Raw genomic sequence first — 144,179 nt, 5'->3', positions numbered from 1 at the left:
AGGTGTTCTAATTTTTTGCTTCAACTATGTCAGATGTCACTTGCGGACGTGACTTTTGTAATCCATCCATCAGCCTGTGTGCGTCCCCTGCTGGGCATACGCCTTCCCAAGACGGTCCTCCGCCTCCCTCGTCCAGCGGGCAGGAGGTCGCCCCACACTGCGCTTACCGGTACGCGGTCTCCACTCCAGAACACGTCTGCCCCATCGGCCGTCGGTTCTACGACAGACATGACCTGCCCATTGCCACTTCAGCTTGCTAATCCTTTGAGCTATGTCGGTCGCTTTTGTTCTTCTACGAATTTCCTCGTAACACTTCCAAAATTTTTTTCCGTGCCTCAAAAGGAAAAACGGAACTCTTATAGGATCACTTTGTTGTCTGTCTGTCTGTCCGTCCGTCCGTCCGTCGTGTCTGCCAAGAAAACCTATAGGGTACTTCCCGTTGACCTAGAATCATGAAACTTGGCAGGCATTCAAAGTAAGATAACTATACCAAGTGGGGTATCATGTAAAAGGACTGTACCTGTATATTCTAAAACAGATTTTTATTTATTTGTATGCACAATAGTTATTGATTTATCGTGCAAGATGTAGAAAAAAGTACCCGAGTACACAACCCTCGGTGCGCGATTGTGACTCGCACTTGGCTGGTTTTAGAGTTCCCGAGAAAAAAAGGATTCCTAATAGGATTCATAATCACTTTATTGTCTGTCTTTTGCCACTTCATAATCACTTTGTTGTTTGCCAACTGCAATGTAACTCAAATAGTCAATTAGTATGATTAGTATGTGTATGTTTTAGTGCATAAGCGAAACCGCATCAGTGGCACGTCTTGAGTCTCGTGACATTTGGGAGATTAAAGAGGCTGGGAGTTGGGCGGCGGCCCCAAGGGACTAATCACGAAAGTGCATAGTACCACATAGTACCGCGTAAGCGAGTCCTTACAACAAACTTATCACTTTAACTGGCGAGTTTGTGGCAATAATTGATAAATTACTTTATTTTATTTCACCTAGGTATTTATAATTAAATCATCAACGTCATCCTTCTGGTGAGAGGCTTCGGTCGAGACTAGTTACCTACCGACAAACCCGTGCCACCAAACGATTTAGCGATTTTCGCCGATCAGATACGATGCCGTGTTGAAACGAAAGGGGTACCTATGGGTTTAATGAAAACTTCCATACCCCTTCCAGGTTAGCCCGCTTCCATCTTAGACTGCATCATCACTTACCACAGGTGAGATCTCAGTCAAGGACTAGCTGGCCATGGAGAGTTAGTGCTAAAAAAATTACGAGACATTTCGCCGCGATTAATACCTCATCCAGTGATAGAATGGCTGGCTCATTTCTTGCTCAGCGGATCAGCCTGGCTGTCCAGTGCAGCCAGTATTGTTGACTCCATTCCACGCGGACATGATTTAATAAGGCTAGCTTTAGGTTTTATTTATAGTTTGGCGTGGTTTGGCCGCACACTGGTAAGGATCACCTGTGAGCTACGCCTAATATGAGCCATCGATTTCTCTCTAGAACTCAGTCTAGACGCCGGGCAGACAAGTTTAGCAAGTTACGCTCCGCGCAAGGAAAGTACTCTAATAATGTTGTTAATTACCTTCTGCCATTTTAAGAGGTTTTAAGTGAAGGGTGAAGTTTATTTTGTCGGGACGAGACACTAAAGTTATAAACGCTCTGAGTTTATATTTGCAAGAGTGATTCAACCCTCACCGGCCAACTACTGAGTCGGGTCGCCTCTCAGAATGAAGAGGGCTTAGGTCACAGTCCGCCACGCTGGCCCAGTGTGGATTGGCAGATTTCACAATATACCGTTATTACGTTCCGATATGATGCCGTGTAGAAACCAAAGGGGTATGGGTTTAAAAAAAACTGCCGTACACCTTCCAGGTTAGCCCGCTTCCATCGTAGACTGCATCATCACTTACCACAAGGTGAAAGTTCAGTCAAGGGCTACCTTGTAACTGAATTTAAAAAACAACCTTTGAGAATATTAAGGAGAGCTCTCAGGCACGCAAGTTTCTTCACGATATTTTTCTTCACCATTAGAGCAAATTAATCATATTCAATTTCTTAAAATGGACATAACTCCGAAAAGTTTTTAGAGGTGCTTACCCTCTTAGAGGGATTGAAGCTCCGCCCTCCCAAATAGGAGGCCGATGACTTAACTACTAGGCACACACATTACTTTCTAGAATATGTCTGCCAAATTTCATGGACTTTAATTGCTTAATATTCAAATGAAATTGGAACTACGATTGTATGGAGTAAGTGACGGAGAGAGCCCTGTTATGTGCGTAAGTCCGACTCGCCTTTGTTCGGTTTTTAAGATTGCCTCCAAACCCAATAAACTCGGAATGAAAAAAACTATTTTACTGTTATATGTTATATGGTAGTCACAAAGAGTTATAAATTCATTTCTAAATGTATCTCTTTTAACATACCGGAAATGCATTTTCATTAAGCGTTCTGAGAAAAGCCATTCACTCTGGAAACAGCCATTTAAAATTGTCATCCGCCGGAATTCCCCTTTTGCCGTTTGAGTTTTATATCAAAAAACAATTTTGTACACTTGCTGTTCTCAGGTAAAAATTAAAAGGGGCAATGTTGCTTGTTACGTTTTATCTGCAAAATTACTTTTACGTATATTTTTAACTAGCTGATGCCCGCAGCTTCGCCCGCGTGGATTGGTCAGATCCCCTGCAGCATCAGGATTGAGGAGTTGGACTCCAAATTTTTATGAAACAATGTCGCAAAGTTTCTCTATCGATTAAAAAAGAAATGACGCAAATCGGTTTAGAAATCTCGGAGATTTCGGTGTAGGTACATAGGTAGAAAACACAACTCCCTTTTTGAAAGTCGGATAAAAAAGTAGCCTATGTTACTCCCTGGTCAATTTCCTACTTGTTTGTGGAAATCCCGTCAAAATCGGTTCAGCCGTTCCCAAGATTAGCCTTTTCAAACAGACAGACAGACAGACAAAAATTTTAAAAACGTGTGATTCAGTTATAGTATCGCTCAAATAACCATATGACCTTAATATGCGGTAGTTATTTCGAAATTACAGACAGACACTCCAATTTTATTTATTAGTGTAGATTGATTTTTGGGATTACCTCAAAAGGAAAAACGGAACCCTTACAGGATCACTTTATTGTCAGTCTTTTTGTCTGTCTGTCTGTCGTCTGTCAAGAAACCCTATAGGGTACTTCCCGTTGACCTAAAACCATGAAATTTGCTCTTATAGCCCAAGTCACCAACAAGTTAAAGAAAAAAATCCGAAAACCTTGAATTTGTGGTTACATAACAAAAAAAATTAAAATGTGTTCATGAACAAATCAATAGTATTTTCAATTTTTCAAAATAAAATAACTATACCAATTGGGGTATCATATGAAAGGACTTTACATGTACATTCTAAAACAGATTCTCATTTATTTATGCATAACGGTTTTTGATACTGAAAAACAACGTACATTGTAAAAAATATTTAGTAAGCCGTGACCAAAACAAACGAACATTTTTTTGGGTTTTTTTTTCACGCTTTATTGGGATGTATGTACTAGCTCGGAAAATAAATATTTCATACATCCAAAATAATCGTACAGGTAAATTATTTTTCTATAAAATTCATAAACTGCCTATCTAACCTCTTTAGATAATTTCTCTTTTCGTTGGTGGACATTGAATGAAAATCCGAACAGTAGTTTCTGAGATTGGCCCGAACAAACACAAACTCAGCGCGGCGAGGGACTTTGCATGATTTGCATTGCTTGGCATACTTTGAGTTGTGTAGTCTCCGTAGAGAATTGGCTGCCGTGAATCATGACAATATGATATGTTGTGTATGTCTGTCTCACTTCGACAGTGACATTTGGGTATGAAAATAATGACGCCTTCTCACACAGCATGCCGGACTTGATTATGATAAGGGGGATGTAGTCTCTATTGAGAATAATTGTCTGCCGTGATTCACAACTAACTAACATTTTTGAACTATTTTTTACCTACACGGAACAGCCTGTATAATGACTAATGAGTTATAATGAGTCCGAATAAGTATGCTAGTATCGTCTATAATATTACGCAATATACAGGGTGTTTGGTAATTAGATAATGACGACACGTACCCATGCTACTTTGATCTGATAAATACAATGCTGAAGAATAATGACAAAATAAAATTATAAAAATTTCCATACAAAATTTAATTTTTTTTTATGTCAAAGTTTTCATGACCCTAACGTGCCCTAACTCATCTTTAAATAGGCGGAGCCAACAACCTAAGTGGGTTAAGGCACATGAGGGTCATGAAAACTTGGACATAATTTTTTTTAAATATCGTATGGAAATTTTTACAATTTTATTTCGTCATTATACTTCAGCATTGTATTTATCAGATCAAAGTAGCATAGGTACGTGTCGTCATTATATACTAATTACCAAACACCCTGTATTTTTTCTTTATAATGTTAGTATAGACAAAAACTAATTAAACATAATACATACTAATTAATAATAAAAACTAATAAAACTAATTAACAAATAAATACATTTTCTTTCTTTCTTTCTTTCTTTCTAACATAATGGAACATGACCAGTATTATTAAATGGGACTAGTCCGAAGATATGCACTTATTTTCTTACACTATTGAACTTATTTTAATATAATTTATTAAATATAACTAACTAACGGCCAATATTAATGCTCAATCTATCTAAGTTACTTAGCAACGCCATTATTTGTCAAAAATACTTTTGACGAATATAAACATTGCTAAGTAACTTATCGACAGATTACAGATAGATTGATTTTAATTTTGGCCGTTAATAGACTAGGCAACACGATTCTCTAGGTGATTCTGTTGTCAACCCATTATAGACATCGCTCAGAAACTTGTACAATAATAATAATTAATTAGTACATAATTAATGGATGATAGCCTAGAATCTAGATCATGTGGCCTATTGGTAAACACTTCAGCCTCCTGTTTGAAGGTACGGTTTAAAGTTTACTCTCAAAAAAAAAAAAAAACTGTTTCAGTACTCACACAGACGCATGTATTTTCAATTTTAATTTTACGTTTGACTTATAGGTATTATTTAAACTAATTTATAATTTTGTCTAAATTATTGTTTATATTAGACTGTACCAGAGATGTCAGTCAAGAGCCAACTTGTATCTTGTTGAAGCGCCTACAGCTTTTTCTCGGCAAATGCACTTCGTTGCGTAATAGTTTCATCGTTTACGAAAGACCATAAATAATTATTGTTTGTCATAATAGTATTTTGTAGTATTTTGTATTGTATATATCTTAATTATAAATTAATTAACTACATAATGTATTAAATTCTAATGTTAGTTATCTAAAATCATACATTTATTATCTGTTTGAAATGTTAGTTCATGCAACATATTATTTTCTATAACGATTGAATAAAAATAAAAAGTAGCAGTGACAATGAAAGAATCTATGGCACTATTTGGAACGGGGTACATTTCCATTTGTCATATTATTATGAATGATTTAGCAAACTCGCTGTATATAGTTACGTATCATGAATTAGATATTAGGTATATTGATTTGGCTGTGTAGATGTAAAAGGAAATTAGCAATGTCGGGTCGGTAGAATTGAATGTCAGCGTACTTGATATCTTGATAATGTGATTCCATTCACTCGGCAGAGCTCTGAAATCAATTGAGGATGGAAATTGCATGACAGGACGTCACATAGACTGCGCGCGTATGCTTGTTCGATACTGTAATACAAGGCAATGTATGAAGCTATCAAGATTATGAGAGAAACATAGCTTGTACGAATATTATAACGCTTGTAATAATATGCATACAAGCTATGTTTCTGTCATAGTCTGTCAAAATAAGTAGTCTATGTGTTAATCCAAGCTATAATCTATCTCCATTCCAAATTTCAATCTTTTTCAGTAGTTTTTGCGTGAAAGAGTAAAACACACACACACCATATACACGAACACGCAAATTTTCGCCATTAGAATATTGTGTGATACTTTTTATTAAGTATTTTTAACCGACTTCCAAATAGGAGTTTTCAACTAACAGTTTTAAAAAAACTTAGTTTTTTATGGTAACTTATCACTTATCAGTAATCATCAGCACTACCACCTGTCTTCGTTTTTGCTAGCGTTCTGGTTACACTCTGTATAAATCTTATATAAATATTATATCGTTTAAAAATATGATAGGTACCCTCGATCATTATGAGCCACTTGCTTGTGCACCTACTTAATGCAATGTCCATTGAAAACATTCTAATATAATTGGAAATATGTTCATTATTCTATTCTCCAACATTTATTCTAAAACAGTTACTTAGCAGGTGCCGATCCAGCTCTCAAAAAAGGTTGTGGTCACAGCCACCCGAAAATTGGCCAAGTGCGAATCGGATTATGTACTCGCTCATGATCTATAGCTAGTGCATTCATACAAAGAAGATGTTTACAAAATAGGTATAACGCTTTGACCAAGATTTTGTACAGTGTAAGTTCCACGTAGACAAAGCTGTGGCTGGGGCAAACGCCGAACACGATAGACCGTGTGTGTGTGACGTCACAAGCGTTGTGGGCAACTGGGCATGCCCATCGCGCCCACAACGGTGGATCCGCGCTCGTTACAAAGCTCAAATACTGTCGTTCTCTATACCTACCAATACATATGAAGATATGTGTAAATTTACTTTCCATTGTTTTACAAATATATACATATATTAAGAATTTGTACTTTAGGTTAGTGTTAGATTAGTTTTATTATAAAGTATACACCTGTAATTGACAACCATACTGAAGTTATTTTTGTAAATTTTTTGTCTTATTTGTATGGAAGTTGTTGGTGTAATAATAAAAAAAAAAAGATCGTCGGAAGCGCGTTGCGCTTGCAGCCTGCTGACGTCAACAGTTACATCTTTAGATGTAGGTAGGTAGGTACGCGTGCATGTTTGAAATAGTGAAATAGGTATGCTGAGATGAGAAGGGTCTAAGGACACACTGTATTTTTATCTCAGCAAAATCTTATCATAATATTGTGCATAATAGAAGAATTTCGATACAAAGACTGTTTGTTTTACATTAGATATACCTACCGACTATGTTTCAGTATAATAACGAATAAATTAATGGGGTTAAAGTCAATCAAATTTTAGATATTTTTATTTTATCAGTTTTTTTGCAGAAATCAAACCTACAACAAATAAATGATTGATTAGGTGGGCATCTAAAATGCAGTGCTCCACAATTTCTTAAGTACGTCAACAGATGTCGCTGCTTTAAAATATATGTCACGATATAGTTCCACAATCCCCACCCACATGTAACAGGGAACGAACGCGGTAGCTTCACAATTCGGCACAGACGAGTATTATGTAAATAGTGTAAATAAACATTGTAAATATGTAAATAAGACACGTAACCTCGGACACGACAACCACAGTAACGTACTTTTTTAAAAGTAGCAGATAGTTACTGTATTTTTGGAATGCCCTCTCAACAAGGGCTAATTATACCAATCGAGAACCGGCCGCGCGGCATCGCGAATTCAGCAGTTGCAATACGGGTGGATGAGGGAGGCGGAGGACCGTGCTTGGTGGCGCGCGCTCTTGGAAAGGCCTATGTCCAGCTGTGGACACATGCACTAATGATTTTAAGCTTATTTCGTGGTTTAGCGACATTTTATATTGAAGATAACTGGTACATACCACGTTAAAATTTAGTACTATAAGTAAATTTATCGTTATCTATTACCTACTTCTTTTTATAAATAAAGTTAAAGTGTCTGTCTGTAATTTCGAAATAATTACCTCATATTAAGCTCATATGGTTATTTAAACTGTACCATAACTGAATCACACGTTTTTACAATAATTGTCTGTCTATTTTTCACAGAAAAGTAGAGATAACATAGGCTACTTTTTTAACCGACTTTCAAAAAAGGAGTTGTGTTTTTCTACCTATGTACACCAAAATCTCCGAGATTTCTAAACCGATTTGCGTATATTTTTTTTAATTGGTAAAGGAACTTTGCGACATTGTCTCATAAAATATTTGGATTCCAATTCTGGCAGCTGGTTTAAGATATTCGGCATGGTCAAATTACGAAATTATAGTATAATATGCAGAATTAGGAGTTTCGGGATGGGGTGATTTTTCTTTGTATTTTTTTCGTACTATTTCGGATCTTTTGTTATAACAATTATGAATCTAATAATATTAAATCTCTTGATGTTGTTCACTTTTTATTTATTTAAACCTAAACATTTTTAAAATTTTTAATTGATTAATTATTATTTAATATTGACATACAATCATAAACTACAAGCTTATTTTTTTATAATCCGCCAAAACAGGTAAATAGGTATGGTTTGCACCATAAAGATTTACCTGTACCTGGGTAGCATAATGTACCGCTCGCCCTCCCACTACTAAACAAGCAAGGAAAACAAGCAATACACACCACCAACACACGACACCACACTAATATTCCAAAACACAATGCACTTTTCACTCACACGAATATTATATAGGTATTGTATAGGTCTCTGTATCATTGTCTAATATACATATTATTACTAATCCTAGAAGTTTTGGGCCGTGTGTCGTGGTGGTCTATCAAAAAGTGTACTGTTCGGAAGTTACCAACGTACTACCGAACGACGTTCGCTACTAACGTTACTAACGAAGTACGTAATTACCTACTTTCCTGAGCTTCTCGTCATGGACTAAATAAATTCCATGCTTCTTATATGCAATTTTTTTGTATTTTTATTATTTCAGTCCACTGTTCCACTTATTTGAACTGATAACCGACGGATCAGCGTTCATAAATTGCATTACATGTTACACAAATCTGGACGCGCCTTAGGCCCGTTTTTAATCGACTTCCAAAAAAGGAGGAGGTTCTCAATTCATAGGAATCTTTTTTTTTTCTTTTTTTATGTATGTTCCCCGATTACTCGAAGACCCCTGGACCGATTTGAATTTTTTTTGTTTTTTTTTGTTTGAAAGGGTATACTGTGCAGGTGGTCTCATATAAATTTAGTGAAGATCTGATGAATATAATCGGAGATGGAGAACAGAACTCCTCAATGGATAAGAGCAAATTGCTCGCGATCAGTGTAATAGCTTAGTAAACAGTAGGGTTTTAACTGGGCATAGCATATTATAGTAGGCACAGCGGGGCCACTAAAAATTGGGAAATAAAAAATTATCAAAAGAAAAATAAAACCTACATTTTGCTAAGCCGAATTTACATTATGCATTTAGTGGCACGACATTAGTTTCGTGACATTACTTTCATAACCACTTACACGTGTAAACATCATTACATCTAGAATCCATATCAAATACGCGATCATCGCAAGTTGTGTGTGTATTTGCTTTGAGAAATACTAGATGCAATTTACATAATACATAATATTATGTATGGACCCTTTAATTAAGATCAGATGTCAAAGGAAATTAACCGTGGCAAGGTCTGTATTGAATGTTAGTGTTGCACATATTATTCATTATTATCTTGGTTTATTGTGTATGATAGATACTCCAGGGTGCTTAATGCTTACTCAATATTGAATATGTAGACTGTATTGACGCCAAAGGAAATGGATATGTCAAGTTCAATATCAGTCTTGTCAGTTGTGCAAACATCTGTTGGATGCGGTTCCTTTGAAACCTCAATATACCGTCTTTGCATCGATGCACCTTTAAAAAATCTTTTGGCAGGCTGGATGTATCGGTCAGGTCTTGAAATTTATTGTGATAGATGGTCAAAATAATTAGGTATCTATTTCAATCGGCGATTGACTGTCGAGAGTTGATTGAACTTTGTCGTTCAAGGTCGTTCCTTAATTTTTGGACCCAATTTATCCGCAGCATTTTCCCACATTTCGAAGGTCTCTAGTTTTTACCCGACTACGAAAGGAAGGATTATGATTTTAGCAGTCTATGTATGTTTGTATGTATGAATGTCTGTATGTATGTCTGTATGTATGTGTGCATGTGTGTATGTTTGTATCTAGATTCTGTGTGTTTCACCTTAGCGCCTAAACTACTGGGCCAATTTTGATGAATGTGGTGTCAATTAAAAATGTTAGTTTTCAGAATATTGATTTTCTACATATCCATTTACATGTACACTAATATTATAAGAGGTAAAGTTTGTTTTTAGTAATCTCTGGTATACTGAACCAATTTTGAAAATTCTTTCATCAGTAGAAAGCTTTATCAAAAGAAAAATAAAAACACATTAAAAAAAAAAAAAAAAGGAGTGACGCGACGGCCATTACCGCGTAAACAAAACAAAAAGTTTGCTCCGTCGAAAATAATTATGTTTTAATGTTTTATGTGTTCAAATCAGTGCGGACTCGAAATAACTATGAACTACAATACTGGATAAAAGTGGGTGATACAGTGAAGGTACAGTTTTTATTAGATTTACTACTAAATTCAACAAAAATGTGTTTATAACGAACTTATTATTATTACCTACTAGTTACTGCATTCCTGACAAATCCAAATCCGTGGCAGGGCTCTCTACGCACACATAGACTGTTCCCCGTGAAGTTCGCAACCGCGTCGAGGTCATTCACCTTTTGCCTTTGCCTATTATTTTTACTGGTGATTTTATTTTATTTTTTTACGTAAATATTTTGTATAAAGAAGTTCATGATGTCTCAAAATTATGAAACATCTGAGGAGGAGGAATTTATGAATGTGACTGTCCGTCCTTCAAGTAAAAAGGTGCATAAATCCTTCGAAGATGCAGACGATGACAGCTCGCCTAAATCTCTCGCACGTCAAGTCAAATTACTGGGAGAGCTCGTTACACGCGAAATGAGCTCAATGCGCCAAGAGCTCTCGCGGCTGAATTTGACCATCTCCGGTTTTGATAAGAGAGTGTCTAGTATTGAGGAGAGGCTGGACATTTTAGAGCAGAAGATTCTACCAGACAATAGAATGGAATTACAGGAAAGACTGGAAAAATTAGAAAAGAGATCCCCTGCGGAGGATAACAGTGTAGCTGAATCGGTAATTATCTCGCAACTGCGACTAGAGCTTAACGAACGTGAACAAGACAACATGTTAAACGATGTTGAAATCGCAGGGTTGGACGAGAAAAACGGAGAGAGTACCATTAACATTACCCTACTAGTTGCAAAAAAAATAGGGCTGAGTTTGGAGGAGCGTGATATCGTTAGTGCAGAGCGTTTGGGTCCTCGCCGAATCATCGCTGACGACGCGGCGGGGCAGCGGCGGCCGCCGCGCGCTATCGTCGTGCGCCTGGCGCGGCGCTCGGTGCGCGACGACCTGCTCCGCGCCGCGCGGGTGCGCCGTGGCGCTGACACTTCAGGGATTATCGAGGCAGTGCAATCTAAGCGTTTTTATGTAAATGAACGTCTTACAGCAGCCAACAAACACCTATTCTATAAGACGCGCGAACTGGGCCGTCGTGATGGTTGGCGATATGTCTGGACGAAGGATGGTCGCATTTACGCACGACGCAAAGATGGAAGTGAAGTGTGCCGTATACGCACTCCAAATGACATTACCAAGTTTTTTGGAAACGGAACAGTTTAATGTGTTTACTTTTAATTTCGTTATGTTTTATCATAGGACTTCTGAGAAACGACTGGTTTTTTGTAAGAAGCAATGATTTTTATGTTATTTATATCTTTTTAGTTTTGTTACAATTTAAAAAAGCCGATAGTAGATTAAGTTATATAGATATGATAGATATATTGTGTAGCTATAATTTTCTTATTGTTTTACGAGTATACTTTATATATATACGCATCTATACACATAAGCATAAATCAGTAATATATTATCTTACAAAACATAAAGCGACTACGTATTGCCTACATTATACATATTATAATATACTACTCTTTAATATATTATTATATATATACTATATTATTATAATAATGTTTCACGATTTTAATTTGAAAACTTTTACATGGATAAACCGATTTATTATGATTAGAATTAAAGTTTTGATATTTTGTATTTTTTTAATTTTTGACTTAAAATATATAAATAGAATTCGCAGTGCATAAATTATTAAAAGTTGGTTTCCTTAATGCTGGTTCCTTAGGAACTCGGCATGAGGAATTTGTAGTGGCTATGGATCGGTTTAACGTAGATATAATGGCGATTAATGAGACATGGCTGCGGGCGGACGAGGATGGGCGCGCGCCTTCTGTACCAGGATATCGTCTGCAACACGTACCACGTCCGGACACGGTGCGCGGGGGCCGCGGGGGAGGGGTCGGGTTCTACATTAAGCGAGGTTTAAATGTACGCACTTGTAAGGTGCCACGACATGACTCTGTTGAGCAAATGTGGATTAGTATAAAAATCAATGCATTTAGAATAGCAATTGGCACGGCGTACAGACCGCCATGGTTCGACACAGACGTCTTTCTTGATGTAATGGCCGAGAGTATTCAGTCTTTGTCGAGTTATGATAAAATTTGTGTCTTGGGGGATTTTAACATAAATTTCATAAGGAAAGGCGATGCTAAGACTAAAAAACTTATCTCATTTTTGGATACAGTTCAATTAACGCAAGTAGTTAACACTTCAACCCATTTTACAGAAAATAGTGAAACATTAATTGACATTATTTGTACCGATATTCCTGTAGTTAATGTTAGCGTTTGGCCTATACCCACATTAAGCAGTCATGCTTTTCTTGAGTGTACACTAAATCTCAAGAAAAAGAAAATTCCACCGAAGTTAGTAACTCACAGGTCACTACAGAATATACTTCCCGAGGCATTTAAAACGAATCTAGGTATGATCCCTTGGGCGTTACTAACATCTATGGATGACGTCAATTTAATGGTATCGTCTCTTAATAGTTCTCTTAAAGTTCTTTTCGACGTTCATGCTCCCAAGCGAACTAGATTGGCAAAGGATCGCAATGAGCCATGGATCACGTATACTGTAAAGCATATGATGAAACTGAGGGATGAAGCGCATCTGAAGTGGCGTGCCATGAAAACGGTCGGGAATAAAGAGAATTATTTACAGTATAAAAAATTAGTTGTTGAGGCATTAGATAGTGAAAAGAGCGCATACTTTACATATGACATAAATAATAAAATTAAATATCCTAAGGTCTTATGGAGTAATCTTAAAAGCTCTGTACTCCCTAAAAAAGGTAGAAATCTGCCTGCTCACCTTTGTCATCCTAATGAGATTAATAAACACTTCTTAGATATACCAGGCAGAAATGAAATGACTATATCTCAGCTTACTCTATACGAATTTGACAGGCTAACACCTACTACATTCACACTTTGCGCATCTAGTCAAGCGGAGATTTTTGAAATTATTAAGAATCTGCATTCTAATGCCGAGGGGACTGATGAGATAACACTTGACATGTTGTTAATGACCCTTCCACAAAGTCTTGGTGTCATCACCTCTATCGTCAATACATCAATAGAAACGTCGACTTTTCCTGATGCATGGAAAATAGCAGTTATTCGTCCTATCCCTAAAGTGGAAAGTCCAGTTAGTCTAAAAGACCTACGCCCAATCAGTATATTGCCTTGTGCATCGAAAATACTAGAAAAGGTGGTTTACTTACAGGTTTCTAAATATCTTGAGCGCAATAATTTATTACCAAAAATGCAATCAGGATTTAGGGCTGGAAGGGGAACGGTTACCGCGCTTTTGGATGTAACAGACAATATACTGACGGCTCTAGATAGAAAAATGTGTACCATATTAGTTTTATTAGATTTCTCGCGTGCGTTTGATACTATTAACACAACACTGCTATTATCCAAGTTATCGTTTTATGGCTTCGACATTAACACAGTTAAATGGTTCAATAGTTATTTGAGCAATAGAACGCAATATGTAGAAGTTACACAGGGTGATGGGAAGAAACAGAGTTCCTCTGTTGCAAATGTAAACAGAGGTGTCCCTCAAGGATCGATCTTAAGCCCACTTTTATTTATTCTGTATAGTGCCGATATTGTTAAAAATATAAAGAATTGTAAGTTTCATACATATGCGGATGATCTGCAGGTGTATATCTCGTTCGAACCGAGTGAGTACCAAATGGCAGTTCAGAGGGTCAATGAAGACCTTCAACGAATAGCAGATTGGTCAGATAAAAACTCACTGGTTCTTAATCCTAGCAAATCGAAACTTTTATTTTTTGGATCTAGGGCGCAATTAAATAAGATTAAATTTGAATCAGCTAGCGTATGTTTGAAGGGTAATAGTTTAGAACGTGTATTTGAAGCCCGAAACCTGGGTTTAACTATGGACTCAGATTTAAGGTTTGAGAAACACGTAGCTATGGTGGTACGCAACTGTTTTTATCGGTTAAAAGTTCTATATAAGATTCGTAAGTACATCAGTCAAGAGGTTCGTACTCGCCTAGTTGAAAGTCTAGTTCTATCGAAACTGAACTATGCTGATGCAGTCTACGGGCCTCGACTATTAGCCAGGACAAGCAAACTCATCCAAAGGGTCCAGAATGCGTGTGCCCGTTTTTGTTTTAGTATCCCCCCTAGAACTCATGTGACACCATTTTTGAATAAGCACGGATTACTAAAGATGAAATCGAGGAGGAAGGTGCATCTCGCAACCTTACTCTTTGATGTATTCAAAAATGGTAAGCCACTATACATTTTTGAGAAATTAGTAAGAGCACATGAAGATAGGGATAATTTTAGAAGCACACGCGAAATCCTCAGTGTCCCCCGCCATTGCACTGCTGCTTTTAGGGGTAGCTTCAAGTACGCCGCAACCCGTTGCTGGAATAATATTCCTCCACCAATCCGGAATTCTCGTAGCAAAGCTAATTTTGTGTACAAATTGAAAAAGTTTATATTATTCAAGCAAATTGAGTTCGAAAATATTGCGGCTGAAACATCCATTATCTAGATTACTATTTTCTGCATACTTATTTATTCATGTATATTACATATATTATATTTCTATTATATAATATATAAGATTATAACTGTTTATTTATATATATGTATATATATACTTATATTATTAATTATTATTATTTATATATATATTATATATATATATATATATATATTTATGTGTATACACGTATACTACACATATTGTGGTTAAAGTTATTTTAAATTAAATTATTTTTTAATTTACTCACTGTTGTGACTGTGGCGTCACCCGGGTCACAGCTGAAAATCAGCGTCCTGCATATAATGCAGGACATAATGCTGAGCTGTACACCCATTTGGGGTGGTGTCACAGATGAAAATGTATATTTGTATACTTTGTTTTTATCTGTGACACCAACAACAAATAAATACATTTTCTTTCTTTCTTTTTCATTATTCCTGAGTAACATAGGCTATATTTTATTTTCAAACAAGATAAAGTTGAAAACTTAAACCCGACTGCGATCATCTTAACAAACGCTGAAATATTATAGTAAAATTGTTTTTCTGCCGCTTGGTATATTTTAATGTTGTAGTATACATTTATATTAATATGAACTCAAAATTTTCTCCTGTTTCATTTGACACCCCACTCGATACAATAACAAAAAAAAAATTTGGAGACCCCACTTTTTTTCATGTAGCATGCGTTAGGTCAATTTTTTTCGTATAAAATGTAGACTATGTCACCCGGACATTTACGACGAATCGATTGACACCACATTCATCAAAATCGGCCCAGTAGTTTAGGCGCTAAGGCGGAACACACAGAATCTGGATACAAACATACACACACTCACACATATATACACACATTCATACATACATAGACTGCTAACTGCGATTTTGAAAAAAATTGTTACAAAGGTCACTCGCATCCCGGGGAAGGCGATAGCTACTTTTTATGCCGGAAAATCACTGAGTTCCCACGGGATTTTAAGAAACCTAAACCCACGCGCATGAAGTCACGGGTATCATCTTATATATTAATGACTAGCTGATGCCCGCAGCTTCGCCCGCGTGGATGGGTCAGATCCCCTGCAGCATCAGGATTGGGGAGTTGGACTCCAAATTTTTTATGAAACAATGTCGCAAAGTTCCTCTATCGATTAAAAAAGAAACGACGCAAATCGGTTCAGAAATCTCGGAGATTTCAGTGTACATAGGTAGAAAAACACAACTCCCTTTTTGAAAGTCGGTTAAAAAAGTAGCCTATGTTACTCCCTGGTCAATTCTCTACTTGTCTGTGAAAATCCCGTCAAAATCGGTTCAGCCGTTCCCAAGATTAGCCTTTTCAAACAGACAGACAGACAGACAGACAGACAGACAAAAATTTTAAAAACGTGTGATTCAGTTATAGTATCGTTCAAATAACCATATGACCTTAATATGCGGTAGTTATTTCGAAATTACAGACAGACACTCCAATTTTATTTATTAAGTATAGATATAGATTGTATAGGTAATTGATGAACAGATGAAAAAGTCTCATTCATACAATATATGGGCCGTGAAAAGATGACAGAGACATAGATAAGAGATATGTATAGATTTGTAATATCCAGTATGGATTTGTGAAAAATTTATCTTCTGAAAACTAACTAGGACTTTTATTATAGTTTAAATTGAATATTAATATAGTTATTAGTATGCTTATGGATTACGCTGAATCACAGAATAGATAATAGTACCTACTGACTGTTGATTTGAGTACCCTGCATTCCTTTAGAAAGTTGACAACACTTTGTGTAAAACGTTCACTGGCTCTTAGACTATTACGGTATGACACCTGGCGCGAACTATTATATCATAACACAGTTCACAGAGAGAGAAATTTATATAGGCTTAAATAATGTTCTGTGAGGCCTATTTATAATATCGAATCAAATTCGAACGATAAATTAACTTGGCTGTTAGTTATTATACAATAATAATAGTATTTCATGGTTAAATATTATTAAAACCGTTTATTCACTTTGTAATTTGATAATTTAATAGGTAATTAAATGCAGTATCTGTCCCGTCTGCGTTGGGCGCAGTGGTTAGCATCTTCGACTGAGGATGATGATGTCCTGGGTTCGATTTCTGCGTCTAGGCATCGGCTTTTTCACCCGATTACGGTAAAGCCAAAAGGAAGGGCTATGATTTTAGCAGTTTATGTATGTATTTATAAGTATTTACCGTACCTCAAAGGAAAAACGGAACCCTTATAGAATCACTTTGTTATCTGTCTGTCTGTCCGTCCGTCTGTCCGTCCGTCCGTCCGTTCGTCCGTCTGTCGTGTCTGTCAAAAAACCTTATAGGGTACTTCCCGTTGACCTATAATCATGAAATTTGGCAGGTAGGTAGGTCTTATAACACAAGTAAAGGAATAAATTCGAAAACCGCGAATTTGTGGTAACATCATTAAAAAAAATCAATTTTCAAAGTAATACCAAGATACCAAGTGGGTTATCATATGATATGGATTTACCTGTATATTCTAAAACAGATTTTCATTTATTTCTATTCATAGTAGTTTTTGACTTATCATGCAAAATATCGAAAAAATTACCCGAGTAAGGAACCCTCGCGCGCGAGTCTGGCTCGCACTTGGCTGGTTTTCACACATTATACCTAGTTAGTACCTAATAATACTACTAACCTAGCTAGGTAAGTATTACCTAGTAGGTAATACTTACCTAGTTAGTTTCATAGCCTACCTAGCTTACCTAGGCAAGGTAGGCTATGAAACAAATTTGACGCCTGCCAATGTAGGGGAATTCTCGACGTTTTGTTACAAGTTGCATAACAGGTGTCGTGAACTGTGGCTGTGAAGAGATACGTCACAGTTTCCCTTTCGCGTGAAAACTAATATAAATGTCTTCCTGGATTTTGAAACTTTAATGAAACTGAAATTCCAAGATTGTTGAAACAAAACATTACGTTGAAAGCAGCAGGGCTCGCACGGCGCTGATTCACATTGCGACAATCACTATCGTTAGTAGCTTTACCATGGCTTTACCAGAGTGAACTAGAGTAAGGAAGCTCTTGGCTTGATCCTGAATCGACATCTGTCAAACATTAGGCTAGAGGTGACGTAAATCAGATACCTAGTTGTTTCGTAGCCTACCTAGCGTCAAATATAGGTAACATTTGACGCCTGGCAGTGTATAAAATCGTTTGCTAACTGTCGTGAACGGTGATTTTCCTCAAATTTACTTAGATTAACAACAAAATTGTGCGCTATTAGATATCACTTCCAGCAGTGGCGTGGCACTCATAGAGGCATAAAAGCGCTGCTTACCCAAGAAATAGTTCTCTAGTTGAAATAGCGCTTATTATCCTTTATGAGTTGCCAGTAAGTAGGTACTTACCTATGTACCTAACTACCGCTCACCCTGGCTTTAAACCCTGTGTACGCCACTGACTTCCAGTCGCTTTGCTGGTTAAAAATAGATTTTATTTTAATTGGGCTAATCGGATATTTTTAGGGTTTCGTACCTCAAAAGGAAAAACGGAACTCTTATAGGATTACTTCGATGTCTGTCTGTCCGTCCGTCCATCCGTCCGTCGTGTCTGTCAAAAAAACCTTTAGGGTACTTCCCGTTGACCTAGAATCATGAAATTTGGCTGTAGGTAGTTCTTATAGCACAAGTAAAGGAATAAATCTGAAAACCGTGAATTTGTGGTTACATCATTAAAAAATATTTAAATGTGTTTAAATCAAAGTAATTAGATAACTATACCAAGTGGGGTATCATATCAAAGCGCTTTACTTGTACATTCTAAAACAGATTTTTATTTATTTTTATGCATAACAGTTTTTGATTTATCGTGCAAAATGTCGATTAAATACCCGAGTACGGAACTCCGGTGCGCGAGTCTGACTCGCACTTGGCCGGTTTTTTGTAAATGAATGAATTGTAATATTAAAAAATTAATATATGAAGTTATTTTGCAAGCCACTCCATAGCAGATTGTATTTACTGTACCCATAAGGATAACATCTTTTGCACTCCTCGACCTATGTTAGGTATGTTAATAAATGAAATGAAATAAAAAACACATTGAAAATGTTGTCATCGGCAGTAGGTAAAGGAACCGTGGTCTAAAGAGACTAACGGCAATCCAAGGCCACGATAGCCAGAGGGATGCAGGATCAACTGCCGATTCACTTCCTGTCAGTTCCGCTATTTCACATAATAAGTAGTGTATAAAAAGAGGTTTGTATGGAACCTGGGATACCTATATTCCCGACAGGTCGAGATGGCAATTGTCGAGATATATTGACCCGTACAGCCCCCGAAGGATGTGCGGGGCGTCTTCCTGCCTCATACCATTTGCCATCTCGAAGTTGTACTATACAAGTCCGCCCATTTTGAAAAAAATATTCATCAGTGCCTTAAGTGCCTTAACGCATAGTATCTGGCCAGGCCTTTATAGTAGTTGAGAGTTTTGCAATGGAATCCCATAAACCCTGTATTATATTTGAGCCTTTGTCTACAATAACAATGGTAACAGTTTTATGCGTCGTATGATTCCACTGATATACGTAACCAAAGATATGCATACAGTTCGCATGAAATCATTATATTATATTATGTACATTTGATGGTAATTCAAGCTTAGAGAAGTTTTCCTAGTGTGCTCTCCAGCGTTTGCCATACAAATGTAATGCCAAACAACTAGCAGTAAATCAAAATTTCATTAAGGCTGAAACTTTAATAGATTTATGTTAGGTCTTGTGATCGAAAATAGACCTTGTAGTTTTATTATGCGCAAACGACATTCAACCTAAGAAGGGGCTGAAGCAATTTTGTGATCGAATAACAAACCTGTTACGGCTTTCCTCAAGCTTAGAACTCGCAAAAATCCTCAAACATTCATAATCATGTCTTCATTTTTAACCTGAAGCTCAATTAAGTACATATTAATTACATAGATGTAACTTGAAAAATGACGGACTTTCATACTAACTTTCATCCCTTATTTAACCCCCTAATGGTAGTTTCCAAAAATCCTTTCTTTGTAAGTGCCTTTATCATAAAAAGTACCCATTGAGTGTGAAGGGATATGAATTGATAGATCAGTCAGTAAACACAAATTAGAAAAAATCTTTTTATATTTACAGAAGATAATGAATACTAGCGAGTCATTGTTATTTGCTTCCATGCAACAATGTTCTATTTGTTTTGTATCAATGGTGATTTGTGGCAGCCCTGGTTTAAAAGCTCGCAGAGCGTTATTATGAGTTTCGAGGAGAGTTATCACGTCAGTAGTTGGCACCGATACCGTCCATTGTCCTTCTCTTTGGCTACCGCGCAGGCGTCGTGTGTTATCGTATCCGTTCGGACCGCGTCGGCCGTTTCCGGAAACTTTGGGCTACGGATATCGTCTAGGTATATCAAAGAGCTTTATTTTATAACTGTTATATTATAATCTATCTTTTTTTAGTTGTCTAACGCATAGAAAAACAAGACTCTAGTGCACGGAGTGCACGCTAACGCAACTGGCAGCTAAAGTCACGAGGTTTGACAGCTCTTAGAAATAAAACTGTCAAACTGTGTCTATCCTTTTCATTTTACATTAGTAAGAAGTGGATGCGAATACTCTAAAATTTAGTTGACATCAGAATCAGTACCATTGTATAATGTTTTTTGAATTCGCTAAATTAGCTTATTGACAGATTGCAGATAGATACATTACTGTAGCTGGTTCTTGTCGGGTAATACTAACTTTGACATGCGGTTGAAACTATTAAGTCACACCCACTGACTAATCATAATCATAGTGCGTCCTTTTCACTCCCATACAACTGTGCAAGAGAGAGCGTCCTTAGCTAGCTCGACTCAGTGAACAAAGTATTATAGTCGCGCGTCGACTCCACTCTCCATCACTCGGCGCGCACGGTCTGCACTGACCTTTATCCAACCCATAATATGATGATGGTTCAGAATCCACAATAGGTACCTACCTATTTATACACGTCACGCACACCCTTCTAGTTTAATAGACTATTGTATTCCCTTGAATAGAATAACTACAGCGCTATTAATTGCGTTCAGTATTCGTGTTGTGCTTAATCATGTAGAGCTCACTTGTACTATAATAACTATAGCTAGGTGTCGGCTTCGATTTAATTAACACCATGCACGGGCCCTGCAGTGCCGTGGTCATGTTCGGACCGCAAGTTTGTGGGGCTAAATACGGAAAAGCAGACAATGATAAATCATACTAATATTATGAGGGGGGGGGGGAGCAATGTATCTCTGTAGCAAACATAAAAATCGGTTAAGTTGACCTTTAAGAATCTCGCGGGAATTCTTTGATTTTCCGTTATGAAAATGTCGATTCCCGGGATATACACTATACCGACTAAATCGGTTAAAACGTGAAATGCTAACAGACAGATAAACAAACTTTAGCATTAAAATTTTATTAATGGATTGAAAACTCAACTCCATTCTACCATCTGTTTGCAGGGTCTTCTTCTTCTTCTTCTTCTCTCTGGGCTGGTTTCCGCACTTAAACGTTTCCGTGCAGGGTCTTATATCCTGCATGTAAGTGCCAGTAAGATTTAAGGCAAAAGCCTCCATTATAATTTTGCACATATTTTACTTGGAAACTTAATTTCGTCCTTTTAACGATGCAAATGTATCCACGTAAATGTTTCAACTCCTTTGTTATTTAGAATATCTAAAGTGTTGTTAGCGATTTACAAGTTCCCCCAAACAGAGTGATCAAGAGTGAGATCTCGGTTGAATCCTAAATAGACTTCTATCAAATATTAGGTACTTGATGATGCCCGCGACTTTGTCCGCGTTGTTTTTGAATCCAATGGGAACTCTTTAATTTCACAGAATAAAAATTTGCCCATCTCAATTTTCGGACGCAACCTATCTCTGTACCTTTGGTACCTTTGGGTCTTTGAGAATCCCGTGGGAACTCTTCGATTTTCCGGGATAAAAAGTAGCCTATGTCCATACCCGGGATGTGCAATAACTTGTACAACTTGTAAATAACAATGTACCAAATTTCAATAAAACTGTCGGCTGTGAAAAGCTACCAGCCAAACAGATAGACAGAAACTTTCGCATTTATAATATTAAAAGTATGGATTTAAACTCTTTGTCACGACGACCGATGCCTCATACCTAGTCGTTTCATCGCCTAGATGTTTTATAATATCTCGATGCGCCTGCCAGTGTAGGTGAAAGCTCGAAGTTTTGTTCCAAGTTTCATAAATTTTCTATCGTGTACTGTTCCTCTTTCCAGAACGTTCGTAACACGTGGAAAGTGTATTTTGTCGTCGTCTCAATCTGTCTGTTGGCGCCCACGGTTGAATATACACGTAGGCGTAAGATATCACCACAACACATGGCCTTGTAGCTGGTCTTATGGCCTTTTGTATTTAAAGACACCCTGAGACTCCTTTGATGGATTATTTCACAGGTATCACGTGAAAAGCTTATGCAATACTTGATACCCCACTTAAAGTAGCCTGTGAAAAAGTGGAGTCGTACAAAGTTGTCTTTAATGCCGCTTTATATTTATGGCTGCATTTCCACGCTGGACAACCAGGCTGATCCGTTGCGCAAAAAATGAGCCAGCCCTTCTGTCACCCGCTGAGGCTATTAAACGTGGTGAAATGTCTCCTAAATTTTTTTTTAGCACTAAGATACCATGGCCCTATGTGTGCCCTGTATGCGCACGCGTGGTTGTCGTCTTGAGCTAAGGCGCTAAAGAGTGTGCGAGCATGAACACTCACATTGCTGGGTATTAGAAAGCGAAAATCATCTATGTAAATTAATTTTTCACCTACAATAATTGCATTTGCATTGTATTTGGAAGTAGGAAAATTAAAATAAAATCACTTGCCATGAAAAATCATTTGTGAAATCACTGTGAAGTAATAAGTTCACCAAATGACAAGTGCAAATTAAAAATTTATAACACCCCCGACAGCTGAAGGTTACAGTAACTAGAAAAGAGCTGATAACTTTTAAACGGCTGAACCGATTTTCTTGGATTATAGCTAAAAATACTCCCGATCGAGCCATCTTTCAAACAAAAAAAACTAAATTAAAATCGGTTCATTAGTTTAGGGGCTACAATGCCACAGACAGATTCTGGGTCGGGGGTTAAAAATAACTTAAAAGTAGGCTACGTTTACCTAAGATAAGATAAGATAATTTATTTATTTGCGAGAAAGTTGGTACAATAAGATGGAAATTTATGATTAGAGTCCTTAACTTTCTACTAAATTATTAGTGTGCAAATATTTAAGATAACAAAATAAATTTAAATTAATGTCAAATAGAATTAGGAGTCAAGTGCATTATTACAAATTTCATTAATTATATATATATAGTCAAGTACATTATTTCAAATTTCATTAATTATAGATATTACAATAGAAAGAGACAAAACAAAGTGACAAAATATTAACTACTATACTACTAACTAGACTATGTTATTGATATCATCCTCAAAAAACTCATTTACCGAGTAATAGCACCTAATGGGAAATGTAAGAACACTGCGCATGCTGATGCAGGCTCTCTACTCCAGCACCTTGGTTACCGCATTGTCGCGTGTTGCCTCTCCACAATGAAAACGTTTTTAGTCATCAAGTGTAATAATCTTAGTGCTACGTAGACCTACGTAGCTACGTGACGTAGGGCTGCGTAGCTACGTGACGTAGACCTACGTAGCTACGTGACGTAGACCTACGTAGCTACGTGACGTTGGGCTACGTAGGTCGTAGTACAAGCTACAGTGCGATTATCGCTATCACGTGATACATATGTAATTGGAGCTGGGTGCTACGTAGGGTCAGGTTGCGTAGATACGTTTCGTAGATGGTACATTGTTACGTAGGTCGTCCTATAAAGTTGCATTGTGACAATCTCTATCACCTATAGTTGGTGCTGGGTGCTGAGGGCTACGTAGCTACATTACGTAGCTGATAATTGCTACGTAGCCGCAGTAGTATAATAGCCGCAGTGTACCTATCGTATTCACCAATAATAATAATAATTGGTGGTGGATGCTACGTAGGACTACGTAGCTACATCGCTTAGATGGTATATTGTTACACGTTGTACTATAATAGTTATAGTTTGACTGTCTTGATTACTTAATACTGTTATTGGTACTGAGGGCAACATAGGGTTATATAATACTTTTATTATCATAAAATCACAAATCCTTTATTTTGTCAGAAAATATGTAACAATGGGTGTAAACAATTTTAAAAGTAAGTATCAATGTAATCGGCCTTTCTGGCATGCAAAGTTGTCCTTATTATCACTTCAAGATACAAAATCCTAATTAATTATTATTATTATTATAATTCATTCAACATAAAAAACGATATTATTATTAAAATGTAGCGCCTTAACTCTGCATATTTCACCAGTGTATCGCCATTTTTTGTATTTATTGAATAAATATCTCTTTCTGTCCTACTATCATTTATTTATTTTATTATTATTTTTCACGTACTAAACTCGTAGGTACAAATTAATAATAAATTATGTTACATAGGAAACGCTTATCTCTAAACAGAGATTTGTTCTAGCTTCCCGTTCAAGGTTGTGAGTAAGGCGCATTAATACATGGAATAGGTGTTACGTATGAGAGCTTTTGTGCAAAGGGAGACGGGCGAGCGAGTCAGACTGCGTCGGGCCGTTTACGTAGCTGAGGTAATCCCTGAGGAGGGTTTTGGAGAGCTTTCTCGCATGCGCAGAAACCTCGTGACCTGGCCTGGGCCTGCCATGTGCCCACCGCGTGTACCTATTGCTAGCAGCAATTATGAGTTTCGCGAGTTCTTTTCACTATCAATGAACAATGAAACTCATTCCTCTTGTAGCTTTAACTTTAAGTTGGCATAAAGTTACCTCACTTATTAAACTCAATCTAAATATTTAGAAGAAAAAGATAATTAACTGACTGACGGATCTGTCAAAGCACAGCTTAAAACTTTTAAACGGATCGGGCTGAAATTTGGCGTTCGGATAACTATTATAACATAACATTCGCTAAGAAAGGGTTTTTTAAAATACAACCAGCAAGGGGGTAAAATATAAGTTTCAAATTTGTGTAGTCCACGTGATCGAAGTCGCGGGCATAAGCTAGTAAATAATAATAATTATTAAATAACTTAACAACTTAAAACTACAGCATAATTTTAAACTAAATTCCTTTTAATTAAAGAAAAAACCGGCCATGTGCGAGTCATACTCGCGCACTGAGGGTTCCGTACTCGAGTATTTTTCCAACATTTTGCACGATAAATCAAAAACTGTTATGTATAAAATAGGCCAGTCATTAAAGCCAAAACCCGAAAGTAATTAGTAACTCGATAAAAATTTAGGGGGTTTTTAAGGTAAAATAACTTACCGTGTGATTTTGCAGCGTTGTGGGGTGTACGGAAAGGGTTGAAAAGAGGTGAAAAGGGTTTTTTGTTAATAACATTGCCAAAAAAATTAGTAACACGCTGCAAATTTATAATAAGGTTGATCTTACTGTTTTGTAACGTTTCTTAAATTTACAGCGTTTTGCAACATACGGAACATTGTTTATTATTAAAAAACAATGAAATTTGTTATTAACAAGGGTAAAAACAAATAGTAACACGCTGCAGGAATTAGGTTGTTCTTTCCGTTTTGTAACGTGTATTAAATTTGCAGCGTTTTGCAACGTACGGAACATTGTTTATTATTTAAAAAAAATGAAATTTGTTAATAACAGGGGTAAAAAAAATACAGGGAAAGTTCTTTCATATGATACCCCACTTGGTATGTATTTCTACTTTTACTAACAGTGTTATTTATGTAGGTATTTTTTTCGTTATCCACATAGACAAGTTACTTTCATAATACATGGCATATAAAATTCGTGGTCGGTAGTGAGTTAGACAGTAATAGATATAAGACGCTTGAGAAAGAGAGACAGCGCTCTACAAATGTGACACAAGTGTTGCAGTTGTAAGTCTTCACTTTAGGTAGGCACTTTTGTGACGTAATATACCTACTTACGCCCTAGAACAAACCTATCTTCCAAAACTTTTGTTGATAGGTTATAGCGCAGATAATCGTGAGTGAGTGAGTGTTATTTCACTTTTATATGTATATTACTAGCTGATGCCCGCGACTTTTTCCGCGTGGATTTAGGTGAGATCCCGTGGGAACTCTTTGATTTTTCGGCATAAAAAGTAGTAGCCTATGTGCCAGGATATTATCAATCTCCATTCCAAACAGCCAAATCTGTCTAGTAGTTTTTGCATGAAGGAGTAACAAACATACACACATACACACAACTTTCACCTTTATAATATTAAATGTGATATAGATATTATTGTTTTGTTACAATGGAGCTGACCATGACATTCAAAAGCATAAACCTGTCTTCAATATAGTTAATACTATATAAAATACTCCAATAGGCAATATTGACTTTCAAAATGTGTGCATTGTTTACCATTGTTTACGAATTTTGAATAGCATGTTTTGACTTTGACTTTGAACGTGAAATATTTTATTGTAATGTTTGTAATGGAATCCTAAACGCCAAAAAGTTAAATTTAAACGCAGCGATGGTACATTGACTCGGCAGTGAATATAGTGTATAATATAATATATATATGCAAGACAAAATAGTCGCTTATATTAGCTGTTCCTATAGAAAAATAAATATATTTGAAGCTTCGATAGCTCAACGGTTGAGGAGCACTGTTGTCGTACCCGCTCCTGACGCAAGCTTTACGCTAATCGGAGGGGAAAGGGGGGTCTTAGTCATGATTAGCATGGCTAATATTCTTTAAAAAAAATAGCATGTAGTACGCGACACATCGAGATGTCAATCGGGGCATGGGGTATGGGACGCCCCGCACACCCGCATGTCACTCGCGCTGTTCTGCATCGGGTTAGCGCGGGGGCTGGGTGGGTGTGCGGGACGTCCTATCCCGATCGCCATCTCGATCTGTCGCATACTATAAGTATGTGTGCATCGGTTTAGCGACATCAGTTTAGCGACTCGTTGAGTTAAGTGCATTACTCTGGTTCGCCTACTCATCTCTGCATCTCATCTCTGATGTGATCACGTACAGATGTATATAGGTAACAGAGCTCGCTCTATCACTCTGCGAGTGGTACCGATATTTATCCTCAAGCATATAATGTCCACGACTTCAGCTGTGTGGATTTAGATCTCTATAAGTTTTCGGGTTATAAACTAGCATATGTGTGTTCGAAAATTTAAGCTATCGGTTAAGTAGATGGGACGTGAAATTTAACAGATAGATACAAACTTTGGCATTTGTAAAATTAGTATTAGTAGGTATGGATCAGGCCTAAGTTCTAATGATATTGGTAACAGTTACACACAAAATATTTCGTCGTGGTTAAAAATTAATTAAAATCTTGATTTTTTCTGTTGCGGCGTCATTAAAGCATAAACAAACAAAATACAATTTCGCATTTGTAATAGTAGTAAGAATATTAGTAGAGATGGATAAAATATACTCAAATTAACCCAGCCTGGAATCGAACCACAGAACCCAAAGACCATAGCGTTCACCAATGGTCGCAAAAAATCATATTCAAAAAATCTTTTTCATTTTAGAACACTATCTCCGGAATATTTTTCAGACGAATTTTGCAAACTGCCGTATAAAGAGGCATCAACTATCTTTTACAACGACGGGCAAAAAAGGGTGAGCCTTTCGGCCAGCGGTATTAAAGCTATTTTTTAATCAAAAGCACATAACCGGGCCACGTATGGGAGCCGCTGAGAGGAAAGTAGTCCACGTTCAACGACGTTTTATATTATTTTCATTCAACTCGTTGTCTACCGATTAACGTCCACTGCTGATACCTAGTCTCTCTTGGTAGGCTTCGAAGCTTTCCACGTAACTTCTGCTGGAATCTTTGAGACTCTCCTTTTTCCTCCATCTTCTCTATTTACGCACTCTTTTATTACCATGACTCCACTGCAAAACTTAACTGGCAGAGAATGAATCTATTACCATGTCTCCACTGCAAAAGTTATTAACTGTTAGAGAATGCCTCTATCACCATATCTCCACTACCAAAAATTAACTGGTAGAGTTTGCTTCTATTACCATGTCTGCACTACCAAAAGTTAAATGGATATGATAACAGTATAGTTAAAAGATTAAATGGCTTTAAATCGAGCCAAAACTTTCCCGAGTTTAGCTAAAAATTAGAATTTTAACGAAACGATATAGCTCGCAGTAGCAATATTTCGCCCAGTGTAATCGCGAAAAGGTTTTACATTTTTCGCCGTGGTCAAGTTTCAAGTGGAAGTGGTTTCAAACCTGTGGTAGATATCTGAAAGAGCATAATATCTACTGCATTATTTGTTTTGATGGCATTTGAACGCGAACAAAAATTGTAACCGGATAAGTATTTAGGGTTCCTGATTTATGTACAAAAATTAGCGAGTTTTGGAAAGTATCATCATGATCAACCCGACGCTGGCTCACTACTGAACACAGGCGTCCTCTCAGAGTGAGTAGGATTTGGCCATAGGCTACCACGAATCGTTCGACTATACAGAGATTTTCGAAGCGCCACCGCCGGATTCATGCATACAAAAGTACCTATTAACAGCGCGGTTTAATCTACTATTGAGGACGTATGCTTCGGAGGATAGCCCGGTGTTATAGCAGAAGTAATAGGTAGGTACCTACTCAAACAGTTCATTTGTATGAGTGTGTTGGTATACAATAGTACCTACATTCTGCGCGGTCGAATCCACTGTTGAGGACGTATGCTGAATGCTCCCGGCATTAGGTCTGCAGCAGGCGGGCGCTAACAGTATCGACCCACTTCCTCGCACCTCTGAATGGAGTCACTCGAGTGAAGCCTAATCACTAAACACAGCATATACGAGACTCAACACTCGCACGGTTTAAATGGCATGGGATTAAATCCCCGTAACGCTCTTTGAAACATGGAAACAGAAATTGAATAATGGAATACGTTGTGATAATAACACCCATTAGTTCATCTACAATCTATAAAAATGTGTAGATAGGCCGGTGTTCTGGTAGTAATAATTGGTAATTAAATCCGTTCGCTTGTACGAATGTTAGGAGCGCGTCGGTATACAAAAGTACCTACATTCTACGCAGTCCAATCCACTGTTGAGGATGTATGATTCCGGCATTTAGGTCTGCAGCAGGCGGGCGCTAACGGTATCGACCCACTTCCTCGCACCTCTGAAAGGAGTCACTCGAGTGAAGCCTAATCACTAAACACAGCAACACTTGTACGGTAGTGGCATGGGTTTAAACCCCCCTTAACGCTATTTGAAATGAAATGAAATGAAATTAAATGATTCTTTATTTTGTGATAATTGAAATGGAAACCGTTGTGATAATGATACCCAATTAGTTCATCTACAATTTCCAAAAATGTGCGGGCAGGCCGGTGTCATAGTAGTAGTAATAGACAGTTATATCAGTTTGTTTGCATCAATGTTTTGTAAGTTAAGACTAACCCTCTCCGTCTCGTTCACACTAGCAGATTAACGTTTTCTATCGCACTCTCCACTCAGCCCGCGTATTGTACATATTCTGTGTTCTGATGAGCGATTCTATAGGTACCACAGAATAGGTACCTTCGGATACCAGTGACGTCATGCCGTCATTTATCACCGGAGCTGACGCAAGGTCACGGTTTATATAATCACACGTGGATGTAAAATGTTTTGTATGATGCACGGCATTTATATACGGCAGACATCGAGCACATAACCCTTAGGCTCCTTTCACATTGGGACGGTCACGGTGTCGTAGTAATATTTTTTTTAATTTATAGGCTAGCGCTTGGCTGCAAGTGATGATGCAGCCTAAGATGGAGCGCGTTTGCCAAGAAGATGTCTATTCACTCTTAACTTGCAACTACCTAGATTAAATTAATAGTGTAGGGGAAGGAAGATTGTAGTTCGAGCAGTCAGCCATGACAAGGCACATACTGTGAACTGCCCATGTGCGGCCACTCAAATCATCTCCGCGCTAAGGCACTTGTCCCACTGCAGACGATGAAGGGAAGATGAAGGGAAGGGAAGAAACATACATAAAAAAGATAAATATTTTAATAGTTGATCAACGATCAACTATTATTGTACACTGTCGGGGAGAACTCTTTCGCTACTGGTTTATCGAAGCAACAACTGATATTTAAAAGAAAAAGCTTTTTTGGCGTTCAGAACATCCGCGCACTTTGCGCAGATGTTATTAATAATTTTATTTCTAGGTCTCCTATTCGAGTCACTGACGCGAGTAATTGCCCGTCGACGTAGTAGCCCACTCATAAGCCCAGTGACAAAACTATTCCCACTACTTACTCGCTTTTTGTGGCTCACCAACTCGTTTCTAGTTTTGAGCTCAACTCATTTCTTGCTAATCGCCAGCGGTGGGACAAGTGCCTTGAACTGCTTTATAATAACGCAAACGTGAAGTCTTAATCGAAAACTAAGATGTAGTGTTGATGTCCAAACCAGAGCGATCTATCCAAACTGGTATCACGTTTTTAGGGTTCCCTACCTCAAAAGGAAAAAATATTTTGTAATTCTAATAGGATTACTTATTATACGTTTGTCTGTCTGTGAATTAAAAAAACCTAGGCTATCTATTGTTGACATTTTTGTTGTTGTTGTTGTTGACTAATCATGTAATTTGGCAGGTAACAATATCCCATAGTACACGTAAAGGAAAAAAAATTATTGTTACATCACAACGGGAAGTACCTCCCTATAGGTTTTCTTGACAGACACGACAAACGGACAAACAGACAGACAACAAAGTGACCCTATAAGAGTTCCGTTTTTCCTTTTAAGGTACGGAGCCCTAAAAAATCTGTGAAGGTCCAAATAATGTGTTTACTAAATCACATCATAGATAACTCGCAGTGTTGTATACATATCTATGGTGTTGTATGACTGTTGAAACGACTAATTATATTATCATTAGTATACTGGTTTGAAAATTTCCTGTGCAATGGTAGGGAACCCTTCGTGTGAATCCGACTTGTACTAGACCAGTCTTTCATGTTAAAAACTAGCTCTGGCCTTCTGAACGAAACTAGGTTAAGGCAAAGGTGAGCGTCAAATAATATTTTTCCGTTGAAAAAATAGGATTTTCATCTCTAACTAAATGTGGATAGTCAACAATCTCAAATTATCCAAAGCTCCTAAGTAATTCAAAACTTTTTCATTCAGTGATGATCCTCTATTTGGCGTGTGCTATGGTTTTGTACGTGATAAAAACAAAGCTGTGTAAATTTCAAAGGCTCCCTTCCCTGCCTTCCGATTTGTTAACTCAGTATTTAAACTGAATGATAGCCACAGAGCTCATTTCATATTTATTTTTAATCCATAGAAAGTTTTCTACGATAAAATATTTTAATATTACTCAGTGAAGCAGCAATGTAGAACAAACCAAATGAAATGAGCTCAGTTGCTATGTATAACCCCGCTGCCTGTTAATCAGTGGCTAAGACTGAGTGATATTGACTAAGTGATTTTGTGAGATAATGATATTAAACATTTATTACCCAACTGAAATTATTGTCGGTTTCTTCTCAGACCGTGATTCAGTTAACTCAGTGTCTAACACTGAATGGTCTTTTATTTGTTTTTAACCCCCGACCCAAAAAGAGGGGTGTTATAAGTTTGACGTGTGTATCTGTCTGTGGCATCGTAGCTCCTAAACTAATGAACCAATTTTAATTTAGTTTTTTTTTTGTTTGAAAGATGACTTGATCGAGAATGTTCTTAGCTATAATCCAAGAAAATCGGTTCAGCCGTTTATAATTTATCAGCTCTTTTCTAGTTACTGTAACCTTCACTTGTCGGGGGTGTAATAAATTTTTAATTTACACTTGTCTAATGATTTGAGTGGAATAGCCGATGATGCAGTCATGATTATTCGGAACTGTTTCTGTACCTTAATTTCAAACGTTGCCAAAGTAAATGCGCATATTTACGTTATCTCCCACTCGAACCCAAACTTGCGGAATATGACTAAAGTTCGGAATTCCAACTTGACGTCTAGATCGCTTGAAATGCTAGACTGCAAGGGTTTGTCAACCCCCCGTCTACACCCCCTACATTCACCCGCTTCCCGCTACAATATTATGATTTAAATGCTACATTCACGGAATATTTCCTTAGTGGGTAACTGTAATGTAAGTAGCTATTTTTATTACGGGATTCCTTCCGGTTGAATCACTTCACTACGTCACTATCTACAGAAGTATATTGTAAACACAAAAGTGTAAGCTCGAAGCACGCATTTTACATACATTTATAATACAGGTAGTTTGGAGGTAAGTCTTTCACGCCGCTGCGGAATAATGGATCGACGTGATTTTTTCCAACTAGCCATAATATGAGAGCACAACTACAGCTATACTTAGTGAAAACGAGATTATTAAAGTTTAAAGTCATGGGCATGCATAAAATTAATTTGATAATTCCTTTTTCATCATACCTATTCATTCGAAATACGAAAATTGGCATTAGGGGATAGCAAGAACAATAGGTAATCTATTTGGGCTTTCTCTCTTCTGATTGGTCCACGTTCGTGCTTTAGTAGGTATTATGTTTTGTTTCTTTTTTATAGGTATTGATGCAAAATAGAGTGTGTTACTCGGGGACAAAATATTTTGTTCTTGGGCGACGGATATTGAATTCCTCGCTTCGCTCAGGATTCTACTTTTCTTCGCTTTGCTCTGAATTTAAATTCGGAAATCGGATTTATTCCTTTACTTGTGCTATAAGACTTACCTACCTGCGAATTTTCATTTTTCTAGCTCAAAGGGAAGTACGCTATAGGTTTTCTTGACAAACAGGAACAGCATTCCGAACCAGTGGTAGATTATTTTGACGATTCAAAAGCACTTGTAAAAGTTTAATTGAATAAAAATAATTTGAATTTGAATTTGAAAAGACACGACGGACTGACGGACGGACGGACAGACAGACAACAAAGTGGGGTTTCGTTTTTCCTTTTGAGGTACGGAACCCTAAAAAGGTCCCAACTCAGCATAAATGCTGTATGCCTTGCCCATGTACAAAAACATAGAGCGCAGCGTCGTGTATAGTGCGGGACAGGTCGAGATGTGGTGTGGACTGTGGACGTGTGCACACCCGCACAGCCACCACGCTAACCTAGTACGGGATAGCACGAGTGATGTACGTGTGTGCGGGGCGTCCGCTTCATACCCCGATTGCCATTTCGACCTGTCGCGTACTATATGTGTACCGTCGACTTAGTGACATATCAGTAATGTAGCGACTCGTTGAGTTAAGTGCATTACTCTGGTTCACCTACGGATCCAATAGATGATATAATCAAGTAGAGATATTATAGGCAATCTGTCGCGCACTACTACTAATATTTACATTAATATTATATTATGTTGAATGCGTAATGAGTGATCTCGTAATTAATGGATTTGATAATTTCTTATTCATATCAGATTGCAATAATTCTACTTCTACATTCTAAATTTTGTTAACAATAACATTTTTTTTCTGTTGTTTATTTTATATCTCTTTTGTTTCTGTTACTTATTTATTTTTAACCCCCGACCCAAAAAGAGGGGTGTTATAAGTTTGACGTGTGTATCTGTGTATCTGTCTGTGGCATCGTAGCGCCTAAACGAATGAACCGATTTTAATTAAGTTTTTTTTGTTTGAAAGGTGGCTTGATCGAGAGTGTTCTTAGCTATAATCCAAAAAAATTGGTTCAGCCGTTTAAGAGCTATCAGCTCTTTTCTAGTTTTCTTGTAGAAAAGAAGGTTAGATAACCGTTAGGTTCATAATATTATTATGTCAATTGACAAATGTCAAGCTGTCAAAATGGACGTTGCCTAAATATATAATTATTTATTTGAAAGTTATGTATTGGAAAACTCAGATACCTTAGATCGTAGGCGCGGAATAGTCCAAGAAAATCAGTTCAGCCGTTTGAAAGTTATCAGGTCTTTTCGGTCTTTTCTAGTTACTGTAACCTTCACTTGTCGGGGGTGTTATAAATTTTTAATTTACACTTGTGTATTTTCTGTACTGTTTTCTGTTGTTTTTGTTATTTTATTGTTTGTTGTTTCTGTTATTTTTATTTTTGTGAAAATTTTATAAAATTAGGGTAAAATGAAAAATAAATAAAATGAGAGATATGAAAACATTTACATGATCTCTTATTATATCCGCATTTTCAATCGCTTGTATGATTCTACAATTATATTGTTTTCCCTCACCTGCAGTAGCTGTTCGGAAATAGCATCATTATTTTAAAAATATGGCAATTTTATGGCATCGGCTATTATTTGTATGCCCGCCAGCAATTTCCAACAGGAAAATAATAGGAATTACTGAAGAGTGATTTCTATAAATGCACACTAACATAAATTATATGTGTTTTTAACCCCCGACCCAAAAAGAGGGGTGTTATAAGTTTGACGTGTATATCTGTATATCTGTGTGTCTGTGTATCTGTGTATCTGTGTATCTGTGTATCTGTCTGTGGCATCGTAGCGCCTAAACGAATGAACCGATTTTAATTTAGTTTTTTTTGTTTGAAAGGTGGCTTGATCGAGAGTGTTCTTAGCTATAATCTAAAAAAATTGGTTCAGCCGTTTAAGAGTTATCAGCTCTTTTCTAGTTTTCTTGTAGAAAAGAAGGTTAGATAACCGTTACAAGCCGTTAGGTTCTTAATATTATGTCAATAGACAAATGTCAAGCTGTCAAGATGGCAACGTCCTAAATACATAATTATTTATTTGAAAATGATGTTTTGGAAAACTCAAATACTTTTGATCGTCGGGGGTGTTGTAAATTTTTAATTTACACTTGTTTACTTTATAGGTATGCTATATGAAAACCTTAGAACAAGAAATCTCTTTTCGAAAGATTAAATTTTAACAAGATTGCACGCGTATGCGTGGTTGAATAGGCGCACCGAATGAATGGCATTTCAACAGACAGACAGACAGACAGACAGACAACAAAGTGATCCTATAAGGGTTTCGATTTCCCTATTGAGGTACGGAACCCTTAAAAATGATTTTTATCAATGTCGCAAATATGGCATAATTTTTAATTTAAGAGGGCTCTCTCCGTCACTCGTTTCATACAATCGTAGTTCCAATTTCATTTGAATATTAAGCAACCAAAGTCCATGAAATTTTGCAGACATATTCTAGAAACTAATATCTATGTTTGTGGTTTTCCAGATTTCTGTTAAAATATTCGGTTTCAAAGTTACGCGGTCTTAAAAATTTACATACAAATCTTTGAGCCCCCGTAATTTTAAAACTACATATTTTTAGAAAAATTTAAAACACCACAGACACAGATATTAGTTTCTAGAATATGTCTGCAACATTTCATGGACTTTGGTTGCTTAATATTCAAATGAAATTGGAACTACGATTGTATGAAACGAGTGGAAACGAGTGACGGAGAGAGCCCTGTTACTATAATGTGAACATTTTGCACTAATTATGTTAAGTATTTTTAGGGCCTCGATTTTATTTAATTTCAAAAGTTGTGTGTGTTTCAAAATGTTTATTATAATCGTTGTCTAACTATACAAACTGCAATGGAACTACTTTCTTGAATTCAATTATTGTTTTCTCGCAAGTGAAAGAAAAGTACTATAAAAGTCTCGGCCGAAATAACAATTAACAGCCTCGCTAAGTCTAATTAAAGACTTGGCTAGCGCTTCGTCCTTTTAAAATCACTTTCCGAGTAATCGGCTTCACCTCGTCCTTTGAATGTCACTTGTTTGTAAAATGCTTTATTTCCGGCCTGTTCAATAATAGGCTAATAATCTGCTAGGTATTTACAGTAAGTTTGCGGTTGAATTTATAAATAGTTATTGTTGAGTGGATTTCATAATTCCTTATTTATATGCGAACATCCGATCGCTTGAATAATAGTCCTACAACAATATTGTGTATCAATAGCGATACTACTAATTGGTTACGATATTCCTACTGAATAAGTGATGAGTGACTATTGAGTGGATTTCAAAATATCTTACTCGTATTCAAATATCGCTAAAAAACCCTTTTGAGTGCAAATCTGACTCGCACATGAATGGTTCCGTACCGTCGTCGTACAAAAAACTATATTTCGTTATTGTTTTGAAAAATAAAAACCTGCTTATGTTATTTTGGAAAATCTCTTAATAAACACTTTTTAAACTTTCATAGTGACCATTTTGATATTTTTACGGTTCTGTCTGTCCGTCCGTCCGTCCGTCGTGTCTATCAAGAAACCTATAAGGTAGTAGTAGGTATATCCCGTTGACCTAGAATCATAAAATTTGGTAGGTAGGTAGGTCTTATAGTACAAATACAGGAATAAATCTGAAAACCGCGAATTTATGATTACATCATTAAATAAAAATTAAAATGTGTTTCAATTTTCAAAGTAAGATAACTATACCAAGTGGGGTATCATATGAAAGGGCTTTACCTGTACATTCTAAAACAGATATTTATCTATTTTTATGTATAATAGTTTTTGATTTATTATGCAAAATGTTGGAAAAAAATACCCGAGTACGGAACCCTCAGTGCGCGAGTTTGGCTCGCACTTAGCCGGTTTTTTTTATTATTTGTCGTGATAGCGGCAACACAAATACCTATACTACTTATTCTGTGAAAATTTCAACTCTCACAAGATACAGCCCGCTAACAGACGGACGAGCGGACGGACGGTGGAGTCTTAGTTACAGGGTCCCTAAAAATTATAAATAGTATTAAATAATTAATGTCGTTTTAAAGTTTTAAATTTATGCAATGGAAAATCTGAGAACTCTTTCGGAATCAACGAACTCGACGAGCCATGTTATAAAAGCGTATGCCTACTCGACCCAACAAAGGATTTCTGTTCCGTGCGCAGACGATATGATGCTTTTTAGCTCTGAAGGTTTCTGGTATGTTGATTGTATTCGGTTAAGAGGATCGCCTAGTTGTTCATACATAAAGCTATAACGTTTTTCTCCCCGTAAATGAAGTCCCATTTTCATAATTTTTAGAAATGTTAAAGATATAATGAAGAAGTTCTATGCTCGTACGTTTTAATTTTTAAAATATGCTGCTTAGGTTAAAGGTCACTAGCACAATCCATATTTTTGACCTACAATCTTTCTTGAGTATTTTTTTTTTTTTGATGTACCTAACTAAACTAAAATAACTAAAAGACAAGCGTACGAGCCTTGTTTAAGGTGTACTGAATCTAATGAGATCAAAATTGTCTAATTTTGTAAATGTTTGGGTGGGTAAAAACGTAATCACCCGAAACAATATTTCAAGAATAAAATGTAGGCAAATGTCTACTGGACTATGAAAAAAATTTGGAAAAAACAACTAGACTAGCCTTTTAAGTACTTATTATACTTATCTAACACTGATAGGTATCTACTAATACAAATATGCATTCGTAGATTAAATAGGGGTTTGGTTAGATACTCGGAAGAAGTCGCGGGCATAAGGTAGTCTGTAGTTCCATTGGCGATTCTAATAAAATTAAAAACTTAATATATAAAACAATGCATTTTTACTTCACTATCTTATTACGATCATTTATTTACAAATCTCATTCAAATCTTATTAATAAAAAAATGTTTATAAAAAATAAGTGTGACAAGTGATGGTTACAGTAACTAGAAAAGAGCTGCTAACTTTCAAACGGCTGAACCGATTTTCTTGGATTATAGCTAAGAACACTCTCGATCAAGCCACCTTTCAAACAAAAAAAAAACTAAATTAAAATCGGTTCATTAGTTTAGGAGCTTTGATGCCACAGACAGATACACAGATACCCCTTTTTGGGTCGGGGGTTAAAATAATAATATCTTACCATTAGTAAGGCAGCTACTTACACATAATGTGATTCATACCAAAATGATTAGATAGCTTACCAGCGGATACCAAAATGGCATTTACACTGAGATCGTTAAATTCCACTTCCAATAAAATAAAATAATTCTGCCTCTGAAATTGTTACAAGCGGTCGTGAATTTTAGGCAGTACGAAAACTACGGTATGGCTTCCTGGGAAATTCTGTGAACGAAACGGTGAAATATATTTTCACTGTAAACGAAAATAATCCTATTACCGAATCAATGAGGTTTTAAACTTTACACGCCAGTTTTAATAAAATTACGAAAACACTTACAAAACAAAGGCTGAAGCGTTTAAAATATTACATTCTCGTTCGCCAGCCGGCGGCGCTGATATATTCAGGGATCATTGATCTATTCTTAACGTTTTTTAAGAACAGTAGAGAGTACGTCATAGCGCAAAAATGGGATGAGATTTCTTTTTTCTTTTAATTTTATGCGCTTTCAGGTAGGAACATATGTATATTAAAAGCATAATAAGAATAACACTTTGGTTTACCCGTTTTTGCCTGCCGTTGTTCGTCCGTCGTCCCGTAATCCATTTTGGAAAAATGATTTCTATGAAATAGGAGGGGTTCAAACTTCGTAAATGTACTATATAATAATGACAATTATTATTAGAATGGTATGAAGCCAACAACCTCACTGTTAACTTTCATAAACAGCAAATTACGAGAGATTACGAAACTTCTGGTACGAGTTTTAAAATACCGATTAGCGATCAAAAATCCCGCAACACTGTAACGCTCGATCCACGTCATGGCTCCCATGCGGTCACACGATTATCGAAGTTTAAAAAGTTTTAAACTCCGTCCGCAAGTTGGAACAGCACGTAAAAGAAACGTAGTTTAGAATGAAGAACAAGGCGTGTTTCAGAGATATGAATGGTTGAGTACTCACGCAGCGTGGTCGGCGTGAGGCAACCAGGCCAAAGCGAGCGCGACGACGGCCGCGAGGCTGCGGAGCGCGCGCGGTCGCGGGCCGTGCATGTCGGCGGCGGCGCCCGTGCGGACGCTGGCGGCCGCGGTTCAGCCGCGAGCGAACTGACGTATTCTCAAAGCTGCTGCCTGCTCGTAGCAGCATGAAGCTCGCGCTTGCGCCCGCACCTATCGACCGCAGCCCGGCCGTCTCTTCCTCCGCTGACGCTCACATTCTCAACTCTTATCGAGCGTCAAACGCTAAACTCTTCATCTTGACTGCGACTTTTCGCCACCGCTCATGTTTTATTAACACCGATACCCATACGAGACGCTCTGGTCTGCTGAAACTGTACAAGTTAGTTAAGGTGATATGAGCGATCAAATGCGGACAGACGTCATCTCAATTTGTCATACCCATACTTTTGTAGATCATCGTCACCGATACCAAAGGCTTTGATCTGGTGCAAGTTAGTTAAGGTGATATGAGTGTTCAGTCATTTAAGATCAAATACCGGCAGGCATCATCTAAATTGAATAGTCAATTTGTCTTACCCATACTTTTGTAGATCATCATCACCGATACCCTTACCAGAGGCTCTGATCTGGTGTAACTGTTCGATGTGACATGAGCGTCATGTCATTTAGGATCGAATTCGGGCAGTGTTATACACATACTTTTGTAGATCATCGTCACCGATACCCTTACCAGAGGCTCTGATCTGGTGTAACTGTTCGATGTGACATGAGCGTCATGTCATTTAGGATCGAATTCGGGCAGTGTTATACACATACTTTTGTAGATCATCGTCGCCGATACCCTTACCAGAGGCTCTGATCTGGTGTAACTGTTCGATGTGACATGAGCGTCATGTCATTTAGGATCGAATTCGGGCAGTGTTATACACATACTTTTGTAGATCATCGTCACCGATACCCTTACCAGAGGCTCTGATCTGGTGTAACTGTTCGATGTGACATGAGCGTCATGTCATTTAGGATCGAATTCGGGCAGTGTTATACACATACTTTTGTAGATCATCGTCGCCGATACCCTTACCAGAGGCTCTGATCTGGTGTAACTGTTCGATGTGACATGAGCGTTATGTCATTTAGGATCGAATTCGGGCAGAGTTATACCCATACTTTTGTAGATCATCGTCACCGATACCCTTACCAGAGGCTCTGATCTGGTGTAACTGTTCGATGTGACATGAGCATTATGTCATTTAGGATCGAATTCGGGCAGAGTTATACCCATACTTTTGTAGATCATCGTCACCGATACCCTTACCAGAGGCTCTGATCTGGTGTAACTGTTCGATGTGACATGAGCGTTATGTCATTTAGGATCGAATTCGGGCAGAGTTATACCCATACTTTTGTAGATCATCGTCAACGATACCCTTACCAGAGGCTCTGATCTGGTGTAACTGTTCGATGTGACATGAGCATTATGTCATTTAGGATCGAATTCGGGCAGAGTTATACCCATACTTTTGTAGATCATCGTCACCGATACCCTTACCAGAGGCTCTGATCTGGTGTAACTGTTCGATGTGACATGAGCATTATGTCATTTAGGATCGAATTCGGGCAGAGTTATACCCATACTTATGTAGATCATCATCAACGATACCCTTACCAGAGGCTCTGATCTGGTGTAACTGTTCGATGTGACATGAGCATTATGTCATTTAGGATCGAATTCGGGCAGAGTTATACCCATACTTTTGTAGATCATCGTCACCGATATCCATAACAGAGGCACTGGTCTGTTGTAACTGTTCAATGCAACATGAGCGTTCTGTTTAGGACGACCAAATTCGGGCAGATGCATCATTTCAATTTAACTGTTAATTTGTCATACCCATACTTTTGTAGATCATCGGACCTTTGTTTCATTAACACCGATATCTATACCCGGAGCTCTGATCTGTGTAACTGTTCAATGTGACATTAACGTTCTGTCATTTAGGATCTAATTGGAGCAGAAGTCATCTCAATTACTTAACAGTCAATTTGTCATAGCCATGCTTTTGTAGATCGTAACCTTCATTTACACCGATACTCATACCAGAGGTTAGAATGAGATGGTCTGGAGAAACTTCGAATAACTAAGCTGATGTCAAACTCCCTAAAGTTAGCAAGTCAGTTAAAGTGACATGAGCTTGGTGTAAATTATGGTAAATCGATATTATAAACGGAAAAGGTGACTGAGTGATTGACTAATCTATAAACGCACAACTCAAACTATTGGACAGATCTGGCTGAAATTTGGCTACTCAGATATTAAGAAGGATTTTTAAAATTCGACCCCTAGGGGGTTTTAAAAGCTGTGTAGTCCATACAGACAAAGTCACGCGGTCACAAGCTAGTGAATAAATACGAGCAGATTTCATCTCAATTTAATATCAATTCGTCGCACCCATAAAAAATTTGTAGGTCACTGTAACTTTATATAAAGTATGCCACAAATATCATAACTCATAATGATCCCTAAACATAATATTAATGTTATGAACTCGAGTATCATTCTTTTAGACTTCAAAGCTCCGTTTCTGAGCTTTAAACGAGTTCATAGACTTTGCCACTGCAGTTGACGTGCCATTTATAACAAGTGTAAATTAAAAATTTATAACACCCCCGACGATCCAAAGTATCTGAGTTTTCCAAAACATCATTTTCATAGGCAACGTCCATCTTGACAGCTTGACATTTGTCTATTGACATAATATTAAGAACCTAACGGTTATCTAACCTTTTTTTCTACAAGAAAACTAGAAAAGAGCTGATAACTCTTAAACGGCTGAACCAATTTTTTTAGATTATAGCTAAGAACACTCTCGATCAAGCCACCTTTCAAACAAAAAAAACTAAATTAAAATCGGTTCATTCGTTTAGGCGCTACGATGCCACAGACAGATACACAGATACACAGATACACAGATACACAGATACACAGATACACAGATACACAGACACACAGATACACAGATACACACGTCAAACTTATAACACCCCTCTTTTTGGGTCGGGGGTTAAAAATACAATACCGTCACTATAAAGTTACGAAAGCGAAGTTACGAAGAATGTAATCATACTTTGCGTTGAAACTCCATGGATCGAATTAAAAGTTAAAACCGCTAAAATGTAAGAAATCGTTACGACATTACGTCATTCGGTCTCCTGAGGGTGTGCAAACCTTTGCATATCTCTTCAATCCTGCAACACTTAAAACGTCTACTCGATGGCCCAATAAAATTAGTGTGTTCTTCTTAAACCAATGATCCTATTATCATAGATGTAATCCGTGTAATCCCGTAAGTCGCATTAATAATATTTATATACATAGTTTGGAAAATGACTGCCTGACTAATGTTAATTGCCTCGTTAGTCTAGTGGTCAACATATTCATCTGTGGCTCAAGAGGTCCTTGGTTTGGTTCCTGGTTGGGCCAAAATAGGTTTCGGTAGTTGGGAGTAGGTTGGGAAGCTGTTGGTTGATGGCAGATGGTTAATCTCTATAGAGATTGGCCGCCTAACCTGAAAAAATAGTCATCTTGATACAAAGGGTCAGAGGTCAGAAATAGGCAACATAACACGGAACTCAGTGTACGGAGATTCGGCGTAGTCATTCAAATTGCACGCTGATGCCGCTGTAGCATTAATTATTCGGTAGTGATGGGCGTTCCTGGTACCGGTCCTGTAGCCCGCGGCCCCACCACTGATGCATAATGGAGCCCGATAATGTGCCTGATCTCGACCGGTCGATATACATAAGCGTTGCCAAATTACATACATACATAGAAAGAACACTTTATTGTACACAAAACAAAATCAGAAAAACACAACTGTGTTAGTTTATAAATAATAATTTATAAACTAACACAATTGTATGCAAACATATTAAATTATATTGTTAGTATAATAAATAATTATTGTTAGTGTTATTGTTAGTATTGTGTGGGCTGAAATGTACAATACAACATTGTGATCTGGTACAATTGGCAATAAATTGGTAAAAAAAGTAGAAACGGCAAGAAACGGTAGTTTTGTACTAAAACTTCCTTGTGGTAAATGTTGTGGAGCTACTAATTTGTCCTTAAGGGTCACGAGGAAGCCCAGTTCCTCAGGCTCATATTATTATTATTACTTACCTGCACTGACATCTACTATTTATGTAGGTATGTGTATATTCGCGCTACGAGGTATCAGTTAAGAGTATATAACCCAATCCAAATATATAAAAGGAAAATGTGAGACTGTCGTTCTAACTGATTTATATCAGTTACGCACGGCTCAAACTTCTAAACGGATCGGGCTGTTTAGCATCCCAACTTCTATTTTGTCGCAGAGATCTGCTAAGAAAGGATTTTTGAAAATTCAACTCCTAAGGGGGAAAATAGGGGTTTGAAATTTGTGTAGTCTGTGCGATCGAAGTCGCGGGCATAAGTTAGTTTCTCTATATAACGGTAACAGATATCTATAATTGTTTCAATGTAGTTTATAAATGTCTGGACACAAAAATAGACGGGCAGACTGATAAATGGACAGCCTGTTTTACCACGGAAATTTAAAAAAGAAATCCTGTTCGCGTTTAGTTTTACTTCAACCGAATATAACGGTTTTACACAGTATTTTTTTATTGAAAAAAAGCGTTTAATTTTGTTCCATTAAAATGTATCTATGTACCTAGCACATACCTATAGGTGTAGCGCATAACTGAGAGGTTCCTGCGGTAGGGGAGCGGTGCGGGAGGGGGACAGTTGTCACAAGTTGGCGAATCACTGAGCTCTCGCGTCTATACAACCTCTCGCACCGCTCAAAAATGCAGGAACCTACACAGTTATTCGTTACTCCTGTAGTGTTTGCATCCAAAGTTCGGCGCGTTGGGCCCGTCAAAGCGCAACAATTAAGTACCATGTCGATGGAACCACTAAAGACCAAGTTTGAGAGTGTATGCCGGCACATTGCTCCACATACTCCTAAATTGGAGGAAGCTAGTGATACCCCGGGAGTAACTATCGAGCTTATTAATCTATCTACTTACCTTCTAAATAATATTATAAAGGAAAAGATGACTGACTGACTGATCTATCATTTATTGACAGCTCAAATTACTGGATGGATTGGGTTGTTTGGCATGCATACAGCTACGAAGATTTAGACATCCACTAAGGAAAAAATTTTGAAAATTCCATCCCTAAGGAGATAAATTAGAAGTTTGAATTGTAATTCATGCGGACAAAGTCGCGGGCATAAGCTAGTCTCTAAATGCACACCAAAAAGGAAAATGCGACTGGGAGACTGACTGACTAACTGATCAAGCAACTTACAGCTTAAACTACTGACGGATCGGGCTGTCTGGCATGCACATTGCAGATGATGCATTGTACTTAACTTAGACATCTGCTGAGGATTTTTTTATCATTTACCACCAGGTACGATTGCGGTCAAGGGCTAACTTGTATCTGAATTATACATAATCATTACCTTTTTGTACCTTCATTTTAAGTTTTCTTGTTTGTAACCTATCATTTTTATTTTGTGGTGAAATAAAGTACACACATACAAACATACAAACATACGTAATCTATTTCTAAAAACGCAAAATAAGCACTTACCTTTTGTCAAATAGGTACAAAGCGCATGAAACTTTTAAGGATCACGCCCTGAAAATTCCCCATTGTTATTTTATGTTGTCGAGATCAGTTTATCAGACTAGCCCTTCGCAATGTCAATTCATCAAGGCTCCGATTCTATAGGGTGGAACATTAACCACCTGAATGGCGCAATGCGGTAAGCGACGCCCGAACAAGCGACAAAACATATCAAAAGCAGCCGATCCCGCGTACCTCTACAGTACGCGACAGGTTGAGATGGCAATCGGGGTAGGGGGCCGCCCCGCATTCACACGTCACCCGCGCTCACCCGTAGTTGGTTAGCGCGGGAGCTGTGCGGGTGTACGGGGCGTCCCCACCCCGGTTGCCATCTCAACCTGTCGCGCACTGTATATGTGCCTCTCCGAGATATGTGCGTTTTTACCTATGTACACCGAAATCTTCGAGATTTCTGAACCGAAATGCGTAATTTTTTTCAATCGATAGATAAACTTTGTAACATTCTCCCATAAAAAATTTGGATCCCAAGTATTCAACCCTGATGCTGCAAGGGAGCTGACCACCAAAGCTGATGTGTTTTAGACACTGTCGGTTATAAATTGATATTGGAGGTACCTATACTAAGTAATAATTTTGTCGTTGACCTCGAGGACCCAACTCGTACCCCTATTGCTGTAAGGAGTTGCTTTGCTAAATCCTGGTGATACCACGGGTTTTTCATCATCCGTTTAAATATTTTTACGGGTACAGAGATAAACCTTGCATCCCGGGGACGGGCTATTGCGGATAGGCCTTTTTTGCCCTGGAAAATCAAAAGTTCTCACGGTAGTTTTAAAAACTTAAATCCACGCGGGCGAAGCGGCGGGCATCATAATAATATAATATAATAATTTATGAAGGCCCAAAACCTTACGATTTCGCCTTACTTCAAAAATTCCATGTGACTTATCGAAGGATTAAGTTTTCTATTATAATCAGGTTATATCAGTACTCATTAAAAGACCTTAGCTGTCGCACAATTTAAAAGACTACAGCGACATCTAGGAGTCTGGGTAAGAAGTGGCATAAAACATGGATAAGTGGGTGAAATTCGTTCGCGTGGTAATGTTTTTTTTTAAAATGACTCTTTGATTTTCCGGGATAAAAACTACTGGATAGATTTGGCTGGGAATGGAGTTACATTATACCCTGGATAAACACATGTTTATCCAGGGTATAATGTAACTCCATTCCCAGCCAAATCTATCCAGTAGTTTTTACGTGAAAGAGTAACAAGCATACCCACAAACACATACTCACAAACTTTGGCCTTTATAATAATAGTGTGATGTGATGTGATTAGTATAGATAGGTAACTAGGGATATATTTTTCTAACACGTGTACTTTAAAGTATTATAGGGTGAACAATACTGCAAACAAAAGAAATCTATAGGTATAGTTAGCGTACATAATACACCGTGTTTTTCCATCCGAGTGCGCCCTTCCCTAATACCGGCTTCTCACGGTACGTAATATTGAAGACGTGGACCAGCACGCACCAACTCACCATTGGAAGAGTATCGCCCGTGGTAGCGCAGACGCTTCGTTGTCGTCGACCAAGCCTTATACGCGTTACGTGGCCGTCCGTGGTCGTCGGCCGTACGTAATAATCCACAGAATCACGCACCGTGGGAAGCTAGTATTACAGTCTATACACATTAGTGCATTCAGAAAGGCAAACAATGCATGGCATAAATGCATAAAGGAACACACATTAAGCCTGACGCGCACTTATTTACCCAACGACGCGCGACGAGGGGATAGAATTTCATCGCTTTACAATAATACCTAGTAGGTACCTATACTAGTACATTTTGCTTCGACATAGTTTATAGCCTGTAGCATTCGCGCAGCTGAGGTTGCTACTATCAATGTAATAATTTTCAGAAACGCATCATTAGTTCTGGAGATTACCTCTTTATATAGGTATATTGTGAACTTTAAAAAGTTTTTATTGAAATTTTTTTTCGTAGTTTTTATGGTATCTTATCAGTAATCGTCATTATTATCACCCGTCTTTGCTTTTGCTAGCGTTCTGGTATTTGTATTTATCTATACTTAGAAGGTCGCAAAAAAGATCGTTACTTTGTTAACAAGGTAAAACAATATAATTGATCTGTATGCTCCTAAACGTTTTTCTATTAAAAAAAAAATTAAAATCTATTCTGTTAAAAATAAAAAATAAATTCTATTAAAAATTAAAGCGTTCCTGTCTATTAAAAAAGTACTCAGGCTCAATTATATTGCGCCGCTTGCATTTTTTACCACAAAACCTGTCAAAACCATAATCAATTTCCTTTTAATTCCCTTATAGACCTTTGTGTAAGAAACATTGTTTAAATTATAGCCCCTTAATTTGCGCGTAAAAGGTTAGGGTTAGCTGCCTTTAAAGGATAATGGAGTCTTTTTATTTCCACGTGGAACTTAGGGCTACAGCAGTCGTGTCCCATGTCTCCCTGTCTTTAACTGCTGCCTTGACATGGTCTCACGAGAGTCCCACTCTTTTAAGGTCTACTTCAGTAGACCACCAGGTGTTTGTTGGTCGACCAGGTATTCTTCGAGGTACGATGCAGAGTAGAAACCAAAGGTTTAATAAAAATTGCCATACCCCTTCCTGGTTAGCCCGCTTCCACCTTAGATTGCATCATCACTTACTATGGTGAGATTGCAGTCAAGGGCTAACTTGCATCTGAATAAAAAAAAATTGCCAGCAATCATTTCTGGGATACTATTTCTATATCGAATTTAGGCAAAATCGGTTTTAATAGACGGGTCGTGAAAATGTAACAAATAGGTGTACAGGCTCTTGTAATTTTTAGTATGGATTACTTGGTCTCCGCGGCCCCAACAATGGATGGCCCGTATGCAGGAAACTGGATTTATAATTGGATAAGCGAAGTAATTATAAGTTTTTGAACATCTCTCAGGCACAGTGGTGAGCGCAAGAATGTTATTAATGGGATGTTGTGATGGTACGGTGTGATCGTCTATACTAGTGGTTAAGATTAGGCATTATGAAGAGATAAAATAAGAAATAAACTCAGCTGAATTATAGAAACACCTAGGTATTTAAGTCATGAGTTATTTACAAGTAATTAATTGGTACAGTACGTTGGGTGAACACGTAGACTTCTCGACCAGCTAACAGGTTTACACGGATTGAATTATAAAAAATTAATGTAAAATTTCAACTCCTCAAAATAAATATAATGAATGGAGAGATTTGTTAATTTAGAACGTCCTGTTAGTGTGGAAAATCAGTTGATACGTGTATTTGCCTTATTTAGGCCATCGGTTTGAGACCAACCGGCATTCCTCAAGCACGGGGGAAATACCTACGCTGAAACTTCAGCCTTAATCCATGTTATGTGGGGCACAGCAATTGGACTCTCCTATTTTCGCTGCGAAGCGTTTTCAATTGCCTAGGTACGGAAACCTAGGTTCTTTTCAGTGAGCTCTGGGCTCGCCCCAAAACCATGGTATTTTTGTATATATATATATATTTGTTTGATTGATTGTCAATAAATTGGCCAATTTATTAGTTCGGAGAGTCCAGCTGTATAAAGACATGACGTGTTTGCTTTGTGCCGGAATCTCGCTGCTGGTACGTCACCAATCAACCATGTACCATAATATAATATCAAGCAAAGAAATTTCAAAGTACAGCAAAACTAGTATTTTTATCTTATCAAAACTCGGTGATTCACAAATTCAGCTGGCGTCGGTTTTAACAGATAATGTTACCTAAAATGCTGTTTGGGAAAGATCGGTACACAATAAAAAAAAGGTACCTACCTGCCTCGCCATCTGTCCTCCGGAGGCAGCGTGTATTCCATTGTCTCGTTCAGGGTATTTTAGTAGGTAGATGAAATTTAGCTGTTACTCGAAAGTATCCTCGACAAGGTCCCTTTAAGGTGTCTTTAGCCTGGGATTCGAACCCAGCCAACCCTATTATCTTTAGTAGTGGAGAGCATTCTTGGTATATTAGTACTAATCGTTTTGTGATAATAAAAGTATAAGGAAAAACCATCGTGAGAATTTCACATAATGGTATAAAATACCATATGATGAAGGTAAACTTGATCGAGAGTTCTCTATGAAGTCCGCGCTCAGTAGTGAGCCGGTGAAAGCTGCTCATGTTGATGAAGACGATGTTTATACCGCGGTAGCTAGTAGTTTATAGCACACCACCTTATTTTAGCTATTGAGTAATTTTTCTACCAAATCTATAATTGTAACGACAAGTGTCATTCCATCAGACTGCATTAGACTGCTAATTCAATTTTATTCCCTATTTAATGCTGAATAAGAGCTAGTATTATAAATAGGTGCACTGCTGAAAAAAAAAACCTAACCTAATTTTTACTTAATAATAGGAATTGTGATTGGTAAATAGGTCATATGAGAAAATCTTAATATTGGAGCTCAAGTTAGTTCGATACATGGTTTCTTCGTATCTTTGGCTTTGTTAATATTACAATACGATAGTCTAGCCTCCAAACAAATTGAATCTCCATTATTAAATGTCTAGGAAAATGTATCTAAATATAGCAAATAAAAGATGATAGTTATACCCAAGTGCATTTATTTCTGGTAAATAATTGTTTATTTACTCATACAGTTGAGTATTTAGAAAAAAAGAAGAGAAACTGAATTTATTATTTAGACTGGGAATTAAGTAACTTTATTACATTAATTAATTCCCGGCCGAACATTTGCTTCCTAAGCCATACTAATTATTGAAAGGGAAAAGCAAATATTCAAACAAAAAAACCCTTTCGGCTTTATATAATATTATGTACACCATTTTATCTAAAATACACACATGCCCACATAATCAATAGAGATATTATCTATAATTCTTACTTCTATAATAAAGTAAATTTTAAGGACACACATTATGCGTAAATTATAATATATTCATTATTTATTCTAGATATATTTGAATCCTAGTTCCACAAAGAGAAATGTCCCATTTCTATAATTTTGGATGCAAATCTAATAGTTATACACAATATTGTAACACCTCCTAATATCCAAATAATAATATCATCTCTAATTTAGTTTGTAAAATAATTCTTTACTCAAGATTTTTGGAACTGATTTTCAAATAATCTAGTTTAAAATTAAATGTAAATTAGTACATCACCATATATCAGCTTCTGCTGGCCCGGATACACACTATTTTATTCTATTTATAATTTTTCTATTATTAACTATACAATTGCAATATATTTCTACACTTAATTAATATTCACTGTTAGGTTCTACTGCACGTTGAGCCAGACCTCAATCGAATGTTCCTCTCGGTCCCCCAGTGTAGCCTTAAAACGTCCACACGGATATCTTTTGTTCACGCCCATGATCTGAAATGAAAAAAAACCCAGCGAAATTTCGGTTTCTGATTGGTTCACTCTTGCGCACAGAATTACCCTGGCTGATGGCTAATTGGCTGAAAATAAAATGTATTTCGAACATCCCTTAATGGGCCGTACCTTTTGCTTTCTCACGCTCTTGCCTTGCCTAGACCACTCGCATAACACGTGATTACAATTTTGTACACTTGTAGAGATTTCTAAGTTAAAATTTACGACTTTTATCTAATTTATGACCGACCCTAACGCAATTTAGCTTTAGAGCAATTTATTTTGCCCTTTTGTTTTTTTATACTTCCTTTCCTACAATTACTCAGAATCTTAACTAATTTATTTCTTTTCGTGCGAGATTTTTGTTTTAAAGAGCAAGGCTTCAAATTTCCGACAGTCATAAAACCGTATGACGGATGGCAAGGCCATCTCACGCTCCCCCAAAATAGATTTTTAATACACGTAGCTCCTTTTGTCCCTGCAGCTGTGCTAGTCGTTTCAAAATCTATTTTTCCCCTTATCTGTATTAGAACGCTAGTATCTGACCTCCTACGCCTATCTATTATACCCTCGGGCATGACCATAGCTATTTAACTCAGGTATCTCTTTGTTTAGTGTACCCCAAACTACCTGTTTTCTGTCCCTTTTAATACTCTAGTTTTACCTATCTTTCTATTTATCTACATAGTACCTAAACAAATGAATGGCATTGTAGTTACCCTTAACTTTACCAGTATGAACGTCTATTAATGTATATACATTATTATATGGAACTGCCCCTATTATGTACGGTCCTTCATATAAGCGCATGAATTTTTTTGTCAACTTTTTATCCGCATCTGACTTCGTAAAAGTCTTAAGTTTCACTAAATCTCCGATTTCGAATTGTATTAACTTATGATTTTTGTTATAATGTAATTGCCTACTTTCGGCCGCCTTATCTATGTTTTGTCGTGCCTGCTGTCGAATCTGTTCTAACGGTTCACCCTGTAAGTCTGCCCTCACCGATGAGTCAGTGTTGAAATCAGTCGATAGCAGAGTACGCTTTCCATATATAATCTCGTTTGGCGAATATCCCGTTGTAGTATGTATTACCTGATTATAACAATCTTCTATATCCGATAATAGATCTACCCATGAACGATGCGATTTGTCGCAATACGTCCTGAATAATCTACCTAACTCTTTATTAACCCTCTCTGTCGAATTTGGCCGCGGATTTCTAACAGATGTGTGCGTTAATTCGATACCTAGTTGGCGAATACCTAACTCGAAAACTTTTGAAGTAAAGTTCGCGCCTCTGTCTGAACATAATGTCTTAATTGTGACCTGCTTATGAAACTTTTTTACACAAGTTAAAGTAGCCTTCCCACTAGCCTGGCGTAGTGGGTATAGTCTGATTAACTTACTATAAGCATCTTGCATTACGAATATGTATTTAAAACCAAATCGTCCTGCCGGTAAAGGTCCAAAAATATCGCAAAAAACTCTCTCTCCTATTTCCTTCGCTATTACAGTTTTTATTGGCCCCGTGTGCGTCTCCAAAGCATGTTTTGACTTTTGACATGTCTCGCAAGCTCTTACAACACGACCTATTTTACGAGACATATTTGGGAAATAATATTGACGTTTCATCAGAGCATAAACCTTGTATCGCCCGAAATGACCTACTTCTTCATGTATGCTAACTATCAAATCCCTTAGTATGTTCTCGGGAACATATAACCTTAAGATATCCCCTTTTATGTCTCTTCTATAAAGAATCCCTTCTTTAAGCACGTAGTACTTTGATTCAGAAGCGTCTGCTGTTTGCACGCGTCTAATTATCTCACTAGCAGTCTTGTCGCGACTTTGATAACTACCTATCTCTCTCCATCGCTCCCGCACTAATCGTCCTAATGATGTTTTAAATAGATTCATTTCAGGCCCCGTGGCCTTGTTAGTTAATACATCAGTGGTCCCCTTTAAGTGTCGAGACAATACGTCTGCTACAATGTTTAGTTTACCCTTCACATGTTCGACTGTGTAATTAAATCGCCCTATATAATGTACCCAACGTATCATCCTAGCGCTCAATAGTTTGCACGTCTGCAAGAAAATCAGACTCTTATGATCAGTCCTAATGACTAAATTCGCTCCTCTCAAATATGTTTCAAACTTTGACAAACTGAAAATGATGGCCCATAGTTCTTGTTCAGTAACTGTCCATTTGCGTTCTGTCTCTGTCAATGCTTTACTACAGAACCCTAATATTTGTTCTTCACCTGCTTCATTCAATTGATAGACATAACCCGAAACCCCCAAATTACTGCTATCGGTTTGTAAATAATAAGTTCCCTTAGGATCTGGGTGTACAAGAAGTATCGTGTCTATAAACAATTTCTTGACCCTTTCAAAACAATCGTTAATTTCCTCTGTCCATGACCATTTCGTATTTTGTTTTAATAGGTCACACAGTGGTTTAACCTCTTCGCTATATTTTGAAATAAATCTTCTGAAATAATTTATTAATCCCAGAAAGCCTCGTAATTGTTTTATAGTCCGAGGTATAGGGAAGTCTAATATGGCTTTAACCCGTTCAGGATCCATACGTACCCCGTTAGTATTTACTATGTGTCCTAACAACTTTACCTCTACACATAAGAACCGACACTTCTCTAACCTTCCAGTTAAACCTGCGGTTTCTAATTTATCTAACACTCGATCTAAATGTTCTAAGTGTAACTTTATGTCCCCCGTAGTGAATATGACTATGTCGTCTAAATAGTTTACGCAAAACTCTCGTACTCCTACTAGGATATAATCCATTGCTCTCGAGAACCCTGCTACAGAAGTCTTTAAACCTTGAGGTAAAACATTATAAGTATACGTCTTCCCCATGAACGAGAACCCAGTATACTTCCTAGAATCTTTATGCAAAGGTATTTGAAAATAGGCATTATTCAAATCAATTAAACTGATATAATTTACTCCATGAAAGGATTGTAAAATCTCAGATGTGAGTGGAGGCGCGCCCGCGTCACCTACCATTTTCTTATTCAACTCTCGTGCGTCCAATAAGAGTCTTATTGACCCATCTCGCTTCTTAGTGAAAGTGAGAGGACTACAGTAAGGAGTCGCTTCCTGTCTGATCACGCCTAGTTTTTCTAACTCTTCTAATTCGGTTTTTACCTGTTCTCTATACGCCAAAGGTACCGGATAACTGTGTTTTACAAAAGGTGTTTCGTCTAATAGCTCAATAACGTGTTCGTACTTGTTTGTCAAACCTAAACCTTCCGTAAATACCTTACAGTGTTTGTTTAACACAGGTAGTAATAATTCCTTTTGTTCATTACTTAAGTTCGCGTCATCTAATTTTAATCCCTTAAATTTCTCATTATCTAAATTCATGTCTGATACACTTTGTTCCACTGGCCTAGAGTTTTGATTTAATATTAAATTAATCGTGGCTGCGTTCGTCTCTCCCCCTAACCTTTCGATTTTGCAGTCCGAATTCAGCCTAACACAAGACCTAACGCCCATATGTTCAATAGTCAAAGTGTGTTCACCATTACAGTTCACTATTCCTTTTACCCGCTCTAACCAATCGTATCCTAGAATCAATGACCTAGGAAGACGTCGCATAACTAGTACAGGTGCTTCAACTAAAGTACTACCTAACTGAAACTCTATTAGCACTAACCGATTTGTGCTTTCACTTCGCGATCCAAACGCGCCTTGTATTTGAATTGCTGGAATAGCGATCTCTGGCAATGTCCCATGTTCTCTTAGAATAGAGTCGTACAATTCCCTAGTTATTCCACTAATCTGACTTCCCGTATCTATGAGTGCACTCATACTTCTTCCATACAATCTAACACATACTTCAGGTAACCTAGGTAAAGAATAATCAACACTCACATCGGTTTGTTCATCTAATTCATGATACATTGTGTACACATTCAAACCTCTCCTCATACAAGTTTCACAAGTCACGCCTAACTCATTACACTCTGTTACATTTTCAAACTGGTTTTCCAATAAGATTCCTATACTCCTAATTTCAAATTGACTACTATACTCGTTATAATCAACGCCGCCTCTTAATAACCGCTTAAGTCCCTTATCTCCGGTCCCCAAACTCTGTCCTGGCTTCCATCCACTATTAATTAAGATCCTATAGACTACACCTGTCCTTTCGTGATCTGAGGTCTTTCTGACGCCCGTGCCACACAAGACTAACTGATTTGACCTCGTTTGTGTTGGGCATTCTAGTTTTTTTGATGATCCCTCCCCCACATTCTTAGACACAGTAAGATCCTCGCCCTCTTTTACGAACGTGATTGCCGGCCTAATTTGTTTAGTTTCGGATACCGTAGGTCTGTTAAAATTAACCCTAGAACCTAATCGACCACGATAGCCGCGTCCCCTCGTCGAATTTCCCCTAGCTCTCCAACTTCTTGTTGACATTGTTGCTACAATAGGTCGTCTCGATGATGACTCATTGTATCGTCTACCTCTGTAATTATTACTAACGCTACCTCTCGTAAATTGCCTAGGTTTTTCAACAATATTTTGCTCTATGTTTCGAAGAAATTTCGCTCCGTTCATGATGTTAACTTCCTCTGTTCTAGTAAACCATAATCGCTGTATATCTATAGCATAATGTCGCATAATAGAATTGACCAAATCTCTCTCACTAAACGCAATAGTTAATGACTGCATTGATTCTGCTTGCTCAGCAAAATGTTCGGACATCGACATTCCCGAATCGCTTGAATATACCGCATTAATCAATTTATATCTTATAGATTCCTGAATTTGTTCGGTCCAATAATTTCGTCTAAAATCAATCTCGAAGTCAGCGAACGTAGTCCAGCCCTTCGAATACAAGTCCATAACCTTCCGAGCATGCCCCGAGATGCAACCTAACGCTATATCTATTTCGCGATCTAATCCATTTACCGCCCTTATATATTTCTTTAATCGTTTTAGAAAAACGATGGGGTTAGTGAATGGTTTTCCGTCGAAATTTGGTTTAGTTACTGACGGCTGTACAACATATAAATTCCGGGTCTCAGATAATGTACTTGTGCTCGCGGTTTCAAGATTCGACCCCTGCCTATCAGATTTTTCATTTTCATTAATCCCGTTCGACTCGTGTGAAGAAATGCTCGCGATTTCATTTGAACCGGTATTTGAATTTAACTGTTGTAATTTTGCTTCGAATTCGGTGATTTTTTTCAAAATCAACTCTAATGTAGCATTCCCTAAGGTCGTTGTTTGCTCGCTCGATTCTACGGTACTAACATCGCTTTGCCCCGCACCTACTTGCTTTGTTCTACGTCCTTTTCTACCTGAAGACATCCTTTTTTTTTTTTCAATTTGACCCTATTTCTTTTACCTACTTTGGTACTATTTTAAATTTTATTTGAATAACTTTCATAAGTCGCGAAGCCGTATTTTTAATACTAATATAATACTGATACTAATTGCAATCACATGTTTGGGTCTGCTTTGATTATATGTATTCTCAGAGTTTGAAAAAAATTAAGTCTGAGAAATAAGCAAGGAATAATAGCTCGATCTCTGTAGTATCTTCTGAAAACCTGTAAATTTTACATTTATAAGACATACAGCTTATTTCTGCTCTCCTGCTCCCCCTATACATAAATAAATGTAAATGTACAACATATAAATATAAAACAACATGCAGTGTGTCCTTAAAACTTATAATTTATAAATAGCAATGTAAGTTTATAAATTTTTCTCTCTCAAATACCCAATCATAATTTCTACGTTGTGTTATTTTTATGTTAATGTAAATCTAGTCATATCGTTATTTCGAATACGTACATAGATCCCTGGTCACTCGGCATCAAATTTCTGTGATGGTACGGTGTGATCGTCTATACTAGTGGTTAAGATTAGGCATTATGAAGAGATAAAATAAGAAATAAACTCAGCTGAATTATAGAAACACCTAGGTATTTAAGTCATGAGTTATTTACAAGTAATTAATTGGTACAGTACGTTGGGTGAACACGTAGACTTCTCGACCAGCTAACAGGTTTACACGGATTGAATTATAAAAAATTAATGTAAAATTTCAACTCCTCAAAATAAATATAATGAATGGAGAGATTTGTTAATTTAGAACGTCCTGTTAGTGTGGAAAATCAGTTGATACGTGTATTTGCCTTATTTAGGCCATCGGTTTGAGACCAACCGGCATTCCTCAAGCACGGGGGAAATACCTACGCTGAAACTTCAGCCTTAATCCATGTTATGTGGGGCACAGCAATTGGACTCTCCTATTTTCGCTGCGAAGCGTTTTCAATTGCCTAGGTACGGAAACCTAGGTTCTTTTCAGTGAGCTCTGGGCTCGCCCCAAAACCATGGTATTTTTGTATATATATATATATTTGTTTGATTGATTGTCAATAAATTGGCCAATTTATTAGTTCGGAGAGTCCAGCTGTATAAAGACATGACGTGTTTGCTTTGTGCCGGAATCTCGCTGCTGGTACGTCACCAATCAACCATGTACCATAATATAATATCAAGCAAAGAAATTTCAAAGTACAGCAAAACTAGTATTTTTATCTTATCAAAACTCGGTGATTCACAAATTCAGCTGGCGTCGGTTTTAACAGATAATGTTACCTAAAATGCTGTTTGGGAAAGATCGGTACACAATAAAAAAAAGGTACCTACCTGCCTCGCCATCTGTCCTCCGGAGGCAGCGTGTATTCCATTGTCTCGTTCAGGGTATTTTAGTAGGTAGATGAAATTTAGCTGTTACTCGAAAGTATCCTCGACAAGGTCCCTTTAAGGTGTCTTTAGCCTGGGATTCGAACCCAGCCAACCCTATTATCTTTAGTAGTGGAGAGCATTCTTGGTATATTAGTACTAATCGTTTTGTGATAATAAAAGTATAAGGAAAAACCATCGTGAGAATTTCACATAATGGTATAAAATACCATATGATGAAGGTAAACTTGATCGAGAGTTCTCTATGAAGTCCGCGCTCAGTAGTGAGCCGGTGAAAGCTGCTCATGTTGATGAAGACGATGTTTATACCGCGGTAGCTAGTAGTTTATAGCACACCACCTTATTTTAGCTATTGAGTAATTTTTCTACCAAATCTATAATTGTAACGACAAGTGTCATTCCATCAGACTGCATTAGACTGCTAATTCAATTTTATTCCCTATTTAATGCTGAATAAGAGCTAGTATTATAAATAGGTGCACTGCTGAAAAAAAAAACCTAACCTAATTTTTACTTAATAATAGGAATTGTGATTGGTAAATAGGTCATATGAGAAAATCTTAATATTGGAGCTCAAGTTAGTTCGATACATGGTTTCTTCGTATCTTTGGCTTTGTTAATATTACAATACGATAGTCTAGCCTCCAAACAAATTGAATCTCCATTATTAAATGTCTAGGAAAATGTATCTAAATATAGCAAATAAAAGATGATAGTTATACCCAAGTGCATTTATTTCTGGTAAATAATTGTTTATTTACTCATACAGTTGAGTATTTAGAAAAAAAGAAGAGAAACTGAATTTATTATTTAGACTGGGAATTAAGTAACTTTATTACATTAATTAATTCCCGGCCGAACATTTGCTTCCTAAGCCATACTAATTATTGAAAGGGAAAAGCAAATATTCAAACAAAAAAACCCTTTCGGCTTTATATAATATTATGTACACCATTTTATCTAAAATACACACATGCCCACATAATCAATAGAGATATTATCTATAATTCTTACTTCTATAATAAAGTAAATTTTAAGGACACACATTATGCGTAAATTATAATATATTCATTATTTATTCTAGATATATTTGAATCCTAGTTCCACAAAGAGAAATGTCCCATTTCTATAATTTTGGATGCAAATCTAATAGTTATACACAATATTGTAACACCTCCTAATATCCAAATAATAATATCATCTCTAATTTAGTTTGTAAAATAATTCTTTACTCAAGATTTTTGGAACTGATTTTCAAATAATCTAGTTTAAAATTAAATGTAAATTAGTACATCACCATATATCAGCTTCTGCTGGCCCGGATACACACTATTTTATTCTATTTATAATTTTTCTATTATTAACTATACAATTGCAATATATTTCTACACTTAATTAATATTCACTGTTAGGTTCTACTGCACGTTGAGCCAGACCTCAATCGAATGTTCCTCTCGGTCCCCCAGTGTAGCCTTAAAACGTCCACACGGATATCTTTTGTTCACGCCCATGATCTGAAATGAAAAAAAACCCAGCGAAATTTCGGTTTCTGATTGGTTCACTCTTGCGCACAGAATTACCCTGGCTGATGGCTAATTGGCTGAAAATAAAATGTATTTCGAACATCCCTTAATGGGCCGTACCTTTTGCTTTCTCACGCTCTTGCCTTGCCTAGACCACTCGCATAACACGTGATTACAATTTTGTACACTTGTAGAGATTTCTAAGTTAAAATTTACGACTTTTATCTAATTTATGACCGACCCTAACGCAATTTAGCTTTAGAGCAATTTATTTTGCCCTTTTGTTTTTTTATACTTCCTTTCCTACAATTACTCAGAATCTTAACTAATTTATTTCTTTTCGTGCGAGATTTTTGTTTTTAAGAGCAAGGCTTCAAATTTCCGACAGTCATAAAACCGTATGACGGATGGCAAGGCCATCTCAATGTCCCATGTTCGATCCCGAAGCAGTACCTACCTAGTTATTTCATCTCATTCATCGATGTATACGGATGGGCCCTTCGAAGATAAAAAACGCGCTCAAAAAGTCACGAGAATTTGCAAAAGTCTCTTGACTTTGTCAATGACGATGACGTGAGATTCAAGCGTATTTTTGCGGACGGAATTGTATGGGAAAGGCTAATCCATATACATCGATGATCTCATTATAATCTCTAACCTTCATTACCCCACTACTGAGAACGGGCTCTCCTTTCAGAATGAGAATTTATGCCATAGTTCATTATTTTCTTAGCCAATTCCGATAAGTATAGCCTGAGCAGTCTAAGAGCGGTAACGCAGTCATCCAATCCCATACCGTGATAATACGGATATAAAAAACTCGGACATCTGTGACACCTACGTCATATTATGTCCGATTTGAATCCGAGGCAAATCCGAGATATTATCACGTATATCGGAGAGAACTCGGATGATGGAATTCGGACCTTAGTGCGTAAGCTACCATACAAATAGTTCTATAACCACTTCGGAATGTGTTTTCACGGATTTGGATCGGATGAAGTGCATAATCGCCCTAAAAGTTCAGATTTTTTTCGGGTTGTTCGATCAATCAAACTACCAGTCTAACAAAACGGAATAGACGTAAGTACCTATTTGTTACGCGAGACCGGCGGAGTGAATTTAAAAAAACAAAATTTGTTTGACCTAAATCTGGAATCATGGAAAAATAAAACCAAAAACACTGGAAAAATGGTTTATTGTAGTTGAAACAAACAAAACCTAGTCTAAAGTCCAACGCATACCTACGTAGTGGAGTAGAGCCGAGGCACAACTTTTTTATAACAATTTAAACTCCGAAAAACTTATTTTAAACTTTTATATAGGTAGGTTGAATTTTTTAGTGAAAATAAAATACGGGGGAGACATAGGGATCAGAAAATTCAGAGATAAAGGGTGGAGGAAAGGTAGGAATATTAAATTTTCATATATATTCTTAAATAACTTAATTATATAAAACTATTTAGTTTTCTATTTTGCACTCCAAAGTGACCGCCATGATCAAAATTCATTTCAAACACGCCCACGTTTGATTCACAGAAACACACAATTTTTTTGCCAAATTTCAACTTCATCGGTCCAGTAGATTCGGGGCAATAAATTGGCTGTTTTATATATTTTTTTTTTTTAATATTTTTTGAAATGAAATGAAATGAAAATTTATTTCACAAATTTAGATATATGCATTTCATGGAGTCCTGTGGCAGATAGACGGAGATAGTATCGAGTATCCTCGAGTAGATTACGAGTTTAGGAGCTAGTTTTTTTCATTTACATTTGAGAAACTTTAAAAACGTTTAGTCTCGGTTCGACTCCATTCTGCAAGTGTACATTGAGCTTAATTCATATGTAAAATGGATACATCTATGACACTCGAAGTTCGTTTCTTCGACGGGCCCGCGTCATATATATTGGTCAAGGAAGACGCTGAAGAGGGTTCAGATGCCAAATGATCCTTAAACATTAGAGGCAAGTGGTTACAATCGTACTTTTCCTGGAACATAAAAAAATACATTCATCATCAACATCATGATCAACCCTGCATCGGCCCACTATTGAGCACGGGTCTCCTCTCAAAATGAGAAGTGTTTAGCCAAGTCCACCACGCGGACCAACTGTGGGTTGGCAGACTTCACTCGCCTTTGAGAACATTACGGAGAACTCTCAGCCATGCATGCTGTTAAACCAACTAACATTTTGATTCCTTAAAAAGCACATATAACTCTGAAAAGATACAGCTGCGTGCCCGGCACCGATCTTCTGATCTCTCGAATAGGAGAGGAACATCTGAGGCACTAGGCTATCACGCCTCAACAATATATTATTGTTAGTATTTCAGTCATAATATTTGATGTTTTGGACTCTTACACGTTGCAACTCATACCGGGTACAGTTATTATTACATATTATAATATAATATATATATTTTTAATACAGTCGCTCAAAAAGTGGCGTATTGCAGGGACGTATAGCGTTCGGGACGTGGGCTATTACATACTTGAGCTTTTTTTTACCTTTCCCGCACTCGTGCGTTCTTTTTCCCAACTGTCAAAATAATGTCTATTAAAAAGAAAAACCAACCATGAAGTTTTTACTAAAAACATTCATAGAAGTTTTTATGATTCATGCAAATACGTATATTTCTAAAAAGAAGCTACTAATTTGTTTCAATATCAGATTTAATGATTTGATTGAGTTTGCTTATACTATAACTCTGCTTATATTCTACGGTTGGCGCCATTTTTCAGAAATTTTCTTTGCGAGTTTAGTTGTTTGTTGCACAAAATGAGTAATTTCGACCCTAGTTTTTTTTTCTATCTATTAACAATAAAGTTGTTTTAAATTAATATAATATTATTTTAATAAATTGCTTAATTTTTTCGCAACTGTATTAAAAATACTCGTTCAGTACACGTGCGGAACCGTCATTGCAACTTGTTCCGACTGTCAACCCTCGCCTTCGGCTACGCCTCGGCTCGGGTAGACATTTGTCGGAACTCTTTGCAATGACAGCCTTTCCACACTTGTAATGAAATATACTAGTGTAGTTATTACTAACAGGTAGAAAATAATATTGTACAAAAGCAACGTCCAGAAAATAGCTTTATATAAATACGAGTAGCTATGTAATGCTTTGACCTACTTTGATGTCACACATTTCACAGGTCGTTTAACTTAGCTATGTAAACGAATTGTCGTACCGCCTGGTTGAATCTATTCTACTTGAATGCTTAGTATTCTGTGTTAGTTATCACAGAATACTTTATAGGTAACCTTCAAACTTGCCGCAAAGTGCCGGGCGAAGGCAGCGCGGATGCAGCGCTGTAGCCGCGCGACGGCCGCCCGTCATTTCATCAATCGAAATTATATGTATGTATATAATATATGTATATATAATTTACTATATTGTAATAGTTAACTTTTAACATTAGACGCAAAAAGAGCTAGAGATTAAATTGGAGAATGTTCGTCGAAGACGTTCGCCTGTCAAAATGCTGAGAGCAATAACGCAAGAAGTTCACTTCACTACTATTTATTGAGCAGTTACGTTAGCAATACATAAAAATGCCATTAAAATGATATTATTTCATTTCTTTATAATATTATTTATCTGATTTTAGTATTTGTTGTTCAAGAACAGGATAAAACTGGAATTATTCACAAGTTTTAGTTTCTAATAAATTAAAGCCGTTTTTGACATATTATAGCATCGAATTCAATGTCCACCTTAAGTCCCCCCATTTCGTATGGGAGCTCCCCAAAAATAAAGCTTTTTATATTTGTTCGTATGCTATATTCGGCTGAAAGCCATCAGTTTACATATTGTGTTTAAATTTGAAGGAATAACGTTCAGTAATTCAGAAGTTATAAGGCTGTGACAGACAGACGGACAGAAGTGCAATTTCACTCAATTAGACTCGGAGACCTCACTGCGGTCAATAATAGCAACTCTTATACTGGCGCGGTGTTTAAGCTTTATGTGCAAGTTCGTAGATGTCGACGACATCAACGAGCTAGCTTCAAAAATGGCACGGCACTTGCCTTACGTTTTTACTAGTTTTTTTTTAAATTTCGACCAAATGAACAGACGGGTCACCTGATGTTAAATGATTACCGCCGACCATGAAAATATTTTGCAGTACCAGAGGAACTGATAATGCGTTGCCGACCTTTCAGGAATTTGTTGGTCCGCCCCTTGAATAACCCCATGTTGTAATCTAATGGGAGCGCCGCAGAAGGTAGTTGATTCCACAGTTTGCTTGTGCATGGAAAAAGGATCTGGCACAACAGTCGGAGTGCATCAGGCACCCAGGAAAGTTAAAATATAATCCGCAATTTTTAATATGTATTTAAAATGTATTTAGAAATTTCCTTGAAGGGGTAGGTAAAACACTTTCATAAAAATTGTAAAAAGTCAAAACTTATTCTTTGTGGTACTTACGTCTAAAATCAGACATTCGTGTTTACATTGCCTGCTGTGATACAATTCATTGAAGTTTCTTCTGTTTTTACGATCATCCAACTCTGGAGGACCATATTTGGGATCACTCTTGAATACTCCAGCTAAATTCTGAAAAAATAGTTTGGTAGGTAACCCGGTTAAAGTAAAACTAAATGTGCGGGGATTCCTTTTTTGAAAAAGGGTAGGTTTCTTTTTTCTTTCTTCCTTCATCGTACAGGAACGCTAAATCGCTTGGTAGCACGGATTTGCACGTGGGGTGGTAACTAGCCAAAGCCTCCCACCAGACCAGAAATTCAGAAATTATACACTCCTGCCGGGAATAGAACCCGGGACCTTACACTAATAAGACAACAGCGCTTACCACTACACCAGGGAGGTCTTCAAAATGCAGGCACTGAATTATACAGGTTTATGATACAGAGCAAAACATGATAATTATTTAATTGTTATAACGCACGTAGCTCCAAAAAAACCGGTTAAGTGCGAGTCAGACTCCCGCACCGAGGGTTCCGTACTCGGGTCATTTTTCCAACACTAAGCATGATAAATCAAACACTAATATGCATAAAAATAAATAAAAATCTGTATTGGAATATATACAGGTTAAGCCCTTTCATATACCCCACTTGGTAGTTATCTTACTTTGAAAATTGAAACATATTTTAATTTTTTTTTTTAATAATGTAACCACAAAACGGTTTTCGGATTTATTCCTTTAATGCGCTATAAGGCCTACCTACCTGCCAAATTTCATGATTCTAGGTCGACGGGAAATACCCTATAGGTTTTCTTGACAGACACGACACGGACGAACGGACAGACAGACAGACAGACAGACAACAAAGTGATCCTATAAGGGTTCCATTTTGCCCTTTGAGGTACGGAACTCTAAGAAGGTCGTAAGTATACTAACATTTTTCAAAATATATTTAGCAATAATTTTTGCGTTAAAAATGACCACAATGAACAGTGTAATGAGCGTCCACACTAAAGCTGTGATCTGGCTCCTGGGGTCCTCTATATGCGCTATCTCGATAGCTTTGTAAATTAACACCACCTGAAAACATAAATATTTCACACTTTATATTTATTATTACATACTATTATTATATAATTTCATGATTCTAGGACAACGGGAAGTACCCTATAGGTTTCTTGACAGACAGACAGACAGACAGACAACAAAGTGATCCTATAAGGGTTCCATTTTTTCTTTTGAGGTACGGAACCCTAAAAACGCAAACAGCTCCGAAAAATTAGAGGTGCGTGCCCGAGATCGAACCCCCCAATCTCCCGAGTAGGAGGCAGATGTCTTGACCACTAGGCTAACACACCTTTTTTTAAAAGAAGAATTATTGTTTCACCAAATATAAAATTGAACGAACTTATGAAAGTCCACTCAATTTATTTTCAAGCCGTAACCGCAAACTAGCCGACATAGAGAGAGAGCCCGCGAGGGCCAGACCTTCGCTATTTTATAAAAGCTGAAAGCTGTGATAAATTGTAAAGTTTAAGACTGTCTGGCAGGGGCTCACGACTCTAAGGCTAAGTGTATACCGAGACGCAGGCCACGCAGCACTGCACAGGGAATGTGCGACGCAGGTCTGCACAGGTACTTAGGTATCTGTGCCGCACGCACCTATGTTGTATACGCTCTTGTGTGATAACACACTGTTCACAAAAACTGCGCTGTGCTGAACTGTATCGCCTGCGAGGCGCGTCTTCGTGATTTCTAATACTGTTCCGAAGAAAATATGTATAAACAAATTACACTTTATACTTTGACGTAAGATTGTTTACACCTTTGTTACTTGATATTTCCCAAAGCTACCATGGTCCAAACTTCATAGTCGCTGATCGTTCCTCCCTGTGTTGGGTACAATACGCAGAGAAACTTTCAGCGTTTAAAATAACGAACGTCTGGCCCTTGCTGGCTCTTAGTCCAGCACGGGTGCGACTGTTTGCGCATATGAGTGCACTCATAATATCGGATGTTCACGGCCACGAGTGCTCGTGAAACTCTTCAATATTATCAGCGAGGGTGTGGAAACTCGTGGCTTGATCTTGAATCGACGTACTGACAAAACTGACTTATATAATATATTATATTGCATTGTAGGTGTAGACGAGGGCTCACAAATAAAATGGCATAGCTCAAGTGCCCTGCAGACATATAAACATCTATCGTTCTTAGATCGAAATTCTAATTTTTTTTTAAAAAACTTCAGTTTATTATAAAACTTGGTACCTGAGCTTAAAGTTTAATTAGGATTGCAAAATATTTATAATTAAGACCTCTGGTGATCCATAATAAAAAAATATTCGAATTTTTCAAATGAGAACAAAAAAAATACTCTAAAATAAACTGAAAATTTGAGCATTTTGAAACAAACACATTTTTCGGCCCTCATTTTTTGCATTTCTTGAGCATCATTTCTAAGACTGTCATCTACTGGGTCTACTGACACTAACGTCTGATCTCTTTTCGGTTATGTCGAATTGCCGTCTCATCGTTATCTCTACATCCCAACCCTACACTCAGCGGCCCCCCACAATCCACATCGTAATAAAACGTAGGTAGGTTGAAATGAGAAGAGTCATGCGTGCAGGTTTTCTCGCAATAAAGCAAATGATATCTACGTAATTTCTTAGAAAGCAGCGAAAGTATAATTAGAGATGCGTGCCTAGGATCGAACCCACGACCTTCCCAATAGGAGGTGGATATCTTAACCACTGTTCACAACTAATTAATCAACGCAAAGCCTGCAGTCTGCGGAGGCTTTTACACTGCAAGGGAAATTGAAATAAATATTCATATCCCTTCTCGGGAAATGCAAATAGCATTACAATGAGTTTGCAAGAATCTTCCATTTATGGATTCTCGTAGCGTTCTTATAATTGATTTGGAATATGATTTATCTGGCCCAATGGGTTGGGCCGTTTACCATTTTACTGGCAAAAACTTAATTTACGGCAATTAAAACTTAATAGCTTTCATAGTTTCTGAGTGATATAGTTGTGAGTTGTGATACCAGTGGTGTGACTTGCTAACGCAGTGAGCGAACCCCACCAATCCATATTATACCATACATATGGCACCACCTTTGACCATTATTATTGAAAAACATAGTTTTTAATTAAAATGCCAAGGAATACAAATTCATGTTTGAATTGACTCTCGATGCACTTTTATGTTTTTCTAGCTGATACCCGTGACTTCATCCGCGTGGATTTAGTTGTTTGAAATCGTGTGGGAACTCTTTGATTTTTCGGGAAAAAACTAGTCTATGTCACTGTTTGGATCATTAACAATCACCTATATCAATGCAAAAAATCACGTCGATCCAGTGTTCCGTAGCAGTGTGATTGAAGGACAAACCAACAAATCAATAAACCAACAAACAAACACACTTATGCATGTATAATATGGGTAGTGATTTTGTTCGCCTAGGGCGCCGGCGGCGGCGTTGTGTGACGTACGAACAGACGGACAGACATACGAGTATTATATTATGAAACTAAGCATAAGGGCAAGTATAAGGGTTTTTTTTGTTTTGTTTTACTAAACATAAAAAATGGCGCTAATATAAAAAGAAAGTATTTAAATAATTATAAAATAATTGAGTAAATAAATAGTTTACGGCATTATTACTTAAAGTACACTACTTTAAACGCTTAAACTTTAAATGCATTTTTCTGCAAAAGAGTTTTAAGAGCAAATACACTATAGAACTCTAGCGAATAATTTTGTTTGAAAGGTTCATTCAACGGGAACAAAACTGTTTCCTGCTCTAATTTAGTCTCTCAACCTCTCAGAGCCTATGCTGACCTGGTACGTAGGTACTTTCGACTGGATAATGGTAGAAACACATTTGCTGCATGACGCACTATTTCGCGCTATGAGAAGCGTTCTCTTATTTCCTCTCACAACCTCTCAGAGCTTATGCTGCCTCGGTTCTTCTTCTTCTCTTCTCGGAATTGGCAGCGCACTGAGCTCAAGCAGACCCTGTATGACCACTTTTGATATTCAGACTGTTCACTTATTTCCTCTCCCACCCAACAGGGATTATGCTGCCTTGGTTCTTCTCTCTTCTCTTCTCGGGACTGGCGGCTGCACACAGCCCTTGACCCATGTTCACCGTTGTCATTATACAGTGTTTGAGTGATATAACATGAGAATTATTATGGTAGGTTTGTAGACCAAATAGTTAGTGTCACAGATTCTTTCGTTGTTTCTACTTCTTGAAAACGTTCATACGGTTGTTCGAGTACACATAAGTTTTCCGCAATCAACTGTTTCTAGGGTTGTTACATTAGCGTTTTAAACAAACTCCATAAATCTTCATTGCTCTCACATCTGCACATCGGTCCTTATCTCAGCTTGCCGGGATGTTATAGACATCATCTATTGGGCAGCATGGTGCTCATCGAGGACAAATCTCAACCACCACTCTTATGGCAGCTTGGAAGAGTGGAGAAGGTGCAAGTACGGAGTGGTTCGCGTGGCAGACAGCAAGACTAAGAAGGGACTCATCACGCGGGTCTTCAACAACATTTGCCCCCTTCCAATCCTCAACTCGCGCGGACAGGATGTCTAGTACTAAGTGCACCTGCACTACTGCACTAGACAAGGGCGTGCGCCGCGGCACGGTGCACGGTGCGGGGAGCGGAGCCTCGCTGCGCGCCGCCGCGCCTGACTCATCATTGCGGTGCAACCGGCTACACGCATAGTTTGATTATTATTAAACATTTTAAAAACAATAAATCTAAAAGTGTTATCAGTGTGCATTACAGTCCTAACTCCTAACACAAACACAAAATACTCTCCATCTATCTTGCATTGTGATCGCCATCATCTACAGTTGTTGCTGCCAAGTGCTTAAAACGGCAGCAGTTTGTTGGGCGGGATGTGTCTCGCCTCCTCCAGGTGCACTATGTGTTTCCCTAGCTAGGTAAAGACTACGTTTACATTAGCGCAGGGCTAAAATTATGTCTAAAAGCATTTTCGCAGCCTCACAGCTATGCTTGCATGCATCCGTGCCTTGAAGCTTGGGGCTGAGCATGTATTTGTTAAATCCACAGTAGTAGTGACCTGGTTGACCTAGTTACTCTTGACTGCATCATGTTATGAACATAAAACATACCGACCCACTCCACTCTACGAGAAGCATGTGAAGCCATCTCTACCTAGCGATTAATCCTCGTTATCGGTGACTTTGAACATTGGTTTGTTACCATTTTTTTATCTTATTCTTTTTAGATTGTCATGAAACAGGTTTTTTTTGTATTGTGGTCATAATTTCTTACTAATATTATAAAGGAGAAAGTTTGTGTGTGTGTGTGTGTGTGTGTGTGTGTGTGTGTGCAAAAACTACTGGACGGATTTGGCTGAAATTTGGAATGTAGATAGATAATATCCTGGATTAGCACATAGGCTACTTTTATCCCGGAAAATCAAAGAGTTCCCACGGGATTTCAAAAAACCTAAATTCACACGGGCGAAGTCGCGGGCATCGGCTAGTTTCTTATAAATAACAGTTTGAATAGAATAAAGTACAAAAACGTTTGGCTTTAGTTTAGATAATCCTTCTAATTTTGGTTGTTTTATTTTGTTTTCCATAACGAAGTTTCCACAAGCTTCCATTAATCAGTTTATATTACAAACTCCTGGTTCGACCTGACGACTTCAATCGCTACCTGATATACCGATCCAGGTCAGCAATTTTCCGATGCTAAAGGTAAGCCTCCAAAGCGTCAAATGCAGCTTGTTTCTTGACAACACCTGAATATACAACTACGCTGGAAGAAGTCTGTCATACAAAATGACAGCTATTTTTGTGCCGATTTGAGATGCCCATTGATGGCGGAGAGCCACCCCTGTGGATACGCCACACCTTGGCACTTTGTGTCTAATTGTCTGTCTATCTTTGTTGTACTATGTTGACAGAATATATTTCATCACTAATACCTACAGGATATACATAATATACAGAATATAACCAGAACGCTAGCAAAAATGAAGACAGGTGATAGTACTGATGATTACTGATAAGTGATCAGATACCATAGAAAACCCGACGAAAAAACATTACGGACGCTATTTTGAAAAGTTTACAATAAATTGCAAATAAAACATCTGACTGACGCAACAGGTCAACGAACGTTCTGTAAATAGGTAACTCGAAGTCCATGCCATGTCGTAGGTGGGGCATTTTTCGGGGGGCAACCCAAGTTTTGCACTCTATACAATGCGGGATTGAAAAATACCAAATCACTAAAACTACAAGATGAGGCAAATGGTTATTGATACAGGATAGGTAGTATTACAATATGCTAAGTTTTTGTTAGCGTTCTGGTTACAGTCTGTATTTAGTTCCGAGTTCGCTCACATGTCGCTCACTGTTGCTGTCAGCATAGTAATGGCGGAAATCAATCAGCTTCAAAAACAGATCTCAAATTTCATATTAATATAACAATTACAAAAATCCCATATAAACTTTCATCGCCTATTTTACCACGCACAAGAAATACTTTTCTAAAATAATTTATAGAGGTTCTTATTATTTAACGTTTCTAACTTCAAAATCATAGACTTTATAACAACTTTGATGACTTGATTTCTAATTACTACTTTCCGACCCCCTATTACACCCCCTTTTTTATCATATTTTATCATAAACTTTTTTTAGCTGATCTGAGATGCTTTCAGCTATTGAGTCCAATACCTACACTCACACACACACGGGTCACACAATATGACCTAACGACTTCTTTGCCATTGTTGCGTGGTTGCAGTGCAGTTTGACTGGTGTAAATTAAAAATTTATAACACCCCCGACCTGTGAAGGCAGCTAGAAAAGAGCTGATAACTTTCAAACGGCTGAACCAATTTTCTTGGATTATAGCTAAAGAACACCCTCGATCGGCTTGATCGAGGGTGTTTTTTAGCTTTCAAACAAAAAAAACTAAATTAAAATCGGTTCACTAGTTTAAGAGCTACGATGCCACAGACTGAAACACAGATACACAGATACACACGTCAAACTTATAATACCCTCTTTTTGGGGTGTTATAATAAGTATACACTAATTGTACCGAACTACCAGTGGGTATTTGTACAGCTTCATATAACATAATTCGTTATATGAAGCGATATTCCTGCAAAATTAACGTAATCCAAGTTACGAGTACAACTTAGTGCATGTATTGAAAACCTAACTCAAAATATTTAACAATACTATCCTTATTTAATATGACCCTACACCATCCACGTGTAAAAGCTTATTAAGAGGGCTCTCTCCGTCACTCGTTCCATACAATCGTATTTCCTATTTTCATTTGAATATTAAGCAACCAAAGTCCATGAAATTTTGCAGACATATTCTAAAAATCTAATATCTATGTCTGTGGTATTCCAGATTTCTGTTAAAATATTCGGTTTCAAAGTTACGCGGTCTTAAAAATTTTCATACAAATATTTGAGCCCCTGTAATTTTAAAACTACATATTTTTAGAAAAATCTAAAACACCACAGACACAGATATTAGTTTCTAGAATATGTCTCCAAAATTTCATGGACTTTGGTTGCTTAATATTCAAATGAAATTGGAACTACGATTGTACTACGATTGTATGAAACGAGTGACGGAGAGAGCCCTGTTAATATTAAGCTCTGCACATTTGTGTAAAAGATGCATTTAAAGCCCACTGTAAAATGTATAATAGTGAAACTATCTGATGCTCGCGACTTTGTCCGCGTGGAAATAAGTTTTTAAACATCCCGAAGGAACTCATTGAATTTTCGTAATGATAAAAATTGAATTAAAAATATAAAAACCTCCGACACAAAACCCTCTAAAAAGTAAAAAATAATAGGTAAGTATATAATATGGGCCCTTTAAGAATAGTATAAATAGTAAAGTTTTTATCCAAGCGCTCGTTGCGCCAGGGGACCGCTAAAGGTAACATAAACTACGAAAGTCATCTGTTGTAGAAAGAATAGTTTTTGGGAACTTTGTGTCGGGGGTTTTTAAAATTTTAATTTTAATTTTTATTTGACGCTTTTTAAACTTTTTATATTTAATGTTCTTTTTTACATTATTAAAATGAATAAAAACAATATCAATAATTAAATTATAGCTAAAAACACTCTCGATTAAGCCACCTTTCAAACAAAAAAAAACTAAATTACAATCGGTTCATTCGTTTAGGCACTACGATGCCACAGGCAGATACACAGAGATACAGATACACAGATACATAGATACACAGATACACACGTCAAACTTATAACACCCGTCTTTTTGGGTCAGGGGTTAAAAAATAGCCTATGTCATTCGCCAGGCCTTTAAATAAACCCATACAAAAATCATGTTCATCCATTGCTCCGTTGCAACTCGATTAAAGGATTTGAACCAACAAACAAACGTACTTTTGCATTTATGATATGGGAAGTGATGTTAAATGTATGATAGAAATAAACAACAAACTTTCGTTAATTTCCACGCTTCCGCGCATTTATATACATTAAGGTCGTAGCTCACTTACAGGACACAGCTCACTCACGGTAAAAATATAAACATTCAAATATGGGCCTAAAGTCGTACTCTGTACCAGTGGTCGCAATAGAACCATGCGATTCAAGCGAGCGGTCCACGCGAGCAAGTTGTAACGTGCGCAGCTTAGGAAGACGCCTTAGTGCTAGTAGTCGTCGCTTCAGCGTCGACAGCGAGGCGTATGGCCAACTAGCGGTCACTTCGATTTGAGTGGAGCAACGCGTGTGTTGTGTGGGAACGGTGCTGTGTAAATGAGCTACGAGCTTTAGTCTATAATATTGTAACACTTCGTTTTATATTTACGTTATTTTATAGTTTTGTGTTATTTATTTTAGCATTATGTTCTATTGTGTCTCTTTTTGGGGTTCCGTACGCGTGACGTGTGGTTACGCATTCGCCACTCATCAAAAAACGTATGAACGTCACGTCGCGTGCAGTGTGACGTGTGTCGTGTATCGTGACCGTAAATCGTGCTGTGCTGTGGCTCATGCTTAAACACCATTAGGCCTCATATACACGAGAGCTTTTTAACGTCCATTAAAAAAGCGTCCAAAAAGAACAAATGTATTCCCAAGTACCTATCTGTTCAAACGTAAAAAAACGTGTGAACATATACTTAAATTGTTCTATTTGGACGCTTTTTTAACGGACGTTAAAAAGCTCTCGTGTTTTAAATGAGGCCTTAGGATGCGTTGGCGTTGAATACGAGACATGCAAGAATAGATCAATCAGGATTATTGAGAGATGCGGAAAAATCTTATCACGTCCTCTCTCAAAGATCTAAGCGAATACATCTCTACTTCAGTACAAATGTATCCTTATTTGTTTATCTTTTGTTGGCTAGAAACGATCGCTATACCGATAGCTAGTAGATCGTATACTCGTAGTTTGCAAAGTAGGTACTGTAAAGTGAACTTGATTTTGTGAGAGCGTAAAGCATATTCGTGGTTTCTGGGAAATCGGAACAGTAAACATTCAGAATTCCTGGAAACTACGGGTGTAAGCTTCACACGGGAAAGCTGAATATTGTATTGCGGTCAGCGCTCGCTCCCTTTCCCCCTCACAGTGTCACAGGCGAGAATGAGAGTATACGCGTTACTTTTACTTGCGACCGTGACCTCGAAAAATTAGGTCAGCCGTCAGTGTGATTTTAAGGTCGCCTCCTGCGTAGGCAGGTCTCGTATAAGAAGTAGGCTAGAATCAGAACACTACGAGCATTAATAGTAGCTACACAATACACATGCACTTCTATAAATTTTAAGGCTGATACACATTCTGCGCAGTGTTGGTTTATACGTTTGTTAGTTTGTCCTTCAATTACAACGCAATGAAGCAACGGGTCGGCGTGATTTTTTGCATGGATACAGTTAAAGACCTGGAGAATGAAATATAGGCTACTTTTCATTCCAGATCATCAAAGAGTACCCCCAGGACTCTTAAAAAACTAAATCCAATGAACTTGCATGCATCAGGTAGTAATAATATATACCAATTTAAACAAGTGTTGAAGGTTACAGTAACTAGAAAAGAGCTTATAACTTTCAAACGGCTGAACCGATTTTCTTGGTTTATAGCTAAGAACACTCTCGATCAAGCCACCTTTCAAACAAAACATACTAAATTAAAATCGGTTCATTAGTTTAGGAGCTACGATGGCACAGACAGATACACAGATACATACGACAAACTTATAACACCCCTCTTTTTGGGTCGGGGGTTAATAAAGATAAGTATAGAAAATAAAAATTCATAACTGTAACTTTTAATTATTGGACATTGTTCGAGCTGAGGTACCTACCTACTTAATCCTTTGGCGAACAACAAAGTGTATAGTTACATAGAGAGAGCCAGCGAGTGCCAGACCTTTGTTATTTTATAAAAACTGAAAGTTTCTCTGCCCACTGTTCTGGCAGGGGGATACCACGATAACGTGTGTGGCAATGCATGACGTAATTTCTTGATTTATGAAGAAAATATAAAAAAATGACTTAATATTTTGTGGTAGATATTTTACACCTATATTGTCTGTTATCTCCCAAAGTCACCATGAACCAAACTTCATAGTCGCTGATCGTTCCTCCCTACATTGGGAACAATACGCAGAGTTCTGCGCTTGTATAAAATAACGAAGGTCTGGCTCGCGCTGGCTCACTTCATTAGTCCATTAGGTTCACTAGTAATAATTAATTAATTAATACTATACCATCTACTCAATAATTGGTAACAGTAGTTGGTAATCGGTCAAGGTTTTAATGGAGCGGAGAGTTGCTTGCATGTAATAAGTTGTATGGGGTAAAGTGGACTTCACCTTGAACTTGCTCTAGTGGGTGGCTGATCGATCCCTGTAATGGTTCCAAATCAGACGTGATGAACAGATACCAATTTGTCAGCCAATCTTTCGCTTTGCGCTGTTTTAATGAAATACAGAATAGCAGGAAAGATTACAACATCGAACTATAGAAAAATAATACTCAAAGTGTAACCAGAACGCTAGCCAAAACTTAGGATTAATATTATACTACCTTAAGACAATCCAAGGCCAATAACCATTTGCCTTATCTTGTAGTTTTAGTGATTAAGTATTTTTCAAACCCGCATTGTATAGCGTGCAAAACCTATCAGAGACCTTTGTCCAGCGGTGGACCTTTGTCCAGCGATGCAGAAGACACTAAACAAAGACGTTTGCTCTAAGCAGACGACAAGTTGAGGCATTTGAGTCAGCGTAAAATCACATCATCTCATTTCACCGTCTCAGAGCAGCCGTGAAAAATCAGTCCAGTTAACTCCACAGAATAGAAACTATTAGATACTAAGCTTTATCGGATCGATTTAAGTCGATTTCACGTCGATAGACAGGAGACTCGTGTGAAATGTCAACTGACTACCTATCACGATACAAAGACATCGCGAAGGAAACGGTAATGAGTCGGATGCATCCCTTGACTCCAATATCAATGGATGCAGCCATCCAAGATCACATGCACCTAAGTGGCGTACAAATGGAGAAACATTAGGCCTTAGGAATGTAACGGGCTTTAAATAATGATGATACATCTGACATTGAAAAGTTCATTCAAATGTGCATAAAGACGTACAGACCTACTAAAGATTGCGACTACTTACGCTGCCTGCACCCACGTAGCATCTCGCTACACTGTGCCTCGTAGCTCCACCACCAGAGTTTTCTATCATTATCATCAGACAGGCTGTTGAAGTACACAGCTGCAGAACTCAACACCTTCCCGCTATCATATTCAATTATTCATTCACTTTCAAATGTTATAACAATGTCTTTCACAGATTTAAATTTAATAAGAGATGAAAGATTCTTGGACTTTCGTGAAAAATGCGAAAGCTGCTTAGGAATGCAAAATTTCAAAGATGTAAAATTTGTTTGTAGTTTTGTCTTTCCATCACTCTGCAATGTATTAACAAATTGACGTGATTTTCGTACGTATGGAATAATTAACGTCCTGGAGAGTGACATAAGCTACTTTTTATCCCAGAAAATTGAAGATTGTTGAGGGCATCATCTAGAAATAATAACATTTGTTTCACTGTTGACGTATTGTTGGTTATTGTGTTTACAGAACATTATGTTTGTGTAAACTGATACCAATAGTCAAAGATAGGACAAGGCATCCTATCACCTAGAATATTCTATTATTAGAACTCTGAAGCCGGACTTTGTCTGTGTTGGTGTTGGCTGGCGGGCGTGCTCTGCCTTATTGGAGTGTTTTTTTTTGTTAAAACTGACTGGAAAGCGCTCTAAGGGGGTGCCGTGCGTATGTCGGCGAGCGCCGGCACAGACGGGGTCCATAATTGTATATAATTTGACTAACTTGTTACAAATAACTACAAACTTGACATTGGCTAATCTTTGTAAAGCCAGACGAGAGAGAAAAAAAAAACTCTGAAGTCATTCCCAAAAGGATGTATACAGCTATGTAAATTTAAACTCCATGTCTTTGATACACGAGTTTCAAAAATACAGTAGAAGTCAGGCACCCTCGCTTCGGCCTTCGTCGAACTCAGTGATATGAGTATCTGTACAAGATATGAAATAAGTGCTTCAATTGCAGGCCGAAAATTTGCGCTAGTGCAGTGTCCTCATTTCAAATTACTCAAATTTTGAGACATATTTTTGTTCTCATTTTTTTTAATCCTTTGATGACAAGAAGTCGTAAATCTAAATATATTGCAATCGTTTTCAAACTTTATGTTTAATTGAAATAATAAATTGAAATTGAATTGTAATAATAAATTGGATATAATAGTAGTTGAATAATAAATTGAATTGGTTTATAATAAATTGAAGTTGTTGATATTAATTTTCTACATTTAGTAATAAGAAACATCGATGACTGCATGCGCAACACATATTATTAAATAAGTATAAGGAGACAGCCGGTTACTGTTAACACAAATCTAAACTTGATGTAAAACAAAATGACAAAATGATTGAAAAGAGTGAAAATAAACGATGCGTTTCGTAGCTTGTAATCCTTCAGGTTCAAAATGTTGAATTCCCAAAATGTTGGATTCGCAAAATGTTGAATTTCAATTCCCAAAATGTTGATTCCCAAAATGTTGAATCTTAAAAGTAATCTTTTAATTCACATATGCTTAAACGTAATTAACAGAAAAAAACAGCCAAGTGCGAGTTGGACTCGCGCACCGAGGGTTCCGTACAAAGTTGTAGATGTGTAAATAAATCTCTAACGAAAAGATAAACCGGATTCAGGGACAAACTTAACTATTGATATAGCTCTCGTCACAAAAATGCTCTAAAACTGACAGCTTTGATGGTAGGTCATTGATTCCTTTCTTTGTTTTAATATTTAACATTTTGCGAATTCAACATTTTGGGATTCAACATTTTGCAATTTCAAAATTCAACATTTTGCAAATTCAACATTTTAGGAATTGAATATTTTGAAGGCTTGTAATTATATTTTAAGTTCAATGCGTTGGAATAACGCGTTCCGATCATATTTCAATTGCCGATGGATAAAATCAGAAACGTTCAAACAAACGGTTCTGATTGATATAATTAAGAGCATTGATTTCATTAAGAGCTTTCAGTAATATAATTTATGATTATTGCAGTGCTAATATGCTTATCAATATAATATTCCACAAGTGTAAATTAAAAATTTATAACACCCCCGACGATCCAAAGTATTTGAGTTTTCCAAAACATAATTTTCAAATAAATAATTATGTATTTAGGCAACGTCCATCTTGACAGCTTGACATTTGTCTATTGACATAATATTATGAACCTAACGGTTATCTAACCTTCTTTTCTACAAGAAAACTAGAAAAGAGCTGATAACTCTTAAACGGCTGAACCAATTTTTTTAGATTATAGCTAAGAACACTCTCGATCAAGCCACCTTTCAAACAAAAAAAACTAAATTAAAATCGGTTCATTCGTTTAGGCGCTACGATGCCACAGACAGATACACAGATACACAGATACACAGATACACAGATACACAGATACACACGTCAAACTTATAACACCCCTCTTTTTGGGTCGGGGGTTAAAAATAGCATTATAATAGCGGTTAAAGTATGAAATTGCCGTTTTACCGTTATAGGTACTTTTTTTTTTTTTTTTTTTTTTTTTACGCTGGGGAATGCATTTACGCATCCCCCCCCGGAGGGAGGGTATGTGGGACTCGCCGGCCGAGAGGCGACCGGAATACCCACTAAACCCCAGCGGCGCTACTGCGCGTCGCCTGGCGACTGGGTCACGGGAACGGCCGAAGCAAACAACCGCGACCCAGCCAGCGACGTCTGCCGAGGCAGACCCTCCACCGGGGACCTGCTCGGTCCCCATCGACGCACCTCCGGGACGCACCAACGAAGTGCGTCCCCCGACCTTGGGACGCGCACGTCGCCCGCGTCCCATCCTCCGCTTCATCCACTGTGCCCTCTGCTAGTCAGAGGGACACGCGGAGAAACCTCCCCCCCTGCCAGGTCATTAGCCATAGCCAACAATATCTCCGAAGAGAAATTATTAGCCATGTTACCGGGGCGCACCGGCCCGAACACTGCTCTTCCCCTCGGACGCATCCAAAAGGGACCAGCAGCATCCAGGCACACTGGGAGGTTACCTGGCTGGCGCCCCACCGTTATTACCGTTATAGGTACTTCGAATTGACATAGAACCTTCATGGTTTTAGATTTTTGAGTGAAACTTTTTTCATACGGCACCTATGTAGTTCTTTTTTTAAAAGATGTGCAACATTCGATTATCAACTTTCAGTTGTTTTTTTTATTCAGCTTAGACAATAAAGATAGATACATCGAAAATTCGTGTGATTTTTGAATACGAGTTCCGACGCGGAACTAACGCGGCAGAAACAGCTCGCAATATTAATGTTGCGTTTGGAGAGGGGACTGCTAATGAACGCACTATGCGATTTTGGTTTAAACGCTTTCGTGATGGAAACTTAGATTTGAAGAACGAACCACGTGGAAGACCGCCCACACAGGTGAATAACAATGATTTGAAAGAGATGGTGGAAGCAAACTACCCAGGAATTAGCGGCATGGTTTAACGTTACCTTACCAACAATATTGACTCATTTGCGTCAAATCAATAAAATAAAAAAATATGAAAAATGGGTGCCTCATGATTTGACTAATCTGCAGAAAGAAACGCGTGTTGAAACTTGCGTTGCCATGTTGAATCGATACAGAAATGAAGGAATATTGGATCGAATTGTGACATGTGATGAAAAATGGATTCTTTACGATAATCGTAAACGGAAAATGCAATGGCTGACCCCAGGTCAAACGCCGCAACAGTGTCCTAAAGCAAAGCTTACCAATAAAAAGGTAATGGTAACTGTTTGGTGGTCTCAGCGTGGTGTTATTCACTATAGCTTTCTCCGATCTGGTCAAGCAATAACGGCAGATGTCTACTGCGCTGAACACCGAACAATGATAGCGAAACTAGCAGTGAAACAGCCCCGACTTATGAATCGATCTTCACCATTATTGCTCCATGATAACGCGAGACTTCATACAGCACGAGAAACCGTTTTAACTCTTCAGGAACTGCAATTAGAAACCATTCGTCACCCTCCGTATTCGGCAGACCTTGCTCTAACGGACTACCATTTTTTTCGTGATTTGGACAATTTTCTGCGTGATAAAAAGTTTTCTTCTCAGGAGGCAGTGCAAAATGCTTTCACTCAGTTTGTCGAATCTAGATCACCAGAGTTCTATCGCAAAGGCATAAATGAGCTTCCTATTAGATGGCAGCAATGTATAGATAATAATGGTAATTATTTTGATTAAATAAATATGTTAAATTTAAAAAAAAAAAAACTAATTTTTATTTTTCAGTACAAATCGGCAATTTCATACTTTAACCCCTAATATTAAGTGATTGTATATAATAGTGATATGCATTTGTAATAACAAGTTTATTTCAGGATAATAGATAGTTACTGTTTTTATCGTAACAAAATGCTAGACTATTCCTCTCTTTACAAAGTTCAAGATTGTTGTGCATCGATTGGCATGAGAAAATGCAAAACATATTTATTTTTCCGTACAAGTTCGAGCACGAGATAATTTTGTAGTGCCTACTTACTCAACAATATGACAATATTTGAAATGGCTTCGTACGAATAAAAAATATCTGGTACAAAAGGATTGTTATATTCCAAAGCTATTCTGAAAACTACTTATTCAACGGTTTCATTTTCATGGAGCTCGTTTTTGAAAATAATTGAAAATAACGAAGTGGAGACACTCTAGTGAAAATGTTAAACGTTACAGAATTTGCATTGCTAACAATTTGTTTGGCTTTTGGGGCGCTTTCTTTGTCGTAAAGCTGCCGCGTGGAGGCAGCGCGCCTGCAGCGCTGCTTTGTGAATCCATATAAATAAAAATGCGCTACTGCAGCGCTGCGTCCACGCTGCGGCCGTCAGTTCATCGATCGAAATTATATGGATTTACAAATCTTACAAAAAGTATTTGTCTCCCTGGTCAATTAATAAGCATGTTCGAATGCGGATGACGAGATTTAGGGCTTGGTGCCCGGTCAGGACAAAATGGTTAACTTTTTCTGTAGAGAAATTCTAAGTTCAGTAGATAGTATTTACAGTTTATTGCCCGGAGTAAGTAAGTTGGCGGTGTCTCATCGCCGTGCTTTCGCTCCTGAGTGTGGTCTCTCCACAGGGGCAGCGCCGCAACGCACCGAAAACGCATTGTGTGGTGAAACGCATCACTACGGAACCCTACTCGCACTTGACTTTAAACCTGTTCTATTAAATTCAATAATTCATTTTTGCATCGAATATTTATTTCAATAGGCGATATCAGTTTTTGTTTGATCCCGGATTATATTTTACAGTGTTAGTGTTTTATTCGCAGTGCGCTTAAACAAAATGTAGTTTGATTTTCATTTTAATTATCTATTATCATTATCATTTCATCTATCAAACTTAATGAAATTTTGTAGACACGTTCCAAAAACTATAATGATCTGTGTATATCCGCTAGCTGCCAACATCATTATTTCTAATGCATTAGGGATTGCAGAGCCACTACTGAGCACAGGTCTCTTTTAGGTATAGAATGGATTGGTAGACTTCACAAATGTTTGAGAACATTACGGAGAACTCTCAGGCATGCGATTTCTTCACGATATTTGCTTTCACCGTTAAAGCAAGAGATATTTAATTGCTTGGAATACACACTTAAGTCGTCGTATGTGACCTCAATTAATCTAATCAATACCTAGGTCATAGTATCTACTTACTAGAGAACAAGGTTTAAAAACTAAGGTTTAGACTTTAGGTAATAAGTTTATCATTAGTTTTGTGATCAATTATGTCACTATCGCGTCCGAAATTCCTCAATACTGATGGATAGCTATGCTTAGAGTTGAGTACTCTACGTGATCAAATGAACTGAATTCCGAAAGTTCGGCGGTTCAAATCCCACCCGTTGTATTATTGTCGTACCCACTCCTGGCACAAGCTTTACGCTTAATTGAAGGGGAAAGGGGAGTATTAGACATGATTAACATGGCTAATATTATATTCTTAATAAAAAAAAACCCTACAAGAGACCTTTAATGTCCAGCAGTAGTCGTCTCCAATCCTCAAAGTTGTCGCTACTTGTCTTGATATATTTTAAAAAGTCATAAAAATTACTTACTAAAATGAAAACCGGTAGCATCGCCCAAAGAAACATCCAGAACCTTGTAGGCTTGAAGCCAAGGCAGAACTGTATATCCGTCGCAAACCTCTGAACTCCATAAATCCACATAACAATGGCTACCTTGAAACCTCCTAGATACAGGGTACACACATTTAATCCATACAAAATACCCGATCTTCTTTTTATTGTGAACTGCAAGCAAATCAAGTATATTAATATAAAGAAGTTTTTTTTGAAGTAAAACTTCTTTAGGCGCAACCGGCACAACTTGATATTTTTTTTCAGATGTAAGTAACGCAAATATTACATCCACTCTTAAAATGGCCGCCAAATAAGAATAGGTAACAGTCAACATCTTTAACAAGTGTAAATTAAAAATTTATAACACCCCCGACAAGTGAAGGTTACAGTAACTAGAAAAGAGCTGACAACTTTCAAACGGCTGAACCGATTTTCTTGGACTATTCCGCGCCTACGATCCAAAGTATCTGAGATTTCCAAAACATGATTTTCAAATAAATAATTATGTATCTAGGCAACGTCCATCTTGACAAAACTCGGATGATGGAAGTCGGAACTAATGCGTCAAGTACCACACATGACTACTTCGCAACGTATTTTCACGGATTATAATCGGATGGAGTGTGTAATCACCCTAACTGTTGTGAACTGTGATGACTAGGTAAGGCTGTAAATTTTATAACAATAAAAAATGTAAATTACTTTTATACGGGAGAATTCTGAAATTTAATTTTAATGCTAATGGTAATAAAAGAACTTTAATTAATTAGTGCAACTGACAAACAAAAATATTATTAACCCCAAGGCTGAACGTGCTGCGGTTTTGTTATAATTCCTAACCTATTAAAATATTTTTTAACAGGTTAGGCATATTATTAAGAAAACCGCAATGCACGTTCAGCCATATTGTTTTAAACATTATTACTAATGTTCTCTTTTCTTTCTGTCTCTTTACTGAGGGTCGTCACCTCTGTCCATTATTAATATTATAACTGTAGGAGTTTTCTGGAATAATTAATGCGGTGACTATGGAACTGTAACAGACAGACGCACAGACAGACTGCGGAGATTTAGTGACAGAAACATAAATTTAAGCAGCAGCATAGTTCCAAATTAATAATAAAAATTCAGTGACAGTACGTATATCAAAATATAAATTCTTTTTCTATTTAGTTCTTAACTAAATAGAAAATATGTGGTGTATATTCATTCATTCATTTATTCATTCAAAAAAATGGAGCAGGAAAAACGTTTTAAAAAATTGATTAATTATTGTTGAAGAAAAAAAACTATGCCATTTGCGTCTTGAATAATATACACACTTAAAAGAATCGATAAATGTTGGGGTTCCAAGGTGTTGGAATGGCGACCTCGCACCGGATAAAGCAGAAGCCTGCGATCAAACACACAGAATATAATAGTTTAGAAGGAGTGAGATGGGATGGGATGGGGTACGATGGGATGGGATGGGATGGAATGGGGTGGAATGGAACGGGATGGAGTAGAATAGCATATATTTTTATTCAAATAAGCTTTTACAAGAGAACGTCTGTTGGTTGATGTCTAAACTTATTTTTAGTTTATACTAATTAATTATAACTATCTATTACCCGCGGCTTCGCTCGCGTGACTCAAGGTTTTAATAATAATTGAGGTTTGCTACAATATTTTTTGGTGCAAAGCTTAAGTTTTTTTATCATGTGATAAAGCATGCTATCCTGCGGGAACTGTTTGTTTATTTTTTTGGAAAGAAAAGTAGCCTATATCACTTAATGCCGTCAATCCGTAGCTCTGTTTTGGCGTTACTGAACGACAAATGTGTGAAAGATAGAGTGCTATTCCGCGGGAACTGTTTGTTTTTCCGGGGTAAAAAGTAGCCTATGTCCTTTCCCGGAATGTATCCTAAGTCTGTACTAAATTTCATTAAAATCTGTTCAATGATTGACAGACACACTTTTGCATTTATAATATGGTATGGATTAGGAACTTACTGTAAAGAGTTTCGAAGATTTTGGCCTACCTAATAGTCCGCCATTTTTCTTTTTTCCAAAATAGTGTTTATTATTAGTTAAATTCTAGTTTCCAAGATATAAGCTACTAGAGGATGCCCGCGACTTCGTCCGCGTGGATTGTACTGGTGAAGTCATCAGGGGGCACGGTAGTGCCCCCGCCAAGACGAGCCAAATGGCGGCCGGGGCGCTACGTACCTTTTTCTCGAAGTGTTTCGCCGTATTTTCGACCTGTCATAACTTCGGTCTGGATGACGCTAGAAAGCTGAAATTTTCAGTATAAGGTGTCCTCAGCAAATTTAGCAAATATACTAAGTATCGAATATCTAGCTTTTATGGTTACAGATTTATTGATACCTAAAATACGCCGATTTCGTCCCTCACTGATGATCATCAAAACCTCTAAGGTACTTCCCGAAGTCCTAGAAGACTGAAATTTGATATTTAGACTAGAAATTGCATACAAACTACAGGAAAATTAAGAAATTGGAAATGTCCCCCCTCTACGCCTCTTATGGGAAAAGCAAATCTGTAAATTCTGTCGCTAGAATGCTGATATTTTCAGGATAAGATGTCCTTGGCAGATTTATTAAACGCATTGAGTACCTATCAATTGTCTAGCTTTTATAGTTTCAGATTTATTGACAGTCAAAACTTCTAGTCTGTAATTCTAGGGTACTTCCCGAAGTCCTAGAAGACTGAAATTTGGAATTTAGACTAGAAATTGCATACAAACTACAGGAAAATTAAGAAATTGGAAATTTCCCCCCTCTACGCCTCTTATGGGAAAAGCAAATCTGTAAATTCTGTCGCTAGAATGCTGATATTTTCAGGATAAGATGTCCTTGGCAGATTTATTAAACGCATTGAGTATCAATTGTCTAGCTTTTATAGTTTCAGATTTATTGACAGTCAAAACTTCTAGTCTGTAATTCTAGGGTACTTCCCGAAGTCCTAGAAGACTGAAATTTGGAATTTAGACTAGAAATTGCATACAAACTACAGGAAAATTAAGAAATTGGAAATTTCCCCCCTCTACGCCTCTTATGGGAAAAGCAAATCTGTAAATTCTGTCGCTAGAATGCTGATATTTTCAGGATAAGATGTCCTTGGCAGATGTATTAAACGCACTGAGTATCAATTGACTAGCTTTTATGGTTTCAGATTTATTGACAGTCAAAATTTCTAATCTGTAATTCTAGGTTACTTCCCAAAGTCCTAGAAGACTGAAATTTGGTATGTAGACAAGAAATTGCATACAAACTACAGAAAAGTTAAGAAATTGGAAATTTCCCCCCTCTACGCCTCTTATGAGAAAAGCAAATCTGTAAATTCTGTCGCTAGAATGCTGATATTTTCAGGATAAGATGTCCTTGGCAGATTTATCAAACGTAACAACTATCTGTGTTTCTTGAAGTCCTAAAAGACTGAAATTTGGTATATCTGCTTGAAAATTGAGTTGCAAGATTCCACCCGAACAAACATAGTTACATACGAGTACATTGCAAGTTGAATAAAAGCTTTCAAAAAAAGAGGTAACGATAGAGAGTGGGCCATAAAAATGATGAGCCTACAAGAAATAAATCAAAAAAAAATCTAAGGCACCTGTCAAAAAGAAATGAAATCCCACCAAAAACATTTCATGTAAAATGTTACCAAGACTCACAAGTTCATAATGTTTTCACTGTTAAAAAGTTATGAGATCTCTAGTAGAGCCAAGCCCCTAGCTGAGCTTAGATTTGTGCTGGCCATGGGAGCTATCCCAAGTCCAAAGTATATAGCTTTTAAATGCTCTTGACTATATCACATTTATAACAATAAATAACAAATAACTCTACTTACAAGCTCTGATTCTACAAACCCTAAATCTTGGTTAAAAAAGTACGGCTAGGCCGTTTAATGTTCGTAAAACTATTACATGACATAACATATTTTAAGGCCATAAGGAATAGTTTGTTCGACAATTACTAATTTGTATTGTACTTCGTGATGGTCGCAGAAGCTATTCCGGGCTTAAATGTCATTTCATATAAAAAATCCACGAACTGTAAACGGCCAAAGCGTACTTTTTTAACCAAGATGTAGGGTTTGTAGAATCAGAGCTTGTAAGTAGAGTTATTTGTTATTTATTGTTATAAATGTGATATAGTCAAGAGCATTTAAAAGTTATATACTTTGGACTTGGGATAGCTCCCATGGCCAGCACAAATCTAAGCTCAGCTAGGGGCTTGGCTCTACTAGAGATCTCATAACTTTTTAACAGTGAAAACATTATGAACTTGTGAGTCTGGGCAACATTTTACATGAAATGTTTTTGGTGGGATCATACTTACAGTCTAGCCGCCTACCTGTCTGTCTGCCTGTTTGTATTGATGCCAGCTATTGATTAATGCAGATTCTGCTATTTTGGAAAAAAAATGGTGGGCATGTAGGCAGGGCAGACTCCATACTAAAATATTTAAACCCCTTTAAACATAGTAGCTAGATATAGTGTACTGAAACCAGTGAGCAATCTAATCAAGCAACGGCCAATAAATTACTCGAATAATGTAGACGAACGACGTAGTCTATTCCGGAAACCAATGCTGGAATTAAATTATTTCTAGGTTACCTATTCTATTGCATTGAAATAGTTAATGTAAACATGACATGAATTGGCTACTGGATTAACGTGAATTGACCATGTAAGGAACCTTGACGTCTAATAGAGGATTTCAGCATTGTCTGAAAGATCCTCTATCCCCACAGTCACTGAAGACAACCAATCCGATCTTATCATATAGGCAGGTATGGTACCCGACAGGTTGAGATGGCAATCGGGGTATGAGGCAGGGGACACCCCGCACACTCGCACGTTACCCGCGCTCGCCCGCAGTGGGTCAGCGCGGGGGCTGTGCGGGTGTGCGGGGCGTCCTCACCTCGGTTGCCATTTCAACCTGCCGCGCACTATAGGTACTTATGTTGTAACGCGAAAGTGTTATGTTGATTTGTTCTTCAATCACGCCGCAGTGGGGCAACGGGTTGAACCAAGTTTTTACATAGATATATTTAGTTAAACACCTGGAGAGTGGCATAGGCTGCTTTTTATCCCGGAATATCAAAGAGTTCCCACGGGATTTTTGACAATCTAAATCCACGCGGTTGAAGTCGCGGATATTAGCTAGTATCTTATAGAATTAAAAATATAAATCAGTGAGATCATGTAGTAATATTATATTTATTTTTAACCCCCGACCCAAAAAGAGGGGTGTTATAAGTTTGACGTGTATCTATCTGTCTGTGGCATCGTAACTCCCTAACTAATGAACCGATTTTAATTTAGTTTTATTTTTGTTTGAGAGGTGGCTTGATCGAGAGTGTTCTTAGCTATAATCCAAGAAAATCGGTTCAGCCGCTTGAAAGCTATCAGCTCTTTTCTAGTCAGCGTAACTTTCACTTGTCGGGGGTGTTATAAATTTTTAATTTACACTTACTGGTTATGTTATTTTTCTATCTCTATCTATTTAAACCCATTTCTTCTCAAACCTGGACTAAACTTGAAAAAGTGACACTATAACAAAACTAAACTGGATTAAGCGGCTGATACTGGTACAACTGGGCCTTAGCGCTAGTGATTCGTCGAGAATGATTAAATTATGATCAAAGAGCCCGCGAGCGTCAGACCTACGTCATAATTTAAGCACTACATGGCTGTATTTTAATTTGGATGACGTATAGCCTCGTATTTTCGTACACGTAGTTTGTTATCACACTAATATTGTAAAGACGAAAGTGTGTGTATGTGTGTGTATGTTTATTACTCCTTCACGCATAAACTACTGGCTGGATTTGGCTGAATCAGTCCGTAGAATTCTGGCTGTGTAAGGGTGCAGGCAGACCTACACAATCTATGCTTTTACGAGTTTATATTGTTTATTTTAATTTACAGACTAGCGCTTGGCTGCAATCAGATCTGCTAGCAAGTGATGATGCAGCCTAAGATGGAGTGCGCTTGGCTAGAAGTTGCCTATTCACTCATAACTTGAAGGTACCCATAAAAGTGGAAGGGAAAGCTGATGCCTTAAGGGCGTCCCATATCCTTCATTGATGATGATGAAATCCACTACAGCACTGTAGATCTCTTCGATTATCACGTCACCCCTAGCCTAATATTTGACAGAAATCGATGCAAACCGAGAGTTTCCTCACTCTAGTTTGTCTAGATCTAGGTTTTAAAATGTTCATACTAGTCCGAATTAGGTTTTATTGGTTAAAGCTAAACGAAATCGTTATGAGCTCTTGAAAGTCAATTCAAAATATTCGGTGTAAAAATAACCAAAGAATCACCTTGAATAAACCGACTCCCATCCTGCGTGCGTGTTTTCATTGAAAAGTTTCAAAAGAATTTCACAGTTTTGCTGGCCCGTCTGTTTTTGTAAAAAGCTTTAAAACTGTTGGGAGGGTGGCTGCCAAACGATGATTAAACCTCTTATTCCAACAGAGTAACTGTACCATAGTTTGAATGCAACCACAGAATTTAGAATACGTATAGAAATGTTCAAAGGCTTTCTTCTTCTTCTTCTTCTCTCTGGGCTGGTTTCCGCACTTAAACGTTTCGGTCTGTTGTGCGTGCGTTGCCCCTCCCCCCTCACTTCAGCCATGCAAGCTCGCTCCAGAAACTGAGTAGACCAGTTCAAGGACTTTATGCACATGATATAATTTACAGCCAACAAGCTAATACCAGCGACTTCGACTTCATCCGCGTGGATTTAGGTTTTTGAAATCCCGTGAAAACTCTTTGATTTTGCGGGATAAAAATTAATCTATATCAGGTTTTTAATTATACCCATGAAAAAAATTACACTGATACTCCGTTGCTTCGTTGCAGAGATCATTTCCATATCGAAAGCTACAAACTTGACCATTTTATTATATTAGTTTAGCAACTGCCTGCAGCTTCGCACGGATAAAATTCTTTATTCGGTATCCCGTAAAATTTTCCTTTTTCTTGTTAACACTACAGAGAGAACCTCTGTCTAAAATTTCAGGATCATGATATCATGGTCATGATGATGACGAATGAGTTTCTCACATCCCAACCATCCTATTAATGTCACAAAAAATTTCTACCACTAAGAAAAGAAGGGATCACGACCTTCAGCAACAACAATAACATTAAGACGCGGAGAGAGTGTCTCACACAGAACAGGGAATTTGATTGGATTACTCATAATCAGTGGCACACTACCACAGTATCAAAGAAAACAGATACCATTTCTATTACCTTCTCATAGAAATTGTAATAAGTACAATAAATTGTAAAAAGATTTTATTTATTTATCAGTGATATGCAGTGGTTTGAATAAAAATCGGTCAAGTGAGAGTCATTATTTTTTAATTATTTTTTTCAATTTCAAATTTGTCATCTTGGTTTTCCTTTACCTAGTGGTAATAGAAATACTACACTGTGAAAATTTCAACTCTCTACCTATTACGGTTCATGAGATACAGTCCACTGACGGACAGACGGACGGACAGCGAAGGCTTAGTACGTTGACACTATTCAGGTATGGAACAGTTAAAACTTTCAGTAACATTAAAACACAGTTACAGTAGCATTAAAATTTGATTCCATTCGTTATAGACTACAGGCCCATGTTCAAAAATGGATGGGTCATATGAACCACCAGGTGACGTATACAGGACGATATAAGAGCATAAAATAATAAGATTCAGCACTATGCCGTCACTTGTAAGCTGTCCAACAGAGTGCTGGTGAGAATTCAAAAGTGCAGGTAGAGTGAGTACATTTTGGTCATATATTTTTGTACGGCATTTTTACCATCGATAGATCTATGAAAAATAATAAGAAAGCGCGCAGTGCCGTAAAAAAATGGTGCGCCACAAAGTCAGTAAATTTTTTGATTTTCTGACATTTTCCGGGGTAAATTTGGTCATTTAATTCTGTACGGCACTAGTTTCATACTGTTTCAATACAGCCTCTAATCCATTATTCCGCAACGCCGTACAAAAATCATGCGACAAGGGGAAAAAATTGAGGGTAGCAAGCCCCTCTCTTTCCGTGGTCCGGGGGATGATTTGAAACAACATAAAATTAATTTATTTTGAAAGTGTTTTATGCATAGATAATATTTTTTTACATGCCGTACATTTTCGTTGGTCCAAAGGTTTGTAGGGGATGTGGATATTATATACACACCCGTTCACTTCAGTTAGACGGCATAGTGATTTTATCATATTATCAATTGTTCTCTTCAAAAATATGTTAATGCCGTACAGTATCAGATGGCCATAAAGTACTACACCCTTAAAATGGTAGCGTCATTTTCATCAGCCTAAAAGATATGGTCTGCATTAAAATGTACGGCATATTTTTTTCCTAATTTATTTATCTTAATACTATTTAAAACAAGGGAAAAGCGTAGAAAATTGCTATATTTTATTAATCTATGAATATTTAAACTTTTGCAATAATTCAGTTTTTGTATTTCTCTATAATTTTTTTTAGAACAGTTTCTTTTGAACGGCAATACTATACAACAATAGTATTTTACACTCTCATGTTAAAAAAAAGGTTGCCGTACAGAGTCAAATGATTTTACAGCTTTAAAAATCAAGTATACCATGAAATTAAGATAATTATTGATACACATTCAAATGAACACTAATTTTTTGACGGCATTATTTTTAATAGTACTTTTGAGTGCTAGATAATGTTTTGGAATCAAAGCCGTACTTTTTTTAATCACCCCCCGGACCACGGAAAGAGAGGGGGTTGCTACCCTCAATTTTTCCCCCTTGTCGCATGATTTTTGTACGGCGTTGCGGAATAATGGATTAGAGGCTGTATTGAAACAGTATGAAAGTAGTGCCGTACAGAATTAAATGACCAAATTTACCCCGGAATATGTCAGAAAATCAAAAAATTTACTGACTTTGTGGCGCACCATTTTTTTTACGGCACTGCGCGCTTTCTTATTATTTTTCATGGATCTATCGATGGTAAAAATGCCGTACAAAAATATATGACCAAAATGTACTCACTCTACCTGCACTTTTGAATTCTCACCAGCACTCTGTTGGACAGCTTACAAGTGACGGCATAGTGCTGAATCTTATTATTTTATGCTCTTATATCGTCCTGTATACGTCACCTGGTGGTTCATATGACCCATCCATTTTTGAGCATGGGCCTGTAGTCTATTATGTTCAAAAGTTCCACGATTAAAATGTACTGACCAAAATGCAAGCGAATATTTTATTTATTGCAGTAAAATTGACTTTCACTCGCTTTGGTATATTAAAATAATAATTTAAACTCATAAAATATTACATCCGTTAAAATAAACATAATATCCTTTACACGTGAATGTATTCACACGTGTTTATCCCTAGTTTAAACAGTTCCCGTCAATTTTGACCTGACTATGTTACATACTTAGATATGAAGCTTGTAACGAAACCTCGAGCATTTACCTACGTTGGCAGGTGTCAAATATAGGTAGGCTATGAAAGTGAGACAATAATTTTTTAGGCTCGCTAAAAACGGTAGGTAGCGTTCATGGATCATATTATTACACCTGAATAAAAGTAACTATTTAATTTATTATATAAATTGAATTAATGTTATATAAAAATCTAATCGAAATCACGAGAAATCATCAAAAAAGTGTGCACCACAATCAACAGTGTGCCTGATTCATAGATAGTATACATATAGACTGTCTGAGTATTGCTATTGCTTAGTGGGCAGGCGCACGTCCAGCTGTGGACTATATTATGTGGTATTGATGATGATAACGATGATAGCACGCATCGGATAGAAGCTACGGATGGGACCTATGGTTGATACATCGCTTAGTTCCGAGTCACGATCTACCTCAATTTCATAGATTAGTGGAAACAATCATAGCTGTATAGCACATCTCTGGTGGAAAATCAGGCTCACAGTAGCAGGCGGCCCAGTTTAAGGGTCGAAACGCATCAACGGTCAAATAGCCGTCTCGATTTATCAACAAGAGTTGTAAGCCAAAATTGCCACACGTGCGCGCGCTCACATTGCCGTATGATGAATCGAGGCTTCTATTTACTAACCACGTGCGACTGCGAATGCCTCGATTTGATGGAGTAAAGGCGGAATTAAATCATAAGCCTTATAGGTATCTGGATAATGCATAGAACATTGAACTGTACAAACTGTCGGACATGTCGCGAACGTAACCATAAGCGCTCAGACGTCCGTGGTATATAACAGTTCACGACAGTTAGGGAAGGTCTAACAAAACGACGAGGCTTCGACTTCACTGGCAGGTGTTAAATTTTAGTACATTTGAAGTAGGTAGCACTAGCCGTATTTTTCTATGATTTTTTGTCACCATAGCCTAATATTTGGCATATCATCGATTCAGGATGAAACCGAGTCCTCTCACTCTAGCTCACACTGATTGAGGTGTAGAGAGGTGAAAGTCAAGGTAAAACTTTCTGCAACCCATTGTTAAATCATTGTTAAGTAAAGGGCTTTGCATCGGAATAAAAAATAAAAATAAACCTTTGTCTGCCATTTGGTGTGCGTTGTTCCTACAGTCTACCGCCACATTGATTTTAGCAAAATTCATAATGAGTACTTACTCAATGACCCATTTAGTCACTGTATTTATAAACCAAGGTAAAATTTTACCCATTCGAGTACGGGCCCTAAAATACAAACAAAAAGCATTTGGAAAAGAGCATAAATAAGACAGCTTGCTCTATATAAAGTATTCAGATGACAGCGGAAATTTCTCCGCTTTGTACGGCGCGCGGCGAGGCCGAATTTCGTCCAACACACGGACGAGAGAAAATCATGAAAATACGTGTACAGACTACCTACTACTTTATTTATATACTGGTGTTTATGTTACCTTTTCTTTCCATGCACGGCGCATTTGTGATTATTTTCAACCCTAGAGCGACAATATGTATTTAAACCATCACCACTACTTTTTCATTATCTAAAATGTATAAAGCCGAGTATAGGAAAAGTTTATTGTTTTCAATTATGCAACCAGACTTTTTATAGTTTAATGACCGATTTTTCAATCGTTAAATATTTTTTATCTGAGGATTGAGGGTTCGACAGTTTTTGTATAGGAAATCTGTCAATACGTCAAATTATTTTATAATATATTAATTAAAAAGTTATTTGATGTCACTAAAGTTTACTTACGCAACGAATATCGAAACCTACTCGTCTGAGAGTATTTTGACCAGTTATTGCTATTTTTTGAACAGCATTAACATATTATCAAGAAAGTATAGAACTTCGACTATGCAGTTTATTGATGTATATTACGTTGGTAAATCATTTCGTTCGAAATAAACTTTTTTTAAATAAGTTGATGATGATGTATAAGTCGATATAAGTAAATCAATCGAGCTACGGTCCAGACTCTAGGTGTTTAAAAAGTTACTTGCGTGAAACTTTGTCCACAAATAAAGTGATTTTTTAAACAATAAAATAGCTTAAAGTTAGCCTCATCTAATATTCTGTACAAATGGTGCCAAGATTACTGGCTGCATTTCTGCGCTGGATCCTTTGCGCTACAAATGAGCCAGACCTATTGTGACCAGATCAATCTAATTACTGCGGTGAAATGCCTTATAAAAACAAAGTGAATTAGATAAATGACGTAACTGTGTAGTTATTATGGCAATGAAGTAAGCCACTAAGTTAATAAATTAAAAATTTATAACACCCCGACCTGTGAAGGTAGCTAGAAAAGAGCTGATAACTTTCAAACTGCTGAACCGATTTTCTTGAATTATAGCTAAGAACACTTTCGATCAAGCCACCTTTTAAACAAAAAAATCTTAATTAAAATCGGTTCATTAGTTTAGTAGCTACGTTGCCACAGACAGATACACAGATACACACGTCAAACTTATAACACCCCTCTATTTGGGTCTAGGGTTAAAAACATATTTACTTACGATACTTAAAGGTAGCGATAAAGTAAACCCCAGGAAACACAACAATCCGACGATGTAAATATTTTTCACGGAACGAAATTCGCTGTGTAGTAATCTAGAGATGCTCGATGTGAACATGGCCTGGAAAAAAATGTTAAATATATAATTCTCCTTCCCTGCGTAGTTTGCCTCGTTGCTAAAGGTCATGATCCCTTAGGTTAATCACATGGTGGAGTTATTTTTATTGCATATAGTGCGGTAGTCTCTCAGAACATTTCGCAAGCGTACGGCTTGATGAAGGAATTCATCATCATCAATGAAGGAAATGGAACGCCCTTCCGGCATCAGTTTTCCCTTTCACTTTTAATATAGGTACCTTAAACTCAAGAGTGAATAGGTCACTTCTAGGCAAGCGCGCTCCATCTTAGGCTGCATCATCACTTGTTAGAAGGTCTAATTGCAGCCAAGCGCTAATCTATAAATTAAAAAAAAAATATCAACCAATCGTCGGTTCACTACTAAGCACGGATCTCCTCTCAGAATCAACAGGCTATAGTCCGCCTTCACGTTGACAAAGTGCGGATCGGCAATTAAAACATTGTAAAAACTTTCAGGCATGCAGGTTTCAATAACAATACCCTTTACAGTTTTAAATAAGTTCATGAAACCAGTCCACAAAATTATGCAGTAGTGTAAACTTGAAACTTGTCTCAATAACAAGTCTCACTTACCCTAACTATATAATTGCGCCAACTTGTTTCATCAAATTATACAAAACTGTAAAGAATATATTTTTATTTCTGCTGTAAGCCCCACTCGGCTGAGGCCTAAAGTTCTTTCTATAGTAAATGAAATGCAAAATGGGATGCGCCTTTCATTATGATGCCAATACTGCTCGTTATTTCTAAAGGTTTTTAACCGACTTTAAAAAAAAGGAGAAGGTTCTCAATTCGTCGGAATCTTTTTTAACCGCCGTTAAGTCTAGCTAGATATAGCCTCAATAGCTCAGTGGTTATAGAACGAACTGAAGTCCGAAAGATATGCGGGTCAAACTCAACCCGTTGCACTATTGTACCTCCTCCTAGCTCTAGTTTTACGCTCAGTTGGTGGGAAAAGAGGAATTAATATTCATAATTAACATGGCTAAAATTATTTAAAAGAAACCGGCCAAGTGCGAGTCATACTCTCGCACAGAGGGTTCCGTACTCGGGTATTTTTTCCGACATTTGGCACCATAAATCAAAAACTTTTAAGTATGCATGAAAATAAATATAAATCTGTTTTAGAATGTACGGACAAAGCCCTTACATATGATACCCCACTTGGTAAAGTAATGAATGAAAATTTGAAAATACTCATTATTTGTTCATGACTAGATTTTAATTTTTTTTTGTGATGTAACCATAAATTCACAGTTTTCAGATTTTTCCCCTTATATTGTGTCCTAATACCTGTCATTTTTTCATTTTGAGGTACGGAACCCTAAAAATAAAAATAAATGTTAACGTTTTGTAAAACGCCTGCAGCAATGTTTTAACAATAGTTTTGCTACTAGGTTTTTGGAATATGCTATTATAAAGTTGCAGGCGCTAGACAACATACAGTTTTGAAATTCCTACCTAGAGGGAGCCAACGGTACCCTATTACTAAGCCTCCGCTGTCCTCAATTAGTCCGTCCGTCCATCCCTCGGTCTGTCAGCGGGCTGTATCTCGTGAACCGTAATAAGTAGGTATAGAGAGTTGAAATTATCACAGAATGTGTACCTACCTATTTCTATTGCCACTATAACAACAAATCCATATCCATACTTAATATTATAAATGCGACAGTGTGTCTGTCTGTCTGTCTGTGTCTGTCTGTGTCTGTCTGTCTGTCTGCTACCTTTTCACGACCCAACAGTTTAACCGATTCTGACGAAATTTCGTACAGGGTTAGCTTATATCCCGGGGATGGACATAGGCTTTTATCCCGGAAAATCATAAGAGTTCCCAAGGGATTCCCAAAAACCCATCCGCTTAACCGATTTGTATGAAAGGTAAGTAGCTTGCGTCCCTGTTATTGACATAGGCAACTTTTTATCCCGGAAAATCAAACAGTTCCCACGGGATCTTGAAAAACCTAAATCCAGGCGAACGAAGTCGCGGGCATCCTCTAGTTCTTTATGAATCCAGTGTTGGACTTTTGGAGTATTTAACAACCCTTATACATGCAGTCAAGCATGGCAGGAACCTATTGATGGTTCATTTGTTGAATAACTGACGTAGAATTTCTGAATAAGCTTTCATTCAGACGACGCTTTATTTATAGAATAGTACGTAGGTAGTTACTGGTTTGCGATACGAGAGATATGTTGAGATACGAGAGTACTTGTAAAAGTCTACTTAGGTAAATAAACTTTTCTATTCTTAGGATTCCATACCTCAAATGAAAAACTGAACCCTTATCGGATCACCTTGTTGTCTGTTTGTGTGTCTGTTTGTCCGTCGTCAAGAAAACCTATAGGGTACTTCCCGTTGAGCTAGAATCATAAGTTGGCAGTTAGGTATTTAGGTCAATTATTATTTTCGTGAAAATTGGTAAATGTATGGGCCGTGAAAAGATAACACAGCCAGACAAACTTTCGCATTTATAATATTAGTATGGATTTATAATTATAACAGTGAGTTTTTGCTGATTCTTCTCGGTGGAAACAATTCCCATCCGACAAAGTTTCTAGGCGAATCGAGGTCTATTTAAATAAAAAATTAAATTTATATTTTTATTATTGACTAGCTGATGCCCGCAGCTTCGCCCGCGTGGATTTAGGGTCTGAAATCCCGAGGGAACTTTTGATTTCCTATCCGTAACAGCCCGATCCCGGGACGCTACGTGTTTCTGTACCACGTAAAAACATTTAAACGGATGATCCTTTAAAAATCCAGCGGGACCACCAGGATTTAGGAATGCAATTCTTTGCAGCATCAGGGCTGAGGAGTTCGGTCCTTGACTTTGGTCAAGGACCGAACTTTGTCCTTTGGTCCTCAACTTTTTACTTTTTTTTTACAAAGTTTACTTGGAACAGATACCTTCAATATCAATCAATTTATAACTGACAGCCCTGCAGCAACAGGTGAGGTCCCCTGCAGCATCAGGATTGAGGAGTTGGAATCCAATTTTTTTATGAAACAATGTCACAAAGTTCCTCTATCGATTAAAAAAAAATTACGCAAATCGGTTCAGAAATCTCTGAGATTTCGGTGTACATATAGGTAGAAAAACACAACTCCCTTTTTGAAAGTCGGTTAAAAAAGTAGCCTATGTTACTCCCTGGTCAATTCTCTACTTGTCTGTGAAAATCCCGTCAAAATCCGTTCAGCCGTTTCGGAGATTATCCTTTTCAAACAGACAGACAGACAAAAATTTTAAAAATGTGTGATTCAGTTATGTTATCGTTCAAATAACCATATGAGCTTAATATGAGGTAGTTATTTCGAAATTACAGACAGACACTTCAATTTTATTTATTAGTATAGATAATACAAACATAATACTCACGAGACATGAAACCAGTATAGCCATAAGGTACAAATAAATGTATAAAACAAATAGTTTGTGCGCGTCCATGAATTCCGTACTCAGCGGTAAAATTGCAAACAAGAGGTAGTGTGGCGTCTCAATCAACTTCACGTTCACACATTTATTGAGATGCATATACAGTACTCGCACTATCATCGATCGCGCGAAGGCACTCATTATAAAGACTAAGGCGAAAATTATAACTGCATTATCCACCATGAGAAATGGAGACAGGTTCCCAAAGTCGTAAGCACCTATCAGGCCGACTCCGAGTGGATCTGTTACTAGATTGACGGATTTGCACTGTCAAAGAAAAAAATTAATTAAACTTACGCACTCCAGTTTTGCTTGGATGAAATTTCTAAAAATCATTAATTCTTAGTAGGAGTCCACGTTATAAAAAAAACCGGCCAAGTGCAAGTCGGATCAATTGTATGAGATTACGTCACAAAGAGAACGCTAAACTTCCTTCATTCCAAATAGGCAAATCCATACTAATATTATAAATGCGAAAGTGTGTCTGTCTGTCTGTCTGTCTGTCTATCTGTCTGTCTGTCTGTCTGTCTGCTACGTTTTCACGGCCCAACCGCTGAACCGATTTGAATGAAATTTGGTGCAGACATGGAATACATCCCGGGGAAGGACATAGGCTACTTTTTATCCCGGAAAATCAAAGAGTTCCCACGGGATTTTAAAAAACCGAAATCCACGCGGGCGAAGCCGCGGGCATCCTCTAGTAGGTTATAAAAATGATTCTCGCAACGCGTTCGCGTAGATTTTTTACATAGATATAGGTGAAGTCCTGGAGAGTGACGTAGGCTACTTTTTATTCCGAAAATTAAAGAGTTCCTACGGGTTTCTTTAAATCGAAATCCACGCAGACGAAGTCGCGGGCATCAGTTAGTATTAAAATATATCTTATACTTATTCAGTATATACAGTTAAATTGTTAGTAGTAATATCTATTAGTAACATTTTAAATACCTATAGAATTTCAGTATTACGAGTGCCTATTCAGTTTATTCAAATTATTGAAAGCAACTTGTTATGATGCCATAATGCTCCGCTATTTCAAAGACGTAGAAAATGTGATTAATATTTTTCCTAGCTCGTGAAAAGATCAGAAAATGCAAAATTCTAAGAAATCTTGAAAGTCTGCACTGTTCACATTGGTATAGAAAATCAAAGAAAGAGAAGAAACGTGTTCCCATTTTTAACCCCCGACCCAAAAAGAGGGGTGTTATAAGTTTGACGTGTGTATCTGTGTATCTGTGTATGTGTGTATCTGTCTGTGGCATCGGAGCGCCTAAACGAATGAACCGATTTTAATTTTGTTTTTTTTTTGTTTGAAAGGTGGCTTGATCGAGAGTGTTCTTCTATAATCAAAGAAAATCGGTTCAGCCGTTTGAAAGTTATCAGGTCTTTTCTAGTTACTGTAACCTTCACTTGTCGGGGGTGTTATAAATTTTTAATTTACACTTGTTTTGTAGAAACATTACAAAACTAATGATTTACTTAGCACTACCACTGCGTTAAAAAGTCAATCATGAAAATAAGAAATACATTTTTCTTATTTCCTCAAACATTCACCCTTGTTTGTAGATACACTCTGAAAGGTTTGACCGTCTATTAGAGGATTATTCAACATGGGGGTAAAGCAATGTCTTACGTCACAGGCACCGGGATAAGACCAAGCGTAACGAGCAATTTTAGAAAAACTTCCGAGCGTAGCGAGGATGTTGCATCTAAAACCCTAAAGCACGGGGTTTAGGGCGCCCAAGATAAAGACGGCTTACCCCCAAGTTCGATACTCTACTTTTCACATCTCGCGAGACATTTTACTGTCTCAAATCAAAATCTTCGTATGCTTAAATACGAGTAGGTACCTACCTATCTTTAGAAGTTTCTGGCAGCAAAACGTTTATTACACTTTGACCATTAATAGTTTCCAAAGTTAAATTACTTTTGCTTTAGTCGTAATATGAAGTTGAATAAATAATTAATTTCAATAACACTACAATATGTAACGTTTACAGATAAGTTTTGGAGAGAATTTTCAATAATCTTTAGTCTCTAAGTTTCGTTTTTCTGCCGAATGAAAGGGACGCCATCATGCGTCAAAGCAGGACAGCAATAGTTGATGAACTAATAAAAACTTCTTAGAAAGGCAGAACTTAGGAACAGAATTTGCTTCGGGTGCGGGATATTCCAAATTTACGTAATGGATTTCAGTACAACATAACAACCTGGCTAAGAATGTTATGATGTACTTTACCTTTAGATAACAGGTCTGTAATAAGGATATTTTTTTAATCGAGCAAGTGGTGTGAGAACAATTTTTAAATACACATCAAAAATTGCGGACCGGCAGCAAGTGAACCATGGCCTACTTGAAACACAATCAAAAAAAAATTATAATATATAAATAGTTTCAACACGTATCGGCATAAACAGAATTTATGTATTATTTTTTAGTCCAAGGTCATAATATAAACAGACAAACGTGTTCGATTATAGTACCCTAAGGTGTTAAGCCTCTGCTGTCCATCTGTGCGTCTGTCTGTCTGTCCATCTGTCTGTCTATCAGCGGGCTGTATCTCATGAACCGTAATAGGTAGAGAGTTGAAATTTTCACAGAATGTGTGTTTCTATGTCGCTTTTTCAATCAATAATAAAAAAAATAACCACCATGAAAATTAAAAAATGAAGAGTGTTATTTCTTCTAACCGTACATTGGTACGGAACCCTTTGTGTGCTAATCCAACTAGCACTTGAGCGATTGTATTGAAACACTTTCCCGTGTAAATGTATATATCTTGCGTCTCATATATCAATGCATGCACTTATTCTAAAAGGACGCTCATGTGCTCACTCTTTGATCTCTATGAATAGGATTTCCTAGTTTTTCTTTTCAATTCCATTACCGTCAATATACTTATGACAAGCCGCGGCTCATGGAGGTTTATTTTATAAAACTGCTTTGCATGTTTATAATATTGTAAGTTCAAAAAGGGAAAAGATGGAATGGGTTTCTATTTTTTTTTTTATAAATAGGTAGGTTCATCAATTGCATTGCAATAATGTGTTATTAGAACGTAGTAAATGGCATTTCTATAGAGTAAATGAGATTTCTAGTTCTTTTAAATGAAATTCCCGACTCGCACTTGGCCGGTTTTTTTTAATTACCATCTATTTTTGCTATTAGCTAATATGAACTGTCGCAGCAAATATATCTTGAACTAGTTACGCCCAACCCCTATTTTATCCTATCTTAGCGGAAGCGGATGGCAAATTTCACCCCGATCTGTCCAGTATAGTTTGAGCTGTGCCTTGATAGATCAGTCAGTCAGTTTTTCCTTTATGTATTAGATTCAGCCAATTACGAGAATCGACATCGCAGCAATGATCGATGCAGCTTTTCCGTAATCGGCTATCAGAGGGTGTATTATGTGCCTTCAAGTGTACAACGACTGCACGCAGGAGGCAGTTGTTATGAGAGAATGGAGACGGAGTCAAACGTGCACATCACTGTACCTAACGACCACGGCAGAGTGAACTAGAGTGAGGAAACTCTCGGTTCGATCCTGAATCGACATCTGTCAAATATTAGTCTAGGGGTGACGTGAAACCAAAGATAACCAAAATTTAAAAAAACCCCTGATACAAAAACCTCTATAAGAAAACTAGAAAAGAGCTGATAACTTTCAAACGCCTGAACCAATTTTCTTCGATTATAGCCAAGAACACTTTCGATCAAGCCACCTTTCAAACAAAAAAAACTAAATTAAAATCGGTTAAGTCGTTTAGGAGCTACGATGCCACAGACAGTTACACAGACACGCAGATATACACGTCAAACTTATAACACCCCTCTTTTTGGGTCGGGGGTTAAAAAAGATACCTAGTTAGGCGTTTCATAGCCTATAGGTGAGCGACAGGTTGAGATGGCAACCAGGGTGGGGACACCCCGCACACCCGCACAGCCCCCGCGCTAACCCGCTGCGGGTGAGTGGGGGGGGGGGGGGGGGGGGGGGGAACGTGTGTATGCGTCTCCCCGCTTCATACCCCGATTGCCATCTCAACCTGTCGCGTAAAAATTGCATTTGTACATTGTGAAGTCTACATAATATCTTGAAAATGCTCCGGTTTCGAAGGTAAGCGTACGTTGAGTGTTTTAGAAGATTTGTGTGCTATTGTGCTTGCTTTTCCGGCTTCTTTAACAGTGGGGGGATGGTCATTGGTGATTGCATGTTTGTTGAATGATGCACATTATGTCTATTTATTATAGCAAATTAATAGCGAGTGGTTCCTTGTAAATTCTAAATTAATTAAAAAACATACTCACATTAAATCCATCCTTTATATTCATGATATCATAGAAAGCTTTGGTGGTGTATTTTGTTGAAAACATTAAAAATATTAATATGAATGCGGTTGAGAATAACCCGAACAGAAATGAGAATTTGAAAAGCTGTAAAAAAGAAAAATCATAAGATCGTCGACTAATTCATATAAGTAGGTGAAAATGAACTAACTTGTTGCGCCTGACCGTAGACGCACAACGATAAAAACGTAAAACGCAAAAATTCAAATTATGGTATTTTGCGATAGTGCAAGATTACATTATGTTTAAATTATCGTGAGTGATTTCCATTATGAGTATAAAACTTTATGGCTAAACTCACGTTTAATTTAGTCGATGTAAGCCCGACTAGGACGGGTGGTCGGTGGACCTTACTTCGACTATTAAATACATGAGTATAGAAGTAACATTATAATAAACTATACTTATAATGAAGATTACTTACGCAAAATACCAAACAAACGTAGCGCCAAAAACACTAATCAAGATGTTTGGAAATGCCAAACCAAAATGTCGTTAAGGTAATTGCTATTTGACAAATCGCAAAAATGCTGTACTTTGAAGTAAATTGTTTATTTTTCTAAAGCATTAACAGCTATTAAATACATGCAATTAAAAACTTCAGTTTGTGAAGATTATAAGGGCCTCTTTTTATTTAGTATACATTATCCCAATAAAAAAAAAAACCAAGTTGAAAACATTGCTGTTCGCAACTTGTTCTGTAAAAGTTTTCTTTAACATCTTGATACTTTGAAGCCAACCTCCAGAAAATGATATGTTTAGGTTTAGCAATCAATTTTAACTGTTAGTTTTATACTAAATGTTTTTCGTTTCTTAAATAATCTAAAACTAACCAAAAAACTTCCTGTGCTATTTATTTTCTTGCAGGCGCTCTATGGAATTCAGTGTCCACTGGACTGTCATGGCGGAAGGACTGTGCGCGTCATTTCGTCGCAAAATATTATTTAAAATGAATTTAAGCTTATTATTTTTGAATGAAAGTTGTGTTTATAATCGTTGAAAAATAAAATAGGGATTTTTTCATTTCTAAATGAAGCCTGCTTATATACTAAATTTTATTCTAAAGTTACGGTTTTACCAGGTAAATACTCGGAGGTTGTCATAGATTATGATGACAGATAGTAAGTGTTCTAAATAGGTATTATACCTATGTTAGGAGATAGCGCGCCTCGTTCCGGGTGCCGTGTTCCGAAATGGATTTCGTAGTAGTGCAAGTTTGGTGCAAGCCCCACATGACGGAGGGGTATGCGTCAGGCATTTCCTGTGTACAAAAAAAAGACCTATATTTCGGATCCATATTTCATCACTGACAATATGCACTATTCAAAGACTGTTCTTCAAGCATTGAGGAATTTTGGACAGAGACATCTCGAAGGTTCCCGAAGGCTGCCTGAGTTAGATTTGTCGGCTAGCTAGCTTTTTTCGAAATTGGACTTACTTAGCTGGATTGTGTGTTAGAGCTTTCTTATGAGATATTATATGTACATAATATAACCATGGGTCTCATAAGAAAGCTCAGATTCATGCTGCGGGCAATGGGGAGAGCCTAAAGGTTGGAACGCCATTTCGGCGGCCGTGTTTCTTGCCATATATACCTTAGATACCTGCAAGCCAAGAGTGAATAGGCATCTTCTAGGTAAGCGTGCTCCAACTTGGACCTCATCATTGCTTTCTTTAAAGCATGATTGTCGTCAAGCGCAAGCGCAAAGATTCAGGCGGCGCAAACCCGTAGCATGTGGAAGACCCTATTAAAGACCTATGTTCACTGTGGACGTCTGTCGGTTGATGTTGATGATTATGTCTTTAGTGCAAGTAGTTCAGTAGTTTCAGAGTTTATCGATAACAAACAAACAAACCTTTCCTCTTCATAATATATGTAGTTAGTAGCGCAAACTTGGAAAAAAATCTCGTGGACACTCTTTGATTTTCCGAGATAAATGTCATTTTACCTGACAGCCCTAATCAATTTTATCACTGATATTAATAACTAATTCATAACCGTTAAACCTAAGTGTCAAAATCTCGTTTTTCTAGTCGAGTTCCGTAGGCTCTTTGAACCCACTGCATTATTATCCCAAGAAAACCTACCATTAGATGTAGGAATAATGGAAAGAGGTCACAACCCTCAGCAATAAAGAATACGATGCGGAGAGAGATGTCACTCTCAAGGTCTTTAAATGTATCCATGCAAAAAACCACGTCGACTGGTTGCTCCGTTGCAGCGTGATTGAATATTAAACCAACAAACACACTTTCGCATTTGAAATATGGCCAGTGATTATAAGAAACAGTTTAAATCTCTCTCTGCTCTCTGAGAGACGTTAGGCAAAGTGAACACGAATTATGGCACTTCTGTGTTCTTATACAAGCTTAGGTCTCTCAATTTTGTCAATTAATGTCAAATTTCTTTCTCAGATCAAAACCTAGTAAGTGGTTTAAATTCAAAAGAAGTTTAGGCCTTAGTTCTTTCTGGTCCAATGCGGAATGGCATACTTCACACACCTTTGAGAACATGGAAAACTTGCAGGTATGCAGGTTTCCTCACGATGTTTTCCTTCGCCGTTAAAGCAAGTGATATTAAATTGCTTAAAACGCACATAACTGAAAGGTTAGTAGTGCGTGATTCCGGGATCGAACCCCCGACCTTCGATTAGGAGGCGGACGTTCTAACCACTAGGCTATGACAGTTTTTAAATTAAAGGGGTTTGAATATTTTAGTGTGAAGACTGGCCAACACATTTATTCATTACATGTGCATCATTTTCTTTTTTAGGGTTCTGTACTTCAAAATGAAAAACGGAGCTCTTAAAGGACCACTTTGCTGTCTGCCCATTTGTCCGTCCGTCCGTCAAGAAAACCTATACAGTACTTCCCGTTGATCTAGAATCACGAAATTTGTTCTCGGATTTATTCCTTTACTTGGGCTATGAGAGTTGAGACCTATCTACCTGCCCATAATTCTAGGTTAACGGGAAATACCCTATCGGTTTTCTTGACAGACACGACAGACGGACAGACGGACAGAAAGACAGACAACAAAGTGATCCTATAAGGGTCCCGTGTTTCCTATTGAGATATGGAACCCTAAAAACATTATGTAAGTATGCAAAGTATTTCCCTTGCAAACCATATTTAACAGTTGACATGTAGAGGTCATTGACTTTTCCTATCTTACTTTTAAGTTTTAATGCATTATTAAGTATTTACTGTTTTGACATGGTATTTAGATAATGGGTGATATTTATTTTATTTAATCTAATTCCTTTGAAAAACTTAGTAAGGCGCATTAATCTATAAAAAACCTAGCCAGTTCATAGACTTACTATGTTTTAAAATGGTCAAAGCGACTTACTAGCTTTTAATTTTACTTTAATGTGGGTGTCCTTACAATACAACGGGACATACTATGAAAGTTAGGCTTATGACATAAAACGATTTTCGGAAAAATGACATTTACTTTGTTTTGATATGGGGCGGTCGATATAATTAGGTACTAGGGTAAAGGCTCGAGTAAATGAACAGATTGGACGTTTTTACATGTATTAAGAGCTGGAATAAAAAACCGGCTGATATACCTTTTTTAAATATTTTCTTACAAATTCTTACACTTTTTTCAATTTCAATTTCAAAACCGTGTTCCGTTCAAACCGTTCAAAAGTGCGTGTGCGTGCGTCCATGTGTGTGTGTGAGTGTGTTGTATGTTTGTACGAGTGTTTGTGAGTGTGGTATTGCGTTGTATAACCACATGAGTAGCGAACAGAGTCAAAGCTTCATACAAGCGCGCTACAATAGGTACACTACTACAAGCTTGAGGCGCGTGTGTGCGTGAGAACAGGCGCTACGTCGCGTACGGAGAGAAATCGGTTTATACCGGCTCGGCCTGTGCTCAAGCTCAGGGGCTGCAGTACACGTCGCGCGTCGTGTTTTCATTTAATTTAATGTTAATGATAATAATTTAAATAGTGTTTAAAATCTATTTTCTTGAACTGTCATAGATTTTGTTCAAAATCAATATCTGAGGATCCCTAGGATCACAAAACAGGAAATTGTTACCAAAATTTAAAAAAATCGACGCCATTTTGAAATTCTTTGTTAATTGACCGATTTCGTTCAAAATCGATATTTAGAGCTCCCTGGGGATCACAAAATAAGAAACTGTTACCAAAATTTAAAAAAGTCGACGCCATTTTGAAATTCTTTGTTAATTGACCGATTTCGTTCAAAATCGATATTTAGAGCTCCCTGGGATCACGAAATAAGAAACTGTTACCAAAATTTAAAAAAGTCGACGCCATTTTGAAATTCTTTGTTAATTGACCGATTTCGTTCAAAATCGATATTTAGAGCTCCCTGGGATCACGAAATAAGAAACTGTTACCAAAATTTAAAAAAGTCGACGCCATTTTGAAATTCTTTGTTAATTGACCGATTTCGTTCAAAATCGATATTTAGAGCTCCCTGCAATCACAAAATAAGAAACTGTTACCAAAATTTAAAAAAGTCGACGCCATTTTGAAATTCTTTGTTAATTGACCGATTTCGTTCAAAATCGATATTTAGAGCTCCCTGGGATCACGAAATAAGAAACTGTTACCAAAATTTAAAAAAGTCGACGCCATTTTGAAATTCTTTGTTAATTGACCGATTTCGTTCAAAATCGATATTTAGAGCTCCCTGGGATCACAAAATAAGAAACTGTTACCAAAATTTAAAAAGTCGACGCCATTTTGAAATTCTTTGTTAATTGACCGATTTCGTTCAAAATCGATATTTAGAGCTCCCTGGGATCACAAAATAAGAAACTGTTACCAAAATTTAAAAAAGTCGACGCCATTTTGAAATTCTTTGTTAATTGACCGATTTCGTTCAAAATCGATATTTAGAGCTCCCTGGGATCACGAAATAAGAAACTGTTACCAAAATTTAAAAAAGTCGACGCCATTTTGAAATTCTTTGTTAATTGACCGATTTCGTTCAAAATCGATATTTAGAGCTCCCTGCAATCACAAAATAAGAAACTGTTACCAAAATTTAAAAAAGTCGACGCCATTTTGAAATTCTTTGTTAATTGACCGATTTCGTTCAAAATCGATATTTAGAGCTCCCTGGGATCACAAAATAAGAAACTGTTACCAAAATTTAAAAAGTCGACGCCATTTTGAAATTCTTTGTTAATTGACCGATTTCGTTCAAAATCGATATTTAGAGCTCCCTGGGATCATAAAATAAGAAACTGTTACCAAAATTTAAAAAAGTCGACGCCATTTTGAAATTCTTTGTTAATTGACCGATTTCGTTCAAAATCGATATTTAGAGCTCCCTGGGATCACAAAATAAGAAACTGTTACCAAAATTTAAAAAAGTCGACGCCATTTTGAAATTCTTTGTTAATTGACCGATTTCGTTCAAAATCGATATTTAGATCTATTGATCGATATTTAAACTAGGCAATCACAACAAAAACAAACTTTACCATCTTGTTGAACAAATAACTATTGTTAATTAAATTGTATCCTCCAGTGCCAACCCTACCAAAATAGTTATAAAATTTGCTCGCTTCTTAGAAGCTTTGCCTCTGTTTGCTACTCTGTGGTATAACACCATGTTAGTAAATCTTAGTATATTTTTAACCGACTTTAAAAAAAGGAAGAGGTTCTGAATTCGTCGGTATCTTTTTTTTTATGTATGTTCCCCGATTACTCAAAGACGCCTGGACTGATTTGGATTTTTTTTTTTGTTTGATAGGGTATACTTTGCAAGTGGTCCCATATAAATTTGGTAAAGATCTGATGAATATCTTTGAAGATGGAGAACAGAACTCCTCAATGGATAAGAGCAAATTCAATTTTTTTTTAATGTATGTTCACCGATTGCTCAAAGACGCCTGGACCGATTTGGAAATTATTTTTTTTTGAAAAGCTAGGTATACTTTGCAGGTGGTCCCATATAAATTTGATGAAGTTCTGATGAATATCTTCTGAGATGGAGAACAGAACTCCTCAATGGATAAGAGCAAATTGCTCGCGATCAGTGTAATTGCTTAGTAAACAGTAGGGTTTTAGCTGGGCATGGCATATTATTATAGTACAGTGGGGCCACTAAAAATTTTGAAATAAAAAATTTTCAAAAGAAAAATAAAACCGACTTCAAAAACCACAATAACTTAAATTATTTTTTACTTTTTAGTGTTTGTGATTTTGAAATCGGTTTTATTTTTCTTTTGAATTTTTTTTATATTTATTCTGGTATTCTTCTTTCTTGGATATGGATCCCTCTTGGGTATCCCCATTTCTCTCTGTCTTTGGTACTATCAAGCTAATTTTCTCTCGCGATTTGCACAATAGCATTAGACCAACGCGTCTTCGGTCTACCTACCTGTCCTTCTTTCATCTGTAAAAATCGATACAATATGACCATTTGCATTGCAGTTTTAGGGCATGTCTCAAGGTGTCTGTAGGCTTTGTCTTTTTTCTTATGTCTTCAATTCTCACTTTGAATATTTTTTGCTTAATTTATGCAACTTGCCATCGCCCTTTAGCAAGTTACTATTTCTTTTTATATTCTTTGTCTGGACCCATGTTTGGCTGGCATAGGTAAGGCATGGCAGGATGCATGTATCTATAACGGATCTTTTAAGATGTACTGGGTAAGCTCCTTTCATTCTTTCCTTTTGCGCCCAGTAAAACAAGCATACTCGGGCTACTTTGAGAACCCATTAGCAGCTAACAGCAAGGCCTGGACTCCAATTTTTATATGTGGAAGCTGTATTTCCTCGTTGCGTTTATGAGCAAATAAGAATAGTTAACTACTTTTACTAAAAAAAAATTTTATTATTTGGCGCGAACCATCTAAACACCATGATGATTATTATTTCTGCGTTGTGAATATTACCAGAAGAAACAGCAAAAAAATTGTTCCAAGCGGCTCTATTGTAACTTGCAGTCTGCAATTTGAACGATTCTGACTTCTGGTGATAAATCTGTACCTCAGCCCCAACCCAGTACCTCTAATCTACCATTTCAAGAACTTTCAGAAGGTAGTGACGATGTAGTGACTTTTTTACATCTCAACTTAGACCATTCAATCAAAATTATTTGGATCACTTAATGAGAGATCTTAGATTGTCTAAAAAGCATCAGAACATGTGGCTTCTCGGCTCAAAGGAACAAATCTGATAACATCAGACACTTGTGTTACGGTATATTATTCTCACTACTCTTAACACATTCAGTAGCTGATGTTGCACTTCCAGCGACTTGGATGCAACAAGGGCGTTAAGTTTCATTTTCTCTGTAGTCATTTGGACTGTTTTCCAGAAAATTTAGGTGACTTTCAAACTAAGATAACTATACCAAAGGGGATAATATCATATGAAAGGGCTCTATTATACATTCTAAAACAGGTTTTATTTATTATTATTATGTAAAAGAGTTTTTGATTTATCGCGCAAAATGTAGAAAAAAATATACAATAAGTCAAAAACTGAAAATCTGACATTTTTTTTAAATTCCAAGCCGAAAATATACTTAAGAATTTATTAATAGGAATCGAGAGTTTATGCACTAGATAGAGTTCGTTCATTCACTGAAATTTCCAGTTCATTTACTGGCAATTTATCCTTTTGTTAAATAAAATAATTTATAATAATTAATACCACGCATTTTATTTGATTTTTTGATATACTGTGTACAGATACACAAAAAATAAAAATTATATATAGAACAATTCTCATATATCTTAATTTTAGGTGAAAGTCAGGGTAATCCTTATTCGTTCATGTACTGGATCTTTTACCCTCCTACGTCAAAATACTAAAAGTCCGCGTAAATTTCGCAGATTGAAATGTCTGCTTGATTAATTGTCAATAGAGGGTCATGACATGTCAAAATTGCTAGTTTGAAGGTGAAATCGTCTAAGTCATTCGAGATGGTTTTCCTCTTAAGTAAGCAAGGTGATCTTAAGAATTTTTAATTTTAAGGGTGTCTCAAATTTTGACCCGTGTTTAATAGAGAGGACTATGCTTCGATTTTTCCAACGTGATCATATCAGTACTGGGGAGATTAAGAACTAGGGTAACCGATGTACTCGTACGTCAACGGGTTGCGAAGTTGAAGTAGCAATGAGCGCGGCCCTTAGTTTGAAAATTGATAGACATTGGGGTCCCAAGGTGTTAGAATTGCGACCTTGCAGCAGAAAGCGCAATGTTGGCAGATGCCCCAGTAGGTGGACTGCTGACTTAAACTGCATCATCGCTTACCACCAGGTGAGATTGCAGTCCAGGGCTAACTTGTATCTGGGGCCGCTAGTTTCAGTGGGCAAGATCGTGGCGCGTGGAAGACCCTACAGTTCCCCAGTGTTCTACCGAATGAGAGACTATTGGGTACTTTATTTACTTAGATGTCTATGGCACCAACCTTTAACAGCGCACTGTCAGTAATGGTGGCGACAAAGAAGTTACATATCCACACGATCGCGATAACGAACAGCCTCATCGACAAGCTATTTCTATCGTAGCTGGAAAACTGCCTCCTGGGAAATACGATCATCCAATTATAACACTGAGCTCTACAGCGCGTACATTCATTTTGCTCAGACAATAATTCTACTTGAGGCACTTTAGCCGGAGGGAACTAGAGTAAGGGAACTCTCGGTTTGATCCTGAATCGACGAAACGTCAAATATTAGGCTATGGGGACGTCAAATCATACAAAAATAAGGCTATATGGGCTACCAGCGTCAAATGTACTAACATGTGAGCAGCATTTGATCAGCCTGTCACGTTTTGTTAAATGTTCCCTGACAGTCGTGAACTGTGCTTTAGCTAACTAACTGTCTAACACTGAACGATAGCCACCATGCTCATTTGACATTTATTAAAAAAACCCATACAGGTTTTCTACCAAAAATTATTTTAATGTCATTCAATGATGCAGCAATGTAGTATCAAATCAGCTCAGTGGCTATCATTTAGCAGTTTATACCTAGTGCGTAAGTATTATTCGAGTGTAAGAGCGTCTAGTATAAGAGTGTGTAATCGCTCTGATTCTGTACTGTATATGTATAACTTACGCATAACTAAGATGAGCCGATGTATTGCTGAAATCAGTCACCATCGCATTGCGACAGTTCAATATCAATTCCTGTGACGAGAGACATGTGACGTTTGAGATGTTGTAGCATTTGGTCCACGCCGGGGACCGGCTTAAGCTGACCATGACAAATCTCACCGCATCTGCTAGATTACTTGCATGCTGAAACATATTTTTTCTCATATTAAACTGCTAACTCATATTAAACTCGAACTACCGATAGATAGTGATAGATATAGTAACATTGTTGTCGCTCGGTGTGTTTACACATTGCGCTATACAAATATAATATATATTTATGAGTTCAGAACTTTTTCCTCTTTCATTTGATATCCCACTCGATCCAATAGCAAAAAAAATTTTAGAGATCCCACTTTTTTACCTAACTACGGCGAAGCCAAAAGGAAGAATTATCAATTTAGCAGTCTATGTATGTATGTAAGTAGGTTTGCATTTATGTGTGTTCATCAGTCATTCATCAAAATCGGATCAGCAGTTTAGGCGCTACGGTGAAACACACATCAACACTTAAAACGCGCATAACTCCGAAAAGTTAAAAGTACATGCTCAAAACTAGAACCTCCTGACTAGAAGGTCAACGTTTTAACCACTAGGCCGACGATATATATTTTTTCAAGCAATCAATCATTTATTTTGCTCTAAATGTCGGTCAACAATGGTATTACAATTCTTATTTATTCATGTACTCGTAGTATCACCACATTTGCCATGCGATGGCGTGCAAATGTTCTATATAGATACCTATAGATGTGGAACGTCCTTCCGGCATCTTTTCCCTTCCACCTATAATATGGGTACCTTCAAGTCAAGAGTGAATAGGCAACTTCTGGGCAAGCGCGCTCCATCTTAGGCTGCATCATCACTTGCTAGCAGGTCTGATTGCAGCCAAGCGCTAGTCTATATAATCAAAAAAACAACCTAAAATATAAAATGCAAGTACAACTTTATTCATAGTCAAATAATTATCAAAAGTTTATTTAGATACATATGTACATTTTAAGCTCGTGTCGTATCACTCAACACGGCCACACAATTTACCACGACTTGTATATGAGCGTTCATGAAATGACAAACGCCAGAAGGCTATGAACGGGAAACATAAAGGTCATTGTTATGAACTTTTCTGAACCCCGGCGAATAATATTTTGACATTTTGCATTCCCCAAAAACGGGAATGCAGTAAAAAAATCTGTCAAGTGCGAGTCGGACACGCACACGAAGGGTTCCGCAACGTCGTACAAGAATCTACATAAAAGTGTTAGGTACCTACGTATACGTATACACTATACACTTTCGCAACACTGCAAGTTAATGTGATTTAGTAAACTAATTTTTTTGTGAACACATTGTAATTTTTTTAACCCCCGACCCAAAAGAAGGGTGTTATAAGTTTGACGTGTGTATCTGTCTGTGGCATCGTAGCTCCTAAACTAATGAACCGATTTTAATTTAGTTTCTTTTGTTTGAAAGGTGACTATATCGAGATTGTTCTTAGTTATAATCCAAAAAAATCGGCTCAGCCGTTTGAAAGTTATCAGCTGTTTTTTGGTTACTGTAACCTTCACTTGTCGGGGGTGGTATAATTTTTAATTTACACTTGTTACTTTCAAAGTACGGAATCCTAAAAGTCAACATAGCAAGCAATCTGTTTTTCCCTGCGTGACAGAACTGAATAATTTTTAACCCCTGACCCAAAAAGAGGGGTGTTATAAGTTTGACGTGTGTATCCGTGTATCTGTGTATCTGTGTATCTGTCTGTGGCATCGTAGCGCCTAAACGAATGAACCGATTTTAATTTAGTTTTTTTGTTTGAAAGGTGGCTTGATCGAGAGTGTTCTTAGCTATCATCCAAGAAAATCGGTTCAGCCGTTTGAAAGTTATCAGCTTTTTTTCTAGTTACTGTATCCTTCACTTGTCGGGGGTGTAATTTACACTTGTTACCCTAGCATACAAAACACAAAAATGTAACTTCTACCTATGTACGTTCTTGGCTTTGAAACCATCCAACCGACGTGCCCAAAGTAGTTTCATTAGAAAGGCAATAATGCGAAGATGGTTTTAGACTACTAAAACAATGCATTAGGGGCATTCTTTTTTTAAGCGTAAGTAGTAGCAGACGCTAGAAGGTCTATCTTAGACTGCATCGTCACTTCAACGTGGACTTATCAACACAATATCACACCTACAGCTGGCACTGGGTGTCTACTGGTCGATGATGATGGTGATGCGCCGCGTGGTCACAATCTACGAACACAAGAGAAAACAATCAAAATCCTTACAGCCATTCTTTGATATGATTCAAGTGATGATCTTTCATACGGCACGGTTTAACAGGGCTCGCTCTGTCACTTACTGCATACATTCGTAGTTCCAATTTCATTTGAATACTAAGCAACCAAAGTCCATGAAATTTTGGAGACATATTCTAGAAACTAATATCTGTGCCTGTGGTGTTTTAGATTTTTCTAAAAATATGTAGTTTTAAAAATACAGGTGCTCAAAGATTTGTTTGTGAATATTTAAGACCGCGTAACTTTGAAACCGAATACTTAAACAAAAATCTGGAAAACTACAGGCTATTAGTTTCTAGAATATGTCTGCAAAATTTCATGGACTTTGGTTGCTTAATATTCAAATGAAATTGGAACTACGTTTGTATGGAGCGAGTGACGAAGAGAGCCCGCTTAACGGAGTTCGTAATAAAAAATAACATCATCATCGATATAATACATCGGCAATAAAGCAAATACAGCATATTCCGTGTCTCATAAAACTTCCGACAAAACAGAAAACCCAAACGAAGATTTTCACAGTTACACTCAATCACAAAATTCAACTGTTCTCGAGGGGAGACATTATATTATGCAGCTTTCCCTTCAATTACTTTACCGGATCACTGGGTCAAATAAAATATTATAGTTTTTTTATTCAGGTTCACATTAGTTCTTGACCGCGATCTCACTTAGCGATAGTGATGATTGTTCTAAGATGTAAGCGGAAGAAAAACTGTTTAATCTATGTTGGTAACTAGCCATTACCGAAGACTCCCACTAGAACAGATCATCAGAGCCAATCAATGCTCATAAAAAATGATAATTATGATAAACTCATATCAAAGCAAGTATGAAATTCGTCAACATTTTTGTAATGATCAAACCACGTCAGTGGTATTAAGCATGCAGTGCAGGCATATCATAATCGTGTTTTCTTATTACTTGGGTATTTTTGATAAATAAAGCTAATATCGCATGAACATTTAGCCGCTCTAGCGCCATATTGTATAAGAATAACGCTAAAGTTTCTCTACGCTCTCTATACATTAATCCCTTGAATGCTTCCATTTCCATGCTTAGAACTACCTCCGAACGTATCGATGGAAACTCAAGCTGCTATAACCAAACTGCTTACTGGTGAAAAGGAATGACAACGCTGTCTGGCGAAACCCTACGAGAGACGAGACCCTACTCTAAATGATTTAATTTAGAATTTTAAATTTTTTAGCAAAGTTGAGCATGATAGAAAAACCAATGTATTTATTATAGTTATTAAGTTTATGTTAATTAAATTAACTTATAACTATAATATTATATTATTATGTAGATGTTAATTCCAAAGACTTACAAGACTAACAGTGACAGATTAACGGTGTTACAAAAAATGAAACGTAAATGTGTGCGTGAAATAGAGTTGTCCTGACTTTAGCATTTGTATTATCGATAGTCTTACTGGCGAAATCATAGGACACTAATGAGTTAGTTTAACGAAGTGAAGTAAAAAGCATCTTATAATCTTAAAAAATCAAATACATTTCAAATACACAAATAGTAACAAAGCTAAAGCTAGGTAAAAGATTATTATTTATTAATGAAATGACTTTATATAAATAATTTATTAATGAATTCTGAGATACTTATAGTTATTTTAACCCCTTATAACATTTTTATTGATATTTCGATAGAAAACTATAAAAGACGTTTTAAAAAAATCTTTTTTGAGAAATAGAGCAATTTTTGGGATTTTCATATAAATTACCGGAATTTGTTGGTTTTCCACCTTTATTTTTTTAAAGGGTGCAAGTAAATTTAATTTGATTAATTACAATAACACTCTGATATAATGTCTAAGTGACAAGTTAATAAAAATAAATAGTATATATGGCGCTCAATTCATAGCTAATGACCTCCCCGATAAGCACTTAAATACAGTAATGTACGGGTTACTAACCCTTAACCCTGTATATGAAATCTAAGTCACGCTAAATAAAATAAAAATTAGTGAAAATATTTATTTCATTCTTTTCTTTTATTGGAAAGTACCTAGTGTTTTTAACCCCCGACCCAAAAAGAGGGGTGTTATAAGTTTGACGTGTGTATCTGTGTATCTGTGTGTCTGTGTATCTGTGTATCTGTCTGTGGCATCGTAGCGCCTAAACGAATGAACCGATTTTAATTTAGTTTTTTTTGTTTGAAAGGTGGCTTGATCGAGAGTGTTCTTAGCTATAATCCAAAAAAATTGGTGCAGCCGTTTAAGAGTTATCAGCTCTTTTCTAGTTTTCTTGTAGAAAAGAAGGTTACATAACCGTTAGGTTCATAATATTATGTCAATTGACAAATGTCAAGCTGTCAAGATGGCCGTTGCCTTGATACATAATTATTTATTTGAAAATGATGTTTTGGAAAACTCTGATACTTTGGATCGTAGGCGCGGAATAGTCCAAGAAAATCGGTTCAGCCGTTTGAAAGTTATCAGGTCTTTTCGGTCTTTTCTAGTTACTGTAACTTCACTTGTCGGGGGTGTTATAAATTTTTAATTTACACTTGTATATTGTATTTTACATACATCACATGAAACCTATCACATCAAGTCTACCGGTAGACACGATTATCGACTATCGATACTTGTGACGTCATTACTTTGTCAATCCCTATCGTAAACAAACGTTTTTCAATTTTACACAAAATATCCAAAAATTCTTCATTTAGCAATGTAATTTGATGATAAGTCTTAAGGGAAACCTATCATCTAAGCTTCCAATAGCTATTTTGCCTAATTTTCAAACAACAAATGATGAAATAATGATTATAAACAATTAGTATAAATAATCAGTAATTACCTGTGAAACGTGTATTTACGCGGATTATAACGTCTTGTAACGTCACATTCGCTCACTGAACAAGACACCATGGTGGCAAGACATAGATTTTACGTTTTAATCGTAAAATTATTTAGTAAATGCAAAAAATCACCTCGACTTGGAACAGGCTGAACTCTTACGGCCTGTTACTCACGTAAACAATGACTTATTGGCATCTTGTTTCGCTATCTCGCTTTCGCTCGCGGCAGTGGGTCTTATCTGACTACCTCTCGCTCCAACGCTTTGTCAGTCTTTGAGCGAAGCGAAAATTGTACGTCTATGGTTAATTCAACTACTTTTAAGATATATTGTAATGTTAATAGTGATCAAATAAAAAAAGTTTTCTTTCTTCTTTCTTTCTTTCTTTCTTTCTTTCTTTCAAATCGCTAGTAAACCTTTAAATAAAATAAATAAAAAATAAATACTCTATGTCCACTCTTAGGTGTATTGCTCAACGCAGTAAAACGTACGTACAAAACCGCATAGGCTTTGGGCTTTGCTCCACGACTTCTTTTTTGCAAATGCGGCTTTGTATCTGATAGAATGCTGATATTATACAGAACGGCGGTACCAATATGGATTGTGGCCCTTGTACCTACACGTTAGCCCAACTCACGTGGCAAATTTTGTCGGCTAAGGGCCGGCGCACATATGGTGGAACGCAGCGCAGAGCATTTTTAACAGTCAAAGTACTATCGACATTGTCCTCATTGAAATAATATATAAAATCTATTGTGCATCCGTGCGGATATTCACGCACCCGCGCGCAGTCCCGCGCGTGCTCGCGCATTCGCTGGTGGAAATTGCGTAAGTGTCACGCGATTAGAAAACTTCGCGGGCATGCTCTCCGCTACGCTCCGCCGCGCTCCGCGATATATGCGCTGGCCCTTAACTGAACAGGATCACTTAGTAAATGAAATACAAGTGTAAATTAAAAATTTATAACACCCCCGACAAATTAAAGTTACAGTAACTAGAAAAGAGCTGATAACTTTCAAACGGCTGAACCGATTTTCTTGGATTATAGCTAAGAATACTCTCGATCAAGCCACCTTTCAAAAAAAAAAAAATTAAAATCGGTTCATTAGTTTAGGAGCTACGATGCCACAGACAGATACACAGATACACACGTCAAACTTATAACACCCCTCTTTTTGGGCCGGGGGTTAAAAACCCACGCAAGCCGGGTAGTGATGCAGGTGGCAAATGTTCGCCGAGTACTTTGATCGAGTACCATGAGCCCTAGGCCATGTGTACTAGGCTTTTAAAATGTAAGACACGTGTAACATTCAATCGAATAGAAACATTTGATAGATATTAGCACATGTAGAAAGTGAGTGTTCCCATTGTCAATTGGTCAAAGTAATATTTTTTATCTGACCATCCACATAAACATCATTAACCACAAATATAGCTTTATTTTTCTATGATATAGTCTAAAATTTGACATATCGTTGATTCAAAATCAAACTGAGAGTTCCCTCACTGTAGTTTACTCTATAAGGGTTAAACTAGTGGTTTGATCAATATTGTTTTGACATTTTCATACAAAAATTGTATGATAATGTCAAAACAATATTAAAACATTATTACTTTTAGCGGTGGTAGTAAGACCCCTGTTATACGTTATTTTGATCACTCTCGTAGGGCTCAGCCAACGTTTGCAATGTAAGCGCAAACAAAATGTGTTTATTTACAACAGCACATTAGAAACCTGAAATTATCATTGTTAACCATACTATATTATGCATGTATTGTATATATATATAAACTTTCCTCTTGAATCACTTAAACAACCGCATCAAAATCCGTTGCGTAGTTTTAAATATCTAATTATCATATGCATATAGATAGACAGTGGGAAGCGACTTTGTTTTATACTATGTAGTGATAATTTAGTGTGGGGTCAAACGTTATTCAGAAAATCGTCCTTTGACGTAACGGATGTGTCCGTGGAGAACATTTCTACTGATTACAACGCGGCAGCTCGGAATGAAAAGCTGTTATCTGGTGGTTCTGCCAAACTTTACCCAGCTAATGAAATTGAATACTTGTATAAGGGCCGTTTTACATCAAAACAACACGATGCGACATTGTTGCATCCTTATGCATTCTTTTTTTATTATTCGGAAACAAGTTAGCTGTTAGCCCTTGACTGCAATCTCACCGGGTGGTAAGTGATGATGCACTATTAGATGGAAACGGGCTAACCTGAGAGGGATATGGTAGTTTTTATTAAAACCCATGCCTCTTTGATTTCTACACAACATAGTACCGGAACGATAAAACTCTTGGCGGCACGGATTTGCCGGTAGGGTAACTAGCTACGGCCGAAGCTGCCCACCAGACTAGACTAGAGATTTAGAAATTATAAAATTCGATCTCATATTATAATGGTAGGTACCTAAATGATGAAGCAGTCTCATCGCGGCCATACAGATAATATTATAGTTTTCCGAATTTCACTGAATAAGAACAAAGTTTACTTATAAGTACTTGAAAACCAAGTTAGTAGGCACTAATAAGTTAGTAAATAAATTAGGAAATGACAATCGGAACCTGCCATTTTTGTCATCAACCATGATACCGATCATACCCATATCGAAAACAATTATATTGAGGTTTCTGAATAACAGAAATATTATAATTAGAAAATTTAATGTTTGCGTGATCGTATTCTATGCATTCGTATTGATCCGATTGAGTTTAAATTCGTACAACTGTTGTTGGTTTCTATTCTCTATCTGTTACGGTTTACGAGATCACGGTACGATTCGGACGGTACGGCACGGTCTGATACGATTCACGACAGCCCGCTAACAGACAGACGGACGGACGGACGGACGGACAGCGGAGCCTTAGTAGTAGGGTCCCGTGGGCACCTTTCGTTTACGAAACCCTTAAAGCTATACCAACATGCAAAAAAGGAATATTTTATGAAAAGGAAAACACGAAGCAAATATTTTTCATTTTAAATAATAGATAAAAATCTATATAAAAAGGAAAAGATTTTATGAATAGAGAAAGTGGGAAGCACGAGGCGAAGATTTGACATGTTACAAAATAGCCGCGCTGAATACTTTTGAATGTCAATGTCAATTTAGTAAGTGAGGGAGCGAACGACGAACGAACCTGACCAACCAAATAAAATAAAAACCTTCGTTTCATTTCCTGTAAGGCCCTTTCCACATAGCACGGTCACGGCGGTGCGTGCTACGTGCGTGCGTGACGAAACGTCACATAGACCGTATGAGTGACAGAGACAACGCTCTACAAAGTCGAAGTCTCTTTCTAAAGTTTGATGTCCAGTATTTCCTGCCGGGCACTGTAATGTAGGAGATATTATTGTTATGGCTTTTACAAGACGGCGGGAAATGGGAATAAATAATCCATACTATAATATTATAAATGCGAGAGTGTGTCTGCCTGTCTATCTGCTAGCTTTTCGCGGCAACAGTTTAAACGATTTTGAGATGAAAGGTACACAGTTAGATTACTTGCCGGGGACGGTTATGGTCTACTCTTTATCCCGGAAAATCAAAGAGTTCTATATCAAGAGATTTATATGTGGTACAGCGGTAGCTTACGTCTCGGAAATTGAAAAAGGCAATTTTCATCCCGGAAAAGCAACAAGTTCACATACAAAACCTAAATCCACACGGACGACGTCACGAGCATCATCTAGTAATTAATAATAAACATCGATGTCTTCAATCTGGCAATCTGGCACCTCAACTATACTGCGACCACCGCTGCTGTAGGAGCGTGAACCGTGACTCAACCGTATACACGTGAGACAGCTACCACAACACGGCGCCGAGTCGTTTAGAAGGATGCATGTGAAAAGGCCTTAAGCTTGTATCATAAAGGATGATCTCCTTGTGATGAAACCCGTGCAACTGAACTTGACCTTGGATGAAGCTTTACAAACGAATGTTAAGGCTTGGGCAAACAAGATGCCGTTTCGGCAGTGACGTGCGTTGGCAAGTCGTCCAACGCAATTCTTAGGGCCAGCGCGGACCGAACCAAACTCACCGAGTGACGGTGAGTGTAGTCGAGGCGCAGCGAGTGGCAGCTATCAATATGTATTTTAAAAAATGTAAGTCGAACAATACTATAAAATTAGCCAATTTTTAACCGTCGTAATATAATCAACGATACAAATCAAAGTGCTTGTGCTAGCCCCAGACATACTCGTATTACACGTATTCCGTCGCGGGATTTCTGAGTGATGTCCTGCCGTCTCACTAATATCACCTGTCTTTGCGGTTGCGCTTTGTATCTGTCCATTTCTTTAGATTCAAATCTTTCACTCTACACATTTTTTGCATCATCAACCCAGACGTCAAAGGGCTTTGCAACGGTCCTTTACGTTGCTTTTGCAAAAGTCTCATTTGAAAATTGCAATTTTTTATAAGATCCACGTGTCTGTATCTATGGCTGTGGTCCTAATGACAGCAGTCGGTGGGAGCGGTGGCGGGAGCGGCAGCGGGAGCGGCAGCGGAAGCGGTGACAGGAACAAATCGATGCCACAATATGTTGACGATAAAAGTCCTTGATTCAAAGTCAAAAACTCAACACCACCGATTATAAACCTTTTTTTTATTCTTATACAAGTTAGCCCTTGACTGCGATCTTATTTGATGGTAAATGAGGATGCAGTCTAAGATGGTAGCAGGCTAACCTGGGAGGGATACAGCAGTTTCAAAATCATGCCTGACAATGTAGCCTATCTTGTAGGGTAATATACATCAACAACCTGTTCAGAGCATCATTGCCGGCGAAGTCCCCGTATTCTAATGTCACTCGGATGTTAGGGGGGTTAGGAAGAAATTGTCCAATTTTATTTCTTCGACACCACTAACCACAACGACGTAACATATATTATAAGTTGTATTGTTTATTATTTTGTTTGCACATATTTCGCTGATTTTTAATTAATATTGTGTTTGTAAAACATTTTGTGTATTAATTGATTAATAAATAAATTCAAATTCAAAGTGGCACAATGTTGTATTTTTCATTTCGTTAATTATAACATTTCAATTTGAATACAAAATGAACTGTTGAATAAATTTAAAGGTCATCACAGTGGAGTGGTCTTTATTGTAAAAAAAATTAATATTTGCACATCTTTAATTATGTTCATTCAATTTCACAATTAATTTAATAGAATCTCAAGAGACAACATAACAGTTCGGTTACGTTAAATATAACATATACCGTGCGGGAGCTGTGTCGTGTAAGTGAGCTACGATATTATGAGTAAGTTTACACTGAAGCGGAGTGGAGTGTAGACGTGTTCAACAGACCAATCAGGTTATAATGATGATCAATAGGAAGTGGTAATTCTATCACAAATTTTCTCATTTGATCGCGGACCGCATTTACTTCCTAGTATAGAACTCTAAACAATAAAAACTCACCAACAAAGTCCATATCGCAGTCTGTAAAAGGATCCCAAAGGAAACCCCTCTCATCAGAGGGTTCAGTGCCTTGCATGTATCCAACCGACGTGTGTATTGTTTTATAAAGAAGTCCATGAACATATAGCTTACACCTATGAGTATAGCGTATATTATATACTCGAATAAGTGAGCTGAAACAATATACCACAGTGAATCAAAATATGTATAAAAATATAACTCAAAATTTAAAAAACCGCAGACACAAAAACTAAGAAAACTAGAAAAGAGCCGATTACTTTCAAACGGCTGAACCGATTTTCTTCGATTATAGCTAAGAACACTCTCGATCAAGCCACCTTTCTACCAAAAAAAAACTAAATTAAAATCGGTTCATTCGTTTAGGAACTACAATGAACTACAGACAGATACACAGATACACACGTCGAACTTATAACACCCCTCTTTTTGGGTCGGAGGTTAAAAAAGGAAAGGAAAATCAAACAGACCTACGACCCATGGGATTTTTAATACATAAACCTTAGTCCACGCGTACGACGTCGTGGACGTCATGCTGTAATAGCATGTTATTTATGATCCGCTTAGCAGCAAAACTTTGCCAATTGCCGCTAGAGCTACTTTTCATCACAGCCGTAACCTCTAACTAAAACAGACAAAAAAAAACGTAAAAAATTGAAATCCCTAATTGCCCTAGTCAGGAATCGAACCCGAGAAGTCTCATTTAAACGACCACAGCGTATACCGTTGCGCCAGGGTAGTCTTGAAAGATATTAAGTCAGAGTTACCATGAACAAGCAGCAATTTGGAAAACAAATCAAAACTGTAGGTCGTGGAGGCAAAAGCGTGAGATATGTATAAGAACTGTTTGATACTTTTCCATCGAAAGTGATCTCCGATGTTTGATTCCTGAAAAATAAGCACTTTCATAAATGATTTGGTCATCTTCTCGTATGTTTTGGTTATATTAATAAAAAAGCCAAAACGTTGGTAAGTATTTAAATTACTTTTATTTTAAAGGTTATTAAACAATAACAACCTAAAAACATAAAAAAGAAGACAGTGTCCGAACATCACATCGAGGCAACTCCTATTTAAAAAAACCAGCTCTACCCAGCTCTATCCTGCTCTGTCATACTCTTCTCTGTTGTGGCCTGCTCTGCCCTGTTCTAACTTGCTTTACTCTGCTCTACCCAGCACTATCCGGCTCTACCCTGCTCTAACCTCCTCTACTAAAAATACCCCAAGGTGCTTTACTGTGATCTACCCTGCTTTGCTCTACCCTTCTCTGCCCTTCTGTACCCTATTTTATGCTGCTATACCTAGCTCTGTCATACTCTACCCTGCTCTATCCTCTTCCACCGAGCTCTGCCCTGCTCTCGCCTACTCTACCCTGCACTATCCTGCTCTACCCTCCTCTATTATGCCTTACCCTTCTCCATCCTGCTCTACCCTGCCGTACTCTGCTCTACACTGCTATATACAGCTCTATCATTGTGTTCCCTGATTTGCCCTGCTCTATCCTGTTCTAACTTGCTTGCAGCAGTAGTGTATGCTCTACCCTCCTCTACCCTGATCTATCTTGCTCTATCCAGCACTATCCGGCTTTATTTTACTCTTCCCTGTTTTACTCTGCTCTTTTCTGCTCTAACTGGTGTACACTGCTCTACCATGCTTTATTCTGCTCTACCTGGCTCTATCCCACTTAACTCTGCTCTACCCTACTCTACTGTGCTTTACTGTGCTCTACCCTACTCTACCCAGCACTATCCTGCTCTACTTTTCTCTATTATGCCTTACCCTTCTCCATCCTGCTCTACCCTGCTCTACCCAGCTGTACTCTGCTCTACACTGCTATATCCAGCTCTATCATGCTCTTCGCTGATTTGCACTGCTCCATCCTGTTCTAACTTGCTTGCAGCAGCAGTGCCCTCCTCTACCCTGATTTATCATGCTCTACTTTACTCTTTCCTGCTCTATCCAGCACTTCCCGGCTCTATTCTACTCTTCCCTGATTCACCCTGCTCTATCCTGCTCTAACTGGTATACACTACTCTATCCTGCTTAACCCTGCTCTACCTAGCTCTATCCCACTTAACTCTGCTCTACCCTACTCTACTGTGCTTTACTGTGCTCTACCCTACTCTACCTAGCTCTATCCTGCTCTAACTTGCTTTACTATGCTTTCCCCACCTCTACCTTGCTGTACTCTACTCAATTCTATTCTATAGTACTCTGGTGCTATACTTACCGTTTTCTCACTAATAGAGGAAGACGTGTTTCTTGTGGGAAAATCAATAAATCTATGCCTCATTTTTGTATTTTTTAAATTTTACTTGTGTATTCTAAAAAAAGATATTCTAAGTAAAATATGTATTGCATTGTGCTCACAATAAGAATTTGACGGTTTCCATCGCATAATCCAGAATTAGAATTGGGATATCTAGTCAGTCTATCCATCCATCCGTGGGTCGTCGTGGCAGCGTGACAAAGAGTTTTAAACAGATTATACTATTTTTAACCCCCGACTCAAAAAGAGGGGTGTTATACGTTTGACGTGTGTATCTGTGTATCTGGGTATCTGTCTGTGGCATCGTAGCTCCTAAGCTAATAAACCGATTTTAATTTAGTTTTTATTGTTTGAAAGCTGGCTTGATCGAGAGTGTTCTTAATTATTATGATCCAAGAAAATCAATTCAGCCGTTTGAAAGTTATCAGCTCTTTTCGAGTTAGTGTAACCTTCACTTGTCGGGGGTGTTAAAAAAATTTAATTTACACTTGTGAATTCTTTGATTTCACGTCAACAGCCCTAATGTTCTTATACCTAATATTTGACAGATGTCGATTTAGGGTCAAACCGAGAGCTCATACGCTTTAGTGCGAATGTAGTAGAGTGAGGGAACTCTCGGTTTGATCCTGAATCAACGATATGTCAAATATTAGGTTATGGTGACGTGAAATCATAGAAAAATAGGGCTAACTTAGGGTTACCTGCCTCAGATGACCTAAATTTTGACGCCTTCTAGGGACTTCGAAGCCTCGACGTTTTGTTATTTCTCTAACTGTCGTGGTGTGCTTTAGTTCTGCACACTTGATGTTTTTCTATACCTAAACATCATATTATATTATAGCAAAACTGAAAACATGACTACTCCTTAGTTATTATTTTTTGGTTTTTCTCATACCTCCTGCTGTATGAGTAAAAACGCTGCGCTCCTTCTGTTTTAAAGGTCGCAGATAGCACTTCTATTAGCTTATTTTGAATTCTGTGATATCAATCAATGTATTCAAGGTACTTACAAAATGAAATGGTATAGAAATGGGAACTTCATGATCAAACACTCGACACTACATTAAACTGCTTCGCCATCGGACCAAACTTTTCATCGCGCTATTTTTCACCTAGATTTCAGGTAGGTATTTCAAGTTTCCTTCAGTTTTTAAAGTTTTATTCTCCAATGAGTTTCCTCGGTAATCGGAACTTTTGATTAATTCTGGAACTGCAGTATAAAACAAGCAATTACTTATAGGTAATAAGCTTAAGAACTTGCTGCCCGCGACATCTTCCTCGTAGGTTTCGATTTTTAGGGTTCCGTACGCGACCGGAGTCAACGGAACCTATTATTATTAAGCTTCCATTGTCCGACCGTCCATCCGTTCAACCTTCCACGTTTCTGTCAGTGGGCTGTATCTCGTTAACCTTAAAAGGTAGGGAGTTGAAATTTTCACAAAGTATATGGCTGTTATAAAACCAAATGGCCGCCATAAAAATAAAAATAAACTGGCCAAGTGCGAACCAGACTCGCGCGCCGAATGTTCCGTACTACAGTCGTGTTTTTTCTACATTTTGTACTATAAATCAAAAACTAATATACATGAAAATAAATAAAATCCTATTTTAGAATATACATACAAAACCCTAACATATGATACCCCACATGGTATTAAAATGTTACTTTAAAAGTTGAAAATACTAATTATTTGTTCATGGCCACATTTTAATTTTGTTTTTGTGATGTAACCACAAATTCACGGCTTTCGGATTTTTCCTCTTATGTGTGCTACAAGACCTATCTGCTAAATTACATGATTCTTGGTCAACGGGAAGTACCTACCCTATGGTTTCTTGACAGACACGATAGACAGGCAGACAGACAGACCGACAGACAAACAGTCAGACAGACAACGAGGGGATCCTATTAGGAGTTCCTTTTTTCCTTTTGAGCTTCAAGTAATAAAAAAAGTAAGTCTTATTTCTTGTACGATGGTACTTAGAGGGTAGTGTAATATTCCTAGATGGTAAGGAAGCATTCGTATGTAAGTCCGATTCGTACTTGGCCGATTTTTTAAATTATTCTCACTTTGGTCTTCCAAGATAAAACTGATTCCCTCTCAAGCACACATTCTTACCTAAACGTTTCTGCAAAATAAAGAGTCCGGAATCTCGGAGTCAAAAAAGTTGATGAGTCGATGGTTGATACTTAGTAAAGATTTTAAATGTACTGATAGATACTTACTTATTTAGGCAATAATCAACGCTATAGACATGAAATTTTTATTAATAATAATCTGAAGCAAATATTTTATACAATTTTCAGTAAATTTCTAAATTTTTTCGGATTAGTTTAACTTTGATTCCGGCGATGACAATGCATAGAGATATTATCATTCATCCATATGACAAAGATTTATACGTCAACCCATGTCAACATGATGTCAACCTTTACCATAAGCAAGGAATATGATGACTGGTAGGTCTGACATTAAGTTTCTAATCTATGGTAACTCTCAATACCATAGACTAATATAAATATACTACAGAATATATTTTTATTCAAATAAACTTTTACAAGCCAAATCACACACAATTCTCACACACGCCAAATTACTTACTTTGATATAATATATGGAATGTAAATTTTGAGAATGGACTGGATCTCTAATTATGAAGTAACATACTCATTTGCTAAACCACAACTGATGTTAGGTTCAAGTTTAATTACATACGAAGTCAAAGTTTCCTCTAGTTAAAGGTCAGCGCGTACCTAATGCTCTTTCCAGCGCCGAGCTTTTAATCAGATTCGTCTTGGGCGCTTTCAAATGAAAAATGAGTAGGCTTAGACTAAGCAGGTCTACCTAATGAATGCATCGCTCACTTTTCATTAGACGAAGTGGACGTCTAGATGGCTTTACACGTTCTTAGGAATCCGTGTCTAAAGTTCAAAACAAGATAACTATAATGTCCGGTTAACACAGTGCGGTCAGAGCGGAAAGTAAACTTCGTGCAGAAACCTGCATGGTAATGATTTATCTACGTGGGTTCCGAACGCACCTTGATTTGGGAAGAAGATCACAAAAACATTGCAACAGTCTTCTTTTTAATCGATTATAAGTTAGCCCTTGACTGCGAACTCACAAGGTGGTAAGTGATAATGCAGTCTAAGAGGGAAGCGGGCTAACTTGAAAAGGGTATGGAAGTTTTACCCTTATCGGATTCTATACGGCATCGTATCGTAATTGTATCGTAACGCTAAATCACTTGACGGCATGACCTTGCGGATAGGGTGGCAACTAGCCACGGCCAAAGTCTCCCAACAGACCTGACCAGAAACAATTTAGAAATTATGAATTCCAAAAATTGTCCCTGCCGGGAATCAAACCCGACTCTCTCATTTATAAGAGCACAGCTCTCACCACTGCGCCAGTAGGGTCTGAATGAAATAAATACGCATATACCATTGAAATACCTAGTAATACCTGTAAAATGTTTCAGAGAAAGCCGTTTAGTGCAAAGCCTATCGTAGTGAAGCCATTAGCAAATTGACTGCAATGTATCTCTGACCTTAAGGTAACCCTTTTTACGCGCTTCTCCATACAAACGTATACGCCTATTATTTGATACTAAGCCATCTATCGATTTGCTATTATTATTAGCCATTATGCCCTAAAATAATACATTTAGTAAAATTATATTTATTTTGAAAGTTATGACCCTTGATTTTTTTTTATTCTAGGAAACTACAAAATTGAAAAATTTTCAAAGTCATGTCACATTTTACTTTATAATAATTTCAAATGTCCTTTAGTTTATGCAATAAAATGTTTTCTTTTAAGAAAAATTTAAATTTTCCATATGCCGATTTGTTTAAAAAATCTTGTATCTCAAGCATAATTCATTTACTCGGCCTCTCTCGGGGTGAGGTGCAGTTAGAAGGAAAGGGTGATATGCACAGATAACGTTATTTGATTCATCTGTGGAAACGGCACTATTTTAAGCTCTACCCACCTGTAATTATGTAGATTGCTTACGCATCCAATCTGAAGAAAGGTGATGCAATTATTTAAATAATAGCATGTAAGTTTCGTTATAATTACTGTTAACCCTAAGAAAGTCGATCATAAGACTTCAACTAATAAACACGTCTACTACAACGCCGTCGTCCATAAATTTTAAACCACCAAAAAGAAATATATTTCACACCAACGCTGCCATGAACGGGGCTCATACGCTCGCTCGATCAAAGTTGCCCGCGCACGTGGGTAACTTTGTTATTTCACCTAAAATTGTGTGTAAAGATGTGTGTGTGTATAAAGATTGGCCGTCCCTGCCGTAACCCGCGTGGAGTCGATTGTTTTGGGTGAGAGGAATGATTTTTTGATTGATTTTGTTTCGGGAGTAAGAATAAAAGGCTTATTTATTCATTTATATATTTAATTGGTCTACAATTAAACTAGTACAAGAGTCCACCACACCATATCTATTGTCTCGCCAGAAATTCAGCTGTGTACGGCCTTGCGCTGGATATTAAGCCGATTAGAGGCTCTTCGGAGGGCAGCACGCCATTGCTGCACTCTATGCGATACGCCTGCATGATCCCCACAAATACTATGAATATAAACGACTTCGCTAGGGAGTCACCAGGGCATCGCCTGCGACCTGCAATCAAAATTATATCTAATTCATGTTTTTTTAGGGTTCCGTACCTCCAAAGAATACACCAGCCAAGTGCGAGTCAGAATTGCGCATCGAGGGTTCCGTGCTTGGGAATAAATAAAAATCTGTTTCAGAATTGGAAACAGATGGGAAACATAAATTTAGATATTAGTTATTGTATTAAAGTAGTCGCAATGCAATAAAATATGTATTGCAATTCGCTTATCGCTAACATATTATAAACAATAAATTATATGAATCGCATTAGCTCAGATTATCCCAAATCCTATTATTTGGTGGACAGCAAAATGTATAGGTCTGTAAATTGCCCCGTGCAGAATATGGACTTGGAGCTCATTTCACGACAGTCAGGGAGTTCCTAACAAAATGTAGAGGCTTCGACGTCACTGGCAGGCGTCAAATGTTACTTACATTTGACGTTAGGCTTTGAAACGACAACCTTTTTCCTGAAAGTCAGCTAAATGCATAAAATTGCATACACAAAATAGTTGTATTACGTGCTGAAACTTGCTCAGAAACTAAACAACGAAGTCGAAAGCTGAAATATTTTCGGTTTCCGTCGTCCCTACGTAAGGAGCGACTCAGGAGCCGTACCTTAAGGTCATAGCTCACTTGTACACGACACCGCTCCCGCACGGTAAAAGAATAAACATTCAAATATGAACTTAAAGTCGTACACTGTACACACATTTTACAGTGACAACATACGATTGCAACCAACGCGCAGCAAGCGAGCTTGCCGCAATCTAACCACTCAATGGTTGACGTCTCGAGCGCGCTGAACCAATGACCTGAAGAAGGTGGCGGGGAATGGATGCATGAGGAGGGCGGAGGGCCGTGTTGGAGGGCGCGCCCAGGGAAAAGTCTAGCTCCAGCAGTGGACGCATACATGCTGATACAATGGAATGGAGCCTAACCGTCCAGATAATAAAAGCATTTTGATCAAAAGTGTAAATACACCCTTTTGTTCGGCAGCTTCTCAATTTCTCTTATGAAACTACGGAAAAATAATGTAAGAGTAACTTACCGATTCCAAACGGATACATATGCTCAGTATTCTTTATATTCCCATGTTCGTCTATAAACCTTTCCGGGATGAACTTGTCCGGGTCCTCCCAAATATCCGGGTCAAAATGCACGTCTCCAACTGCGATAAGGATGGTTGTGTCTTTGGGTATTATATAGCCATCCATGTTGACATCTTCTAGGACCCTTCTCGGTCCAGCGAGGGGCACTATTGTGAAGTATCTTTGTACTTCTAGAAGAAACGCGTTTGTGTAGATTAACCTGAAAAGAAGAAAATTCGAAACTTGGACTAAAATAATCCCAAGATACTTCATCGTCTATCTTCTAAAGATTTTTTTTTTTTTTTTTTTTTATTCACTATAGGCAAGCGCTTGACCACAATCACACCTGATGGAAAGTGATGATGTGGTCTAAGATGTGACGCGTTTACCTAGAAGGTGCCTATTCACTCTTGTTTTAAAGATACCCGGATTGTAATTGGTAGGAAACACAGATCGGGGAAGAGTATTCCAAACCTTAGCCATGCGTATGAGGAATGAAGACGCAAAACGTTTCGTGCGTGTAGATGGAATGTCGACGACATAAGGATGGAAACTCGCCCGACGTCTTGCGGTTCGGTGGTAAAATGGTGAAGGGGGGACAAGATCGAAAAGTTCCTGTGCACACTCTCCGAAATATATCCTATAAAACACCGATAAGCCAGCGACCTTACGGCGGTGATCAAGACTATGAAGTTTCGCCAACAAAGGAGAGTCTTCGCCTACAAGTCTCCTAGCTCGACGATCAACGGCATCCAGAGCTGCTAATTGATATTTAGCAGAGCCATCGTAGAGGTGACTGCAGTACTCCATGCACGACCTGACTTGTGCTTGATACAAAGTTATCAGTTGGCGCGGCGTGAAGTACTGCTTGACCTTGTTGAGAATGCCTAGTTTTTTTGCGTAGATTTCTAAAAAATATGAATTCGCGCGTTTAAAGTCACGAGCATCAACTAGTCTTATATAGAGCGTGCTGGTTACATCTTGTACATAAAAATGAATCTCTATTTCCCTTGGTCACGTTATAAGTCGAGAATAACTGGACCAAATTGGATAATTCTTTTTTTATTGTGTTTGTAATTGTAGGACCAGGTTTATATGAAAGTTTTTTTGAAAATTCCTCGGAAAAAGATAGTTCCGGCGGCAATTGGACGGAGTCGCGGGCAACAGCTAGTGATTTTATAAATGTGAATGTGTATCTGTGCATTTGATATGTTTTCACGGTTTACGGTCGGATTAAGAGATTTTCAAAAATCAAAATAAACGCTAAATGCAGACAAAATATCGCGCATCAGCTATTATTAATATTAAAAGAGCAAATGCTTTTGCTTGAAAACAAACTATCAATTCGTAGCGTTTTATTTACAATCAATATTGTACCTAGACCACTCTATGAAAAATCTGAGTTTCTTTTTCAACGGTTTTAATAATATTTCAATTCAATATCGTTCAATATTCGTTTATAGAACGAATTCTAAAAGGCCACTTAAACTTTTGAATAGACTTTCGAATGGAGTTGGTTTTTAAAATAGGCGAAAATTAATAAAAACTAAATGAGTTTTAACGTTGAATACTTAATAAATATTCATAAATGTTAGTAAGTTAGTGCTCATTAATGTATTAAAATAGTGGTTTAGCGATGTAGCAACTCTGTTTTTCATTTTATTGAAACACTAGATGATACCTGTAACTTTATCCGTGTCGTTTAGGTTTTTAAATCTCCCGTCTACCAGTGTACCAAATTTGGTCAAAATAAAATATGCGATGGACCGTAAAATATAACAGATTCACAGACAGACATACTTTCAGTTTATGATCTCAGTATGGATTTTATAATGTCAGTAGAAACTTACTATATTCTATCCATGGACAGAAGTTAGTAGGTAAAGGAGTCTCTCTGTTACGAAGTCCTATACAAATAACAAAGACACAGTACAGTCAGAGTACAGTGCCTAATATGCCAGCGTAATGGACATAATGTCCATGCCTGTTAACGAACACTTGGATGGTACAATATTTTTTTGTATGTTAATATTTTACTTTTTTGTATTTTTTGTTAAATTTGTGTGTATAATATAACTATTCGTATAAAAATTATCTACAGGTTTCTATAACTGCGCCAAATTTAAACAGTACAGCTTTTATATATTTTAATTAAACTGCTGTCACACACAGAAAGATCGGATGAGTTTCTTGTCTTACTAAAGAATCCTACTAAAGTAAATTCTTACCTAGAACTGTCTGCCCAAGAAGGTGTTTCATAACCCAGTACGTTGGTTATTTCTTCAAAAATCTTTTCCTGTATAACTTTATTTCTTAACACTGTTAAAATAGCAAATTCTAGCACATTGCTAGTTGTTTGAGATCCAGCTATAAGGATATCGAGGCAGATGATCTTCAACTGTTCTTCTGCAAAAAAGGGAATGTTAAAAATCGGTCAAGAAGGTTCCATATCGGCTTACAAAAAATAACACTTTTTATTTTTTTTATTTTTTTTCTCGCGCTCATTTTGCAATTTTGTACCATATATTTTTATAATAGTGGTAGTAAACACAATCTGTGATTTCAACTCTTGAAATATTCCTATTTATCAAAACTTAGTAGGAATAAAACCTGATAACTTACATACCCGTAAAGCTCTCTTTGGTTTTCCCATTCATCTCGTCCAAAAAGCTGTACATGAAGTCGTCTCCGTTTATTGTTTTATTTTTGTGCCTCGCTATTGTTTCCTTCAATTATTCCAATATAATTCGTTAAATTATTATATTTTTAGGGTTCCGTACCTCAAAAGGAAAAACGGAACCCTTATAGGATCACTTTGTTGTCTGTCTGTCCGTCGTGTCTGTCAAGAAATCTATAGGGTACTTCCCGTTGACCTAGAATCATGAAATTTGGCAGGTAGGTAGGTCTTATAGTACAAATACAGGAATAAATCTGAAAAGCGCGAATTTGTGGGTATATCATATAAAAAAAATTAAAATGTGTTTCAATTTTCAAAGTGAGGTAACTATACCAAGTGGGGATTCATATGAAAGGGCTTTACATTCCAAAACAGATTTTTATTTATTTTTATGCATAATGGTTTTTGATTTATCGTGCAATATTGCCAAAAATACTGACTGTATTTCTCTCTCGGTTAAATGATTTACAAAAATGAATTCTACAAATGAATATGAAATATATTCATTTACCTCAATAATATCTGAAATTTGCTTATTCATTTCCTTTATAAGCGTAAACCCGCTTAGTTCCGGCAGAAGGAATCTGATCCACGGCCACTGGTTCAACCAGCCGCCGGCCATCGAGAATGCCCTCGATCGAGCGCTCAATAGATCCAGTAGAAAGTTCAAACGATCTTCCTTTATTCGCTCGCCTGTGAAAAACAATCAATAATGATTTTAAGCTTATACGATATTTTATACTGAAGATAATGGATGCATACCATGATTAATTTGGTGTTTTTTACTGCCGATATTTCGAGTCAGTTGCATGAATTGTGGTCACAATGGGACTGTAGTTCTGCGAGCGATAAACTTCGAGCTGTCATGGACAGTACCCGCTTTCATGTTCTTTTCACTAGAACTTCACGAGCTGTCCAGCAAAATACACTAAGGCCTCATTCGCAAGAGAGCTTTTTTAACGTCCGTTAAAAAAGCGTTTCAAATAAAACAAATGCATTCCCAAGTATCTGTTCACACGTCAACGCTTTTTTAACACGTACCTCGTATGTTCAGCGCAACGCCGGGTTTTAACGCAACGCTTTTTAACGCTCGTGCGAATTAGGGCTTAGAACGTCAACTATTACTTTGGATGTCGTACGATGTAGTCCTAGTTTGCATAATTCTTCCAATGGATTCCACATATATTATTCACTAGCTTAAAGCCATCCTCGCGACAGCCCGAAATTCATCTCTCGCAGCAGTGCCGTCGTTACCACGACTCATGCAACTGAGTTGAAATATCGGCCATTAAAAACACCAAATTAATCGTGGCATTTACCCGTTATCTACAATATAAAAGAATCACGCTTTATACTCACGTTTGTCGAGTATAAATAAAAATCGAGCGCATTGACCAAAAATTTCCGATCAATCTATACAAGGCTTATAAAAATCAAAATTCCATACCTACCTGCGGTAAACTTCCATAGTATATTCATAACTGACATAGCCAATATCGTCTTGGGGTTGATAGGTTTACTTTTGTGTCTATTTATATAATCCAGTATACTCTGTAACTCTTTCTTTATCTCCGCTTCCATCGCCGTTTTGCCGAAGCCCACGTTTTTTAAGTGTTTCACTGTGAACTGCCTGTGTTCCTTCCATAGCTCCCCATCAGCAAATGTGATGCCTAGAAACAATACCTGCATGAACTTGAGTGAGGAAATTTTCGGTTTGATCCTGAATCGATGAAATGTCAAATACTAGGCTTTGGTGACGTAAAATCAAAGAAAAATAGGGCAACTTTCTTCCCGACCGAATTTCGGGCATGGCGGCCTATCTCGACGGAAATTAGTCAACTGCACGGGATATATTATAGGGCACAAACAAGAGTGTGGGCATACTCAGGTGCACTCTCTATTCCCTTACTCTCATAGCCCGATGAGATGGAAATCCGACACGACTAGAGACAGATCAGGTGCACCGTGCAGGACCGACGGCTTTACGTACTCTCGAGACATGGCACAAATCTAATCTAATCACACTAATATTATAAAGGCGAAAGTTTGTGTGTATGTGTGTATTTTTGTTACTCTTTCACGCAAAAACTACTGAAGGGGTTTGGCTGAAATTGCGAATGGAGGAGATTAAACCCTGGATTAACATATAGGATACTTTTTATCCCGGAAAATTAAGGATTTTTAAAAACCTGTATACACGCGAACAAAGTCGCGGACATCAGTTAGTATTATATAAAAGGAATATATTATATAAAAGGAAAAGATGACTAATTGACTGATTGATCTATCATCGCACAGGTCAAACTAGTGGACGGATCGGGCTGAAATCTGGCATGCAGGTAGCTATTATGACATAGACATCCGCTAAGAAAGGATTTTTGAAAATTCAACCCCGAAGTTCCTAAGGGGTTTGAAATTTGCGGGTGAAGTCGCAGGCAGAAGCTAGTTAGTTTATAGTAATTCGAGGGGAAAGGGGAGTATTTTTTTAAAACAGTAAGATAGATACTGCCATTAAAAAATGTTTACCCATTCTTTTGCCAAGGCATCTTAACCGAATAAAAAAACTGTTCGGCCGTCCTTCAAACTCTCTCTCCATGAAAACTCTCCTTATATTGTTCTCTCCAAAAACGACCACTATTGGCTCTAAGCCCAGCTTTATGCCGAGAACTTGTGTAGAATACTCCTTGGCCAACTGTGATAGACCCTTCCATTGGGATCCGTATACTTTTGTATATTTCTGTACTATTGTACTGCATCCGAGCAGTGGATACCATTTTGGACCTGTAACAATACGAAAAAATTTGTCATTTTCAATTTCATTTCCAATTTTGTATGGAGCGAGTGACGGAGAGACTCAGAGTAGGCATGCACGTGGACCGATGCAAATAGAGTAACAATACTACTTCGACATTGGTGTCGTAGATTGCGATCAAGCACGTGTTCCGGTCTCTAAGGTAGGTTTGACTTTGAAGACAATAATATTCAGTTGACTTTGAAGTCAATATTCCATTGTAAAGAGACATTGATGTAGAAGAGTAGGCAGCTCACGAACAAAATGACATAGCTCAAGTAACCAGGTTCGCACACATATACACATCTATGTTTCTTCACGAAATTTGGATAAAAGTTTTATTATTATAGCCCTCTTTTATTAACCCCTGACCCAAAAAGAGGGGTGTTATAAGTTTGACGTGTGTATCTGTGTATCTGTCTGTGACATCGTAGTTCCTAAACTAATGAACCGAACCGTAAATTAAAATTTAAACACCCCGGACAAGTGAAGGTTACAGTAACTAGAAAAGAGCTGATAACTTTCAAACGGCTGAACAGATTTTCTTGGATTATAGCTAAGAACACTTTCGATCAAGCCACCTTTCAAACAAAAAAAATTAAATCAAAATCGGTTCATTAGTTTAGGAGCTACGATGCCACAGACTGATACAAAGATACACACGTCTTTAAAACACACCTCTTTTTGGGTCGGGGGTTAAAAAGACCAAGCTTGGACTTGCAGTATGAGTCGTGTAATAAAACATCATCTATACCTAAGCCTGCGCCTTTATGTGATTTGAGACTGAGATTGGACCAGAAGTGCAGATTACCACTTTCATCTAGTTTTGCCTATATGTTAGTTCGGTTCCAATTTACCGCGCCGCATCTGAATGTATACATTTTCCAACTATGGACATCACTCAATTGCGGGTTCTGCATTAATTGGATGCACGACTGGTGTTAGGTAACAATACAAATATCTCCTTTATTTTCATGTTTGCTCAAAATTGAAAACATTATAATAAAAATATGTTTTTGAAGCGGCAAAATATACAGTGAACGAATGAATATCATTGTTGTGATAAAATAAAACTCTATTTCGAATTATGATAAATCTTGATGAGCGCTGTGGTCTTGTGTGAACAAGGTAGGTATGTAGTTTCCAGTTTTTTTTATTCAGATATAAGTTAGTCTTGTTGCCTAAAGGAAGTCTAAAAATGGCAAATCTGACCTGGAAGGGGTATAGCAGTTTTCATTTAACCCATATCCTTTTGGTTTCTACATGGCATCCTATTGGAACGCTAAATCGCTTGGCAGCACGGCTTTGTCGATAGGGTGGTAACTAGCCACGGCCGAAGCTTCCCACCAGATCAGATCTGAGGAAATTTAGAAATTATTAAATTCAAAATTTCCCCAGCCGGAAATCGAACCCAAGACTTCTCACTGATAAGATAACAGCGCTCAGAGAGGTCTTCAAAATTCATACGTTTCATATTTCGTGAAGTAACAGCATTGTTATCTGCGAGATAGCAACACTCTACATGTTTAAAACCTATAGAATACCGATAGACAGGCAAGCTTACGCAAATGTAATAGTTTCGGATTGAGTATGCTGCGTAGGACCTACCGGCCACTGTTAGTTTGCATCGGCCGGGTGGGGTGGTGAGCGCGGAGCTCTGCCCTGAGGGTGATTATAGGATCACTTTGTTGTCTGTCTATACGTCAATCAAATAATCAAAGAGCTTAACCGCGTCACGCGCGCAACGCCTCACCCAAAAGTAGATAGCAATAACCGACCAATTTTTGCAATGCGCCTCGAGTTAAAATTGCAAGCGATCTTCCCCGAATTCTCGGTGACCCGCCTGCTGTTTGCTCGCGTTTTTTATTTAAAAAAAAGTACAACTTTAATTTCGCTTTGAGCGCACTCTGGATGTTTCTACTGAAAGATTTTTATATACCCAAAAGGTTACACACAAGCTGCCAATAAAAGTAGCTCTACGTTTGCAAACCTGTAGCGCTTCGTACTGCTCCCTAGTGGATACATGCTCCGAAAGAGCTCGATCGTGTAAAAGTTGTTAACAGAGGTGTCGAACACAAAAGCGAGCGATATAAATGTTACCATGAAACGACTGAGATCACAGGTAACGTCTCCTTTTGAGCAGTTCTACGGTAGGTATATTGAAAGGCCGTAATGAGTGCTTCACCTACCTACCACCTCACATAATAGTTACACCAAAATAATAATCGAATCGGAACAGTTTTGCCTGTCTGCATAAAATACCTAACGACCAACTCATATTTTCAAATGTCAAACTGACTGTACAACTTTGCAACTAATCTGGCATACTCGCTGCACCATTCTAGTTGCATAATTAAAAGTTTGCGCGCATGGTGCAATTAAAAATTTGCATCACAAGTGTGTCAAAGTTAATTTAACTACTCAGTATATAAATCATAAATCATAAGCTTTATTGCGTTTAATAAATTGCTGACATAAACATAAGAAAAAAAATACAGATACAGAACAAATTAAAATAAGTATTCAGACATATAGTCTAGTAAATAAACACCATCTGCTTGCCTTATTGGTTATAAATGAAGACAGTCAAAGTCATGTAATGATCCGAATAATCAATTAACTTTCTGGTTTAAGACTTTTATTAGTTCCATAAAGGAATTTCCACTTAAATGAAACTTACAGGCTATGTTACAGAGTTCAAAATTACATTTTAGAGCGCACAATAATTATAGATATGTTAATACTTGCAAATTCTTGCCATCAGTCATATTTATTAAATATAATTTTAATATAATGCATAACTTTAGAGAACCCACTCGCCATTTTTGTTTATGTATCAACAACTGTCATATACCGTTAGGAGTAAAATCGTACTTTTGACATGACAATAATTGACACATAGAGCAAAAATTAGGAGTGAGTTCTAAATGTATGCACTATGCATATGATTTTTTGCGATTCCATAATATAACAAGGAACCCTAAGGCCTCATTTACGGAGACGCGGGGCGTCGCGCGTCGCGTGAGTCGTGGCGTCTCGCGGCGTGTCGTACGTTTTTTTTTGTTTACGGTGCGGCGGTGCGTGGAGCGACACTTATCATCGCACGCGTAATCACAAACATTATAGTATATACGATATATATACGATGTTGTTCATAGAGATGCGAGGCGGGAAGAGTGGCGGTACCCGCCGCTGTGCCCGCGGCGAATCCTTAAAGCGTGTAGCGTTGCACGCGACGGGCTTCGCGGGGGGAGGGGTACTCAATCAACCCGACTAGTTTAGGCATCGCTTCATCGAGAATTGCCGCCGCGTGCGCCGCCACGATAAACGCTGCTCGAGACGCGTCGATGTCATACGCGGGCTCGGCCGCAAAAAACGCTTCATTTCAAACAAACGCGTGTAAGATTGCTTCTCCGTAAACGCACTCATACAATGCCATATTGATGCCATATGTTTAAATTCAGTGCGGGCCGTGCCGCCCATTGCAACGCGCGACGCCCCGCGTCTCTGCAAACGAGGCCTTATAGTGTCGTCACGTTTCGTTCAGTCCGTCTATTATGTTGGTTTGTCTGTCTGCCCAAATGTTGGTCACAGGTTGTGACTCACACTAATTTTATTCAGAAACTATTAAAACTAGAAAGTTGAAATCTGGTACAGTTAAAGTAACTTGTTACCGCTATATATAACTATTCAAATATTGAAATAAAATGTTTTTTAGGGTAGGTACCTGAACAAGAGAATCAAATAAAAAAATTTGAATTCCAATTTTTGGAAATAATATAATGAAAGAATTATTAGAATCGGTTCAGAGGTTTTTGAACCGAAGCATATCTTTGCTTTGCCATATACTTAGCTCAAAAAATTACCTCTCACTTTACCTCTAAAATTACTCAGAAGAACAGAAAGACACGAATCAACAGAGTTTTCAAACTCTATATTAGAGATGGAGAGACAATTTTAAAAACAAGTATCCATTTACTTGTTGTTGTCTATGTTTGCTCTATATTGTTTATTACAATCGCAATCTGCATTTTTCGTATAACTTTTAACTACTGAAAATATTTTAATAATGTTTTCTCTTATATTTATAATCTTTTACCAAGTAGCTAGGTTATGTTTTCAAGCATAACACATCTCACATTCAACGCGTGCGAAATCACGTGCAACAACTAGCCAAACATAAAAGTGAACAAATATATAATGTTCACATAACACACCTAATTGGCATCCATTGACAGAAGCGGACATAAGACATTATGAGACTATTTATAAATGTACTCTTCTTCAAACCGCTCATTAAGAGACAGCCGTGCCATTCTAAATAGTTCATGTAAAACAAAAGTCAAATAACTCATTTCAAATGTTATGCAATAAATGTATCGGTAATAGGTAAATAATGTAAATAATTGGTAAATGTACCAGGAGTGCATGAGTTGAAAAGAGCTCAAGGAAATATACCTGGTGGGAATTTCTTCGGCTTAGTGACGGATCGGACGATATAACCAGTGATAAGGAGCACAAACACCGCAATTAAAATCGGAAACATTATCGTGTTACTGTGTGATATAAGAATCGTGCGCACAATGTAGTAAGCACGACGATCGGAACGCAACTGTCGATGGTGTATTAAATACACATTCTTTTTATGTTCCCAAGTATTACATAAGTAAAGCCCATCGGACAAGGTGTCACGCGACCCGGCAACTGTTCCGATTTCATGGAATCCGTATGAATGGACCGTAGGGGTCACTAAACAGAGCATTCCATTGTTCAGTGACCCCTTACTTAAACAAGATAGACAGTTGATAACTTCACACACCGTTTCCTAAAAACGTAATTTTTCAATAGAGCTGTCCAAAAAGTCGTAAGGATGTGTAAATTAAAAATTTATAACACCCCCGACAAGTGAAGGTTACAGTAACTAGAAAAGAACTGATAACTTTCAAACGGCTGAATTGATTTTCTTGGATTATAGCTAAGAACACTTTAGATCAAGCCACCATTCAAACAAAAAAAAAAAACTAAATTACAAGTGTAAATTAAAAATTTATAACACCCCCGACAAGTGAAGGTTACAGTAACTAGAAAAGAGCTGATAACTTTCAAACGCCTGAACTGATTTTCTTTGATTATAGCTAAGAACTCTCTCGATCAAGCCACCTTTTAAACAAAAAAAAAACTAAATTAAAATCGGTTCATTAGTTTAGGAGCTACGATGCCACAGTGGTGCGCTTACATGCTGGGTATTGCAGTAAAATACTTCATGTGGTCGTGACGTCATAACCGTGTAAGCGTACCAAAATCAAAGTCAATATTGATTTATCAGTTCAATTCTGAAGTTCAAATAAACAAACAAGAACTTTTGACACAGTGAATACTATCGATTTTTATTCAACACTTCAATAAATTTTTCACATTACAGGAATTGTATTGGAGTGTTTTGTTTTTAAGTAGTCTTTTCCGAACATACTCGTACTTAGATTGTTAAAGAGAACTTTTTAATTATTTAGAAAGATTTAGTCCAATAACAAAATTTCTTGATACTAAACTTGAAATTAGGCGAAAATCGCATTTAAATCCATCAAGAAGAAAGTTTAAAACGAATAAATAGATGGATGGATAAAAACATGTATTGCGACTTCGTTTTGCACCATAAACATATAGATAATGCAATTTAACAGGCAAATAGAATAAATAACATAACATCAAAGTTACCAACCTCGCAATTTTACTAGGATCGCGTTTTCCTTTTTCCTTCACAAAATGTAGGAATGAATAATAATGACTTAATAATTATATTAAGTAATAAACAGTCTAAATAAGTAGAAATTAATTAAAGGATTGCAACCAATGCATGTCTACTGGGACGCAGTATTAAATTAAAACTAGCGTGCACTTATATAAATAGCACCACAGAAAGATCATTTAATTTATATCTGGTAACTAGGTATTAAGGCCACGCAGTACGCTCGACTGAAGTTGCCGGCGCACGTGGTTAACCAACAGTTTGCTATTTCACCTAACACTGTATGAGAAAGGTGACAGGCACGAAATTTCACCTAAATCGGGTGCTCAAAAAGGGTTCAACAGTCGTTTGTGAAAAGCAATTTTGGGATAAAACTACTAAATACATGTTTGCATAGTAAAGTTATTTCAACTAATGAATAAATAAACTACGTCTAATGATAGATTGTTTTAGAATTTTCTCACTCCTAATCTTATTTATTAATTTTAAAATCAATATATTTTTCAATGTTTTATCTATCAATAAACCTAGGTAATGACGAGACAAATGGATATAATACTTTGTTTGAGCGTACAATGTCAAATAATGTAGTATGGACGTAACAGAGCTCTCTCCGTCACTTACTCCATACAATCGTAGTTCCCATTTCATTTGAATATTAAGCAACCAAAGTCCATGAAATTTTGCAGACATAGTCTAGAAACTAATATCTGTGTCTGTGGTGTTTTAGATTTTTCTAAAAATATGTAGTTTTAAAATTACAGGGGCTCAAAGATTTGTATTTTTCTTTAAAAAAAGGCCCAACTTTGTGCTCGTTTTTCTAGACAACGAAGCAATTTAATGAAATTTGGAAAAACCACAGACCTAGAAAATTTAATGAATATTATGTAGTAAAAAAATTATCGTTATATATTTTATATTGTTATAATTATGTGGGAACTACGAAAACCAGAAATTACACCCAGAAATCTTGAAAATTTCGTGCTGTCTCGATTTGTGCAAGCGGGGTGGTGAAGTGCGGGGGACGACACGTGAAACTGACAGAAACTGACAGAAACTGACAGTCTAAACACACGGGCCACATTTAGACTGCACCCAACTCCAAACTTGTCGATAGGTCTAACTAAATACACTGGTACATTTCAACTTGCGTTAGACGTATGCGTTACCTACTCAGACGTTGCCTGTAGATAAAAATATGTCTCATGTTTGCTGGCAATAGCGCATGCATCAAACCCTGCAAGTTGCAACTCTCTTGCAACCTATTCCTCACGCAATACGCACAGCTTTAATATTATAATTTTTGACAATGCATACTATATGTAATGCCATATCACAGGTCACTCTCTGATTTATTGCTAACAATTTACTTCCAAATCAATTCCAAATGCAAAGAAATCTAAGTGTGTTGAATTCACACTGCCCAATACCAGGACCTTAAATGACATAAATTCATTGATAAATAATCATATGTTGAAAATAAAGGAGAACCCCGTGTTTCTCGGTATAATGTTAGATGCAAAGCTTCTATGGAACACCCACATATCAACACTTGATGGTAAACTCAGCTCTGCTGCTTACACTGTTAGAAAAATTCGACAGGTACTGACGTGACGGAAACTGCAAAAATTGTATATTTTGCCTATTTTCACTGTATTATGTCTTACGGACTCTTGCTATGAGATAAAGCGGTAGATATTGAGAAAAAAATGTATTACAGAAAAGGACAGGACGTGCAATTTATAATTTAAAACCGCGCGCTGCCATACAATAAAAATATAAGGAAATAAGTACCTTATCTATTATCTTATAGTAGCTTCTAAATATATTTACAACTAGCTAATGCCCGCAGCTTCGCTCGCGTGGATTTAGGTTTTTAAAAATCCCGATCCTTTCATTTCCCAGAACAAAAGTTGCCTCTCCGTAATAGCCCGTCCCCGGGATGCAACTTGTTTCTGTATCACGTAAGAATATTTAAACGGATTATCCTTTTCAAATCCCGAGGGATCACCAGGATTTAGGAATGCAATTTCTTACAGCATCAGGGTTGAGGTCAACGACAAAGTGTTTACTTGGTATAGATACCTTCAATATCAATTAATAATCGACACTTTTTAAATCCCATTAGCTTTAGTAGTCAGGTCCCCTGCAACATCAGGATTGAGGAGTTGGAATCCAAATTTTTTATTGAACAATGTCGCAAACTTTCTTTATCGATTAAAAAAACTACCCAAAATTACGCAGTTAGGTTACCTGCCAAATTTCATGGTTTTGAGTCAACGGGAAGTACCCTAGAGGTTTTCTTGACACACACGACAGACAGAGAGATAGACAACAAAGTGATCCTATAAGAGTTCCGTTTTTCATTTTGAGGTACGAAACCCTAGAAAACGTAGGAACGGCATTCCCAACCAGTGGTAAATTTTTCTGACCATCCAAAAACACTTAGAAGTTTACCTAAAAGTTTACAGGAATAAAAATTTATCATTGTATTCCATTCCATTTCATTCTATTCCATTCTGTTCAAAGATAAATAGATAATAAAAATATTTGTCACCGAAACAATAATTTACGATACATCAACCAATATCAATTTTACTGATGACAATCTGACTATTACCAAAGTGAACGACTACTATAATATCTATTTATACGACTAACATAATATGTATTATAAATTGTGTGCCGTTTGCATTCTCACTAGGTTCTCATTAAGTTTGTTTTATTTGGTTAAACTTTCTGGCATTTATATTGTTATGACGTTTAATTGGCAAACAGTCTATTTATTGGCTGAAACTCAAAAATTCAGCCAATCACAACAAAGAAAATATTGTAATAATGATTGATGCAGCTTTCTGTAATTGAAAACAAAATATTTGACATTAACTTGAATGTGACAGTGTTTTCCGAATAGGGTTGCCAGAGGCCCCGTATTTTACTGGTTACCCCGTATTTCAAGATACAGAAACCTGTAATTATGAAAATAAAATACGGGGCAAATAAAACTAAATATTTTTAGGGTTCCGTAACTCAAAAGCAAAAAAGAACTCTTATAGGATCACTTCGTTGTCTGTCAGTCTGTCAGTCTTTCCGTCTGTCCATCTGTCCTTCTATCCGTCTGTCATGTGTTCATGAACAAATATTAGTATTTTCAATTTTCAAAGTAAGATAACTACATATATCAAGTGGGTTATCATATGAAAGGGCTTTACCTGTTCATTCTAAAACAGATTTTTATTTATTTTTATGCATATTTTTTTAATGCATAACAGTTTTTGATTTCTCGAGTAAAATGTCGGAAAAAATACCCGAATACGGAACCCTCGGTGCGTGGGTCTGACTCGCACTTGGCCGGTTTTTTACAAATTCAGCAGGAGCTGGCTGGCGAAATTAAACACTGACGTTATGTCCAGTAGAAAGAATATTTTCCTTTTGCGGCAATGCGTAGCCGAAACCCACTCGATATTGATCATGGTCGTAGTCAAGGCGGCGGGGCTTGGTTTGAGGATGTAAGCCTTTTTTTATACAAGTTAGCCCGTGACTTTAATCTTTTCTAGTGGTAAGTGATGATGCAGTCTAATTTCTTGGCCGTTAGGGCCATACTAACCATATAACTAGCCATGACCGAAGCCTCCCACCAGACAAGAAATTTTGAAATGGCGACTGCGCCTGGACAGCCGTCAAAAACCTAAGCCTAAAATAATACTTACACTATTTCTTGCATTTGCTTACCAATTTTTTTTTTGGAAATATATCAAACATTTCGCGCTCACTTCACTCGCGCTTTGAATTTCTATTGCTTGGTGTAAACGCCGCAATTTCGTTTGCATGAATTTAGATTTTTAAAAATTCCGTGGGGGATTTTCCGTACCAACGTTAACGTACCAAAATTTTGGTAAAGAAGATGGGCCGTGAAAGGGTAACAAATAGATAGGTAAATAGATATACTGTCGTATTCGTAATATTAGTATAGATAGGAAGCTTTAAAAATAAAATCTTGCTATGGCTACACTCGTTTCCCTTTCACTTTATTTTTTTCTGTATTGAACCAAAAACACTTACGCTCACTGCGCTCGCGCTTTTTTATTGTTGTATTTTATCTCACTGTCAAATTGAAAGGCGAAATTCCACTAACCAGGTAATTAGCCCATAAAGTTGAGCGAATGTTTTTTTCCTCATGACAGGATTCAGTTCCGGCCCTGATAAAACCTCTCCCGCAATCGATTCCTGGCTACGGCCATAGTATTGATACTGTGAAGGTGGAATTACAAATTAAATGTAATTTTAAGTTGAAATGAAAAGATTGTATGCATGAAATGTATAACATTTTGCTTTACAACACTAAGAGTTTTAAAAGCTATTTAAATAAATAAATCTTTTATTTAAAACCACATTGCAAACACAGTTCACCAATCAAGACACGGCAAAATACAGAGAAAAAATACAAAACTTACAAATAAACTGAAATATCTAAATAGGCTTTCCATGCATTTCAGAGAGAACCACCGCCTATTTCTTCAAATACTTCAAATTTTCAAATTTCTTCAAATCTAAACCCCGTATTTTTGATGGTGGTAGCCTGTAAATCAAAAAGAGCCAGGTGGCAACCCTACTTCGACCTAGACAGAATGAAAAATTGTTTTCATTACTCGGTATGCCTACTGCCATAGTGTGACAGAAAGTGTGACGGTAGTTGTGACCTCTGATTGGCCGACTCTCTTTCACTATTTGCTAAAATTGATGATTGCAACAACAATTTTTTCTTTTTTGTAATCGAAAACAGAACACGGACGTCAAACAGGTTGACTAATTGCAATCATTTCTGACCGGCTAACATTGTTCCGCTAGTGGCTCAAACTCACTGTCGCAGCAAGAACATGGTAAATTCAGCCAATCACAGCAATTTGAAATTTGGTTATCACAAATGTACCGATCTAGGAACCGAGAATGCACGAACCAGGGCAGATAGAGATAAGAACAATAATATCATACGTAGGAAATCGACGGGGGATC

General features: G+C 37.3%; 4 protein-coding genes across 9 annotated transcripts in view; 1 reads left to right on the top strand and 3 right to left on the bottom strand.

Annotated features, from left to right (window-relative positions):
* The window catches only part of LOC123880614 (gamma-aminobutyric acid receptor subunit beta-like), a 64,559-nt gene extending 25,615 nt beyond the window's left edge, over positions 1 to 38,944 (bottom strand). The window contains exon 1 of the mRNA XM_045928814.1: positions 38,815 to 38,944. Within this exon, the coding sequence (XP_045784770.1) occupies positions 38,815 to 38,903 (89 nt within the window). The 5' untranslated portion in view covers positions 38,904 to 38,944. The remainder of the gene's footprint in view (positions 1 to 38,814) is intronic.
* LOC123880619 lies at positions 10,316 to 11,811 on the top strand. Its single transcript, XM_045928821.1, has one exon. The coding sequence runs from the start codon at positions 10,702 to 10,704 to the stop codon at positions 11,611 to 11,613; it is 912 nt and encodes a 303-aa protein (XP_045784777.1). The 5' UTR covers positions 10,316 to 10,701; the 3' UTR covers positions 11,614 to 11,811.
* Positions 38,945 to 59,317: 20,373 nt separating the features above from the next.
* Positions 59,318 to 124,579, bottom strand: LOC123880327 (sodium-dependent serotonin transporter-like). Of its 5 annotated transcripts, none has more exons than XM_045928387.1 (15): positions 124,448 to 124,579; positions 123,231 to 123,430; positions 122,922 to 123,038; positions 122,182 to 122,275; positions 120,719 to 120,839; positions 119,934 to 120,106; positions 109,333 to 109,514; positions 108,678 to 108,792; positions 100,225 to 100,350; positions 95,859 to 96,182; positions 92,345 to 92,464; positions 80,343 to 80,537; positions 63,512 to 63,655; positions 62,578 to 62,706; positions 59,318 to 60,129 (listed from the first exon to the last, which is right to left on the bottom strand). In XM_045928387.1, exons 4-15 carry the CDS (start codon positions 122,242 to 122,244, stop codon positions 59,974 to 59,976), a joined length of 1,848 nt encoding a protein of 615 aa, XP_045784343.1. In that variant the 5' UTR covers positions 122,245 to 122,275; positions 122,922 to 123,038; positions 123,231 to 123,430; positions 124,448 to 124,579; the 3' UTR covers positions 59,318 to 59,973. The 5 variants fall into 5 exon arrangements, with proteins under 5 accessions (XP_045784343.1, XP_045784342.1, XP_045784344.1 ...); XM_045928386.1 differs by having other exon boundaries at positions 122,926 to 123,038; XM_045928388.1 differs by having other exon boundaries at positions 122,926 to 123,032.
* A 2,057-nt stretch (positions 124,580 to 126,636) lies between these two features.
* On the bottom strand, positions 126,637 to 139,299 carry LOC123880238 (probable cytochrome P450 305a1). Of its 2 annotated transcripts, none has more exons than XM_045928235.1 (8): positions 139,140 to 139,299; positions 133,156 to 133,410; positions 132,081 to 132,299; positions 131,141 to 131,322; positions 130,579 to 130,678; positions 130,181 to 130,358; positions 127,913 to 128,172; positions 126,637 to 126,867 (listed from the first exon to the last, which is right to left on the bottom strand). In XM_045928235.1, the coding sequence occupies exons 2-8, from the start codon at positions 133,223 to 133,225 to the stop codon at positions 126,689 to 126,691; spliced, it is 1,188 nt and encodes a 395-aa protein (XP_045784191.1). In that variant the 5' UTR covers positions 133,226 to 133,410; positions 139,140 to 139,299; the 3' UTR covers positions 126,637 to 126,688. The 2 variants fall into 2 exon arrangements, with proteins under 2 accessions (XP_045784191.1, XP_045784190.1); XM_045928234.1 differs by lacking the exon at positions 139,140 to 139,299 and adding an exon at positions 137,879 to 138,117.
* Positions 139,300 to 144,179: the final 4,880 nt, after the last annotated feature.

The sequence above is a fragment of the Maniola jurtina genome, chromosome Z (assembly GCF_905333055.1).
Source record: "Maniola jurtina chromosome Z, ilManJurt1.1, whole genome shotgun sequence".
Taxonomy (NCBI): Eukaryota; Metazoa; Arthropoda; class Insecta; order Lepidoptera; family Nymphalidae; genus Maniola; species Maniola jurtina.
This window is presented reverse-complemented; position numbering and strand designations above follow the sequence as displayed.

What these genes read in the sequence shown, in the direction of transcription:
- LOC123880619 (XM_045928821.1), top strand. Translation starts at nt 10,702, where the DNA reads ATGATGTCTCAAAATTATGAAACATCTGAGGAGGAGGAATTTATGAAT.
- LOC123880238 (XM_045928234.1), bottom strand. Translation starts at nt 137,966, where the DNA reads ATGTTTCCGATTTTAATTGCGGTGTTTGTGCTCCTTATCACTGGTTAT. An exon ending in ACTATGGAAGTTTACCGCAG is followed by an intron (nt 131,323 to 132,080) that starts GTAGGTATGGAA and finishes TGTTTTTCACAG; the next exon opens with GCGAGCGAATAAAGGAAGAT. An exon ending in AAATTTCAGATATTATTGAG is followed by an intron (nt 130,679 to 131,140) that starts GTAAATGAATAT and finishes GAATAATTGAAG; the next exon opens with GAAACAATAGCGAGGCACAA.
- LOC123880327 (XM_045928387.1), bottom strand. Translation starts at nt 122,244, where the DNA reads ATGAGGCATAGATTTATTGATTTTCCCACAAGAAACACGTCTTCCTCT. An exon ending in CTGCGATATGGACTTTGTTG is followed by an intron (nt 109,515 to 119,933) that starts GTGAGTTTTTAT and finishes AATATGTTTCAG; the next exon opens with CATGCAAGTAATCTAGCAGA. An exon ending in TGCTACCGGTTTTCATTTTA is followed by an intron (nt 63,656 to 80,342) that starts GTAAGTAATTTT and finishes TTATGTTTTCAG; the next exon opens with GTGGTGTTAATTTACAAAGC.